This window comes from Symphalangus syndactylus, chromosome 14, assembly GCF_028878055.3.
Source record: "Symphalangus syndactylus isolate Jambi chromosome 14, NHGRI_mSymSyn1-v2.1_pri, whole genome shotgun sequence".
Classification (NCBI taxonomy): domain Eukaryota; kingdom Metazoa; phylum Chordata; class Mammalia; order Primates; family Hylobatidae; genus Symphalangus; species Symphalangus syndactylus.
In genome coordinates this window covers 92408865-92515959 of record NC_072436.2, presented here as the reverse complement: position 1 = coordinate 92515959, position 107095 = coordinate 92408865, and the positions used below count along the sequence as shown (strand labels likewise).

Sequence of the window (107095 nt, the reverse complement as noted above, 5' to 3'; positions counted from 1 at the left end):
TTACAGAATACATAGAGCAAAATAACTAAGATAAAGAGAGTCTGAATTATGTATATACTTAGTAAGCTTGAAAAATATATATTCTTGTCAAACAGATATTTGAAAAGGTAAAAAGTACACCTTTTTTACTGTCACATTCTCTGACTGCAGTGAAATAAAACAGGAAATCAATAAGAAAAGGCAACTTTCCCTCCCACCCAATTACATTACTTGGCAATATTCACACAAATTTAAGTCAAGGAGGAAATCAAAACTGAAATTATAGATAATTTAGACATTAACAAATGAAAATATACAGTAAAAGATATTAACATATTCAAGGGAAAATCCATAAAGTTAAATTCATTTATTAATGAACATGAAATGTTGAAATACTTGAAAGAAAGTAGAAAGAACAACAAAATAATATGAAGGAGAAATTAAGAATTAATGAAAGGATAAAAGCAGAATCTAATTTATTAGAAAAAGAAAAATAGGCTTCATATATAAAACCGGGAGTTGTTAGTTTGAAGAACAATGAAATAGAGAAAGTTCTTACAAGTCTGATTATGGGAAACCACAAATACACAATGGTAGAGGTGGAAAGGGAGTGTAATGATAGGCACAACAGAAGTTTTGTTTTAAGAATGTTTATGGCCGGGCATGGTGGCTCACGCCTGTAATCCCAGCACTTTGGGAAGCTGAGGCATGCAGATCACGAGGTCAGGAGATCGAGACCATCCTGGCTACCACGGTGAAACCCTGTCTCTACTAAAACTACAAAAGAATTAGGCGGGCGTGGTGGCAGGCGCCTGTAGTCCCATAGTCCCAGCTACTGACTCGGGAGGCAGAGGCAGGAGAGTGGCGTGAACCTGGGAGGCAGAGCTTGCAGTGAGCTGAGATCGCGCCACTGTACTCCAGTCTGGGTGACAGAGCGAGACTCTGTCTCAAAAAAAAAAAAAAAAAAAGAATGTTTATAGTTTTATGCTGATAAATCTGAACATTTAGATAAAATGAAAAATTTAATAGAAAAATTGAAAAAAGTTTGTCAAACACCTACTACTTCCATTCCCAGCAAAACACCAGTCCAGGGGTTTCACAATGAACACTACCAGTTTTTTTCTAGGAGTTTCTCTCTTGTTTCAACTGTTCCAAAGAATAGAGAAGGAAGGAAGGAGAGTGTCTTAGTTTATTTTATAAAGTTATAAACACCTGGTACCAAAACCAACAAAACATCACAAAAATGCTATAGATCTGTATCTCCAGAATTGGCCTTTTTCACCTATAAAACTGGCATGGCCGATGTAACTTAACATTGGCTCCATACTGGCAGGTGTACAGATTGGTACAACCTTTGTGTCAATGAAATTTTGAGCGTTCACATTTAACCTAGAAATTCAATGTAAAGGAGTTTATCCCAAGAAAATAATGAGGCAAGTGTGAAAAACATATAAATATTTTAAAAGTTCATTGCAACATCCGTGATCTCTTAAGTGCAAAAGGAGATTATAAACAGAATGTGTATCACTTACCTATTTGGCAAAAATCTAACAAATATGATTATATGTGTGTTTATACATTCAAAAGTCATGTTCTAATTCCTGGAACCTATTAATATGTTACCATTATATGGCAAAGAGGAATGAAGGTAGCAGACGAAGTTGTTTGCTAATCAACGAACTTTAAGAAAATTACCCTGGATTATCTGGGTGGGCTGGATGTAATCACAAGGTCCTTAAATGTGAAAGAGGGAGGCAGAAGAGGGAATGTCAGAGTGGTGTTATATGAGAAAGACTCACCCTGGCATTGCTGGCTTGAAGATGAGCCAACGCAGGCTCTAGAAGCCGAAAAGGGAAAGGAAACACACTCCCACTTACAGCCTCCAGGAGGAACACAACAGCCTCGCCAACACCTTGATTTCAACCCAGTGAGACCCCTTTCAGACTTCTCACTTCCCAATAATAAATTTATGTTGTTTTTAAGTCATTAAGTTTGTGGTAATTTGTTATAGCAGCAATAGGAAACTAACATGATAAATGCCTTGATCTCTTAGTAAGAAAACATTTTCTAAGATTTCCTCCAAGGGTATCCTGAAAGTATGGGACAGGATCACTTCTTTAGTGGTATTCTAAACATTTTTCCAGTAGAGTTAATGCAAAAGGTAAACACATATTATGTGTAATCATCTATTTCAGGGGCCTTAAAATGATCTTATGCCATCAAAAGAAATTATTTGTATGTTGAACTTTTCATTTTTCCCTATTTTCCAAAATTAATAACATTTTGCATCAGCCAGTGACACAGATTGAAACCTTCCCCTTTTGCCAGTGGTAATTGGAACCCAGGTTCTGGCTGCCTGAAGGTCCCTAAGTTCCCCAGTCTTGGAGGGATCATCTTTTTTTTTTTTTCTTATGAGACGGAGTCTCACTCTGTGGCCCAGGCTGGAGTGCAGTGGCGTGATCTCGGCTCACTGCAAGCTCCACCTCCCAGGTTCACGCCATTCTCCTGCCTCAGCCTCCCCGGTAGCTGGGACTACAGGCGCCCGCCACCACGCCCGGCTAATTTTTTTTTTTTTTTGTATTTTTAGTAGAGACAGGGTTTCACAGGGTCAGTCAGGGTGGTCTCGATCTCCTGACCTTGGGATCCACCCGCCTCGGCCTCCCAAAGTGCTGGGATTACAGGTGTAAGCCACCTCGCCCGGCCGGATCATCTTTTTTAAGTGAAATTGTTAGTATTGAAGTAGAATTGGGCAGGGCGCGGTGGCTCATGTCTGTAATCTCATCACTTGGGGGGGCAAAGGAGGGTGGATCACCTGAGGTCAGGAATTCAAGACAAGCCTGGCCAACATGGTGAAACTCCGTCTTTACTAAAAATACAAAAATTAGCCGGGCGGTTGTGGCGTGCGCCTGTAATCCCAGCTGCTCGGGAAGCTGAGGCAGGAGAATCATTTGAGCCTGGGTGGTGGAGGTTGCACTGAGCCGAGATTGCACCACTGCATTCAACAGAGTGAGACCCTGTCTCAAAAAAAAAAAAAAAGAAAGAAAGAAAGAAAAGAAAAGAAGTAGCAAGTAGAATTGACTTCACTTCTCCTGAATATATGATGGTAAATCAACATCATTGCCGATATTTCCAGGGATTCTGAGTCCACAGGATTGAGCAAAGATGCTTTTATTTTTGCTAGAGATACTGATGACCAAATTTCCACTGATTTTTCTTGATCTCCACTCTGCATTTTGCCTCTCATCTCTGTTCACCATTTTATATACCTTGTTACCCAATTAGATATTTTCCTTTCCAATCCCTTCACTCTCCCAAATACTATTATGACTTAAGGCAATGGCAATAGCAGGCTTTATTAAACGTTTAGAGCAATGGAGGGTTGCACTGCATAGAACACAGACAACCCTCAACGTTGTATATTAGAATTCCTTCCTTTTAAATGTGTGTTGGCCATTTTCAGGACTGGGGAACAACATCACTTTGACTTGGGCTCCAGCCTCCTGCTATGATTCTGGGTCTTCTCTCTTCTTCCCTTGATTGCCCCTTTCCTCTTTAGTTCACAGTTCTCCAAACCCCAAATTACTGCTCATTTCTCAGGAAGAGCAGTTTACTTTCATCTCTGTCTCAACTTAGGCCACCCAGCTACCTTACAAGAGGCTTATTTTTATTTATTTATTTTTTTGAGACAGTGTCTGGCTCTATCACCCAGGCTGGAGTGCAGTGGCACAATTTCAGCTCACTGCAACCTCTGTCTCCCAGGCTCAAGCAATCCTCCCACCTCAGTCTCCCCAGCAGCTGAGACTACAGGCACCCACCACCACGCACAGCTAGCTTTTGTATATTTAGTAGAGATGGGATCTCACTATGTTGCCCAGGCTGGTCTCAAACTTCTGGGTTCAAAGTGATCCACCCGCCTCGGCCTCCCAAAGTGCTGGGATTACAGATGTGAGCCACTGCGCCCAGCCCAGCCTTATCTTTTTAATAAAACTTTTCGAAGAAGAGATGTTCCAAGACAAGACATTTCTTCCTGAGGGAATTTTATTTTGTCAGCTTGCTGAAACAGTTGTTCTTCTCCCTCACCCAAGTAATTTAGTAATTTAAAATTTTTAACACTTATACTAAATGTCTCTTTCATAGAATATGGAATGTATCTCAGTTTTTGAAGTAAAATGAGAAATTAAAAAAAAAAAGTCTCTACTGCACTGGGGCTACTTCACACTGCAGCCCCAGGCCCCAAAGGAGGCATGTGTCCTTTCTCTCCCTTTCGTGGTTAGGGGTACTTAAGTGGAAGCTTCAGAAGCACTGTTCTCTTTCTGTTTCACTTTTTCGTAATTAAAGTTTTCAAGCGAATGCAAAAGTAAGGTACAAAAAGATAATAAATTTTTATATATTTATAACTCAGTTTCAATAATTATTAACATATGGCCAATGTTATCTCAAACAAATCCCCTTCATCTCCACCCTCTCCCACACTAGATTATTTTACAATGAATTCCAGATATTATATTCTGTCCATAAATACTTCATTATTTATATCTAGAAGATAAAGACATGGGACCCTAATTGTCCCATGAAAGTCATTTGACAGTTGTTGAGAAGCACTGTTTTCAGGCATTATGCCCTCATACAATCCGAAAATGCATACATTTATCAGATCCTTTCATGAGAGTAGTTGGCACTCAGTGATGAAAAAGAGATACTGTTCGAAGACTGGTTCAGCTTTGTTTATTTTATTTTTTTCTTTTTCTGGAGCAAGGCATCTCCAGAATAGTCTATTCTCCAGCCGAGCTGAATGACTTTAATTTGTTCCATGAGCAGTCTTGGCCTTACAAACAACCAACGAACTACTTAATCATACACAAGACCTCCTCCACACCTGGGCCCTCTGTTGCCGAACAGGGGAGGTTTTAGAGAATCCGTGCATTCAGGAGTCAAAGGAGAGACAGAGTTGTGCAAAGGAAGGCCAGCTGAGGGGATGGACTCTCCAGAGAGGGATGACTACTACCAAGTCAAGGCTTCCTCACTACCTGAACTGCCCAGCTACTGTGCACCAGAAATCAAGTGATTTTACCAAGTGAAATGTAGCCACTGTTTGCTGTGAGCCCCTGTGGGACAGATGCTTGTCTTGCTGACCTTTGTATCTCCAGTGCCTAGCTCCAAGTCTAGCAAACAGTGGACTCTTAGAAGACTGAGCCTCCAAGTTCAGACTAGTATCTTCCTGAAACTGGCAGAATCAGGTACACTGGGGGAATTGGGGGCCTTGTTGCGGAGGAGGTGTGGGACATGGTAGCAAGGGTGGGCAACTTGAATTGTGCCAGCCTGGGGAGTATGGCACAGAGAGGTGCCTCATAGCTCCAGCTCTTTGCGGTGAGACAGTTAGAGGTGAAATACTGATGCAAAGTGAATGGTCAGAGGGATTTGCTGACAATGTTTGCCCGTTTTAAAGAAGTGCCCTGATTTGGCTAATTTCTGGGGACAGAAATTCTTTCTTTATTCTCTCCCTCCTTATTTATTTATTTATTTGTTTATTTTGAGACAAAGTCTCGCTCTGTCGCCTAGGCTGGAGTGCAGTGGCGCAATCTTGGCTCACTGCAAGCTCCGCCACCCGGGTTCACGCCATTCTCCTTCCTCAGCCACCGGAGTAGCTGGGACTACAGGCACCCGCCACCACGCCTGGCTAATTTTTTTGTACTTTTGGTAGAGACAGGGTTTCACTGTGTTAGCCAGGATGGTCTCGATCTCCTGACCTTGTGATTTGCCCGCCTCGGCCTCCCAAAGTGCTGGGATTACAGGCGTGGGCCACCATGCCCGGCCTTCTCCCTCCTTATTTCAGATGTATGCTGTATGGTCTTTTGTTGTTAAAAAGGCTCTTTAGGGATGGCCCAGGAACTGCCAGAATCAGGGGTGGGGTTGAGGGGAGGGATAGGCCAAACTGGAGAAGGCAAAGGCTGGGAATCCAGCCCGACATGCCAGATATGCAGGGGGAGTTAGTTGAGAATCCTCTGAATGAGAGTTAGAGGCCTTTCTCACCAGATGTAGAAATTTAGATAAATGTGATATACTATTAAAGTTCATGACATTAAATGAGGTAATTCTAATACGGTTCCCAGGGCTAAAAACAAGCAAACAAAAATATCTTGGAGGAATGTAGCCTTTGCATCTTCGGGGACTGGTGCAGGACTTGACACATAGTAGGTGCTCAATAAATATTTGTTGAAGGGACAAAACAGTAAAATTAAAGAATAGGCACAAAAATACATTTAAGTTCTCAAAGCTTTTGTTACATGGCAGATTTGCCTGTGTTTGGCTATATTTGCTACAGCCACACGAGCCAGTGAACAGAAGGTGGTTTGAAGTCTTGTGAGCTCTTTTAACCAGCAAATGGATGTGTAAAATAGCACTCATTGTCCAAACTAATCCCAGAGAAAGCCTCACAATGAAAATATCATGGTAGGGTAATAGTAAGGACACGTTTGGGTGGATTAAGTCTAAAATATTCTTCAGTTTTATTTTTTTATTGAGATGGAGTCTCGCTCTTGTCGCCCAGGCTGGAGTGCAGTGGCTCGATCTTGGGTCACTGCAACCTCTGCCTCCCAGGTTCAAGTGATTCTCCAGTCTCAGCCTCCCAAGTAGCTGGGATTACAGGCGCCTGCCACCACACCCAGCTAATTTTTGTATTTTTAGTAGAGACAGGGTTTCACCTTGTTGGCCAGGCTGGTCTCGAACTCCTCAGGTGATCCACTTGCCTGGGCCTCCCAAAGTGCTGGGATTACAGGAGTGAGCCACCATGCCCGGCCTATTCTTCAGTTTATTAATTTGAGTCTGGTCGACTAAGGTTTCTTAGAAGTGAACCTTATAAGGAAAGTAGAAAAATAAATGCATAAAACAAAAACCTAATGTGGCAAAATGTATGGGATGCAGCTAAAGCAGTGTTTGGGGGAGGGGGGCATTTATAGCTAAAAGCCTACATTAGAAAAAAAGAAAGATCTCAAATCAGTAACCTAATCTTCCATCTTAAGAAACCAGAAAAAGAAGAGCAAACTAAACTCAAAGGAAATAGAAGATGGGTAATCATCATGATAAAAAGGGAAAGAAATAAAATAGAAAAACAATAGAGAAAAGTAATGCAACCACAAGTTGGTTGTTTGAACAGATCAAGAAAGTGGGTAAACCTTTAGCTAGCCTGATCAATGACTAAAAGAGAGAGAGAGAGGACACAAATTACTGAAGTCACGAATGAAAGTGGACACATCACTCCCAACTTACACAAATTAAAAGAATTCTAGAGGAATACGTGAACAACAGTAGGCCAATAAACTAGTTAACATCGGGAAACATTCCTAGAAAGACATGAATTACTGCAACTGACTCACGAAGAAATAAAAAATAAATGTGTGTGTGTAAACATTTTTTTCTGGAAGAGTATTTGCCCTTTAAGAATTATTTTTCTTCTAACATATGCACAATACAGGTAAAGAAATGAAGTACAGATAAACGAAAAAGAGGAAATCATGACCAAAGGTAAGCACACTGACAACTTTCTTTTTCTTTTTTTAAAGAGACAGGCTGAAGTGCAGTGGCACAATCATAGCTCTCTGAAGCCTTGAACTCCTGGGCTCAAGCAATCCTCCTGCCACAGTCTCCCGAATAGTTGGGACTACAGGTGTGCACCACTACGCCCAGCTAATTTTTTTTATATTTTTTTGTAGAGATGGAGTCTCACTACGTTGCCTAGACTGGTCTGAAATTCCTGGACTCAAGTGATTCTCCTGCCTTGGCCTCCCAAAACATTGGGATTACAGGTGCAAGCACCCAGCCCACTGAGAACATTTTGAAATGAAACCTGCAAATACGTGAACATGTAGATGTATATAACAGGGTGTTAAAATTGGACTCTTCTCACTTACTTTTGTTGAAAGCTCCAAAGGCTGATAACAATACAATAGATACCCAAGGATTCCCACATCTTAAATATCCAAATTGGGTGCCTATTCCTCCTACGTAACCTATGTAGAGCTGACTTGAGAGATTATGAAACTGATTCTGCAGGAAATAATCAGTCAATGAAAAGTGAGGGCTGAAGCGTTAGTGAGTGAGGATTTCATGGAGAGCCTGTGAGTGGGCTGCATCCCACCTTCTTCCCAGGGGAAGAGGAGGGGGTGAATGCCCTCATCCCAAGCCAGTGAGATGGCCTTCCAGAGACCCCCTTAGACAGCTTCATATGGGATCCCTGAAGTTTGGGGACTGGTGTCTGCCTTTTGCCAAGAGAAGCCTACAGGTGAGACTGTGGCTAGAACTAAACGGCGGTGGCAACAAAGAGATAGAAGTGGCTGACAAAGATGCATGAGTTTTACTGGGAAGCCACGCGGACCTGGGGAGGGAGCTGGCCTGGGTTGTTTTAAAGGAGAACCACACAATAGGACTCCTGAGGAGGGGGTAAAAGACCAAAACAAGAGGGTTAATGTAAAGGAGGTTGCTGGAAACCCTGTGTTAAGGGGAGAAGTGGAAGCTTCCAGCTGGAGGAGAGACAGCGTCCTCCATAAGGATTTTGGGAGCAACTTGCAAAACCACCTGCCAGAGAAAGAGCCTGCAAAGTGCCTCTGTCACACCCCCAGGAACTAGTGGTGGCTCAGGACAGTGCCTGCCAGGAAAGATGGCGTCCTTCCCCCCATCCCTATTCTCAGGGACCCATCTTGAGGGGCCAGGGACCGAAGGGAAGAGGACAAGCTGTGTGAGGGAGGATGGCAACCACTAACCCTAAATCCCCACTTCTTCAGCTTGCAAGCTTGAAGTAGGTTGGCCTGGAGGAGTAGAGTCCCTTTCAGTTGAAAGCATTTCAGATTGGGCTGGACATTTTAATTATTGAAGACAGTCCAGCTGACTGAAAGGGACCAGAAGGCTTTGAGATCTGCCTGAGATTTCATCCAGGGGCAGGAAAAGGGCAAGTCCCAAGAGAGAATTTGAAATAAATGTAGGAGAAAGGAAATCATTGCTTTATTATTGCATTTGCGCTTGTCTTGTTCAACAAAGTAGTAACAAATATTTTTAAAAGGTGGGGTTTTTTTTTTTTTTTTTGAGACAGGGTCATTCTGTCACCCAGACTGGAGTGTAGTGGTATAATCTCACCTCATTGCAGCCTCAACCTCCCAGGCTCAGGTGATCCTCCCACCGTAGCCTCCTGAGAAGCTGGGACTACAGATGCCTGCCACCACACCCAGCTAGTTTTTATATTTTTAGTAGAGACAGGTCTCACTATGTTGCCCAGGCTGGTCTCAAACTTCTGGGCTCAAAATGATCTGCCCGCTTTGGCCTCTCAAAGTGCTGGGATTACAGGCATGAGCCACCATGCCCGGACTAGAAAATATTTTTAAACAAGTTTTGAATCATACTGGGTTCTTATATAAATAAAATGGCTTAGCGTATGTAGCGCTCCTGGCATGATGTTTGGCACATAATAAATGCTCCGTAAGTGTTAGTATTATTACTACTACTGTTTTGTAATCTGCCTTTTTTCACTTAATATACCCTAAATATATTTTTATGTCAATAAATATACTTATGGCAGATAACTAGAACATGAGTTCCACACCGTTCTGTTTACTAATGTATCCTTCTATTTACAACAGTGCTTGGCACATAGCAGGTAATCAATGAACAGTTGTTAAATGAATCATTTCAAGTGGATGCAATATGGTGCTGTATGGAATGTACAATATTTATTGATTGATCTGTTATTATTGGGTAGAATATGTTGGAAACAACCACATCGAGGTGGATTCCAATCTTTCATTATTATAAACCAGATTCTAACAAACATCCTTATTTTTGCATCTTTGTGTATATCCTTAATTGTTTTCTTGGTATAAATACTTAGCAGAGGAACTGCTAGGTCAAAGGGTATGAACATTTTATTCAAACTTGGAAAATTGTCGCCAGATTGTCCCCCAGAGGGATTTTGAGGTTAAGGAAGAAACAGAAATTTCTAAGTATAGAGATTATTTTTATTATCTTGGCATATCTCTGGATATTTCCCAGTTCCAAGACTTTGGCATGGCTTTAGCCCAAAAAGGATTTCTGCAAGAAAATCCTTTCAGAAATAAAATAAAAACATATTTCAGTAACTTTTTCTAGGGCATAGTTGACGGAACAAAATGGAAGGGAAAACAGAGCATTCAGCAATAGAAGCAGCTGTGAGTAACTCCTCAGCCCAAGAAACCTCAGCTCTGAAAAGAACAGAGTCCTCTCCTGGCATCACAGAGAAGAATCACAAGTCAAAATACAACTATTTATTGAGCACTTACTAGGTATGGCACTGTGCGGCTGTCATGGACAGACAGTGCTTGGCACATTCCTCCCTCTGCACTGACTTCAGAGTGCACTGGCCTGTCTGTGTTCCCACTCTCTCCCCTTGCCCCATGCCTGGACTGTAAGCTCTCCAGAAAAGGGAACTTGTTGGTTTCATCTTGCATCCCTGGCACACAGCATTATATGTTTGCAAAACTGAACAGAACTACCCTAGGAGAACTCCAAAAGGATTGGTGCAAACTCTGGAAAACACACAAACTTATATGCATTTGAATGACTAAAGTCAAAAGTGTGAGAGGCTAAAACACCGCCATCTTGATTTCTCACGGAAGAGACTCAAGCAATTTGGGGGGTTTTGAGTCCCTTATCCTCAGATGGGTCTGCTGCCCCAAGATTTAGTTTAGTACCAGGATCTAGTCACAATGGATCATGTGCTCTGCTCCCTTGCATAAAATAGCAGCCTAAGATTGAAGCATACTGGAACTTAAGCCCATAACCCAAGCAACCCAAAAGATTGCCTACTTCTCTTAGAACCTGTGAGTTGAATCTGTGTTTGGGGGCTGCAGGAGGTTCCCCAGACATTGTCAGTGGGTGAAACAATGTGGTAGAGATGGCTAGCTGCCTACCCAATATCCCTTCACTTTGGCTTTCTCACTATAGAGCCCAATATTATTAGAGACAGCAAAGCACCTAACTAAAAAGTTCTATTTCCAGGCCTGCTTTGAGAACAGGGATGGCCAATGAGATATAAAGATAGGTGTTGGGTGGGACTTCCAGGGATACTCCTGAAGGAGGTTTATTCATCTACTAGGTGGCTTTGCTCTTCCTGCCTTCCTCCTTTTTTACTTCTTCCTACCTAGATCACAGACGCAATGGTTGGAGCTTCAGCAACCGTTCTGTTACCATGGATTTGAAGATGGAAATCAATGCTAAATAGGGATGTTAAAGCAGAAAAGATAGGAGGCTTGGACAAACCAACCTAAGACTGCTAACTGCCAAGTTTATCTTATTTGAGAGAAAAACAAACCCCTATCTTGTTTAAGCTATTGTCAGTTGAGGACTCTGTAGTAATGACCAAAGGTAATTGCTAATGAATGGCTTTCTATGGGTTGAAAGGCACCGTACTAAGGGCACTTTGGAATTTTTTTAGAGAGATTGCATTTTTGGTTGTCACAATGAATGGGAAAACTACTTGGATTTAATAGATGAGAGCCTAGGAGGTACCGTCCCAGATGTTCATGTGGATTCAAAGCAACAACAACTAAATATTGATGATCAATTTCCCGTGCCTTGAACCTAACTATATTTTCCATGTAAAAACAACATATTTTTTGCATGGATTCAGACATACCTAATTTTCCATTAATTTAACTGTCACAAAAAACAAATAAATCTTGAACTTTGCTTTTTGGACCTTTACTAGGATTTGTTCACCATTTACAGAGTTATATCACCATTGGTAACACTAGCTGTATTCAGTATAACACACCTGTATTAATCTATGTTTATAGTTGTCCTGTTTACGGTGGATGTATGAGTAAGTATAGAACTTGATTCCTTCATCATATCTTCTGGGGTAGCTGGTTCTAAGCATTTCCTTATTGAAATACATGTTACTTTATTATAAATTACCTCCCTTTTATTTCTCCTTTGCATCTTTCCAGGGAAGGCCTTATGCTGATTCTATTTTTGAGAAGGTATGTGTAGGTAGCTTATATTATCTATAAATTTAATTTCAGGATCATAATACTTGCCCTACAAATTTAGCGGGGAGAGAGCTTTGCTCTTGACCATGCCTGTTGTCCTAACTGATACCGATGAATACACACTCAGCCCTTTGTCTGCCTTCTTTGCTTTAGTGCTTAGAGGCAGAAAGGACTGACAATAGCGAGCTAAGCATTTGGGGTCTGTGTTTCAAACAAAACAGGAGTGATTTTTACATTCATCTGTGGCAAGCCTGGGTTTGGACACAAATGCAAAAGGCACCTCCTATGCAATGTCATTTGAGAGCTAATTCTCTCTGAGGGTTAAGTATTAATCCAAGATCTTCCATGAACTATTCCGTACACATTAGTTTATTAGAGGACACAGACTGGGATAGGACTCTCTGTTGATATGGGGGAGGCAGGGCCGACACAGCTCTGGAACTCCAGGGGCTCAGAAAGGGAAAGAGGGGGAGGTGAAGAAACCACACTGGCCATCTGGGGGTAGGAAGGAGTGCCAAGGGAAGCAGCATGCACAGGGCCACTGAGAGGACCTACGGCCAGTGATGCCAACCTCACCGTTTGCCTTGGTCAGTTTGCTGGGGTGACTGAATTAACCACATCTCTCTCTCCTTAACTGGAGCAGATAATTGGCAAGCTGGCTTTGTGCACAGGAAATGTGTTCAGATAGATTTGGCAGAGTGTGACAGGAAGAATGGGGACCACCTGATTTCATCTTGTGCCAAGGAGGGCGACACAAAGCGGCAGTGTCTCCTATGGAGCCTGGCCCAGGCAGAGCAGTGGGGGCAGAGAGCCCTGTGCAAACCCACAGGCCGGTGCTCCCTTCAGGAACCTCAGCTGGCTGGGCTGAACTGGGAGCATGCTGGAGCAGCTGACCCCCAGGAGCCCTGGGGCAGGCTCTGTGGTTCAGCTGCTTTGTGACTTTGGCCATGTAATTTAACCTCTCTATCTGTTTCCTCATCTGCAAAACAACTGAAAAAGAAATGCTATAACGCCTTTAAGATTATGTCACTCCATCCCATGCAACCCACAGATGCTGCTTGAACGCCTACTCTGTGGGCAGAGCTGCTCTGGGAGCTCTGCCTACTTCCTGTTGATCCCTTGTAGGAGTGAGAGGAGTGTCAAACACAAACATAAACAATAAACAAATCACTGCAGGGCCATTTAAATCTTCACCTTCTCCCCAGAAAAGTCTTCAGCACTTTCACACCAGGTTGGAAAATATGGCCAAACCTCCTCCCCAAGCCCTTTGCCCAACTCTTTTTCAGAGGTACCCCCAGGAGAGGGATTATTCAGACATAATTGTTGCCAGGGTGACAGAAACCAAACACCGACAGAAGTGTCACTATTTCTAAGGATATGTTGAGTGAAGTGCTCATCTGATGACCCAACCCATGACTGCCAGAGGCTCTTTTCCAGCTTTTTGGAATCTTTATCTTAGAAAACTCTTTGTTGTTGTGAAATTCTGTCAGGTCCAGAAAGGAAGTCAGGGTCAGTCAGCAACGCAATCGCAACCCCCTAAGCACACACATGCCCATACTTGCACACAAGCAGCACCGAGGAATAGCAACTGTTTTTGAAGGACTCATCTTCATTTGCCCCTGGCTTAGAGTTGGTCTGTGAGGGCTGTTTTCTGGGGATTTCCACCTGAACTGCAAAGAGCCCTGGCCCCAGCTCATGCCACGTGGAGGATGGAGACAGCTGTATTTCTTGTGTGACTTTCTCTGTGTGGCAAGAGGTAGATGAAGGGAGTCAAGGACAGAGCAAGTCTCTCTACAATCCTGAGCATCAACATAGCAACAGAAGCATTTTGTGACTTGTGTTCCTAAGGGTAAGTTTAGGACACATTACCAAAGCAAAAAGAATACGCATTTGTAACTGACATTATTATCATTATTTTGCTTTTAGCTCAAGATTTATTCTTCATGATCTAGCGGTTATTCAAATGAGCATTTTCTTTTAGTAAAATCATTTGGCTTAGAGCTATCCATCTATTAATATTACCATTCATTACAAACATTTGAATGCAGACATGCATTTGTATTTTTTTAAATTAATCTTAGTTATCATGCATAGTTGGGTTTGAATTACAGACACTTGCAAGCTCATAAAAACAGTAAGGGGGGTAAATTCGTAAAATTTATTTTGCAAATAAATAAGCTGTAAGAATCATCAAATATCTCCAAAGATAAAATGAATCAGGGAGTCACATGTCATTCTCATGACCAGCTTGTTAATCAGAGATTCCATAATTACATTCCTCACTGTGCTGTTGTTGTTGTGAGGCTTCAGTAAGAATATCAAGTTCATGGTGCCCGGTAGGCATCTAATAAATGAGAGTTGTTATTAATATGTTTAATCCTCAAAAACAGACATACCTACAAAGACACACACACGCACACACACACTCACACACACACACACACACACACACTTATGGTCCTTTTACAGGAATTCCATCTTTGGTGGAGACAGATGGGTACCCCCTTCAGACCCTGAGCATGAACACTGAATATCTCTTCTTTGCTTTTTTGGAGGCTGGGTCATCTAAATACAATAAATATCCCTGAGAGCCTCTGTGAGTTCAGCCCTGGCTAGGTCAGCCCCTGAACACACACTACCAGGCTAACTGGGAAAACAAAACATCTAAATATGAAAAACATCTCAAGACTGCATCTGAGTAAGTAATAACTATTCTGTGGCATAGGTGGGGTTTGAACTTCAAGATCCACTTGGAATACAATTGCAAGTGCTGTGCGGAAAGACTCTGTGGGGCCAGGTGCGGTGGCTCATGCCTGTAATCCCAGCACTTTGGGAGGCCGAGGCAGGTGGATCACTTGAGCTCAGGAGTTTAAGACCAGCCTGGGAAGGTCCAGGCTCTTGTCCCTCTATGTTAGTGGAGTCCTCTTTGTACGTGAAGCTGCTAAAGTGCTTCTGTTGCACCATAATGATTTTCTTGCTAACTGCCTCCCCGTCAGCTGGCTGTGTCTGAGCTCTTCAAAGGCATCTCCAGCACCTATCCCAGTGCCTGGCACATGCACCACCCCATTGGTCTGTTAAATGAACACATGAATGTATAGATGAACAGTAGCCAGAATTCAATTTTTCACATTGATTCCTTTTCTCCTCCAGAGGCCCCCTCTGGTGACAGCTCTGCTAGGAAGGCCTAGAGCAGGGAGGGACTGGGAGATATCATAGAGGGAGGCAAAAGGGGTGCTTCTGGACTGTGTGCTCTGAGCAGTCTGGTTATGACTGTCATGCTCCTGCCACCTCTCTGCTCAGCCCTTACTCCTGCCTTTCATAAGCTCTGATCTCCCTTGATCCCAGGCTAGGGTCAGCTTTACACACAGGGAAAGGAGACTGCTGACGGTGGCATGATGCCAAGGCTTCAGGAAGGTTCCTCATTCCCACATACTTTCTTTCCCCTTGTGCCACTTTCCTTTGGGTCTTCTTGGAAACCAAAGCCTCAGCCACCTGGTTCACTGCTTGAGGTCGTGATGGATGCGTAGAGTATTTTCAGTTTTTCAAAAGGTTTTATGGAAATGCTGTCGTTTCTGTGTTGCTCAGAGTCTAGTGGGGGAGTCGGAAGCATGGGGTTATGGTTGTGGCAGAAGCTTCGAATGAAAAGGGATGCAAGGCTGGTTCAACATACGCAAATCAATAAATGTAATCCAGCATATAAACAGAACCAAAGACAAAAACCACATGATTATCTCAATAGATGCAGAAAAGGCCTTTGACAAAATTCAACAACTCTTCATGCTAAAAACTCTCAATAAATTAGGTATTGATGGGACGTATCTCAAAATAATAAGAGCTATCTACGACAAACCCACAGCCAATATCATACTGAATGGGCAAAAACTGGAAGCATTCCCTCTGAAAACTGGCACAAGGCAGGGATGCCCTCTCTCACCTCTCCTATTCAACATAGTGCTGGAAGTTCTGGCCAGAGCAATCAGGCAGGAGAAGGAAATAAAGGGTATTCAATTAGGAAAAGAGGAAGTCAAATTGTCCCTGTTTGCAGATGATATGATTGTATATCTAGAAAACCCCATTGTCTCAGCCCAAAATCTCCTTAAGCTGATTAGCAACTTCAGCAAAGTCTCAGGATACAAAATTAATGTACAAAAATCACAAGCATTCTTGTACACCAATAACAGACAAACAGAGAGCCAAATCACGAGTGAACTCCCATTCACAATTGCTTCAAAGAGAATAAAATACCTAGGAATCCAACTTACAAGGGATGTGAAGGACCTCTTCAAGGAGAACTACAAACCACTGCTCAATGAAATAAAGGAGGATACAAACAAATGGAAGAACATTCCATGCTCATGGGTTGGAAGAATCAATATCGTGAAAATGGCCATACTGCCCAAGGTAATTTATAGATTCAATGCCATCCCCATCAAGCTACCAGTGACTTTCTTCACAGAATTGGAAAAAACTACTTTAAAGTTCATATGGAACCAAAAAAGAGCCCGCATTGCCAAGTCAATCCTAAGCCAAAAGAACAAAGCTGGAGGCATCACGCTACCTGACTTTAAACTATACTACAAGGCTGCAGTAGCCAAAACAGCATGGTACTGGTACCACAACAGAGACATAGATCAATGGAACAGAACAGAGCCCTCAGAAATGATGCCGCATAGCTACAACTATCTGATCTTTGACAAACCTGACAAAAACAAGAAATGGGGAAAGGATTCCCTATTTAATAAATGGTGCTGGGAAAACTGGCTAGCCATATGTAGAAAGCTGCAACTGGATCCCTTCCTTACACCTTATACAAAAATTAATTCAAGATGGATTAAAGACTTATATGTTAGACCTAAAACCATTAAAATCCTACAAGAAAACCTAGGCAATACCATTCAGGACATAGGCGTGGGCAAGGACTTCATGTCTAAAACACCAAAAGCAATGGCAACAAAAGCCAAAATCGACAAATGGGATCTCATTAAACTAAAGAGCTTCTGCACAGCAAAAGAAACTATCATCAGAGTGAACAGACAACCTACAGAATGGGAGAAAATTTTTGCAACCTACTCATCTGACAAAGGGCTAATATCCAGAATCTACAATGAACTCAAACAAATTTACAAGAAAAAAACAAACAACCCCATCAAAAAGTGGGCAGAGGACATGAACAGACACTTCTCAAAAGAAGACATTTATGCAGCCAAAAAACACATGAAGAAATGCTCCTCATCACTGGCCATCAGAGAAATGCAAATCAAAACCACAGTGAGATACCATCTCACACCAGTTAGAATGGCCATCATTAAAAAATCAGGAAACAACAGGTGCTGGAGAGGATGTGGAGAAATAGGAACACTTTTACACTGTTGGTGGGACTGTAAACTAGTTCAACCATTGTGGAAGTCAGTGTGGCGATTCCTCAGGGATCTCGAACTAGAAATACCATTTGACCCAGCCATCCCATTACTGGGTATATACCCAAAGGACTATAAATCATGCTGCTATAAAGACACATGCACACGTATGTTTATTGCAGCACTATTCACAATAGCAAAGAGTTGGAACCAACCCAAATGTCCAACAATGATAGAATGGATTAAGAAAATGTGGCACATATACACCATGGAATACTATGCAGCCATAAAAAATGATGAGTTCATGTCCTTTGTAGGGACATGGATGAAACTGGAAAACATCATTCTCAGTAAACTATCGCAAGGACAAAAAACCAAACACCGCATGTTCTCACTCATAGGTGGGAATTGAACAATGAGAACTCATGGACACAGGAAGGGGAACATCACACTCCGGGGACTGTTGTGGGGTGGGGGGAGGGGGGAGGGACAGCATTAGGAGATACACCTAATGCTAAATGACGAGTTAATGGGTGCAGGAAATCAACATGGCACATGGATACATATGTAACAAATCTGCACATTGTGCACATGTACCCTAAAACCCTAAAGTATAATAAAAAAAAAAAAAGGAAAAAAAAAAAAAAAAAAAAGAAAAGCTCAGGATGCAGGAAGAATGCCTGAGGGGAGGCCTTTGGCTGGGAGCACGGAGGGGTCCAGGAGAGGAACTCTTCAGGCTGAGCCAACAGCATCTTGGTGAGCACAGGGCAGTGGGGACCGAGAGGCCGCGTGGGCTGGAGGGCAGTGAACGCGGGCAGCGCAGAGTGGCAATGAGGAGGGAGGGGCTGATTGTGCAGGCCCCTAGGCCATGACAGGGCTTCTGCTTTTTACTGGAGGCCATAGGGAGCCATCCGAAGCTGCCCCCTCTAAACGATTTTCTTGAGCAGGATCAGATCTGCAATTGAGAGAAGCCCTCCCTCTCTCATCCTCCCCCTCAAGCCCTGTGTCCTCTAAAGGCCTGGCTCACGGAGCAGGAAGGTGGCCTGGAGCCCAGCAGGCACTCAGTGCGTGGCCGGAGGGAACGGGAGGCCCAGGGGTGTGCAGGAGAATGGGCGCCCAAGCCTGCAGAACGCCTGGCAGTTTAGAGCGGTCCCGCCATCTTCGGGGTCTTCCCTGCCACAGAGGCTTCTGAAGGTCGCGGCCCCTCGTCTGTCCCCAGTGATGCCCCTGTCCACACGGGCCAGCTCCCTCCTGCTCTGCCAGCCAGGCCTACCCAGGACAAAGAAGGGGCTGTGCCCCTGCAGAGAGGGGTGACTCGACTCCTTTCCCAGCCATCAAGTGAGGAGGAAGGGTCCACACCCAAAGCTAAGCCCCAGGGGAAGACAGGATGTCCCAACACATCCTGTAGAAGCACCTAGTCATCTTCCAGTTACCAATTTGCCTTACTTGTTCTGTTCAAACAGGGTAATTGTTTCCCCAAAAAGACTCGGGTATAGTGGAATGAGGTCACCAGAGACGTGCCTAAACAATGACAAACACCGGTCCTGGGCGCGCCGAAACCCTGGTAACCAGTTACTCAGACTGCGGGGCTGATTTTCTCTTTCCTGAAGCAGCCGCGGAGCAAATTCAGTGAGGGCGCGCCCCCTGGTGGTAATACGAGGTTCTACCAGGCAGAAAGTACCGTTCTGGGGAGCGACTCCTTTGGGTGGAACGGAGAACGGGAGGAGGAGGAGGTTTCCGGACTTTCTCAGCGGCACATATTCATGGCTAATAATAAATGTTGATTGTTGATTGAAATATGAAATAAAAGTGATTAATATAACCATTAGTGATCAAGGTATTGGAATGTGAGAATTTTAATAAAAGGTAAATCATCAGCCAAGGCAGGAAGAAAGCAGGGAGAGTTGGTCTGATAAGAGAAATAACTTTGAGAGCGTCAGGCCGGGCGCGGTGGCTCACGCTTGTAATCCCAGCACTTTGGGAGGCCGAGGCGGGCGGATCAGGAGGTCAGGAGATCGAGACCACGGTGAAACCCCGTCTCTACTAAAAATACAAAAAAAATTAGCCGGGCGTGGTAGCGGGCGCCTGTAGTCCCAGCTACTCGGAGAGGCTGAGGCAGGAGAATGGCGTGAACCCAGGAGGCGGAGCTTGCAGTGAGCCGAGATCGCGCCACTGCACTCCAGCCTGGGCGACAGAGCGAGACTCCGTCTCAAAAAAAAAAAAAAAAAAACTTTGAGAGCGTCCATATACTTTCTGCTTTGACACTGTGGGTATTATATACTGTCTTTGTTTGCCTAAGGCAGCCTATCTTTTTATTTTGAAATTTTTCAAATATACACAAAACAGTGAAAAGAACTATAAATCCCCATATACCTACCACCCAAGTTCTGGAATATCAAGTTTTTGTCACTCTTGCTTTATGTATCCGATTTTATTTTATTTTATTTTATTTCGAGATGGAGTTTCGCTCTTGTCCCCCAGGCTGGAGTGCAGTGGCGCAATCTCAGCTCACTGCAACCTCCACCTCCCAGGTTCAAGCGATTCTCCCGCCTCAGTCTTCTAAGTAGCTGGGACTACAGGTGCATGCCCAGCTAACTTTTGTATTTTTAGTAGAGACAGTTTCTCCATGTTGGCCGGGCTGGTCTTGAACTCCTGACCTCAAATGATCTGCTCACCTCGGCCTCCCAAAGCGCTGGGATTACAGGCGTGAACCACCGCACCCAGCTGGAATGTTCTTATATAGCCACACGCTCTTATTTCGTCAAAAACATTTTATAGGCCGGGCGCCGTGGCTCACGCCTGTAATCCCAGCACTTCCGGAGGCTAAGGCGGGTGGATCACGAGGTCAAGAGATCGAGACGATCCTGGCTAACACGGTGAAACCCCGTCTCTACTAAAAATACAAAAAATTAGCCGGGCGTGGTGGCGGGCGCCTGTAGTCCCAGTTACTTGGGAGGCTGAGGCAGGAGAATGGCGTGAACCCAGGAGCCGGAGCTTGCAGTGAGCTGAGACTGGCCACTGCACTCCAGCCTGAGCGACAGAGCAAGACTCTATTTCAAGAAAAAAAAAAAAAAAAGAACATTTTATAATTCCTTGGAGTCATCTAAATCAAGCTCATCCAACCCGTGGCCTGCGAGCCACATGCAGCCCAGGACGGCTTTGAATGCAGCCCAACGCAAATTCGTAAGCTTTCTTAAAACTTCATGAGATTTTTTGGTGCGATTTTTCCTTTATCAGCTTATCAGCTATCATTAGTATTAGTGTATTTTATGTGTGGTAAAAGAATTCTTCTTCCACTGTGGCCCAGGGAAGCCAAAAGATTGGACACCCCTGATCTAAATGACCATACAAACAGTCTACATTTAGGCTTTCTTGAAAACTTATTGCAGTTGTCTGGTTGTTAGGTCTCTCTCTCTCTCTCTCTTTCTCCTCTCTCTCCCTCCCTCCCCGCCTCTTTCTCTCCACCTCCCATTCCTTGTCCTCCCCTTCCTCCCTAATTGACTTATCCTTACGTATAGTGAAACGCACAGGTATTAAGCATACAATTTAATGAGTTTTGACAAATGCTCACACCTGGTAACCCACACCCTTATCAAGGTAGCGAACATTCCCATCACCTCAGAAAGTTACCACCTGTGCCTTGGCAAAGAACTGTTTCCTCACCCCCAAACCACCTATCTGATTTCTTTCACCATGGATAAGTTTTGCCTGTTCTAGAATTTTATATAAAATGCATGCTTGCAGTATGTAGTCTTTTTGAGTATGGCTCTTTGTGCTCAGCATGATATTCTTGAGGTTCATCTGTGTCTTTACTGAGTTGCCTTCCACTGCGTGCATTTACTACAATTTGTTTATGCACTCTCCTCTTACTGGGCATCTAGATTGTTTCCAAGTTAGGCTATTATGAATAAAGCTGCTATAAATATTTTTGCATAAATCTTTTTATGGACATATGTTTTCAGAGTGTACACTTATGTTTAGCTTTATGAGAAAAACTTGTCTCATCTAAAGCACTTCTTGGTCTCCCTTTTTGTTCAGTTGTCCAATAGTTCAATATTCTGCACATACCCATCAGCTTCCTTGTGGTATCACTTACCTGGTCCCTGCTCTGATTTCTAGATTTTGTTTGTTTATTTCGTTTGGTTTTTTTTTTTTTTTTTTTAGAGACATGATCTCACTCTGTCACCCAGGCTGGAATGCAGTGGTACAATCACAGCTTACTGCAGGTTTAAACTCCTCAGCTCAAGCCAATCTCCTACCTTAGCCTCCTGAGTAGCTAGAACTACAGGTGTATGCCGCCATGCCCAGCTAAGCATTAGAAAAAGGTTATTTTTTGTAGAGATGGGGTCTCACTATGTTGTTTAGTTTGGCCTTGAACTGGCTTCAAGCAATTCTCCTGCCTCGGCCTTCCAAAGTGCTGGATTACAGGCATGAGCCACTGAGCCTAGTCAAAATTCTGAAGGAAAATGCTGGAGTTTTTATAAACTGAAAGTTAGATCTAAAACCTGGAGGAGGGAGGCAGAGGTTGCAGCCAGCTGAGATCACATCACTGCATTCTAGCCTGGGTGATGGAGTGAGACGCTGTCTCAAAATAAAAAAATGAAATAAAACCTGGGGAAGATTCATGTTAGTCACTATGGCAAGAATGACTCAGAAGTGATGCTATATAGTTCATCCTGTATCTCATCAGAAAGCACGTAAGTGGCATGCTTGCCCCACTTGCAGTTAAGACAGTAAGACTGATCAGTAGATCTAAGGAGTGGAGGCCTGATTCCTCACTGTATCCTCCATCAACCTCTCATCTTTTGGCTTCAGATGACCTTTGCTTTGAATCAATTCCTTTGTTAAGAATTACAAAACAGTGGCTTTTGAAATTCTGTCATCTCTCCACATTTATTATCTGGAATTCTTCTGTAAAGAAGCTTCCTTTATCAACTTTCCCTCATTGTCATTTGGCAAAGGCAGGAAAATGTGTAACTATTTGTCTTTAATTGTGTGTGTCACTAGCAGTTTTAATTCACTCGCAATTTTAGTTGCTAGTGAAAATTTTTAATCTGGCTTACTGATTGTTAGAAACTTTCTAAAAGCTAAGACAAGAAAAGCTCTCATAATGAAGTATTATTCAAAATCTAAGTATGAGAGCTCCCTCATCTTGCTTTAAGAAAAAGATACATAATATAGAAAAACATTGACATATCAATGGACTTGGATCCACTCTGGGCTAAACAGTTATAATTGTAATGATAATAACTAGTAACGTTTAGGGAACATTTCTTATTGATTTAAATTTATTAATAATTAAATTGAATTAATGTTTATGATAAGTTATCGAGAAGATAAAAGTACTAGTCATTGTGCAGTCTAGAGGGCTTTAATCAAGTTAGATTTAATTTTTCCCCTTGAGGAAATCATGGATTCGTTTTATTGAGTTGACATTTATTGAGCATTCACTTCACTGGTAAAACAAAGATGAATTAAACCCAGACACTATGAGGCCTTAAGGGGCCTAGTAGATGAATTTTGTCTCACTAGTTCCTGGGACTTGCTTTGGTCAGATATTTATGGTCTTTGTTGTGATATGTACAAAGAACACCCTGAAGCTCTGGGCAACACCCTAAGGTCAGATATCACCTGCCCTATATGCAGGTGACAAATAACCGGCTCTGGAATGGGGGAAGGGAGAAGGTTTGATTGGTAGCATTTGCCTATTTCCATGGTGCAAATACAACCACCATGGCCTGTTTCAACCTGCCAAAATAATGTCACTGAAGGCGGAGTTACAAAGATATGCATAGCACACCATTATACAGTATTTCCACTATACAGACACAATAGAGGTAAATAACTTCACAAGCATAGATAATGATTAAATAGAGTAAAATAAGGAAGGGATGAGCTTTGAGTATTTATTATCTTTGTAATATAACTTAATTATAAGTTTATATAATTTGATTTTTAATGATAACTATGTTTAACAAGTGGCTTGCTCAATTTCTGAAAATTTAACAATTAGCTCTAGAGAGCCAGTATGTATGAGGCTGCTCCAGCACACCACTGCTTACACTCATGCAGTATTACAAGGTAGCCACTGTAATATACTCATGGAGCTGGGGACTTGGAACAATGTGGCTGGGATGACACTCTGAGTGGGGATGGTCAGTGGCCTTAGGGCGTGGTAGAAGAGAGGAGCTGAGTACAGTAATATGGGTTATTTCCTTGTCTCTTCTGTGGGGATTATTTAGTTTCCATCTACTGGTATAACAAATTACCCCAAACTCAGTGCTTTAAAACAATTCAAGTTTATTATCTCACAGTTCTGGAGGTCAGAAGTCAGAAAGAGTTCTCACTGGGCTAGAATTAATGTGTCTGCAGGGCTGTGTTGAAGGCTCTGAGGGAGAATCCTTTTCCTTACCTTTATCAGCTTCCAGAAGCCACCCACTTTCTTTGGCTTGTGTCCTCTTTACTCCGTCTTCAATGCTGGTAAAAACTTAGCAATGTTGGTCAAGTCCTTTCCCATTGCCATCTCTTTGGTTTTCAATTTGGATAGCTGATTAGCAACCTTAACTCCATGTGCAAACTTAATTCCCCTTTGCCATGTAACCTAACACATTTTTAGGTTCCAGGGACTAGAATGTGGCTATCTTTGAGAGGCCATTATTCTTCCTAACACAGGGGTGCTGACAGATACCTCCAGCTGGCTCTGCACACACTGTCCTCTGGGAGGACCTTCTGGAGAAGGTGCTTGGAGCCCTAGAAGGTAAGATACAATAAGAATCCCATGGAAGCTGCTGATTTGCCTTGGGTAATCAGCAAGTAGAAATAAGTGTTAGGAAGAAAATAATAACAGGCAGAGAGAGAGAGATGGAAAAGAGAAGTATTTCAGTAGATGGTAAGGGAAGGTCTCTCTGAAGTGTTGATATATGAGCTAAGACCTGCCATGCCAAGATCTGGGAAAGGCCAGGCCAAGTATAATGGCACCAAGGAAGTGCTGGATGGGGCTGGAGTTTAACTGCCTTAACCATCCCAAATAAGTAGAGCAATGTGTTCACTATGCACTCAACTTTTAAGATAAGTCCACCACCTAGTTTCCTCTTCCAACCAGATCTATCCTCCTAAATCCCTGCTAATAGGGATTGTGGAGTGCCACTGGGGAAAAATGAGTACAAATTTTCTGAAGATTGGTATGTTTGAAGAACAGAAAAAAGAGCGGTGAAGATGAGGGCTAATAGCTTGTTATAATAATGGCACCCAGAGAATCATGCTCCCCTATGTCCATGCCCCTGTACAATTGATGTTCTGCTCTTTCTGTCAAGAGACATTATCTGTTTTTCCACCCCCTTAAATCTGGGATGGCCTTGTGACTTGCTTGTTCAATAGAAAATAGCAGCAGTGGTGGTGTACAATTCCAGGGCCTAGACTTTAAGAGGCCTTGGGGCTTTGCTATCATCACCCTCTTTGAACCCCATCATGCTATGAAGAAGCTCTGTCTAGCTTACTGGAGGACAGGCGGACACAAGGAGGATAACTGAGGAGCACAGCCAACAGCTAACACCAACTGCTTCACATACACATGAGGCTATTTAGACCTTCCAGCCATAGTTGCACCATCAAGATGGCTGTAGCTGTGTGAGTGCTTTTAGGTGAGGCCAGCAGAAAAACCTACAGAATCACAGGAAATAATAAAGCATTGCTGTTTTCAATCACTATGTTTTTGGGGAGGTTTGTTATGCAGCAATAGATAACTGTTACATGAAATGGGGAGGTTTGAGGGACCAGATTACGTAAAGCTTTATTAGCTATGGTAAGGAACTTGGATTTTATTCTAAGTACTCTGAGGAATCATGGAGTTTTAAGGAGAGTAACATGCTTTAAAAGATCATTCTGGGCTGGGCATGGTGGCTCATGCCTGTTATCCCAGCACTTTGGAAGGCTGAGGAGGACTGATCACTTGAGGTCAGGAGTTCGAGACCAACCTGGCCAACATGGGAAAACTCTGTCTCTACTAAAAATACAAAAAATTAGCCTGGCAAGGTCATGGGTGCCTGTAGTCGCAGCTGCTTGGGATGCTGAGGCAGGAGAATTGCTTGAACCTGGGAGGTGGAGGTTGCAGTAAGCTGAGATTGCGCTACTGTGCTGCAGCCTGGGCGACAGAGCAAGACTCCGTCTCAAAAAAAAAAAAAAAAAAAAAAAGTCGGGCGTGGTGGCTCACACCTGTAATCCCAGCACTTTGGGAGACCGAGGCAGGTGGATCACCTGAGGTCAGGAGTTTGAGACCAGCCTGGCCAACATGGTGAAACTCTGTCTCTACTAAAAATACAAAAATTAGTCGGGCATGGTGGCACGTGCCTGTAGTCCCAGCTACTTGGCAGCCTGAGACAGGAGAATTGCCTGAACTCAGGAGGTGGAGGCTGTAGTGAGCCGAGATCACGCCACTGCACTCTAGCCTGGGCGACAAAGCGAGACTTTGTCTCAAAAAAAAAAACAAAAACAAAAACAAAAAAATAAAAAATAAAAGATTATTCTGAGGGCTGTGTGGAGAAAGGATTGTAGTTGAGCAAGAATAGAAGCAGGGAGACAAGTCAGAAGGCTTTTTCAGGCATCCAGACAAGAGATGATGGCAGTGGAGATGGAGAACAGTGGACAGATTTGGGTCCTGCTAATGGATTGGCTTAGAAAAGAAATAGTGAATAACAATCTTCTTCTTTGAAATTTAAATTAGATTTAATTTTTCCCCTTGAGGAAATCATGGATTCGTTTTATTGAGTTGACATTTATTGAGCATTCACTTCACTGGTAAAACAAAGATGAATTAAACCCAGACACTATGAGGCCTTAAGGGGCCTAGTAGATGAATTTTGTCTCACTAGTTCCTGGGACTTGCTTTGGTCAGATATTTATGGTCTTTGTTGTGATATGTACAAAGAACACCCTGAAGCTCTGGGCAACACCCTAAGGTCAGATATCACCTGCCCTATATGCAGGTGACAAATAACCGGCTCTGGAATGGGGGAAGGGAGAAGGTTTGATTGGTAGCATTTGCCTATTTCCATGGTGCAAATACAACCTCTGGAGGTAATGGAGGCAAAACTGTGAGATGGAAGGCTCAGTGCAGTGGGCAACTATGCTTGCTGCCCTGTAGAAGTTGATGTAGACCTGCAAGAAGAGACAGACAATGTGAGAGCTGAAGCAGCATTCAGATTTCTGGTCTAGGTTGTGCCTGAGGTCCTGTATCTCCTAATTTCTTCCTGTTTTTCTGTGAAATAGCCACACATCCTTCCAGTAAATTCCCTAAGTCCAAGCTAATTTGAGTTCAGTTGCTGACACTTGCAACTGAAATTTTAAAAACCCAAGCAGTATGTTTTTAAATGACTTAATGACCATTCTAGCACTTGTGTATTTATAATTCCCATCAACCTTCCTTTACATCATTCCCCTAAGTATACGATGTTTGTAGGTTGAAAATTATTGCTGGCAAACACGAGACAATTGAGATTTTTAAAAATTTTATTGGCCAGGCGCGGTGGCTCATGCCTGTAATCCCAGCACTTTGGGAGGCCAAGGCGGGCAGATCACAAGGTCAGGAGTTCAAGACCAGCCTGGCCAATATGGTGAAACCCGTCTCTACTAAAAATACAAAAATTAGCTGGGTGTGGTGGCAGGTGCCTGTAGTCCCAGCTACTCGGGAGGCTGAGGCAGGAGAATCACTTGAACCCAGATGTGGAGTTTGCAGTGAGCAGAGACTGCACCACTGCACGCTAACCTGGGCGACAGAGTGAGACTCTGTCTCAAAAAAAAAAAAAATTATTGTGAAATGTAATACAGATACAAAAAACTACACAGAACAAATATGTAACTTGCAAGGAATTATCAAGAAGTTAACACAGCTGTGTCATTATCACACAGGTAAGAAATAGAACACTGCCTATACCCTCAAAGCCCATCTCATTCCCCATACGAATAGTTACCATTTCCTCCTCCCCAAAAGTAATCATGCTCCCGACTTTTTAGTTATCACTTCCTTACTTTTTTATTTTATCACTCAAGCATGCATACTTGAACCTTTACTTGAGTTCTACCATTCTTTGAACACTATGTAAACAAAATCATACAATGTAATTTGTTTTTAAAGATCAGACTTTTGCTGTGGATTATTTGAGACTTATCTAAAATTTACTGTAGCTGTAGGTCAGTCTTTTTTGTTGCTGTTGAGTATTCCACAACATGAATGAATACTCATTTACCTATCCACTCTGTTGATAGACATTTGGAGGTTTTTTTGTGTGTTTTTGGCTATTATGGATAATGCTGCTGTGAATATTCTTGGTGAATACACACACATTTTTACTGGCCATGTACATAAGAGTAGAATTGCCAGGTCATGAGTATATATCTTTACTCTTCTTTTTTGAGACGTAGTCTCACTCTTGTTGCTCAGGCTGGAGTGCAATGGCGCCACCTCGGCTCACTGCAATCTCCGCCCTCAGAGTTCAAGCGATTCTCCTGCCTCAGGCTCCTGAGTAGCTGGGATTACAGGTGCTCGTCACCATGCCCAGCTAATTTTTTGTATTTTTAGTAGAGACGGGGTTTCACAATGTTGGCCAGGCTGGTCTCGAACTCTTGACCTCAGGTGATCCACCCGCCTTTGCCTCCCAAAGTGCTGGGATTACAGGTGTGAGCCACCACGTCCAGCCGTATCTTTTCAAATGAGTAGATAACACCAATTACTTTTTGTAGTTGACTGTTCCAGTTTACATTCCTGTCAGCATTTTATGTGAGTTTCTCGTTTCATATCCCCACTAACACTTGTCTTTTTAAATTTTAGCCATTTGTGTGTGTGTGCTGTGGTGTATCACTGTGGTTTGAATTTCACTTCCTCCTGATTATTAATGGAACTGAACATCCTATTGCCTGTTTATTGGCCATTTGTCTACCTCCCTTTGTGAAGTGCCTGTTGAAGTCTCTTGGCCATTTTTCTATTTGGTTGCCTTTTTTCCTTATTGATTTGTAAGAGCTCTTTATATATTTTGATAACAGACCTTTCTATGTTGGATATATATGTAGAAAACATCTTTCACCCTGTGGCTTGTCTTTTCACTCGCTTAGTGGTGTCTTTTCAGCAAGAGATTCTTAATTTTAATGTATTCAGATTTATCAATTGGGAGTTTAAAACAATGCATCTGATAGAGCAACTGGATTCACTAGAGCAAAATAAAATTCTAAATTCAGTAAAATGAACTTATACAGGCTCTCTGGCTAACACTGCAAATTCTTTCCTCGGAATGTCATCTCTGGGATGGCAATTTTTTTTTTTTTTTGAGACAGAGTCTTGCTGTGTCATCCAGGCTGGAGTGCAGTGGCACCATCCACCTCCTGGGTTCAAGCAACCTCCACCTCCTGGGTTCAAACAATTCTCCTGCCTCAGCCTCCCAAGCAGCTGGGATTACAGGCGCCTGCCACCACGCCAGGCTCATTTTTGTATTTTTAGTAGAGACAGGATTTCACCATGTTAGCCAGGCTGGTCTTTAACTCCTGACCTCAGGTGATCCACCTGCCTCAGCCTCCCAAAGTTCTGGGATTACAGGCGTGAGCCACAGCGCCCGGCCGGCAATTTTTTAAATAATAAAAAATTCCATTATTTTACATAGCATTGAGATACACTTACAATATTTAATTCTACCTCTTGGTGGTGCCATAGAAAACTAAGAGTAATAATTTTAAAAATTATTGTTCTGAAAGTTTGCTGGACAGTGGGATCTGACTACGAGCAAATTGAAAACTATGAATATTCAAAAAAAGTTTGTAATTCTCTTACACACTATAGTGGCTGAAAATGCACATAGGCTCAGCCCTTCACTATAAAATTCCTGGCTAATAGTCAAAGAAAAATAGCACTAATACTTTTTTAATCATGGAAATTTTCAAGCATTCTAAAGTGCCAATATAACATTCCTGTACCTATTACCTAGCTAATAAACGTTAAAATCTTGTTATACTTACTGTAAAAAATTAAAGAAATAAGGAGAAAATTTATGCCCCCTTGTCCTCTCCAGTTTCATCTCCTTTCCCTTTTTCTCACTAAAGGCAACTACTATCCAGAATTTGACGTGTTCCCTTCCAGTTCCTGTTTCTGTATTTTTAGTACATGTGTCCCTGAACAATAAAAACGTTACTTTATATTTTAAAAATGTATCATTTCATACTACAGTATACTGCAATTTGCTTTTTACATTTAACATGGTTTTGCCATGTTTATATATACATATATAGATCTAGGTTATTAATTTTAACTGCCATATTGTGATTTATGGCAAACATATACCCTGTATTTATTCATTTCTCTATTAATGAACATTTTAATGTTGCAATGCCTACAATACTTAGAACAATATCTTTAAAAAATTTAAATGAATGAGGCAGACTTTTAATTCAAGCAATATCCGCATAAAATCTCTCAGGCAGACTATTTCTGCTTCAACTTTTTTTATTTTTGCTGTTCATATCTACTCTGCATGCATAGAAGGAATCGATACCTGAAATTTCCTAAAGGTCTTTTACTCAGTCCCCAGAAAAAAGCTCTGATGTGGTGTGTGTAAAGGGGAAGGAGCGGGCGGATGAAGTGGGTAGAGACGGACACAAAGAAATGTCAAAATACAGGACAGTGAAGGTTTGGAGCCAGGGCCAGCGGCAGCACCCAAAGTTACAAATATCGGGGAGGTCTGAGAGTTTACAGTGCAGAGCATGTCCTGTGCTATCATATGCGGATGACAAAACAGCCAAATACACAAATCTTTCCATGCTTGTTCTGAAAGAGGTAACCATCAAGCGCCAGGCGGTTGCCATGGGAACCCGGGGCTGTGGGGAGTAGGCCAGAATTCTTGATGCGCTTAGAATGTTTCTTCTTCCGGCCCTCTGCTCTTCGCAATTATCGTCCCTCCTAGGTCCCCCGCCCATTCTATAAGCTCTCATGAGTCTCTTCCCGTCCTGATTCTCTCGTTCTGCCTTCCAGGTCGCCATCTTGGACCATGCGTCAAGATGGCGCCCCCTGGTCCCAGAGGCACAGCCCAGGCACGCCAGCGAGGATACGCACGCACGTATTCGGGCGCGAAGGGTGGGGCAGTGACGCAAGACGTCGCCCCGCCCTCTGTAGTCGCTCCGCCTCCGGCCCCACTCCACCTTGCTCCCACCCCGCGAACCCGGAAGTGGAGGAGGAGGTGCGGCGGCGGCGGTGGCCAAGCAGGCAGAGACTGCCTGAGCCGTTCCCGGGAGCGTGTCTGGGTTTGGGGGCGGGAGACAGGCTGAGCCGCCTGGGCGGCCTGGCCTGTACGGCCTGGCCTGTACGGGGCGGGGGAGGCCATGGCCTCGGCTGAGTTGCAGGGGAAGTACCAGAAGCTGGCTCAGGAGTACTCGAAGGTACCCATCGTGGTCTGGGAGTAGGGGGTCCCCCGCCCTGCGGCCTCAGGTTGCCGTGGCAGCAACTTGTCGGGACCGAGGGGTACTGCGGGAGGGGCACGCGAGCGCGCCCCACCTTTCCCCTCAGCCGCCTCCGTCCACCATTACGGTGCCTCCACCTGCAGCTCCCAGGAGATGGGCCGGGCGGTGTCTGCGTCCGTGAGCGTTTTTGCAGGGAGAAGCTGGAGTTTGATTCTTCCTTTTCACTAAAGTAGCGGGCTTGGGACTGGGATGTCAGAAATTCTGGCTTCTGGCCTCTAATGCTGGCCAAGAAGGGAAGGGAAAGGTGTGGACCACTCCTCACCTCACTGCTTCCTCAATATTCTCAGCCTAGGGATGGGGAAGATCAACCCTTCTCCCCTCCCACAGGGATGATATGAGGTTAAAGAGATTTATCTTCCCCCGAATCAATTCGAGAGGGTAAATAGAGACATTCGGGTAAACTGCTTCACCAGGGATGGGTGGTTATGAATGTATTCACTGCTTTGGCAAGAGGTTGTCAGGAATGATTTTGAAAGCTTGAGTGCTACGACTCTATCTTTTTCTTTCTCTTGTCCCTCGGTCACCCGGAATGGGGCAGACACCCAGCAGGTGCTCAATGCACATTAAGCAACATGGGGAGCTGCCCGTTTCTCGTGTTTATGGCATCAGTCTTTGATAGAACCCTTTCCTTGGAAAAGGATGCTGCAGTTTCTGGGTAGGGTGTTTCTAGTTTAAGAATATTTTAATGAAGTTATTAAAGCAGAATTTTACATCTTTGGAAATTGATTCAACAGTCATTAAGCTTAGTTTTCAGTGATCTTGGCATTCATGGAGTCAATGGAAAGACGGTAATTCCTTTTTGCAATTTGGAGAAACTGAGACACATTTTATTCCTTAAGATTTAATTCAACAAATAGCAAGATGAAATATTCTTTGAAAAATAAAACTTGTGCCTAAACATACACACTTAATTCTTCATCATCAAATAGGAGTCTTTTGAGACACTACATTTATTTCAGTGATGCTACCATTAGCAAAACTTTGTTGCATTTCCATTTGAAATTGTCTTAAGAGCCGGTGGCACAATGTTAGTGATGGCAAGTCTTCATCTTTTGAAGGAGTGTTTCCTTGCTTGAAGGCCAGAAGTTGTTTGGAACAAATCCATGTGATGAAGGGAGGTGGGTGGAGGTTGGCAATGCTCAAATTTGGCTCTACTATTTTTGGTTGAAAATGTCTCATGATCAACACCCGTGAAAAGAAGGGAAAAAATAAGAAAATATTTCGTGAGTATAAAGCAAGGGGGCTGATTCTTTTCTCCAGAGCCAGCAAGCTCAGAAGGCCATTCCAAATGGCAAGAGGGGAGTTCCAAAATGTTTTGAGTAGGGACTACATTGCTGAAATAATTGTATAGCCTCCCAAAATAATAAAAACTGAAAAGTTTTTGGATATGTAAGCTTGTTTAACAGACAATATGTGCCCCCTTTGAGCAGTCTGCCAGGGTCTGTTGAGTGAGGCAGGGTTCCAGCTTAACAAGTCACCTTTAATGGAATATTCTAAGGTAGTACATAGTTATGATATAGTATGACAAGTGTTAGTTCAGTGGGACTACCGAAGACATTGGGTAAGCGTTGAGGTTATATTGGGGATTAGAGAAGACGAAATGAGGGAGTGGTAGCTTTCCAGGCAAAGGGAACAGTCCGTGTTTGCTGGTACGAAAGCTCAATCTTAATGAGCTTTCACATGGCAGAGTGGTGAAATGAGGTAGGAGAGATAATTTGGACCCTATCATGAAAGGTTGTGGATGTCAGGCAAGAAGAGTGAACTTTACCTTTTGAGTAATGGAGAGATGCCAAAGGTTAAGCAGGGGAGTGACCTTACTTTTAGCAAGGACACTGATAACTGTGAAGGATGTATTGAAATAGGGAAAGATTGGTGGGAAAAAAGCAGACAGTAGACTGTTTGTTTTGGAGAGAGTAATGTAGGATTATATAAAGTTAGTGACTTCTGGGCTACAGAGAAGGAGCTAGATTCAGGAATTATGGTTAAAAAATGCTTTTCTGCTTTCCATTTTTTGAGTGCCTGCTATGTGCATGGCACTAACGAAAGATATAAGGCACTCATCCTTGTGTCTCATTCATTTTGGGACTTGGTGAGCGTGGGAAGACTCAGAGTTGTCCCTGCAGTTCTGAGGTGAGGGAACATGACTGCCACTGACACAATGAGGGCCAGCGGGAAGAAGAGCCCGTTCAGAGTGAAGGGCTGTAAGAGAGGTTAGATACGGTTGAGGAATTTTAGGGTTGGAAGGCACACTAAATTTGTTATTCACATATTATGAGGTAATGTTGGAAGCAATGGCTGAAACTTTCTAATGGACACGGACTGGCTAAAAGTCAGGACAAAGGCTGGCACTTTAGGAGTAAGTCCCATCATGATGCACTTTGACAGTTAATCAGGGTAGAAATTGGGAACCACCTGTGGGGAGGATGTGCCTGGAGGAGGAAGAGATGCTAAGGAGACTGTAGGAGGCCTGCCAGACTTGGGGTCATCTCCCCTATTGGACCAGGCCATTTTTCATTCTTTTAATTGCCATGTGATGGGAATTTCAGAACACAGGAGAACAGATCCTGATCAAAAGATTTCTTGTGCTTTTTATTCCTTGTCAATTCTAGTAGCAGGCAGTTTCTAGATAAGCTCTATGCTCTCTCTCCAGCCCTATGCCTAAGGGTATTCCACCTTTTTATTATCTTCCCTGGTACAGGTATCGTGGGCTGATACTGAAATCCAGTTACATAATTTTTCTGCCTTATTTAGGATACAAAGGAAAAAGATGTCCTCTTAATCTGTAGAAGGAAGCCCATCAAGAGAGCAGCAAGCATGATCCCTAAGCCCAAGGACATTGGCAGAATCTTCTCATTCTTCTTTAATGCAGATTTCAGCCTTTGTTCCAGGAAAGGTCCCATCTCTCATAATCTTTCCTCTTGAAAAGGAAGAAAAAAAAAAACAAATAGTGGTCTGAGGAGCTCCCATTAAAGAGACTGAGAGTCCAATTAGATAAAAGATGAACTGTGGAGGTCGAAGCAGATGAGAATTGCTGAGGCAAACAGATTGCTAAAAGAAAGTGTTACAGGAAGGTTAGTAAAAATGGAGATTAAGGCCCAGTGGTTTGGGGAATTAGAGGGTCATTTGAGGTTTTTAAAATTTCAGGTTCCATAGAGTTTGGGGAGGGAGAATGAATGTGTGTAGAGGCTGGTTTTCAGAGGTTTGTGAAGTTAATAAATAACAGATGCAAGCTACCTCCTTGAGATGTGAGGGAAAGTTAATCAAGACCTCAGTTGCTACATTATAGATTAAGGATGAAAGACCATTTCTGACTTGCTGTTTCTTCCATGACCTGCTCTGCTTCTGATGCTGTGTTGTGTCTCATTATGGAGAAGAGAGGCAAAAAGTGCTGAGTTCTGGCTCCTTTGATTTTAGCCTGCTTTCTTTGTGGGAGCACTCCTGCCTGGCACCGTGGTATGTGTGTAAGCAAGTTTCAAGTTCTAATTGTCTTCCCAATGTTTGTGTTACCCTGGGTCAATGATTCTCAAAGTGTGGAACCTGAAACAACATCATCCGGGAATCGGTTAGAAATGTAAATTCTTGGGTCCATCCTGCACCTATTGAATCTGAAACTAGCAGTGAGACCCAGCAATCTGTGTTGTAACAAACCTTTCCAGTGATTGGATTCATGCTAACATTTGAAAATCATTGCTCAAGGAATGGTATTGGGATAGTAGCCTTGGCAGAGATAAATATCGGCGCGGTGGCTCACGCTTGTAATCCCAGCACTTTGGGAGGCCGAGGTGGGCGGATCACGAGGTCAGGAGATCGAGACCACGGCGAAACCCCGTCTCTACTAAAAATACAAAAAATTAGCCGGGCGTAGTGGTGGGCGCCTGTAGTCCCAGCTACTCAGAGAGGCTGAGGCAGGAGAATGGCGTGAACCCGGGAGGCAGAGCTTGCAGTGAGCCGAGATCGCGCCACTGCACTCCAGCCTGGGCGACAGAGCAAGACTCCGTCTCAAAAAAAAAAAAAACAAAAAAACATAATCTTTTTAAAGATCTTTTTTTTTTTTTTTTTTGAGACAATGGATGCCAGCAGGAAAGCCAAACATCCATTATTTCTCTACAGTTTACTTTGCAACTGATGCTTCCTTTACGTACAAAGGGGACTTTGGGAACTTTTTAGACTTATACTCTTAGTACACAGCTACTCATATGGAGAAAGGGTCAGTTTTGATCCAGCATGTTTGCTCTCCAGATAACAGGATTTGGCAGTACCTGATTTATCACCCACTTTTATAGAGAAGTAGACTCAGGAGCTGGATAGGATTAAAATTGAGTATGAGCTTTTTTTTTTTTTTGGCCCCGATGTGTGGGTAGGATTCACTAGTAAAGTTGGGTTGGAAAACAGGTTTGTGTTCAGTGCTATCCAATGGAAGTTTCCATGAGAATGAAAATGTTCTGTATCTGTGCTGTCCAGCAGGGTAACCACTAACCATGCATGGCTGTTGAGTGCTTGAAACGTAGCTAGTGTGTGACTGAGGAACTGAATTTTAGGTTTTATTTAATTTAAATAATTTAATTTAAATAGCTACATGTAGCTATTGAGTACTCTGTTGGACAGTGCTAGCTTAGACCCTGGGTCTGCTCATCACAGATGTAAATGTCTAAATGACTCACTTGAAGACCTTGTTAAACTGCTGATTCTGGTTTAGTAGGTCTGGGGTGGGGCCTGAGATTCTGCCTCCAGGTAAAACTATTGCAGCTGTCCAAAGACCACACTTGGGACAAGGCCCTAGAAAGACAGGGGGCGGCCTCCTCTTCCTCTTTAGTTTAACTGATTTACTCACCCATTCACCAAGGGCCAGCTAAACTGCAAGGGTTGGGATTTTGTCCTAGTGAGTTTCCCTGCTTGGGAGCAGGAGCAGGAGAAAGGATGCCATTTGAGGCAGATGTGAGTTTTTTCCTGCCTCAATGACAAAGTAACCCCAGCTACTGCTGCATAATATATAGCCTGCACATACTTTATCCCTGTCCTGGGATAGGAACAAGTAAGTAGGCAGAAAGAAAGACTTAAGTAGGATTCCCAGTAATTTGGAATACTTAAAATGTTAGAACTGGAAGGAGTTTTAGGGGTCATCCAGGCCAGATACTGCAGCTGGGGTCTGCACATGACTTCAGTATTCTGAAGCTTTGAATCAGGGTTTTGGTGCGGCATAGGGTTGTCTTGCACACGCCACTTTGTGTTGAAGAAAAGACTGTATGTTTAAAGATTTATTTTATAGGATTCTAAAATATGTATAAATGTCAAAAAAGTCCACTGTGTGAAGACAGCCATGTAAAAGTGGTTCTAACACAAGATTTTTGAGGATTAGCTGAGAAAATGCATGTGAGTGATTCATCTCACTTTCCCCACAAACTCTTCCAACATTTTGTGATTGAAGGTAATAAATCCCAAATCTTGGGCCATTTAGCCTATCATATATTGTCAAAGTGGCATGAGAGAAGTTATAGTGAGCTTACCACCACTCTGTGTCCTAGGAGAAACGGCTGTGTGATAGGCCTCACTGAAGTTGGGCTATTCCAGAACCAGAGTTAGAGAGAGCAGGTCTGGGCACTGGTCATTAGAGAGTTAGGCTCAAGGCTTTTGAGGATTCTTGGTGTCTGATAGGATCATGAGGTTCAAATTTTTTGGAGAGTCTTAAAAGAGAACTGTTAAAGTAATGGCAATCTCTTACATAATGTATTACATTTAAACACCTTTATAGGTAGTATAATTTATTAATTTGACTTGATTAATTTGATTAATCAAATTAACTGATCTGATTAATTAACTAAAAATTTATGGAGTTCCTTCTGTATCCATAGCATTGATCTTTCATTGCAGGCAGGAAATACAAGGAAGTATACTGTAGTCTTTACCATGGAGAACCGTTTAACGTGGCAGGTGGGAAATGAATACAGAAATTTATTTATTAATTGATTGATTTGCTCTGTCTCCTAGGCTGGAGTGCAGTGGTGTGATCTTGGCTCACTGCAACCTCCGTCCGTCTCCTGGGTTCAAGCATTTCTCCTGCCTCAGCCTCCTGAGTAGCTGGGATTACAGGCGCCTGCCACCATGCCCGGCTAATTTTTGTATTTTCAATAGAGATGGGGTTTTGCCATGTTGGCTAGGCTGGTTTTGAACTCCTGACCTCAGGTGATCTGCCCGCCTCAGCCTCCTAAAGTGCTGTGATTAGAGGCATGAGCCACCGCGCCCAGCCTATACAGAAATACATATATTAGTAAAATGTAAAATTTACTGTTTTTAGAAGCAAAATTAAAACTGAATAGTTTAATAAGAGATGTTTTGTTGTTAGTAAGTGCCAAAGGAACTGAGGCACAGGCTCTCTGTGGGCCATAGGGAGTCAGGGAGTGATTAGGAAAAATTATGGAGGAAGTAGGGCCAGTAGGTAAAAAGTAGGATCCTAGGGAACAGGTGGGATTTGGTTGGCCAAAGTGAAGAAGGGCTGTGCTCTCAAAGTAGGGTAAAATGAATCAGAAGATTACAAAACAAGGAAAAATGAGATTTAAAAGGATTAAGAGGGATTCAGAGGTACTCTTCCCCCACTGAATGGAACAGAAGAGCTTGGTGCACAGCTGTTGAAAATAAGCTCTATCATCTGCAGGAGAGTTTTTCTGTACTAATAGAGACTTCAGGGCAGTTGTTTCTCAGTTATGTCATATGCATTGGAGTCTCCATTCTGGACTCCCAGAGGCAGTAGTGACCATCCGGTAATCTTATACCTAAATCTAAAACAGAAACAGTGTTCATTTGCCTCCCCTCTGTGGTGAATACTGGTGCAGAGAAAGATAGATTCTAAAAGACCAGGTTGGCTGGATGTGGTGACTCATGACTGTAATCCCAGCACTTTGGGAGGCTGAGGCGGGCAGATCACTTGAGGTCAGGAGTTCAAGACCAGCCTAGCCAACATGGTGAAACCTTGTCTCTACTAAAAATACAAAATATTAGCTGGGCGTGGTGGTGCATGCCTATAATCCCAGCTTCTTGGGAGGCTGAGGCAGGAGAATCGCTTGAACCCGAGGGGTGGAGGCTGCAGTGAGCTGAGATCACACCACTGCACTTCAGCCTGGGCAACAGAGCGAGACTCAGTCTCAAAATAAATAAATAAAAAATAAAATAAAAAAAAAGACCAGGCTAATAAGAGCAGCTCAGGATTTTATAAGCTTCTCATTCAGTAATGCAGTAAGAGTGGCAGAAGTGATGCTGAAATGCAGAAAAGCGTTAAATGTCACAAAGGTAGTTAAAATGGCAATAGAGTATGCAAGCTTATCATCTTCCTCCATTTCTAACTACTAAGTAATAGGTGTTTCAGATAACAGTTTCTTAAAAAGCTGCATTGTCTGTTAAATGGTTCCATTGAAATCATGTTTGAGTTACCAGTTTAGCAAAAAATATTTTCCAAAGGAAAATCCTAATTTTTTTGTTATAATCAGTTATATTAAATTCCTAACAGCAATAGCTTGAAAGTTTCATTTTGCTTTTTAACAAAGCAGTCTGTTCAATTTGCTTTAAATACTCTGCAGTGTGCCTTAGAAATGAAAGATGAGTTTTTTTTCTTAAAATTAATAGCTGTGGTTCTGGTCCTACAGGAAATTATCAGTTCAGTGAACTTCAAGCTTCATTCTTAGTCCTTGAAGTAGTTGTTAGGAGCTTCTACATACCACACAAAGAAGACATGTAAGAGATTACAGATCACAGCTAAGACAGGGGTATGAAATAAAATCTAGAGACTTTAGATTTATGAAATAAAATCTAAAGACTTTAGATTTATGAAATAAAATCTGAAGACTTTAGATTTATGAAATAAAATCTGAAGACTTTAGATTTATGAAATAAAATCTAAAGACTGAAGCAGTATTGCTATTTTTTTGGCTATATGGATTTGAAAGTATTTATTGAATTCTGCTAAGTAGCAGATTATTCAAGACTATGTTGATATTTGCTTAAAAAGTAAAACACTACATCATGGAAGTCAACATTAAAGTGGTATTTCTCTCTTTTGAACTTCTAGAGCAGAGGTTACCAAGCTCTGTAAGAGGCCACACAGTAAATATTTTAGGCTTGAGGCTATGTGGTTTCTGTTGCAACTACTCATCTCTTCCATTGTACCTGAAAAGCAACCATAGACAGTACGTACATGAATGAGTATGGCTATGTTCCAATAAAACTTTAAAAATAGCCTGCCAATTTGGCTCTCAGACCTTAGTTGGCCAACCCGTGTTCTAGAGAATTTAATATCTTCTACTTTTTTTTTCAAGCAGGAAATACTAGTATTGCTAGTTATCTTTTAATATTTTATCTTCCCTTTTAAAGTGTAAGTTCTTTGAAAATAGAGACCATATATTTTACATCTCTTCCCCATATCAATCAAGGTGTACAATGCCTTACACCATGCAAACTATAATAAACATATCTGTTGTCATTTTGAATCTGTTCTAATAATAACAGCTCTGTTTCCATTTGTGGAGCATTTTATAGTTTAGAAAGTGCTTTGACATAGGTTTCTTATCTGGTTCTCACAGTAGCCTCAGAAGAAGGAAGGTAGGGTAAATGAATTTACCCATTCTATAGACCATATAGCTGAAGCTCAGAAAGGTTAAGTGAATTTCCCAAGTTTATATTGTCTAATAAATGGCAGAGCAAAGATTTGGGTCTGCTTTCTATTGTGGTAATGAACTGTCATCTCTAACTTTCTAAAAATAGAAGAATCTCATCTTTTTAGTCTGTCTTTTTGCTCAAACTGTTGAATATCCTGCAGTATTCCTGCATTTTATCTCAGAATCTTAGCTAAATTTTCCATTGAGTTTTAAATAGTTTAAGATTTAGCATTCAAATATGCCTGTTCTTTTGGCACAGAAAAGGGTCATTTCTGTTCTCTGTTCTCAGGAGACAGATCTGAGCTATGCAGAATTAGAAAGATTTTTAAAAATTTTTTATTTTTAATTTTAGAAATAGATTTTTTTTTTTTAAAAGCTCACATACAAGGATGTCTCATTCTTTCAGTTTCTCAGAGAAGAACCTGGTCTTTCATGATATCTGCACTGAGCCCTGGGAATATTAGTCTGTAAACCTTTTGCTTCAGCTACAATGAACTTGTATATTTATACTTGAGTGCTCTATGTTCTCTTCGCTGAGAATACTTTCCTCTTATTACAGAAGTAAATTTTATCTTTTAAAACTCTGCCAGTGGTGGTTATATAGATGTATACATAAGTAAAAATGCATTTAGCTGCGTAATTTCTGATTTGTATACTTTATTTAAAATAGCATTATTTCTCAGTATTTAATAATTAACTGTGAAAAAAAGCCCAAGTTTTACCTCTTTCTCCAAAGGCATCTCTCACCTCTCCAGCTCACTGCTTTTTTCACTTAAATGTAGCTTTGTGAAATAGCAGCCAATATTGTCTAACTGGCATTATGACTTTGGAGTCCAAACTGGTAGAGTCTGAATCTCAGCATTGCTACTTAACTGCTCTGTGCCTTAGTTTCCTCATTTGTAAAATGGAGGTAATTAGAGTACCCACTTCATAGGATTGTGAGGATTAGATGAAGTAATACATGAAAGTACTGGTGCCTGGTTTGTAGTGGGCATTCGTATGTAAGTGGGTACTCTTATTAACTTTTCAATGGAGCCTGCTTCTTAGTTGCTTTTGTACACTGCCCCAGCTGATGCCTGAGGCCATTGTCGATGATGACATTTGCATGTCTAATATTAGGCACAGTGTCCTGCTGGGATGTTGATGCCCCACATTTTCCTTTTCTGTGGAATTCTTACTTTATAATTAGTCCAGTTGTGTGTATTTTACAAATGAATGGTGTGTCAGAATTTCAAGGAACATGGCATATTCAGTACCCTATTATTGTATTAGTTTTTATTTAGAGATAGGACTTGGTTTTATAGAAAGAGTGACACACTAGAAATCAGGAGACTGGATTTTAGTCCCAATTTTGCCATTGATTTTTTTTTTATGTCATTGGGCAACTCAGCCTGTGTGTCCTTATCTGTAAAATGGTGAATTGTATCTACTACCCTCTTTGGGTCTAATACTTTTTTGTTCTCATATATATGTGAGAAGCTACTTAGTTACTCAGTGTAATGATGCCTGTAAAATTGATGTGATTTCCTTGATATAACCAATTGCTTTATATTATAAATTGATTATTGCTTTCTCTGTTTTCAGCTTCGGGCTCAGAATCAGGTTCTGAAAAAAGGTGTTGTGGATGAACAAGCAAATTCTGCAGCTTTAAAGGTGGGCAACAGGATATTTGTGTTGTGAGGATTAAGTTAGCATTTGGTGTTGCTCAAAGCAGGTTCATTGGGTTTTCTGGGTTAAAGTTCCAACTCTGACACTGATTCACTAGGGATAAGGGACGGTAATACAGTTTTTTGTGGTTAATTTTCCTACTTGCTTAGGTAAGAATATGAGGTACTTTGATTTCCTTAGCTAAAAATTATAAAAAAAGGTATTATGTGACATTGTCTAATGCATTACTCCTGTGCCTCAAGGCCTTTACTTAGCTCAGTTTATCTGGATTATTAAGGCTTCTTATCAGTTGTCATCACAGACAGCTTTCTGAGGGAGGCTATGTCATATTCCTATTTGAATCCCTCTCACTCAGCAGATGGGAGGTCTCTAATAAGTGGATTCCATTGTATGAATCATTTAGTCCCTAAATCTTGCCTTTAGTTGAGCTATTTAATAGTAATAACCTGTGTTAATCAGGACGCTCTTTGAGTAATACATTTTACCATCAGCACTTTTGTTAACTGAGGGGAGAAATATGATAGATGAAGGAATTTGTTTCTGCCTCATTTCTAGTAGGCATGTAGTAAATATTGCTTAGTGATATTTTTAAATGGATAAATTAATTCTAGGATTTGGATTTCTTCTTGGCCAAGTTTCAGTTAAATATACTGTCTAGCTCACTCTTTTGCTGTTTCCCTTTCTTGCTCCCTCTGCTCTCTTTAGACAGATGGGATTAGGATTCCTGTTACTCCTATCTCTTTCTGGAGAAGCCCCTGATCAGTAATATGTCTGAGGTGGCTCCACTTAGGCAACTAAGCCCCAGAAATTGTCCTTTTACGTAGCCAGTTGTTGGATTCTACAGGAGAGAAATCTGTCTCCGAGCGTCTCCTCCTCGGGTGCTGTTAGCACAGTCTCAGGGCTGAGATGGTTCTGAACACCCCACCCATACTTCCAGGCTCTCTGCACCCAAGCCAAGATGATTAAAAAAGAAGCTTTATAGTCAGGATTTATTAGTCAAGTTATTGTTTTACCAAAATTGTTGAAGAAATGATCATTATATCTCCTAATAATATTTAAACTTACTGCTGGGGAAAGTCTTTCCTAGTTTGTCCTAGTAGCCTGCGCTGATGTTTCATACCCTTCTGTTTGTTGGTTGTGTTTGATTAACTCTGTGATGGCAGCAATGGTAGGAACAGTGGTAGGCGTGGTGACAGCTGGTTCTATTGATTGAGCACTCACTGCATACCAGGCATTGTGCTAAGTACATTATATCCATTATCTTATTTATTGTTCACAACAACCCTATGAGGTCAGATAACATTATCATCCCCATTACAGAAACTGGAGTTTAGCGAAAGGCTGGGATAGATCTTTTCTGAAATTAATGATTGGTTAATGGAGTTGGAGCATTAGTTCAAGAATTATAAGCATAATTATATGTTATAATTATAGAATGTAAATTATGAGAAAAAAATAAATTATTTTTTGTTTTACTGTTCATTACAGTAGTCATTGTAATTAAAGTACAACAACTGACAATTTGCCAGTTTGCTAGACAGGAATATTAGGATGTCCTGTGTTACAGGAGGCTTTTAGTTTTATTACTGGGTTTACCCCTTCAGTGAGCTGTTAGGTGTAATCAATGTTCATTGATTTGAATTTTTAAAATTTGAAAGACATGATAGTTTGGACATGGGCTAGGCCTAAATTTAGGCCTACTACAAGTAAAAATTAAGGTTTTACTAAACAAATGTAGGAAAAAAGTTATTTTATCCTTAATGGGAGCATATTGTTCTATCCCTCTAGCACTGTTCTCAACATGCAGGTAATGTCAGTAGAGTGTAGACACTAGCCTGTGGTTTTTAGGTTGCTGTTCCTTTTTTTTTTTTTTTTTTTTTTTTGAGACAGAGTCTTACTCTGTCACCCAGGCTGGAGTGCAGTGGCACAATCTCGGCCTACTGCAACCTCTGCCTCCCTGGTTTGAGTGATTCTTGTGCTTCAGCCTCCTGAGTTACTGGGATCACAGGCGTGCACCACCCTGCCTGGCTAATTTTTGTATTTTTAGTAGAGTTGGAGTTTTGTCATGTTGGCCAGGCCAGTTTCAAACTCCTGACCAAAAGTGATCCACCAACTTCAGCCTCCCAAAGTGCTGGGATTATAGGCATGAGCCACTGCACCTGGCCTAGGTTGCTGTTTCAATACAGTTAAATCATCTGTTCGTTAAAGCATGACCTTCATGTTTTATAATTGTTTGTTTCAGTGAAATTAGTAAACATACAGTTCTTTATTTTTTTATTTTCTATTTTTTTAAATAGAGATGAGGTCTCACTATGTTGCTCAGGCTGGTCTCCAACTTCTGGGCTTAAGCAATCCTCTTGTCTCGGCTTCCCAAAGTGCTGGGATTACAGGCATGAGCCACCGTGCCAGCCCAGTTCTTTAAATATACAGTATTACATGGCCATCTGTGTTTGATAATCGGTGAATAAAAAGTTGTCAGAACATCGTAAGTAAAATATAGTTAGAATAATTCTTTTAAAAAATTGAGTGAAACTAAATATTTCTCTTTAGTTTCCCATTTTCTTACCCCATTATGGCATAAACAGAACAAAATGGTCAGCAGAGGGTATGTCAAAAAGATTAGCAGAATATTTTAGATTTTGTTTCTATTGTCATTTAGCTTTAAAGTGAATTATTGTAGGACAGCTTATGAAAATATTTTTGGTATGATACTGATTTTTATCTTTGATATGTCAGAATAGTTGAAGAAAAATTAAGTGTGTTACAGACTTCATTTTGACTAATTTAAATTCAGGGAGGATTTACAGAAAAAATGGAATACAAGTATATTTCTTCCCATTCTTGTTCACTGAAGGGCATCATCAGTAAATCTGAGGTTCTTTTTAAATATCTAAGTTTGGCCAGGCATGGTGGCTCATGCCTGTAAACCCAGCACTTTGGGAGGCCGAGGCAGGTGGATCACCTGAGGTCAGGAGTTTGAGACCAGCCTGTCCAACATGGCGAAACCCTGTCTCTACTAAAAATACAAAAAAATTAGCCGGGCATGGTGGTGTGCGCCTGAAGTCCCAGCCACTTGGGAGGCCGAGGCATGAGAAACGCTTGAACTTGGGTGGCGGAGGTTGCAGTGAGCCGAGATTGTGCCACTGCACTCCAGCCTGGGCAATAGAGCGAGCCTCTGTCTCAAATAATAATAATAATAATAATAATAATAATAATAATAATAAATAAAATAAGTTTGTAAACTTGTAGCCTCATTCTTTGTGTCTGTTCACTGTCATAGGATGTGTTAGTTGATCACGATCTGTTACTTTAGTATAGTTGCTCTTATTTTTATACTTACTTGGTTTAGCCAAAAGTTTATCTTTTCACAAAGTGCTAAAAACTTAAGAACTGAAATGATACACATACAACCTGAATTTTCTAAAGCAAGAGGTTTTGATTATATTTTGGTGAAATAAAAATAATATTTAATAAAATTTCTAAACCTTACAGCTAAACTGAGGACCAATCTGTTTTCACTTTGATATAGGAGCAACTGAAAATGAAGGATCAGTCATTGAGAAAACTACAACAGGAAATGGACAGTTTGACATTTCGAAATCTGCAGCTTGCCAAGAGGGTAGAACTACTTCAAGATGAACTAGCTCTAAGTGAACCACGAGGAAAGAAAAACAAGGTAGGTTCAAATACAGGCAAGTTAGTGTGACCTTGTCGTTAGTTACTGACACCTACAGGGCATCCTGGTTTTAACAGAAGACCCTACTGCCGAATTATTTTTTTGTTTGTTTGTTTGAGACAGGATCTTGCTCTGCCACCCAGGCTGGAGTACTGTGGTGTGATCTTGGCTCACTGCAACCTCTGCTTCCAGGCTCAGTGATCCTCCCACCTCCGCCCCCAGAGTGACTGGGACTATAGGTGTGCAACAACCATGCCTGGCTAATTTTTGTATTTTTTGTAGAGATGGGGTCTCACTATGTTGCCCAGGCTGGCCTTGAACTCCTGGACTCAAGCGATCCACCTGCCTCGGCCTCCCAAAGTGCTAAGATTACAGGCATGAGCCATCATTCCCGGCCCTGAATTTTTTTTCTTTTTCTGAGACAGAGTTTCACTCTTGTTGCCCAGACTGGAGTGCAATGGCATGATCTTAGCTCACCGCAACCTCTGCCTCCCAGGTTCAAGTGATTCTCCTGCCTCAACCTCCCAAGTAGCTGGGATTGCAGGCATGTGCCACTCCCAGCTAATTTTGTATGTTTAATAGAGAAGGGGTTTCTCCATGTTGGTCAGGCTGGTCTCGAACTCCTGACCTCAGGTGGTCGGCTCACCTCAGCCTCCCAAAGTGCTGGGATTACAGGCCTGAGCCACTGTTCCTGGCCCTGGCCCTGAATTTTTAATGTTCCATTATTACACCTGGATATTTGGTCAAGAAAGCAGACTCTTATTATTAATATATATTAAATGTTAGGGACATTTTTATATGATAGTCAATTTAAATAATTTATTAGCAGCAAATGTAGTTGGTTTAGTGGCCGAGAAGAGACAATGGAATATCTTAAATTAGCTAAAATTGTTGACATCTTTTGGTTATACCAGGTTGCCATTAATCCAAGTTTGAGCAAATAAAATGAGGGAGATTGTTGAAGTGTTACTACTCATATGAAAGTAGCGGCTGGGCGCGGTGGCTCACGCCTGTAATCCCAGCACTTTGGGAGGCTGAGGTGGGCGGATCACGAGGTCAGGATATCGAGACCATCCTGGCTAACATGGTGAAACCTTGTCTCTACTAAAAATAGAAAAAATTAGCTGGGCGTGGTGGCAGGTGCCTGTAGTTCCAGCTACTTGGGAGGCAGTAGCAGTTGAAACACTTATACCTTAGGTTTGTAAGTTTACTGCAGATGTAATTTCTTAGCATTTATTCTTATGAGGCCAGTTTGGTGTTTTTGTCTTGAGATTTAGAGATGAGTTTTTTTGCCTTATGGTTTTATATGGTAAGGCAGGATTCTTATTGCTCTAAGGTGGATAATCTGATACTTTTGAACATTGTGATTAAGAGGTTGCTGGTCTTTTTTTTTAAGGGTAGAGGTAGTGATTGAGTCTTTAAGTATTGTATGTATATAGACTAACACTCCACAAATGTATGTATTGAAGCAGTAACAGTAGAATGGGTAGAAGGGAAGGAGAAGGCACACAGTGACTCTGAAGGAGTTCAGTATGGCCAGAAGAGCACAGGCTTCAGATTTAAGCCCAGGCTTGAATTCTTTGGTTGCCTTTAATAAATCTATGACTTTCGGCACAATTTTTAACCTTGTAATCTTAGTTTCTCCATCAGCAAAGTGACAATGAGCCTTTCAGGTTTGTTGTGACGATTCTATGGGATCATGTAAAAGTGCCTAGGGCCATATTTCCCATGTAATGGGCAGTTGCCGTAATTATATGTTAATAGTTTTCCCATATGCATTTCCCCACATAGAAGTATTTGCTAGAGTGTTCGTGTTCAAATAAAGGAGGCAACAGAGAGGGTATAACGTGTATGTATTAGAATCACTTCGGAAACTTTTTCAAGATATACATACCAGGCCAGGCACAGTGGCTCATGCCTGTAATCCCAGCACTTTGGGAGGCCGAGGCAGCAGATCACGAGGTCAGGAGTTTGAGACCAGCCTGGCCAGCATGATGAAACCCCGTCTCTACTAAAAATACAAAAAATTAGCCCGGCATGGTGGCACGCGCCTGTAATCCCAGCTACTCGGGAGCCTGAGGCAGGAGAATTGCCTGAATCCAGGAGGTGGAGGTTGCAGTGAGCCGAGATCACACCATTGCACTCCAGCCTGGGCGACAGAGTGAGACTCCGTCTCAAAAAGAAAAAAAAAAAAAAGATATACATGCCCTGGAAATTCTGAAAGACCCTTGGGGAGAGAATAGTCATCTGAACTTCAAACATGTTCTTCAGGTTCTTAATATCCCTGCCTAGGACTGTTGAGCAGAGGTTTGGGTGTAATATTGAGAATTAATTTTAATTAAAGCTCATCAAATTTGGAAGCACTGAGGACCCTGAATACGTCATTCTGCAGTGTTCCATGTGCACCTCTTGTTTTCCACACATGATGGATATTTAATTTCTTTTTATATGGCTACTCCGTTTTCAAAGGGCTTTTAAATCACTGATTCAAATTGGATTAGTAGGTGAGTTCATTTTAAGTGAGAAGTGAGACTACAAAAAAAGCAGAGAAAGGGTGGTGACTGATGTTTGAACACAGTTTCATTGTTAGGCTGTTCCATGAATAGTCTCAGTTCTATGTATTACATGAAAACAAATGCTCATTATTAGATGTTTTAAATAGTGCTATTCTTCTATGTAGAATGAGTTCATATTAGTAAAAAATTAAAAGGAAGGGATTTTTAAATAATCTTTGAGAATTTTTCTATTTATTTATAATAGCTTTATTTTTTTTTTTTAACTTAGAAATTTATATGAACTTTTGTATAAACTTACCTTTGTGGATGCTGTTACAGAATTTATTACAATTTCTTACGGAGTTTAACAACTCTGACTCATGAAATTGCTATAACTCTCATTTCCCAAACCAAAAGATCAAATTGAAATGATATTTATGAGCTTATTTTATATTGCTGGAGCTTTCTAGGTCTGCTCCGTCCTCCGACAGAACTACTCCTGAATTCATCTGCAAAGAATAGTAAGCCTTATCTGTTCTTTTCTCTCTTTTTAAAGCTTTCCTGCTCATTACAATATTTGCAGTTTCAACTTGTGTCACATAGGAAAAGTTAAATGATGAACTGTATACCTTTTGCAGTATTGTTTGAGAATGGTGAACACGTAGAAGAGACAAGCTTCTAAGGTGATAGAGAATCTGTGTACTTTAGGATGTTTCTCTAAAAGATGAAAGTTATGTGGACATAACTTATTCTTTCCATCAGAAAAGTGGAGAATCTTCTTCTCAGTTGAGTCAAGAGCAGAAGAGTGTCTTTGATGAAGATCTGCAAAAGAAGATAGAAGAGAATGAACGGTTGCATATACAAGTGAGAAAATCGGTTTTTCCATATGAATTAAAAAATGGGTCTGTGATCTGTTAATGTGGAAAAGCTAATGCAGATAGAGTGTTTTGTGTCTGCGTGGGTGTGTTAATGTCTTCTGTGCTCTTCAAGTATATATGTCGCTGTCACTTATTCATTTCTTAAATATCACACAGTCTTTTTTTTTTTTTTTTTTTTGAGACAGAGTCTTGCTCTTCCCCCAGGCTGGAGTGCAGTGGCACGATCTTGGTTCACTGCAAGCTCTGCCTCCTGGGTTCATGCCATTCTCCTGCCTCAGCCTCCCGAGTAGCTGGGACTACAGGCGCCCGCCAACACACCCGGCCAATTTTTTGTATTTTTAGTAGAGATGGGGTTTCACTGTGTTAGCCAGGATGGTCTCGATCTCCTGACCTTGTGATCCTCCCGCCTCGGCCTCCCAAAGTGCTGGGATTACAGGCTTGAGCCACCACGCCCGGCCTAAATATCACACAGTCTTAATGTGGATGTGTGCTTTGAAGTATATGCATATGTTCAGAAAGACAGCAGAATAGCTTTGTAACTTAACAGTGCAGAAATATACTGAGCATTACTCATTTTATATAGGAAGTGATTACATGTATCATTTAAATGGGAGCTTACCAATAAATGGTGTTTGCTTTTTCCCTCCCCCTCCCTTTTTTTTTTTAACTGATGTTTAGTTTTTTAATTTACTGATGTTTAGTTGGTTTTTCTCCCTACCCCTGTTAAACTGTAAGGTCTCTGAGGGTATGAACCATGTATGTTTTCTATGCCCAGTCCCAGGACAGTGTCTTACTTATGTCAGGTGCACAGATATTTATGGAATGTTGAAAAGTTAGTGCCTGCCCCCAAACCATTGAGCATATTCTAAGATTCATAGTGGGCTGGGTGCAGTGGCTCACGCCTGTAATCCCAGCACTTTGGGAGGCCAAGGTGGGCGGATCACGAGGTCAGGAGATCGAGACCATCCTGGCTAACACGGTGAAACCCCGTCTCTAGTAAAAATACGAAAAATTAGCTGGGCGAGGTGGTGGGCACCTGTAGTCCCAGCTACTTGGGAGGCTGGGGCAGGAGAATGGCATGAACCCGGGAGGCGGAGCTTGCAGTGAGCCAAGATCAAGCCACAGCACTCCAGCCTGGGCGACAGAGTGAGACTCCGTCTCAAAACAAACAAACAAAAAATTCATAGTATAGTGTATCCAACTATAACCTCCTAATTTTTTTTTTTTTTTTTGGTCAAATGGTAGGAAACACACACACACACACACACACACTTTTCAGTCTTTGAAAACATTAAGTTTTTGACCTCAGTGTATTTTATATCTAAGTGTTCATAATTCTTTATTAGTATTGGACTCTAATTACAGGAAAGAGCTTTACCTGTTTTAAGAATAACACCTGTTTTAATTTTGATTATTTTATGTGAAAGTTAGCTTAGTAGAAAAGTTATACTCTGATCAGTTGAATTCTGTGTATGCCAGACATTGTTTAAAATAGAAATTCATGAGACTGAGAGGTAGGAGGTGCAGGCTTTGGGGTAGGTTTCCTGTGTTCAAATCTCATTTCTACTATATTTTAGCTGTGAGGCATTAGACTAGTTATGTAACTTTTAAGCTTCAGTTTCCATATCTGTAAAGAGGAATAACTGTAGCTACTTCTGATATACTGTGAGGATTTAATGAGATAATGCCTGTGTGGGTTTAACATAGTCAGCATATGGAACCATATGGAAGTTGCTCAGTGAATAGTCACTGCTGTTATTTTTCTCATTTATGTATATTAGGATATTGTGAGAAGAGAAAATGGTCTTCTCTTTTTAGTTTTTTGAAGCTGATGAGCAGCACAAGCATGTGGAAGCGGAGCTGAGGAGTCGACTGGCCACTCTGGAGACAGAAGCAGCCCAGCACCAAGCTGTGGTTGATGGTCTCACCCGGAAGTACATGGAAACCATTGAGAAGCTGCAGAACGACAAGGCTAAACTAGAAGTAAGCCCCATTGTGAGAGCACACTAAAAAATAGTTACGGCTTTAGTATTAATAAATTGTCTGTGCACTTAGAGTTAGTTATTTCTGGTGAGACTTTTGCCTGCAGGGTCTTACTAAGTGTCTCCTATCTGTAGCCTGAGCCATCTGCTTTTCTTTTTCTTCTGAAATTCAGGTAAAATCTCAGACTCTAGAAAAGGAAGCCAAGGAATGTCGACTTCGAACGGAAGAATGGTATGTGGAAACTTGAATTCCAAGAGGGTTCTGAAGCAAGACTCAGAAGACATGAGTTTTGATTGTAGCACCTCCTCTGTCTTAACTGTCTTATATCTGAAAGGAGAAAATGGGAGTAATCTCCAGGGTCCTTTTCAATTCTGGGGTCTCCAGGGCCCTAAGCATTCTTGATAGAGTGGCCTGTGTATTAGTCCTCAGCCTCCAAGGGTTTGCGGCTGTGGCAGATCGTGTTCTGGAGCTCTTGCACTGAAGACTGGAGACTTTCTGTTTGAAACTATTCTTAACAGAAGGGGCCTCTGATAGTCCCAGGAAGGAAAACTGATAATCACCATGCCAATCTTTTAATGGTACATTTTGAATAAAATAGAGGTTATGTGATCTAATTTGGAGATATATAAATCTTAAAATCAAACTATTAGTAATGCATGGTAAAGGTATACTCCAACATTTATTTGATAATAATATTTTAGTTTTTAATAGGATCAACTAAGTGAATTTCTCATATCAATTTTGTTGCATTGTTATAGTTACATGCATGATTTAGATGTGTACCTGTGTGCATAATTGAACCAAACCCAGAAATTATCAGCTTTTGAGTTCAAGGGGAAAAGAAGGCTAATATAATATGTACTTAAAAAAAGAGTCTATAGTGATACTAGGGTGAATACTTATGTGTTGTAACGAGAACATTTGTGATTTTGAAGTGGCTCTAAGATTACTTTGAGCTTGGGGAAATAAATGTAAGGTTGGCTAAGACACTTGTACCATGATAAATTCCTCCAAACTTCCACATAATTCTCCAGAAGTCCCTGGGACTTGAGAAGCCAGGTTAGTGTTTTTGTTATCTTCCTCTTTTAACAACTCTCTGCCAAGAGTATCCCAGATGTCAGGTACAGTTCTCTGGAAGCCTACTACCAGCTGTTGAGGTAACAAATAAATGAGGATTCACTCAATGATTGGTGATAATGTGGTTTTGTATTTTTTTTTTGGCAGTCAATTACAGTTAAAGAATCTTCATGAAGATTTGTCAGGTAGATTGGAGGAATCCTTGTCAATCATCAATGAAAAAGTACCTTTTAACGATACAAGTAGGTATTATGTACCGTTTTCCATTATTTGTAACTTTGAATCTCTTTGTGGTAGCCACCTAATTAAAGTAATTTCTAATCTTTTGGGCAAAAATTTAATTGGCCCAACAGAAGATTGCTTTCTTTTTGTTCGTTTGATCAGCCGTGGCAATCATATTTAACAGGAAGGTTTTAAATTGTCATATAACTACTCCAAAGCTGGTCTTCTTGGAAGAAGCCCAAATCCACGTTTTTTGATTGCATGTATTTAGCATTTTCCAAGGTAAAAAACAACCTGCACATAAATAGTTGAATATTTGTACAAGAAAAATTGTTGATTGGGGTGGGGGAAATGAGGCTTGGCGGTGGGAGTTAAATCTTCTCAAAATGATGTCTTACCCCTTGGTCAATTCCCAGCAATAGCTAGGAAGCTAACTTGGTTAAGCCTTTCTTCCTATTCACCCTAGAAATGGTTTGGTAATTTACATTCCCAAGAACAACAACAAAAAAAGTTAAAAAAATACTACTTTACATGTGTAATAGGTGCCAAATTTGCAACCTTTAGGTAAGAAGTCAAAACCTCAAAAGCAAGGAAAATATTTGCTTGTTTGGATTTTGAAACTTACATTCAAATTGATGCACATTTCCTTTTTCTGTAATCACATGATTGAAATTAATATTTTACTTCCCCTAAATTTGTTTAGGGAAGACCTAAAAAAAGAAAGAGGAAAAAAAAAAAAGAAAAACAGCAGTTCGATTTAAGATTAAAATCAGCCCATGTCATCATTGTATCAAAAATTTAAATTCCCCTTTGAAAATAACACCTGCTTCTAGCTTCTACATTAATGTAAATACTACTAGATTCACTGGATTTGAAACTGTGGCATTACATTTTCCCTTTAAGCCTTGTCTCAATCATTAGGTTTTAATAATTTCCTTCTGAATCATGGATTTATCCTTCCTTTTCTAATACTAGTTGTCACCCTGTTTTAGGTCCCTTTCTTGTCACATGTGGATTATTACTTTTAGTCCTGAAATATTTAAAGATCATTTGCTGAGTGCCTAGACAGGTCAGTAGCATAGGGGATGCAAAAATTGGTAAGTAATAATTTCTACCTCAAGCAGTTTATAGCCTGGTAAGGCAGAGATAGATGTAGAAATGTCAACAATATAAACTAGACGGTGCCATAAAGAACCTTCTGCGGTTTCAGAGAAGGACATATTACTTCTGGTGGCATGGTGTAGGGAAGCCTTCCCAGAAAACGGGTGCTTTGAGCTGGGCCTGGATATGTGGGCAGGTTTTATTGGGCAGAGATAAGGGTAAAATCTAAGGAATTACGTGAAGTATGGTGTATAGGACAAAAGGTGTCATCATGCCCTCAGGAGCAGTAATCCAGTATGACAGGAGACTTAGGGTGGGTGGGATGTGCAGGGCAAGGACATGTAAGTTCTGAAAGGTATGGTGGGACTGGACCCTAGTGTTCTGGTCTAAGGACTGGGAACTTAATTCGTAAGGCCATGGGGTTGTTGGAGAAGTTTTTGAGCCAGGGAACATCATGTTACTATGTGTGTACTCACAAGGTTAATCTGGCAACAGAGTGTAGATTACCTTGGAGTGGGACAAGGGAGTCAAAGACTATTGTGATGATAGTTCTGGCGTGCTATTATGGAGGCTTAGCTTGGGTTGGAGAGATGTGGAAGATCTTGTGGAAGGAGAGGGAACAGATTGGTCCTTTCAAGGAGACAAGGGAGAAAGAGGCAGTAATGGGGGAGATGCTGATGCAGTTGACCGAAAGAAAAGAGGCAGACAGGAGCAGGTTTATGGGAGAGACAATGAGGTTAACTTCGTTGTTGTTTAATGTTCTGACAGATGGGTTCATATGTATCTATATAACTGTTGATGTATGCCTTTCTAAATGAAAGACTAGACTTCGGGAGAGAAACCGATGTCAACACTATTGGGCTGGAGGAGCCCTCATATTGGGAGTGGTGGGTGCACAGTGCATTCATGCCTGTGCAGGGTCCTTGGTGAGTTCTCCATCCCAGTGATCAGGAGGCAGAGGGGAGCTGTGGGAACGGGGTGAGGTAGAAGCTGGAGAAGGGAATTTCAACCTGATGGTGCAGGTCATTCTGTGCATTGCTGTAGAGAGGTCAGAGGGTGATGCATCAAGGCGACTGGGTTTGGTGACTGGATTTTGTGGCCTTGAGAGGACTAGTATACTTTGCGAGGAGCGCTTTTGTGCAGGGTGTAGGTGGACACTGGATTGCCAGCACAGGGAGTTGAGGTGAATGGGTGCTGAGGAAACAGGCAGAGCAATGCTGTTTTTTGAGCAGTGGGAATGAAGGAAATGGAGAAGCATGAGAGCCTGACAGACGGGCAAAGTGAAAGAAAAGGCTGCCTGTGCTGGGGACAGGAGTCAGGGCAGAGAATTAAGTGTGATTAAGTAATGGAAGAGACTCGCTGTGGAGACAGTTAAATGAGCTGCAGCAAATGCTTTATATGTAATGAGGAGATACTGAAGATAGAAGCAGTGAGTGATTATGTCCTAAGGCCCTGAGGGGGTCAGAAGCAGAAGGGCCCAGGAGGACGGTTAGCTGAGGAAAGGATATGCAAGCAGTAGACCGAGGTGGAGGGTGGGAAGTGTAAGAACTCTTTTGCTTTGGCTGTGATTTTCTTGGTGGAGTAGGGAGAGGCTATCCTATCCATTGGGTAGTGGAGAGGAGAGGAGGAATGGTATTAGGAGCTTAAAACAGAAAAGGTTTGGGATAGATGCCATGGGAAATAAAATAGGCACACGGCAATGAAATTGTGGATTGCTGAGTAGAGTTGAAGCCCCCTGCAGTTAGGCAGAGTAAATTGTAGTGGACCTTACTTGGGATTTGTATTAGCAAAAGCGTTGTTGAAACAATGGACCAGGCTGGGAAGCAAAATAAGCAAGGCTGAAAGATGGCTGATAGAAGTGTCCAGAGGTGTTGGTGGACGGGAGATCAAGCTGGTAATGTATAGCTTAGTGAGTAGCAATGGAGACGTAAAAGGGAACTGGGTGACTGTGCCACAGGAACATTCCGAATCGTATTTTGGCACTGGGGTCATTCTGAGTGACAACCTGGGTAGAGTGGCTGAAGGGATGAGTAGAGATGAGGAGAGATGCAGCTCATTAAGGAGGAGTTTGAGGAGGTATGGCTAGGTATGAGGAAGCTGCCAGAAGTTAGTAACAGACCAGGGTAGAGAGGAAGACTGAGAAAGATAGTGATGCCATCCAGGAAAGTTAGGATTGAGCCATTGGGATCCACAGTGGCAGACAGTGATAGATTTTTCCGGTAATATAGTGTCAGGAAAACTGGTATTTTTTGCTGATTAGTGGGGCAGCTTTGTGGAGGGTTATTTTAGAAGGGAGAATGACTGAAAAAAGCAAGAACATCATGAGCCTTTCTAAGTAGTCTTGATAAGCCTGAAAGCAGTATTTGAAATGATTTCTTTTTTTTTTTTTTTTTTTGAGACGGAGTCTCGCTCTGTCACCCAGGCTGGAGTGCAGTGGCGCGATCTCAGCTCACTGCAAGCTCCGCCTCCTGGGTTCACACCATTCTCCTGCCTTAGCCTCTCCGAGTAGCTGGGACTACAGGCGCCCGCCACCACGCCCGGCTAATTTTTTGTATTTTTAGTAGAGACGGGGTTTTACCGTGGTCTCGATCTCCTGACCTCGTGATCCGCCCGCCTCGGCCTCCCAGAGTGCTGGGATTACAAGTGTGAGCCACCACGCCCGGCCTGAAATGATTTCTTAGAAATGGAAACACCGGATTTGTTTGAGTTTTTTTAAGCCTGAAGTTAAAAAAGGTGGGAAGTATTACTTTATCTGAGAAACCACTGATTCTATGTAAATTCCATTATTCTGTATTGTTGATCACTTTAAATTCTTACGTAAGGTTGATTTTGCTTCAGAGCATTCATTATTTTGCATTTAAGCTATTTTTCCAGTATATGTGAAATGAGAGACTTAATGTACATTATTTCTCTTTTGTAGAATATAGTCAGTATAACGCTCTGAACGTTCCACTCCACAATAGGAGACACCAGGTAAAGGATGAAGTACATGTTTTTATTTTCAGTTATGTATACATCAAACTTTCCAGAAACAAGAATTAGTTGTGTTTGGACCTCTGTTTAGTGCATTCAGTCATTGCATTTAACTGTTGCTTTAAGTGTTTCTCATACATTTATTCAAATGTAGCTTGCTTTTTATTGCATTCATAGGTAACACAGATTTTTGCTATCTCTCTTGTCTGATAAGATTAGAACTAAATTATGAGATGCATTAATGTTTTGAGCCATGCTTTTTTGTAGGTTGGTAGACCTTATACTTATGTGGTCTGGGTTAAGTGCAGGAGGTGTATTTGCCAAACTGGTGGCTTTCTAATTTACTTAGATAGGAATATTAAAATTCAAGTAGGAGCGGATGAATTTAAATTAAGGAATAATCACACTAGGATTCAAATGTTTTCTCCAGAACAGACTCAATAAAGTTCTTTTAGGGTAATAATTTGAGAGTTGACCTTAACTGTGTATTTTTCATTTTAAAGCTGAAGATGCGAGATATTGCTGGGCAGGCCCTGGCTTTTGTTCAGGATCTTGTGACGGCTCTTCTAAACTTTCATACCTACACAGAACAGAGGATTCAAATTTTTCCTGTTGATTCTGCCATTGACACTATATCTCCATTGAATCAGAAGGTAAATTTAATTCAGAATACATTTTGTTTGCCCTGAACAAAATAGGGAGATATTATTTGCTTTTAGACCTCTTCTGTGCACCATCCAAGTACTGCAAAGGACATGGAAAAAACCCAAAAGTCATAGTTTTTACTCTCAAAGTAAAATATGGCAAAAATAGAGATTCTTAAGGAATTAAATACTAGGGAAGTGTATTAGTCCATTTTCACACTGCTGATAAAGACATACTGGAGACTGAGCAATTTACAAAAGAAAGAGGTTTATTAGACTTACAGTTCCACATGGCTGGGGAGGCCTCACAATCAAGGCAAAGAGGAGCAAGTCACGTGTTTCGTGGATGGCGGCAGGCAAAAAAGAGCTTGTGCAGGGAAACTCCCATTTTTAAAACCACCAGATCTCATGAGACCCGTTCACTATTGTGAGAACAGCATGGGAAAGACCCACCCCCATCATTCAATCATCTCCCACTGGGTCCCTCCCATAATGTGGGAACTGTGGGAGCTAGAAGATGAGATTTGCGTGGGGACATAGAGCCAAACCATATCAAAAAGGTTTTTTTTTTTTTCTTTTATTGAGTCGGAGTCTTGCTCTGTTGCCCAGGCTGGAGTGCAGCAGTGTGATCTTGGTTCACTGCAACCTCCGCCTCCTGGGCTCAAGTGATCCTCCCATCTCAGCCTCCCAACTAGCTGGGACTACAGGCGTGCACCACTACACTGGCTAATTTTTTTTTTCTTTCTTTTTCCTATTTGTAGTAGAGACAGGGTTTTGCCATGCTGGCCAGGCTGGTCTCGAACTCCTGACCTCAGGTGATCTGCCTGCCTCAGCCTCCCAAAGTGCTGGGATTACAGGTGTAAGCCACTGTGCCTGGCCCTAGGGGAGTTTTTAAAACACCTCAGTATGAGCGAGTGAGTGGTATGGCCAGTAAGTGGTATGAGATCACCAGGGAATGGAGGTCACTGTAGGTGGTAATGTCTGGGAAAGATTTTTTGGGGATTTGAATGGGTCTTGAAAAATTAGCAAGGTTTAAATAGGAGGAGAGAAGTGGGATACACTTTTTCCCCCCAGAAGAGAATGACATGAACAAAATCATGGAGCAGGAAAGCATAGGGAGTGTGGGGGTTAGGAACAGGGTGAGGCATGGGGAGGGAATAATGAGCAAACTGTCTTGGCTGAAATGTGAAGTCCTCAGAAGGGGAGGAATGGAAAGTAAGGTTGAAAGAGAAAAAATGGCTTCAGATTCTAAAAGGCCCCTAAGGGCAGGCCAAGACATAGACCTTCACTTTGTAGGATTGAGGCCTCTAGGGCTGGGCGCGGTGGCTCACGCTTGTAATCCCAGCACTTTGGGAGGCCGAGGCGGGCAGATCAGGAGGTCAGGAGATCGAGACCACGGTGAAACCCCGTCTCTACTAAAAATACAAAAAAATTAGCCGGGCGTGGTGGTGGGCGCCTGTAGTCCCAGCTACTCGGAGAGGCTGAGGCAGGAGAATGGCGTGAACCGGGGAGGCAGAGCTTGCAGTGAGCCGAGATTGCGCCACTGCACTCCAGCCTGGGCGACAGAGCGAGATTCCGTCTCAAAAAAAAAAAAAAAAAAAAAAAAAAGGATTGAGGCCTCTATAGCTTTTTGATCAGGGTGTGGCATAAAAGTACCATTTTATTGTCGGAAAAATTAATTTGCTGGCATTTCTCTCCCTGATTGTACTCGCAGTATAACTTTCATCACTGGGCATGTTTAGGAGTAAAACAACCTGCGTGGTATAGTTGACCTTTTTCCTTCCTGCCGAGTTATGGAGTGGCAGACACATTGCTTATTCAGTTGAGCTTGGGGGGCATTTTCAGGGTTTGTGAGGTTCAAACAGGGTTTAAATGTCACTTCCTTCAGTCCGTGTGCTTTTTTTGGGCCATTAGATTTTGCTTGTTTCCTTCCCTTTTTTCTCCCCTGCTAATTCTAAAAAACAATTTAAGGTAGCTTACAAAATTTCATTTAACTGAAAAGGATAAAATAAATGTTGTGAGTATATTAGCTATGTATTGCTGTGTAATAAATTACCCCAAAACTTAGTAGTTTAAAACAACAAACATTTACTGTCTCACAGTTGCTGCGGGTCAAGAATGGAGGGGCTAGTTAGCTGGCTCATGATCTCTCATAAGGTTTCAGTCAGGATGTCACTGGAGCTGGGGGATTTGCATCCCAGGTGGCCGACTCACGTGCCTGGTGAGTTAGTGCTCGTAGTTGGCTGGGAACCTGTTTCTTATTGCCTGGCTCTTTGAGTGTCCTCATAAATGGCAGCTAACATTTCTCATAGCGAGCGATCTAAGAGCAAGGTGGAAGCTACAGTGCCTTTTGACATAGCCTAGGTAGTCACACATTATCACTTCTCCAGTATCCACAGACCAGACCAACCTTGAAACAATGTGACAGGGTAGTACACAAAACCAAAAATACCAGGAAGTGGGGACAATTGAGACCATCTTAGAAGCTGACTCTCATAGGGTGGAAATTGAGGGAAATTGCTATACATGTGTGCTGTAAGTGCCTCATGATGTGGCAGTCTGAAATATGAGTCATGCCATTCGTCCTATATAACCTGATTCTCATTCCCTGCTTGTTTTGTGCTTCATGCAGTATTTTCAGGGTTTGAATAGTGTTTATGTCTGTGGGTCCCCTATGTGCCTATTAGTGCAGCAAAGACTTGGACTCAGGAGTTAGACTTCCTGAGTTCCCAGTCCATTTCTGCCACTTTCTCAGTTATGTCCTCTTGGGAAATATACTTACTCTCTCTGCGCTTCCGTTTTCTCATCTTTAAAATGGGAGATAGAAGACCTACCTCACAGGTAAGCGTATTTGAGGATTCAATAAGATAATACATTTTGTAAAGCACTAGAAACAGTGCGTGGCATGTAGTACTAGCACCTGATAAAGATTAGCTCTTAGGATCATCATCGTTATGTCTTACACATAGGAAGCCATCATTAGGTGCTTGGCTTTCATCAATTTTGGTCTGACTCTACACATCTATTGAAGTTTGTAAAAGTTAAACATTGGGCCTTTGAAATGTTCTTTAATATCACTGTGGGAAAAAGCTTTCAGAAGACCTGGATAGGGAAGACAGTACTGCAACATTTTAATGTAGTTATGCTTTCTTTTATACTTCCTGTAATATTAAAAAATATTTTCTGACCAGACACAGTAGCTCACACCTGTAATCCGAGTACTTTGGGAGGCTGAGGCGGGTGGATCGCTTGACCTCAAGAGTTCGAGACCAGCCTGGGCAACATGGTGAAACCCCATCTCTACCAAAAAAAAAAAAAAATTAGCCAAGTGTGGTGGCTTGTACCTGTAGTCCCAGCTACTTGGTGGGCTGAGGTGGGAGGATCCCTTGAGCCCAGGAGGCAGAGGTTGCAGTGAGCCAAGATTGTGCCACTTCATTCCAGCTTGGGCAACAGAGTGAGACCCTGTCTCAAGAAAAAAAATGTATGTGTGTATATGTGTGTATGTGTGTGTGTGTGTGTGTATGTGTATATATATATAAGTCCATCTTCACGCTGCTGATAAAGACATGAAAGACGTATCTGAGACTGGGAAGAAAAAGAGATTTAATTGGATTTATAGTTCCACATGGCTGGGGAGGCCTCAGAATCATGGCGGGAGGCAAAAGACACTTTTTACATGGAGGTGGCAAGAGAAAAATGAGCAAGAAGCAAAAGTGGAAACCCCTGATAAACCTGTCAGATCTTGTGAGACTTATTCATTATCATGAGACTAGCCCAGGAAAGACTGGCCCTCATGATTCAATTACCTCCCACTGGACACCTCCCACAACATGTAGGAATTCTGGGAGATACAACTCAGGCTGAGATTTGGGTGGGGACACAGCCAAACCATATCAATATATTTGAATTGTGTGTGTGTGTGTGTGTGTGTGTGTGTATATATATATATATATATATATATATATATATATATATATATATATATGCTAACCAGTATTGGATAGAATATACTATCCAATACTGGTTCTTTGTGCATTATTGGAATTTTATTTTAGCTTGTTGCCATGTTATACCCACATAGTGAGAATTAAATGTATTAATCTTAATTTGTTTGAAACATTTCATTACTTTGAATAATTGATGTATTTCTCATTACTTTACCTTTGGTGCTTTGGCCTATAAAAGATTCTATAAGTCTATATTATTGAAGGAGATTCAGAAACCATTTGTTAAAAGATGACTGGAGTGTTTAAACTTGTTCATAGCATCATAAAGTAGACCTTTAGACTTGTAAGCTTAGAGTGCATTATATTATACAGCTCTAAAGATTGAAGCCCAAAGACATTAAGTAAGTTACCCAGGGCCATGTGTCTGTGTAGTTTGTAGTGGATGGGGTCAGTTGAATCATGTTTCTGCAAAATGAGATCTTATATTTCTATACTGAGAAATTGAAATTTGAGCTATTATATAATATTAGATAATTGAGATATTTAATAAATGAAAATAATCTTTTTGCCTATAAATTTTCTAAATGCCTATAGGATTTTTTTCTGAAGCTATTCTTCATACTGAATTAGTCCCTTGTAAATATTAAGATTATCAGTGACAGTTATAAAAAGTTTTTAAGCTGGGCATGTTGGCTCACACCTGTAATCCCAGCACTTTGGGAGGCTGAGGTGGGTGGATCACCTGAGGTCAGGAGTTCGAGACCAGCCTGGCCAACATAGTGAAACCCCGTCTCTATGAAAAATACAAAAATTAGCTGGGCGTAGTGGTGCGCATCTGTAGTCCCAACTACTTGGGAGGCTGAGGCAGGAGAATTGCTTGAGAACCTGGGAGGCAGAGGTTGCAGTGAGCCAAGATCCCACCACTGCACTCCAGCTTGGGGGACAGAGTGAGACTCTGTCTCAAAAAAAAAAAAAAAAAAGGTTTCTGTATCCTCATTTTGATAATTACATCCTTGGAATTTGTTAACACCAAATATTGTATACATTAAAAATAAGCTGTCCTCAATAGGCTTGTTTTTTAAAAATTAGATATATAACACAAAAATTTTTGTCATACAGTCTTGATTTTCAAATCTTTTTTGTTTGTTTTTATACTGGGACCTCTATGGAGAAGCAGGTGTTCAGGGAGGCTGACCTGTTGGTCCTAGGTTCTAATGCAGTATTCCCTCCCTATTTCCTCTGATGCCTGGTTATTAATTGTGTCATCCCTCTTCTAGTTCCTCGATTTAGAATGGGATAGGGACTTGGGGGTATCATCTGGGACTATTAGAGGGGAGCATCTGTGTTTGGCTTTTAAACCAAATTTCCAAAAAAAAGTTTCCAAAACTTGAGCACAGGAGTTTGAGGCTGCAGTGAGCCGTTATCAGGTTTACAATTTAGATTTATAATTTGGTGGGTCCATTTAGAAATGTGTTGATGTTTGTTATTTTCCAGTGATTTAATTCACAATACTTTCCCTTCTGTTTAGTTCTCACAATACCTTCATGAAAATGCATCCTATGTCCGCCCTCTTGAGGAAGGAATGCTTCATTTATTTGAAAGTATCACTGAGGATACTGTGACTGTCTTGGTAATTTTCTTCCTTGTTTTACTTCTGGAAACTGGGAGCTCCTCTTTGTCCAGTAGCACTTTTAACCTTGAAATTATTTTTCTTTTCCAGGAGACAACTGTGAAATTGAAAACTTTTTCAGAACACTTAACCTCCTACATATGTTTTCTTAGGAAGATTCTTCCCTATCAGTTAAAAAGGTAGTTACCCCCGGAGGTCAGGGAACTTGGGGAATTGTGGGTGTAACCTGACCTGGGCTGGCGTTAATAAAATATTAACCTATGCCTCTTGTGATCTGCCTGACTTTTCTGCTTCACAGTTAATTTGGACTTCCATGAAAAAGGAAAAGCATGGTTGAGCTGCATTAACTTAAATTTAAGAAAGTTGAATTATAATCTGTCACTTATGGATTTTAAGTTGTTCTGTACTGTGGTTACCATTATTATGCCTTTGCAGTTAACACCTAGATGGGTGTTCATAATAGTTTCCTTCTACGTTAGGATCTATAAATTTTAGGTTTCTTTGAAATGGTGTATTTTCTTATTTTTGTTATTAGTGACTTGTTATAAACTAAAAACCTTATCTACTCTAGCCCTTACAGAATACGTCATTTAGTAACCTTTGATATTCTACTTTAAATATTTCTAGAAAGGCAGAAAAAATAATACATATTATTGGAAATTTGATAATATTGCTTGTAAGTTTTGATACTTTTGGTTTACAACTACCAAGACACCTGTTTTATTTAAATCTTTCCATTATAAGATTTAGCCCTTTTTAAAAAAAATCAAGGCTGGGCGCAGTGGCTCACGCCTGTAATCCCAGCACTTTGGGAGGCTGAGGTGGGTGGATCACCTGAGGTCAGGAGTTCGAGACCAGCCTGGCCAACTTGGTGAAACCCCATCTCTTCTAAAAATACAAAAATTAGCCGGGCGTTTTGGTGCATCCCTGTAGTCCCAACTACTTGGGAGGCTGAGGCAGGAGAATCGCTTGAACCCGAGAGGCAGAGGTTGCAGTGAGCCAAGATCGTGCCATTGCACTCCAGCCTAGGCAACAGAGCGAGACCGCATCTCAAAAAAAAAAAAAAAAAAATTCAAAGAACAATACAACTGGAACATGAGAGAAATAATATTTTACAGTAAAATAAAATTTAGAAAATAAGTTGGTTGGCCAGGTGCGGTGGCTCATGCCTGTAGTCCCAGCACTTTGGGAGGCCAAAGAGGGTGGATCACCTGAGGTCAGGAGTTTCAGATCAGCCTTGCCAACATGGCAAAACCCTGTTTCTACTAAAAAAAAAAAAAAAAATTAGCTAGGTGTGGTGGCGCACGCCTGTAGTCCCAGCTAGTTGGGAGGCTGAGGCAGGAGAAACACTTGAACCTGGGAGGCAGAATGTGAGCCAAGCTCACATCACTGCACTCCAGCCTGGGCAACACAGTGAGACTCCGTCTCAAAAAAAAAAAAATGTTAATTACTTACAGATACTGAAAATAGGCCAGGCATGGTGGCATAGGGAGACCTGTCTCTACTGAAAATAAAAAGAAAACTAGCTGGAGGTGGCACCCTGTGCCTGTAGTTCTAGCTACTTAGGAGGCTGAGATGGAAGAATCACTTGAGCCCAGGAGTTTGAGGCTGCAGTGAGCTGTTACTCCAGCCTGGGTGATAGAGTCCCTGTCTCTTAAAAAAGAAAAAAAGAAAAGAAAATATATAAGTAATTATATCATACATCCTTGTAAAACTAAAGTAGTAAGTTTAGTGTTTAAGAAATGTACAATTTTATTATTTAAAAAATTAATATAAAGAGACATCTTCTTTCGTAATTCTAACCTTACAAGGTATTTCAGTAACAAAATTCTGTGATTTGTGCATATGATAGGATATTAGGAAATATTGGGAATCAGATAATTATGGCTTAAACTAATCATTATGAACTAATAGTTTTATTTTAGATCGTTATATGTTATAGTTCAGTATTACTAAAGATTTTTTGAAAATTGACTCTAGAAGTTTAACATTAAAGTTGAATGTAACTTTGATTTGGCTTATGTTTAAGAAGAATCTGTTTAAGAACCATTGCACAAGTATTTACTATTTAAAAGAGTTATGAATTTTATCTTGCTTCATTTTTTCCGTGATTATATTTTTTAAAACACTGGATGAATTCTTTCTTAAGCTAAGATTTCTACTTTTGGAATGTTGTGTCCCATATGCTTTCAGCCCTGCTTCATGAGTTATTAATATTTTTTGGCAGTTTTGGGGGCATTGGTTTAAATACCACTTTAATTGACAAGATGACCTGTTGTTTAGTAGTAAATGGGCTTAGAATGGAATGAAGCTGTCTGCTATAAATAAAGTAGAAGAGAAGTTGCAATGGAGAGAGAATGGAAATGATTATGATTCCTATGCTACCTTTTCTGGCTTTATCTAATAACCTTTTTTTTTTTGCTTGATTACCTCCACATTTTAAAATGAATAGTTAAGACACTACATTTTTAAAAAAGCTTGTAACTAAGTTTTCCCAAGTAACTATTTAAAATTAAAAATGGTAAAATGCATTTTATGAATGTTAAGCATTTACTTTTAAATTTGAGCCTCTAGATTGTAAATCTGTTTGGCTTTTGAAAAACTGTATGTATTGGAAAAGGTTTTCTAGATTCTCTCGCTAGTGTCAGTGTTAATAATACCAGTTCCTGTTTAATTCATTTTCTTTAGGAATTTAGTCTGTGAAAATTTTTTCCTGTAAATATTTTAAGGATTTTTAACATTTAGAATATTTAGAAATATGGCCGGGCACGGTGGTTCATGCCTGTAATCCCAGCACTTTGGGAAGCTGAGGTGGGTGGATCACCCGAGGTCAGGAATTGGAGACCAGCGTGACCAACACAGTGAAACCTTGTCTCTACTGAAAGTACAAAAATTAGCCGGGCGTGGTGGTGGGTGCCTGTAATCCCAGCAACTCAGGAGGCTGAGGCACGAGAACGGCTTGAACCTGGGAGGCGGAGGTTACAGTGAGCTGAGATTGCGCCACTGTACTCAAACCTGGTGATAGTGCGAGACTCTGTCTCAAAAAAAGAAAGAAAAAAATTAAAAATATTCTAATGTTTTGTGTTGCTCTCAGGATGGAAAGATAATGGACATATGCCTTTATCTGTTATTCCGTTTAATCATCTTTTATTCCATTGGTATTCGCAGCAAGCAGTGTATGTATCATGATGTAAAAAAAATGGAGCCATACAAATGAGATCAAATTCCTTTTTCTGCAATATCTCTCTTTGGATATAGTTATTTGAGAACTTGGTTGGCTGCTAATAGCTAATTGAAAATTGTTTGGGATGCTCATTTCTTAAAAATCTGCCTATTCCTAGTTTAGAAGAAGAATGTGAATCCTCTCTTTGCACATCTGCGTTAAGAGCCAGGAATCTAGAGCTGTCCCAGGACATGAAAAAGATGACAGCTGTGTTTGAGAAGCTGCAGACTTACATAGCTCTTCTTGCCTTGCCAAGTAAGTATGTTTGTTGCTCAGGGGTCAACTTCAAGGACTTCTTGTATTTCAAGAGTACAAGAAGCTGGAAAAGGGAGATGGTTTAGCTAAGTAGAGTGAGAGGAGCATAGGATCTGGCGTCAAGAAAACTTGAATTCAAGTTCTCTAGCCCCTTATACATTTATGACCTTGGGCAAAGCTCTTGACCTCTCTGGACTTCTGGTTTTCTGTTTATATAATGGAGTTAAATGTTGTGATTATCGAGTTAAGTTAAGAATGTACGGTTGGGCTGGGTGACTCACACCTGTCATCCCAGCACGTTGGGAGGCTGAGGTGGGAGGATTGCTTGAGGTCAGGAATTCAAGACCACCCTGGGCAACACAGGGAGACCCCGTCTCTACTAAAAATTTAAAAATTATCCAGATGTGGTAGTACTTCCTTGTAGTCCCAGCTACTCTGGAGGCTGAGGTGGAAGATCACTTGAGCCAAGGAGGTTAAGGCTGCAGTGAGCTATGATCACACCACTGCACTCCAGCCTGGGTGACAAAGCAACACTGCTTCTGAAATAAATAAATAATAAAAATAAATTATGTAATATATCAGGCACTGAGCATGCATTAAATATTAATTCCCTTCCCTCCCTTCCTCTTTTTTGTATGGAAAGGAACAAATCATAAGAATTTGTAGCAGCTTTCCAATGAGTAGCATAGGGGAGCTTTAGTAGTAAAAATGCTATTTGTTCCCCTTTGGCCTAACTTCAAAAAAAGTATTTTCAGGGCCGGGCGTGGTGGCTCACACCTGTAATCCCAGCACTTTGGGAGGCTGAGGTGGGTAGATCACCTGAGGTTGGAAGTTCGAGACCAGCTTGACCAACATGGAGAAACCTCGTCTCTACTAAAAATACAGAATTAGCTGGGCGTGGTGGTGCGTGCCTGTAATCCCAGCTACTCGGGAGGCTGAGGCAGGAGAATCGCATGAGCCTGGGAGGCAGAGGATGCAGTGAGCTGAGATCGTGCCATTGCGCTCCAGCCTGGGCAGCAATAGCGAAACTCCATCTCAAAAAAAAAAAAACAGTATTTTCGGGTAACTGAATGGACCTCAGTTTAAATGACATTTTTAAGAATGCCGTAATTTTTCTGGTACTGTGGTTTTTTTAAACAGCATTATTGTGGTATAATTTATACACCATACAATGTATTAATTAAAGTTTACAGTTCAGTGGTTTTTAGTATATTCACAGGGATGTGCGTTGTCACTACAGTAAATCTTGGAACATTTTTATCACCCAAAGAAGAAACCCTGTGTATTTTAGTTGTTGCCCTCCTATTCCCCTGTTCCACCCCTCCCTAGCCCGTAAGCCCTAGTAATTTACATTCTGTCTATATATTTGCCAATTCTACCCATTTCATTTAAATGGAATAATATAGTATGTGGTCTTTTCTGACTTCTTTCACTTAGCATCATGCTTTTTAAGATTCATAAAAGTTGTAGCATGTATCAGTACTCAATTCCTTTTTATTGCAGAATAATATTACATTTTATGGATGTATCACATTTTACTTACCCATTTGTCATGTAGTGGACATTTGGGTTGTTTCTACCTTTTGGCTATTACAAATAATGATGCTGTTGACATTCATGTACAAGTTTCTTTGTGGACATCTCTTTTCATTTCTTTGGGGTGTATAACTAGGAATGGAATTCCTGGGTCATGTGGCAACTCTGCTTAACTGTTTGAGGAACTGCTGGAGTGTTTTCCAAAGTGTTGTACCATTTTACATTCCTACCAGCAGTGTATGAGGGTTCTAATTTCTCCACATCCTCTTCAGTGCTTGTTATTACTTGGTTTTTTGATTTTAGCCATTCTAGTGGGTATTAACTGGTATCTCATTGTGGTTTTGACTTGCATTTCCCCGATTGCGAGTGATGCTGTCTATCTTCTAATGTACTTTTTGGCCATTTGTATATCTTCTTTGGAGAAATATTTATTGAGATCTTTAATCCATTTTTCAGTTAGGTTGTCTGTTTATTATTGAGTTGTAACAGTTCTTTATGTATTATACATACAAGTCCCTTATTGGATATATGATTTGCAATATTTTATTCCATTTTATAGGTTGTCTTTTAACTTTCTTGGTAGTGTCCTTTGAGGAACAAAAATGTTCAATTTTGATGAAGTCCAATTCCCCATTTTTTTTTATTGTTGTTGTTGCTGATGCTTTTGATGTCTTATCTAAGAATCTGCTGTCATATCTGAGGTTATGAAGACTTATCCTATGTTTTCTTCTAAGAGTTTTATAGTTTTAACTCTTACACTTAGGTTTATGTTTAATTTTGAGTTAATTTTTTTTTTTTTTTTAGACAGAGACTCACTCTATCACCCAGGCTGGAGTGCAGTGTCACACTCTCGGCTTGCTGCAAACTGCCTCCCGGATTTAAGTGATTCTCCTGCTTCAGCCTCCCGAGTAGCTGGGACTACGGATGTGCGCCACTGTACTCAGCTAATTTTTGCATTTTTTAGTAGAGATGGGGGTCTCACCTTGTTGGCCAGGCTTGTCTCGAGCTCCTAGCCTCAGGTGATCTGCCCGCCTCGGCCTCCCAAAATGCTGGGATTATAGGCATGAGCCACCACGCCCAACCTCATTTTAATTTTTTTATATGGTGCCTGTGCCTGTGCAGTTGTCCCTGCACCATTTACTGAAAAGCCTATTTTTTCCTTATTGAATAGTCTGAGTACCCTTGTGGAGAATCAGTTGACTGTAGATATATGGATTTATTTCTGGATTCTCAGGTCTATTTCATTGATCTGTCCTACACCAGTACCATCATATCTTGATGATTGTTGCTTTATACCAAATTTTGAGATCAGGAAGCGTGAGCCCTCCTACTTTTTTTTTTTTTTTTTTAACATTGTTTTGGTTATTTGAGGTCCCTTGCAATCCCATATGAATTTTAGAATCAGCTTGTGTTGATGTCTACAAAGAAGTCAGTTGGGATTCTGATAGGGATTGCATTGAACTTGTAGATCATTGTGGAGAGGGTTGTGAGTTGAATTGTGTCCCCCAAAATAATATCTGAAGTTCTAACTGTCAGTACCCGTATGTGTGATCTCCTGTGGAAATAGAATCTCTGCAGATGTCATCAAATTAAGATGAGGTCATACTGGATTAAAGAGAGTCCTAAATCCAATGAATGTGATCCTTATAAGGAGAGAGAGATTTCGAGACAGAGACACAAAGAATTTGGAGACAGAGACACAAGGGGGAAGGCCATTTGAAGACAGATGCAGGGATTGGAGTTATGCTGCCACAGGCAAGTAACACCTAGGGCCAACAGAAGCTGGAAGAGGCAAGAAAGAATTCTCCCTTAGGGCCTTTGGGGAGAGTGTGACCCTGCCAACACCTTGATTTTGGACTTCTGGCCTCTAGAACTGTGAGAAAATAAATTTCTGTTGTTTTAAGCCACCTTGTCTGTGGTACTTCATTACAGCAGCACTAGGAAATTAATACAGGGAGTATTGCCATCTAAGCTTAGTCATCTGATTCATGAACGTAGTATGTTTTTCCATTTATGTAGCTCTTTACTTTCTTTAAACACATCTTCTAGTTTTTAGCATGTAAGTTTTGTGCCATGATGTTGCTTCTCAAGGATTCAGCCTTGGGCATGCACACAGTCACCCTGGGATGACGATGGTGGCAGGGCTCTCCTTCACTGTCTCTTTCCCTGATCACACCCAGGTTTAAGCTCCGCTGATTGCTGATTGATTGCTCTCATTTTCAAATGCCGTGGGGCATCAGTTGTCTATTCAGAGAATCAATTCAGTTTGGGCTCTTTTACAGGTATAGTTATAGACCTAGTGTACACCTAGCAGGTAGAGTTTTTTGAGATCAGTGTTTGGGCTTCATTCTGACCCCAGGAGGGCTCTTCTTAGCTCTTTCTGTTTCCTGTTCTCTCTGGTAAACCAGGCAGCCCACAGTTTAACTTATATCGCTAATCTACCAATTTCTTCTTCATTGCTTTCACCACAGCCATAATTTTTTAGAGTACACCCTTAGGCTTGAACTTCTCCACACTGTATTACAAATTAAGTCAGTTCCTTAAGAAGAGATTCAGAGCTCTTGTTTTAAGGCTTGCTTATCTCCTGGGCTAAATCTCTGTGGGCTAGGGACAGTGGTCATACTTTTCTCTAAGTGACACCCCCTTGTTAGAAACTGAGCACTTAGTGGAGGCGGTAGGCAGCAGTCCCCGGTCCCCTTGGTCTGCCTCTTTCAGGGCGGAACTCCTGTTGATGAGCTGAGGCAAGGGTGATCAGGGCCCCACTTTTCTTGGCAGCACCATGCCCAAGGTAGAGCCTCCGTCTTAGGAGTAGCGGCTGGGTGAAAGAAGGGGAACGTTCCCCGCCTCTGTCCACACTTGCTCAGAATTCAGCTTCAGTAACAGGTAGCTGGGAGCAAGAGAAGAAATCCAGACCTCTTTAGGAGTTGGGAGAGTGGAAGTCCTGTGTTCTTGGCTATACCTATTGGGAATGGAGTTTCTGTCTCCCTGAGCTGTGGGAGGGAGGTAGTGATTCTTGGTTTAAATACCATAGACTCTCACTGTTATTACTGAGTTGTTACAGATTTTCTTGAGTAAATCATGTGCTGTGTTGCCCTTAGAACCATTTCCAGAGACTTTAAGTGATTGTCCTTTTTGCAAATTTTACCAGTTTTGCAGAGGGCAAGCAGGTCCACAGAGCTCCTCATGCTGACGTGGCAGAAGCAGAACTCTGTGATATTTGGGTAAGGGTGTTTTAGCGATGTTCAGCAAATAATGTGTAGGGAATGAAAAATGTGTTATATAACAAGGTTAAAATTCACAAAGACTTTCGTTTTACAAAGAATCATGACAGACTTAATCCTGCTTAACAACTGAATTTTGTTTCTCAACCATTAAAAAATATTTGTGGACATAGGAGATGCAAATCATTTAGATGTGCTTATGTGTATCACCATTATGTCTGAATGTATCTGCCAAGATTTTAAGAGCCATTATTTCTAGCACATTACAAGCAATCTTCATTCTCTATCTTCCCAAAAGTAGAGGGATACAGTGGGCAGTCCATTTTTCAGGAAAATGCTTAGATTTGTGATTTTGATTTCCTAGGTACAGAGCCAGATGGACTCCTTCGGACAAACTACAGTTCTGTGTTAACAAATGTTGGTGCTGCTCTGCATGGATTTCATGACGTTATGAAAGGTAGGCCTTGAAAAAGAACGTAAGCTTAAAACCTTTGCCCCACTTTCTTCGATCTGCCTGAATAAGATTTAAACAAACACTGCCAAGGGTAATAGACCCCAGATAAAGGCTTAGTAGCATTTGGCTTATGTTGAGTGCACAACTCACTGCCTTCTGCTTTTCCCATCTGCTTTATTTCTGGAGGTAAACAAAGGGCTGAAGAGAAATTCTTGTGTGCAGTACTTTAGCCAGAAATACATTACACTGACTTTAGGTAGGTGTGTGAATTGTACAAAACCAGACATGCTATTCAGAGGCCTTTTGCAAAATATGTTGCGCTTCTTAGAGCCCAAGCACAAAGGAATTGAGGAAACCAAGGCTTCAAGTCCCCAGAAGGAATACAGTAACTTTCCACCATCCTGTGCATTTTAATGTTTTAAATACCTTTTAAAGCCCTGTCTTGTTTGGCATAGCCTTAAGAAATGAAAGTCTGGTTTTGCATTTTGGTCAGTTTTCAATTGCTTCTGTGCTCCTAAAAATGTAGTCTGCTGAAAGGCTGAGGGGAACCTTTTAAAGCATTTCATATGCTTCCTAGCGTGTGATTCTGAGTCCTGACTAATCTACAACTTTGCAATTGCTTCTAGGTTTTTTTCCCTTTCTTTTCCTTTTAGAGACTGTTGGGGTAGGGAAAGCAGGGAAAGGAGGAGAGGGGCAGGAACAATCTATTAAGGACTATTGGAAATAGTCCAGGTGCCTGGATGATTCATTGTTTTTAGTTAACAATCAGTGACCAATTACTAATTGCGCAGAGAATAATTTTTAAAAACCTAAAGCTGCATTTCATAACATGGATAAGAGGGATATATTGGGGGACCTAATCTAAGGCACTGGGATTCATTCTTAGTCTCAGCAGTATTACCAAGCACCAGTTTACCATTCAGTCTAGAGTATGGGCCTTTCTGTGGCTTGTATTCAATTATAAGGAACTTTATAATTTTTTTGAGATTGAGTTTTGCTTTATTGCCCAGGCTGGAGTGCAGTGGTGCGATCTTCTCTCACTGCAGCCTTTGCCTCCTGGGTTCAAGTGATTCTTCTGCCTCAGCCTCCCGAGTAGCTGGGATTACAGGTGCACACCACCATGCCTGGCTAATTTTTGTATTTTTAGTAGAGATGGGGTTTCACCATGTTGGCCAGGCTGGTCTTGAACTCCTGACATCAGGTGACCCACCTGCCTTGGCCTCCCAAAGTGCTGGGACTACAGGCGTGAGGCACTGGGCCTGGCACCAATTATAAGGAACTTTGAAAGTCACTGTACTACAGAATTAGCCTTGGTTTCAGAAATCGCAACTTGGATAGGCAGTATGGGTGGAAGTTAACAATATTCAACTCCAGTCCTGCAGAATTTAGTTTGGTCTATAGAAAAATCCAAGAGATGGTGCTTTTTTCCTGTGTGGCTTTTGGTTTGAGGAGCTAAGACTTAGTTGTAGTCCTCTCTTCCAGAACTTTACTTAACGTAGAACCAGGTTGAAACCACAAGTACCTCTGTGGCTACAAGTTTTTTAGTTTTGTTTTAAAATTTTTCCTCTGCTGGCTGGGTGCAATAGCTGACGCTTATAATCCCAGCATTTTGGGAGGCCAAGTGGGAAGATCACTTGAGCCCAAGAATTTGAGACTAGCCCGGGCAACATAGGGAGACCCTGTCTCTACAAAATGAAACAATAAAATAAAAAAAATAATAAATTTTCCTATGCTAATACAGGTTGAGCATTCTTAATATGGTAATCTGAAATCCAAAATGCTTCAAAATCTTACGCTTTTCAAGTGCCATCATGACACCATAAGTGGAAAATTCCACACTTACCCTCACGTGACATGATAAAGTTGCAGTCAAAACTTAGTTTCATGCACAAAATTATTAAAAGTATCGTACAAAATTACCTTCAGGGTATAAATATGAGGTATGTATGAAACATAAATGAATTTCGTGTTTAGACTTGGATCCTGTCCCCAAGATACCTTCTTATGTATATGCAAATATTCCAAAATCTGAAGAAATCTGAAGTCCAAAACACTGCTGGTCCTAAGCTTTTTGGATAAAGGATTCTTAATCTATTGGTGGATAGGTTGGTCTCAGTGTAAACAGAGGGATTTTAAAAAATATGTATCCTACATAGAATTAAAACAGGAGTGACTCAATTATTTAACAAGTGGCATTTTGTTTTGTAAAAGAGGAGTATATGTAAAGTTACCTCCAAATGTTAAAGGAGCTGAGAAACCAAAGAAAGAGGCAGACAAATCCACTTTGTTGGTATAGGGTGATTTATTGGGGTAGCTTACAGACAGAAGAATGGTCTTGGGGCAGTCATAAGACAGGAAGGTCTTTGTACTGCAACCTCCCAGGCCCAGGGCTTGTATCTTGAGGGAAGAGTACATGTGCTGTGGAAGGAATGTGTAAGTGGGTATAGCATCACAGCCTATGATTTTTTATAACAGTATCACGGGTTATTTTGAAGGAAACTTATTGTGAATACATGTTTTTATATAAAGAGTAATATATCAACTAGACATTTTGGAGGAATTCCCAGATTCGGGGTCAGCCAGAAGTTACATGGCAGATTAGCATTTAAAATAAAGACACTGTTATTTTTTTTTATGATGTCGACTTTATTCTAAAGTGACTATAGTCTGTAGTTGTAATTATGAAAATATATAGACCAATGTTTCCCAAAGTTTAGTATGTATACACATCATCAGATGACGTTTTTTTCCCCCAACTTTTATCTTAAGTTCAGGGGTAAATGTGCAGGATGTGCAGGTTTGTTACATAGTTAAATGTGTGCCATAGTGATTAGCTGCACAGATCATCCCATCAACTAGATAGTAAGCCCAGCATCCATTTGCCATTCTTCCTGATGCTATCCCTCCTCCCATCCCCCACCCTCCATCAGGTTCCAGTGTGTCTTGTTTCCTGGCATGTGTCCATGTGTTCTCATCATTCAGCTTCCATTGACAAGTGAGAACATGCAGTATTTGATTTTCTGTTTCTGCGTTAGTTTGCTGAAGATAATGGCTTCTGGTTCCATCCATGTACCTGCAAAGAACATGATCTTGTTCTTTTTTATGGCTGCATAGTGTTCCATGGTGTATATGTGCTACATTTTCTATAAAATAAAGATACTTTTTTTTTCTCTTTTTTTTTTTGAGACAGGTCTCGCTCTGTCACCCAATGTCAAAATCCTAAAATTCATAGGAAACCATAAAAGGGGCCTGAATAGCCAAAGCAAACAGCCCAAAGCATAAAGCTAGAGGCATCACATTAACTGACTTGTACTGCTTTATAAACTCATTTAGCAAAGTAGTGCACATAGTATTTTACCCTTCTCTACCCTCTTCCTTGTAATGCACAATGAGAAACAGAACAGAGTACACATTGTTCCAACCCAGAGTGCTGGGATTACAAGCGTGAGGTACCGTGCCTGGCCAAGAGTGTCTTTATTTTAAATGCTAATCCACCATGTAACTTCTGACTAACCCTGAGTCTGGGAATGCCTCCAAAATGTCAATTTAATGTATTACTCTTTCTTATTTTTTATTTTTTAAATTTCTTTTTTATAGGGGTGGGGTCCTTCTATGTTTCCCAGGCTGGTCTCAAACTCCTGGACTCAAGTGATCCTTCTGCTTCGGTCTCCCAAAGTGCCGGGATTACAGGCATGAACTACTGTGCCCAGCCTAATGTATTACTCTTTATATAGGAATACCTATTCACTGTAAGATTCTTTCAAAACAAACTTTGACGCTATAACAAAAATCATAGGCTGTGACTCCTGTAGCCACCCACACATTCCTTCCAGAGCACGCATACTTTTTCCCCAAGATACAAACCCTGCATTTGGGGGTTTGCCATGCAGAGATCTGTTTTGCAGTCACCCAAGACCATGCTTGTGTCTGTAAGTTCCTCCTAATAAATCATCCTATACCAATAAACTGGATTTGCCTGCTTCCTCCTTTGATTTCTTGGCTCCTTCAGCATTTGGTGGTCGCGTTGCAAATACAGTCCTTTCAAGGAACATATTCTAAGTGAGAATTGTTTGATCTTTAGTCTCGGAGGTCTAAAGTTGGTAGACTCATAGGAAACATAAAAGGAAAAATAAATCTATGGTCTAAGTCACATGATTCTTTTGTACATTTTGGAGTTAAAATTTAATGTCAAGAAACACTCTAAATAATTAAAATGTTTGGACTAAATAAAGAATAGACTTTTTTTTTTTTTTTTTTTTTGGACTGATTCTTGCTCTGTTGCCCAGGCTAGACTGCAGTGGCATGATCTTGGCTCACTGCAACCTCCCACTCCTGGGTTTAAGCAATTCTCATGCCTCTAGCACCCAAGTAGCTGGGATTACAGGCACATGCCACTACACCCAGCAATTTTTGTATTTTTAGTAGACACGGGGTTTCGCCATGTTGGCCAGGCTGGTCTTGAACTCCTGGCCTCCAGTGATCTGCCCACGTCGGCCTCCCAAAGTGCTGGATTACAGGCGTGAGCCACTGCATCCTACCAAGAGTAAACATTTTGATTGCGAGAATGACTATAATCAAGCCACAATAGCATTGTTCTTAGTATTGTACTTTTTTTCATAAGTACCTCAATTACCATCAAGCAAGATTGCTTACCAACCAAATTGTATTATTATAACATTGTATACTTCCAGTAAAATATTGAGTAAAACTGTCTGTGATGTGTAGAAAGAAAATGTCTATTAGGGATGAGCAAGTTCAGTATACAAAAAGCATTCAGTACTTATAGACTGTTGGTGGGAATGTAAATTAGTTCAACCCTTATGGAAAGCAGTATGGAGATTTCTCTCATTTTTAGAGTTCTAAAAATAGAATTACCATTCGACCCAGCAATCCCACTACTGGGTATTAACAATCCCACTACTATGTTCACCATTTGGGTGATGGGCTCAGTAGAAGCCCAAACCCCAGTATTACACAATATGCCCACATAACAAACCTGCACATAAACTCCCTGCCTCTAAAATAAAATGTAAAAAAATAACAAAAAGCATTCAGCATCCTAATTGAATTTTTATACACTTGGACATCTTATGACTATATTGAGGATAATAATTTCTTTTCAAAAATATATTGAAGTAATAGTAATGTGCCAATTGGTTGGTTCCTTTTCTTTGACAACTGTACCATAGTAATGTAATATGTTAACAGTAGGAAAAATTGGCTAAAGGGTGTAATGAAACTCCATAACTTTTCTATAAGTCTAAAACTATCCTAAATTAAAGGTGCATTTATACAAGTTTATATAAATATAGGAATATATTAATAATTTTTAAATTCCCTAGTTTTAAAATGTTAGTGAAAATAATCTCATTCATGGACCATAGTAATTTTGAGTTAAAATATCATGATCACTTCAGGTTAAATCTCAAATACTATTTCTTTCCAAATAGTCTTATTTCCTCCATTAATTATCTATAGTCTAAAATAATCAACAAAATTTCTTGATTCTAAATTAATGATATTCTGTGTACAGAATTGCTATAAAAATTTTCATGTTTTGTGATTGACATATATAAATATATATAATTATATATAAACTAACATACAATCGCATATACTATATATAATTGTATTATATATAGTTTTATATAATATATTAATATATACAATTATATATAATATAATTAATACATATGTGTATATATGTATACCTCTTCTATGCTTTCCTAACCACAGGCCTTTATTGTACTATTCTTGGACTAGAGACGGTTGCACAGGAAGTCAGGCACTGGAGTATCCAATCTGTATTTGGCCGTGCAGATATTTCTCATTGCTAGTTAGGGTGTGCCTAGAAAACTAGCTACAGTCCAGTAAGGACTGTGAGACATTGTGGTTGTGTTGGCTACTCCTTTCCAGCCTCATGGGTTGTTTATATAAATACAAGATAATTTATCCTTAATGCCTGTTACACTAGCAAAACAGTGGTTTTTAACTGGTAAATACTGGTCAGGATCATTTACCCAATGTTAGAATTAATACTCTGATGAGAAAATCTTGGTGGCTGTAGTAAAGATAGCCAAGATGGTGTTCAGAGATCCTTACTTCTCTCTGTTCTTTCCATGTAGATTTGTGACCTAATTGATATTCAGTGCAATCCTGACACTTGAGACCATTCTTTTTTTTTTTTTTTGAGACGGAGTCTTGCTCTGTCTCCCAGGCGGGAGTGCAATGGCGCGATCTCGGCTCACTGCAAGCTCCGCCTCCCGGGTTCATGCCATTCTCCTGCCTCAGCCTCCCGAGTAGCTGGGACTACAGGCGCCTGCCAACACGTCCGGCTAATTTTTTGTATTTTTAGTAGAGATGGGGTTTCACTGTGTTAGCCAGGATGGTCTCGATCTCCTGACCTCGTGATCCGCCCGCCTCAGCCTCCCAAAGTGCTGGGATTACAGGCTTGAGCCACCGCGCCCGGCCAAGACCATTCTTTGTCAAATTTACTTTATAAATTTAGAAGAGTAGATATGAGAAGTGAATGGGCTGGTTATCTGTATGTGACTTATATATAGATAATAATGAATTTTCATGTAATTGCTTTTATAGATATTTCCAAGCATTATAGTCAAAAAGCTACAATAGAGCATGAACTTCCAACAGCAACACAGAAGCTGATAACAACTAATGACTGTATCCTGTCATCAGTAGTGGCATTAACAAATGGAGCAGGAAAGGTAATTCTCTTCTGGCGTATATTGATGTTAAAATTCTTAAACATGTGCTTTTTTTCTGAAGGACATAGGAAAATGGATCTGTAAAAGGATTTTGTAATATAAGGGTTTACCATAAAATAAAGTTGTCTCCCTTTCCTCTGCTTCCTACCCAGTATTTACTCTGACTTATTATTTTAAGAGAGGGATCTCTCACTATGTTGCCAGGTTTGACTCAAACTCCTGGACTCAGGGGAGTCTCCTGGGTGGCAGGGACTATAGGCACATGCACTGCATGCTGCTTTCCTACCTAATGTTTAAAGCAATGTGACAGTGACTGTTTAGCATTTGCCTTGAGTGTGTAGATCACTCTCTGTTTATGTTTTAATGCAATGTTGGATGATTAGAAGATTCTAGGTAGTCTCAATATAGATCCTTGTGTATATGAAGGGTCTGCCATATAGAACACTGGGAACACACAAAAAAAGAAAACAAACCCACCACAATATATGTTCCATTAATATTTTGGTTTTTTTCCTCTTAGTGTTTTTGTATGTTTCTTTTTTGGTAATACTTGTGATAATACTACCTCTGTGGTTTTGTATCTTAATAAGTACTTTAAAGTGACTTCAACATGTGTCTTTTCGTTCAACCTTTAATAGTAGGTCATGATCGTCTGGATCATTAAATACTTAATTTTCACTATAAACTGACTAAAGTGCAGTTTCTTTAAGAATCCTTTGATAAGCCAGGTGCTGTGGCTCACACCTGTAATCCCAGCACTTCGAGAGGCTGAGGCGAAAGTATTGCTTGAGCCCAGGAGTTCAAGACCGCCTGGGCAACATGTCAAGACCTCATCCCTACAAAATTAAAAAATTAGCCAGGCATGGTGATGTGCGTCTGTGGTCCCAGCTACTTGGGAGGCCGAGGTAGGAGGACTGCTTGAGCCCAGGAGGTTGAGGCTGCAGTGAGCCATGTTTGAGCCACCGCACTCTATCCTGGGTGACAGAGCAAGACCCTATCTCAAAAAAAAAAAAAAAAAAAAAAGAATGTTTTGATCATGGATATTTCTGTTTCAGCAGAAGTTATATTTGCAGAGTGTGCGTTCATGTGGCTGTCATCAACAACTTTAATGATTAAGATTTCTCTGAGAACATCCTACATATATAAAACCAAAAGGACTGTATTCAGAACTATCTTAGCTCATTTATTGCAGCAGACTCAGCATGACTTCCAAAGGAAATGCTTATCTCTGTGTCTGTCTTTATATACTATTCTGATTCTGACAGGTTGACCATAATAGGAACAAATATTCTTCAAGTGATTTACAGTAGTCAGAAATGATCATAGATCATGTTAGACATTTCAGTGTCATATTTTCCAAAGTTGGACTGGCCTTGTGACCACTTGCTATAGCTTGGGGTCATGATTAAAACGTGTTATCTTTAGGTTCTGTCAGCTTACAGATCTATGTGGAAAGGATTCCTGAGCCAGAGGACCATCCCCACTGCCTCCTCTTTCACCTCCTTCATCCATGGCATGCCCGATGTCTTTGGAGGATAATCCTAACTTTGATTCAGTTAAGAAAAATTCTGAAAAGAGAGAATGTTGGTATTTTATGAGTCTCTGTATTTGCCAACTTTTTTTTTTTTTTTTTTTTTTTTGAGTTGGAGTCTTGCTCTTGCCCAGGTTGGAGTGCAGTGGCATGATCTCAGCTCACTGCAAGCTCCACCTCCCAGGTTCACACCATTCTCCTGCCTCAGCCTCCCGTGTAGCTGGGACTAAAGGCGCCCGCCACCACGCCCGGCTAATTGTGTTTTTGTATTTTTAGTAGAGACAGGGTTTCACCGTGTTAGTCAGGATGGTCTCGATCTCCTGAGAACTCTGAAATAATTAAATACTTGCATACGTCATAGTTTATTTTAGCTTTACTTTGCCTGAAACCGTAAAATGTCATCTCAAGGAAAGGTATCTGATCTTCACGCTGGAATTTTAATAAATGGTTTTCAACTAAAATATTTGAACTAATGTTAGTTGGTGTCAGCTTAATATTAAATACTTAGCTGATATGATTTGATTAACCTAATTTTACAGTTTGTAATTTCCGTTAAGAACCCGGTAGGAAAGTGTAGTATATTCATATTAAAGAAAGTTTGGAAAATGTAGAAATATTAGAAAAAAGAAAATAAACCTCACAATGTACTACCATGATCCAAATGCAAACACTGTGTGAATCCATGTCATTCACAAGGACTATATAGCTCATGATTTTTGGAATCCTTACTTTATTGAATACTACCTAACATAGAATTTCATTTGATATAGTAAAATATCAGTGAAAAATATAACCTTTCAGACCATTAGTGATTAATTTTTGACCAATTTTTGCCAAAGTAGAATACTCTGTTTTACAGATTTACTTTTTAAAATTTATCAAAATACAATATTCTTTAACGTATACAAGACTGTAACTTTTCTGGCTAAAGCATTTAGCCAGACATTTTTATTTATATCAGCATTTCGTATGGCACTGAAGAGGATGAGGTGGGAATATTTATTGCTTGAGCCCAGGAGTTCAAGACCAGCCTGGGCAACGTGGCAAGACCTCATCTCTACAAAATTAAAAAATCAGCCAGGCATGATGGTGTGCGTCTGTGGTCTCAAGTACTTGGGAGGCTTAGGTAACAGGATTACTTGAGTCCAGGAGGTTGAGGCTGCAGTGAGGCCTCCTACCTCAGTTTCCCAAGTAGCTGGGACCACAGACGCACACCACCATGCCTGGCTAATTTTTCAATTTTGAAGAGATGAGGTCTTGCCATATTGCCCAGGCTGGTCTTGAACTCTGGGCTCAAGCAGTACCCCCGCCTCAGTCTCTCGAAGTGTTGGGATTACAGGTGTGAGCCACTGCACCTGGCTTATCAAAGGATTCTTAAAGAAACTGCACTTTGGGCTGGGCGCGGTGGCTCACCTGAGGTCAGGAGTTTGAGACCAGCCGGGCCAACATGGTGAAACCCTGTCTCTACTAAACATACAAAAATTAGGCTGAGTGTGGTGGCTCGCACCTGTAATCCCAGCACTTTTGGAGGCTGAGGTGGGAGGATTACGAGGTCAGGAGTTTGAGACCAGCCTGGCCAACATGGTGAAACCCTGTCTCTACTCAAAGTACAAAAATTAGCCGGGCGTGGTGGTGCGTACCTGTAATCCCAGCTAGTGGGATAGCTGAGCCAGGAGAATGGCTTGAACCCAGGAGGTGGAGGTTGCAGTGAGCCAAGATCGTGCCACTGCCCTCCAGCCTGGGTGACAGAGCAAGACTCTGTCTCAAACTAACAAAAGTACAAAAATTACCTGGATGTGGTGGCGGGCACCTGTAATCCCAGGTACTCAGGTGGCTGAGGCAGGAGAATTGGTCAAACCCAGGAGGCAGAGGTGGCAGTGAGCCGAGATCGTGCCACTGCACTGCAGCCTGGGCAACAGAGCGAGACGCCGACTCAAAAAAAAAAAAAAAAAAAAAAAAGAAAAGAAAAAAAGAAACTGCACTTCGGTCAGTTTGCAGTGAAATTAAGTATTTAATGATCCAGATGATCATGACCTACTATTAAAGGTTCAATGAAAAGACACATGTTGAAGTCACTTTAAAGTACTTGTTAAGATGCAAAACCACAGAAGTAGCATTATCACAAATATTACCAAACGCTATAGATTCAAAATCATGGCTCTGAAAGTGATAGATCTTTGTGGCTGCTTACATAGAATTAACAAATGTTAAATCTGTAAATGACAGTCTACTGAATTTTCAGTCTTTTTTTTCCATATTTGTAATTTATAAATTGAGATTTATAGAATTAAATTTAAATGGAGGTTACATATTCAAGATACTATGTTATATCTTCTGTTAGAATATGAAATATTCAAAGTTAAAATATGGAATCTAGAAATCCAAACATGGATATTTTGATAACAGTGGCAGAAATCAATGAGGTAAAGAGCTCATGAAAGTCACCTACAGAATAAATGAGTATCAGTCTTGCTTTTCAGGAAGAATAGAAATTGTCTAGAAAAGGACTTGTCAGAAATTTTCTGACTATTTATACTGTGTCCTCTTTTTATTATAAACCATTGCCTAGGTATTCTCAAATAAATAAATGTGGACTTTGGGGCAGGTGTTGAAATTTCATTTCCATTTCCATTCTCAACATCTTTAAACTTTGCTGCAAAAACTATTAGATACATATTTTAGATATATTGTTGGAAAACATAATCTATTTCCTTGTTACACTTTGTTTAGATTGCATCCTTCTTCAGCAACAATTTGGACTACTTCATTGCTTCACTGAGCTATGGACCTAAGGCAGCGAGTGGATTCATTAGTCCTCTTTCAGCTGAATGCATGCTACAGTATAAGAAAAAAGCTGCTGCCTATCTGAAGTCTTTGCAAAAGGTTTGTTAACTGCTGTTAATATTTAAATCAGAGGAAACATCAGGAGTCATTCTAGAGAATGGCAAGAGTTTTTCTGCAGTTTATATTGTTGACTTTTTATACAATATTGGGGTGCAGGTTGTTGGTGGGTGTTGGGGGAGGGCTGTGGGGAAGAGGAGGTGACAGGACCCAGACTTTACCTGATAAGCAGCATTGCCTATATTCGTAGGCCACGTTGGACGCATGTCCCAAGTGCGTGATAGAGCGCCTGGGGTGAGGTAGCCAGGCAAACAGTAAATATTGAACTTCAGAAACTCTTAAACTTGTAGAAACAGAAAAGAAAGAAATATATGTGTGACTTTTTTCTGAATAAGAATATGCAGTTGTTGCAAAAAAAAAAAAAAAAAAAAAGAGAAGATACTGCAGTACATTAAGAAGAAAATGGTGGTCACATGTAATCCTACCACCCAAATGTAGCTATAGTTGACTTTTTTTAGAAAACAATATATTTATATCCAAAAAATGTTATTATATGTTTGAGTGCACATGCACACACATACTATAAAAAGCGGAATGTATTTAGGTGCATGTACTGTTTTAGAATAATTTTTTCTCTTAATGCATTGAGGATATATTTATATATATCTCAAAAATTGTATCTATAAAATACATGACTCAAGGGACATCATTAAAAAAGAATGAAAGAAATAGGAATTATAAAATATAAATCACTATTTTTTTATTTTTTAGCTGCTCCTTGGGGAGCAGGACTAACTTACAGACAGTGCACCCAGAGCTGCCAGCTGTCATCATTTATTTATAGTGTTTCCTTCTGTAAATGTATAATTTAATGAATTCATTGCTGGTAGATATTTAAGTTGTTGCCTGTTTTTCACTGTTACACTGGAGTGCTACAGTGGATATTCTTGCACCTGCAATTTGTGCATTTTACTTTTTTCTCTTCATTTCTTTAAACGTTTTAACTATGCAGTGTATAAACACGTTCTTATATTAAATTAGATCATTACAGGTAAATTATAATCCCTAATTCCAGTTCCTCTCTAGAGGTAACCGTAATTATCAGTTTGATGTGTAACCTTTCAGGCTCTTTGAGCATTTATAAGCATGCAATCTATAAACAATACACAGAATTTTTCTTCCTTCCTTCCTTCCTTCCTTCCTTCCTTCCTTCCTTCCTTCCTTCCTTCCTTCACTTTTCTTTTGTTCTTTTCTCCTTTTTTCTTCCCAAATGCATGTTTCATTGTGCAATTTGCTTTTTTTTGTTTAAAATAATGATTTAGAGACTGTCTATATCGTTACATGTGGAACTCACTATATTCCTTTTAAATACAGCATAGAATTCTATAATATGGATGTTGCATAGTTTCTTTAGGTTTCCCTTAATTGGTAGGCATTTAGGTTAATTCCACTTTTCTACTGTTACAATAATACTGCAGTGGATAGCCTTGTAAATGTTTCCTTGGGCACATGGGTGGAATATGAGAAGTAGAATGTTGTAGGCCATGTGGCTTGTACATTTTAAGTTTTAATAGTAGTTGCCAGTTGTCCTTCAAAATGGGCACTCTGAAGGATACTTCCCACAGTATAAAAGCTACCTATCTCCCTATGTGAATTGCTGGTTCAAAGTCTGTGAGTGTTTCAAATTTTGGCATGTTTTTCCAGACTATACTTCAGGAAGGTTACCTATTTATAGTTTGCCAGTAGTAGAAATACGAATTTAACCCATGCATATAGTATTTGTCAATCTCAGGAGAGGTTTCTTTCTGTTGTTTTGGTTCATATATATATATTTGCTTGTTAATGAGGTGGAACATCCTTTCATAGTTATCACTTGTGTTTATTGTATAAATTCTCTCTTCAGGTCATTTACCTTTTTTTTTTTTTTGAGACGGAGTCTTGCACTGTCACCCAGGCTGGAGTGCAGTGGCATGATCTCGGCTCTGCCTCCCGGGTTCACACCATTCTCCTGCCTCAGCCTCCTGAGTAGCTGGGACTACAGGCGCCCGCCACCACGCCCGGCTAATTTTTTGTACTTTTAGTAGAGATGAGGTTTCACCGTCTTAGCCAGGATGGTGTCGATCTCCTGACCTCCTGATCTACCTGCCTCGGCCTACCAAAGTGCTGGGATTACAGACGTGAGCCACTGTGCCCGGCCTTACCTATTTTTAAATAAATGTTTCTAATTAGGGTTGAAAGAGCTCTCTCTATATTAAGAATGTTAATTTTGTGTTTATGTGGGAAATATTTTTCCCTAGTTTTCTGTAGTAGTTTTTCAAAATAGAAGGTTTTATTTTTGTATCATCAAATAGGTCTTTTTCTTCATGGTGATCATTCTTAGCCAGGGTTACTTTCCAAGGTAGAAACATTCACCTATATTTTCTTCCAGCATTTTTACAGTCTAAATTTTTACATTTGGACAGGCAGCCTCTAGTAGCTGGAAAAAAATACATAAATAAATAAATTTTTAGATTTGGATCTTTAATTCATCCAGAATTCTGATGTAAGATGTCAAAGAAGGATCTAAATAATTATTTTTTTTCAATAATTAGCTGGTTGTCCTTGTACCATTTATTTAGTCCATCTTTTCTCCATTCAGTTAGAAATGCAATATTTGCCACATAATAAATTTTTATGTATGCTTTTGTTTGTTTCTGGATTTTTTATTCTGTTCTTCATCTGTCTATTTTGGTGCAAGTCCATATGGTTTTAGTTAGTGTAGCTTATACTGATGCCCCTTGACTTATGATGGGATTACGTCCTGATAAGCCCATTGTATGTTGAAAATATTGCACCCGGGTGCAGTGGCTCATGCCTGTAATCCCAACACTTTGGGACGCCAAGGTGGGAGGATCACTTGAACCCAGGAGTTCGAGATCAGCCTAGGCAACATAGGGAGACCTCGTCTCTACAAAACAAACAAACAAACAAACAAACAAACAGCCTGGCATGGTGGTGCATGCCTGTAGTCCCAGGTGCATGCTTGGGAAGCTGGGCTGAGGCAGGAGGAGCCCTTGAGTCTGGGAGGTCAAGGCTGCAGTGAGTCGTGATCACACTACTGCACTCCAGCCCAGGGCGACAAAGTGAGACCTTGTCTCAAGAAAAAAAAAAAATCATGTCAAAAATGCGTTTAATGTGCCTAGCCTACCAACCGTCATAGCTTAGCCTAGCCTGCCTTAAATGTGCTCAAAACACTTACATTAGCCTATACTTGAGCAAGTCGCCTAACATAAAGGCTATTTTATTGTATTTATTTATTTATTTATTTATTTTTGAATCAGAGTCTTGCTCTGTCACCCAGGCTGGAGTGCAGTGGCGTGATCTCGGCTCACCACAACTTCCGCCTCCTGGGTTCAAGCGATTCTCCTGCCTCAGCCTCCCACAGGATCCTGCCACCTCGCCTGGCTAATTGTTTTTGTATTTTTAGTAGGAACGGGGCTTCACCATGTTGGTCAGGCTGGTCTCGAACTCCTGACCTTAGGTAGTCCACCCGTCTTGGCCTCCCAAAGTGCTGGGATTACAGGCATGAGCCACCGTGCCCGGCCTTATTTATTTATTTTTGAGATGGAGTCTCACTCACTCTGTCGCCCAGGCTGGAGTGCAGTGATGCAATCTCTGCTCACTGCAATCTCTGCCTCCGGGGTTCAAAGGATCCTCCTGCCTAAGCCTCCTGAGTAGCTTGGATTACAGGTGTGTGCCACCACACTTGGCTAATTTTTGTATTTTTAGTAGCACCGTTTTGGCCCGGCTGGTCTTGAACTCCTGACCTCAAGCGATCCATCACCTCGGTGTCCCAAAGTGCTAAGATTACAGGTGTGAGCCACCACTCCCGGCCAATTTTATAATAGTGTTGAATATCTCATATAACTTACTGAATACTGTACTGAAAGTGAAAAACAGAATGGCTGTATGTATAAGTACTCAAAAGCATGATTTCTACTGAATGCATTATTTACACCATTGTAAAGTCATCAGTCGAACTAAGGTAAGTCAGTGACCATTTATAATTGTTTTAAGTTCTTTATTATTTTTCTTTTTTTTTTCTTTTTGAGACAGAGTCTCTCTCTGTTGCCCAGGCTAGAGTGCAATGGCACAATCTCTGCTCACTGCAACCTCCGCCTCCCAGGTTCAAGTGATTCTCGTGCCTCAGCTTCCCTAGTAGCTGGGACTACAGGCGCGTTCCACCACACCCGGCTAATTTTTGTATTTTTAGTAGAGACGGGATTTCACCATATTGTCCAGGCTGGTCTTGAATTCCTGACCTCGTGATCCGCTCGCCTCGACCTCCCAAAGTGCTAGGATTACAGGCGTGAGCCACCGCACCCGACCTATTATTTTTCTTTTAAAAAATTTTCTTTTGGGGGGAGGGGGGAGGGACAGCATTAGGAGATATACCTAATGCTAAATGACGAGTTAATGGGTGCAGCAAACCAACATGGCACATGGATACATATGTAACAAACTTGCACATTGTGCACATGTACCCTAAAACCTAAAGTATAATAATAAAAAAATAAAATAAAAAAATAAAATAAAATAAAAAATTATCTTTCTTTTCACGTGTATTAAAGAAAATAGTCTACTTTGACATACATCTGAATTTATTGTCACACTTCGTTTAGCATTCTTTGTGTATGCTGGATGCAGGGGAGGGGTGATACAATATTTTTTCTTTAATTCTTATGATGCTTTTATCATAGCCCCTCTTGGAGTCTGTGCCTTATGAAGAAGCACTGGCAAACCGCCGCATCCTTCTCAGCTCTACTGAAAGTCGAGAAGGCCTTGCACAGCAAGTATGGCACTGGGAAAATTACGGAAATTGTTAAAGAACAGAAATGTTAAATCCTCCAAAGAAAGTTTTTAAGATACGTAGAATGATTCAAAAGTCTGCCTAAATAAACATGTGAAGTGAATAGTTAATACATACTAAAAAGCAAATAGACATAATTTGTTGAAAAACGTGTTGACACTCTAAGTCATCTTGATTCAGTTGGTGTTATAATTGGAACTAAAGTAATATCAACACACTTTGGCCATGATGATTAATTCTTTTTTTTTAGGTACTAGATTTAAATGTCTGAAATACTAAAGTATAAGGGGGCAAGAGGTAGTGACTCTGAGTTATTTTCATTTCTTAAAGGAGCAAGAATGAAAAATGTGCAATATTTAGAAGTCAGTTGAGTTTGGGGAGTGGGTGGGAGTGGGAGGCACTGTCCTTTTCAGAAAAAAAGGAAAAAAAATATGTATATATTTGTTCACAGTTGCTGGCTCATAACTCCCATAGTCCTTGTTACAGTAAGTGGAATCTCTCTCTCTCTGATCTTCTCTTGCCCAAGGCAGGACTCTAATCTGACTTTACCGCATTATAGGGCATAAGACCCTCATTCTAGAGGAGGTCTTGCCCCATACCCTAGAGGAAGAAATGCTGCTGTACAGAGAAGAATCTAAACAAGACAGGGCTTATTGGGTTTTGTGTTCTTCTTTTTTTCTTTTCTTTTTTTTTTTTTTTTTTTTTTTTGAGATGGAGTCTCACTGTGTCACCCAGGCTGGAGTGCAGTGTTGTGATCTCAGCTCGCTGCAACCTCTGCCTCCTGGGTTCAAGCGATTGTCCTGCCTCAGCCTCCAGAGTGGCTGGGATTACAGGTGCATACCACCATGCCCGGCTAATTTTTGTATTTTTAGTATAGACAGGGTTTCGCCACATTGGCCAGGCTGGTCTTGAACTCCTGACCTCAAGTGATCCCCCTGCCTTGGCCTCCCAAAGTGCTGGGATTATAGTCGTGAGCCATTGTGCCCAGTGGAGCTTGTTGGATTTAGATCCAGTCACATTTCTTCATGGTTGTCAATCATGCCTATCCAGTGCAGTCTCCATAAAAAGCCCAAGAGGGCAGGGTTTGGGAGCTTCTGAATAGCTGAACACATAGAGGCTCTTGGAGGGTGGCATGCCCAGGGAGGGCATGGAAATCTGCATCCCTTCCTCTGCTTCACTCTAAATCTCTTCATCTGTATCCTTGGTAATAAACCAGTAAACATGTTTCCTTGACTTTTGTGAGCCACTCCAGCAAATTAATCAAACTCAAAAAGGGAGTCATGGGAACCTCAACTTAAAGCCAGTTAGTCACAAGTTCTCAAGGTCCACACTTGTGACTGCTGTCTGCAGGGGAGGCATTTTTGGGAACTGAGCTCACAATCTGTGGGATCTAACACTATCTCCATGTAGATAGTGGTGGAATTAAATGGGAGGACACCCAGCTGATGTCCAAATATCCCCACATATTTTGGGGTCACAGAAGTCTTCTGTATTGATTGTTAAAGTGTGAGAACAGAGAAAAACGATTTGAGAGTTTTTCATAGCAAAGGTTTACCTTAAAAATTACTAGGACCTTAGAAGCCTTCCTCATGCCCATTTCCGGTTACTGCTCTCCTCTCCCCCAAAGGTAACCATTCTCCTGCCTTCTAGCACCATAGATTAGTTTTTTTTTCCTGATACTGTTATTGCATTTTTATTAAATGCAATTATGCTCTTTCAGGTCTGGCTTGTGTTCAGCACAGTATATGGTATTAGGTTGGTGCAAAAGTAATTGTGGTTGTTGATACTACTTTTAAATAAATGGCAAAACTACAATTACTTTTGCACCAACCTATAGTTCTTTTTTTTTTTTTTTTTTGAGACGGCGTCTCGCTCTGTCGCCCAGGCTGGAGTGCAGTGGCGTGATCTCGGCTCACTGCAAACTCCACCTCCTGGGTTCACGCCATTCTCCTGCCTCAGCCTCCCGAGTAGGTGGGACTACAGGTGCCTGCCACCACGCCCGGCTAATTTTTTGTATTTTTAGTAGAGATGGGGTTTCACTGTGTTAGCCAGAATGGTCTCGATCTCCTGACCTCGTGGTCTGCCCGCCTCAGCCTCCCAAAGTGCTGGGATTACAGGTGTGAGCCACCGCACCCGGCCAGCACCAACCTATAGTTCTAATTGTTCACAAACATGACCATTTTTGTATTCTCTGCTTTTTATATTTTAATTAAGTGGATGGTTTAAGTTGCTGTGCTTTGATAATTAGTGACATTGCATACCTTTTAATTTGTTTATAGTCTTGTTCAAGTCTTTTGTTGTTGGGTTTTTTTTTTTCTTTTTTTTTGCCTTTTTCTCTGTTGAGTTGTCTCTCTTATTGGTTTGCAAGAATTCCTTGTATGTTCTAGTTATTGGATCTCTGTTGGATAAATTCTTTACAGATTCTAATTCGATTCTGAGTTTTCTTTTCACTCTTGATGTTTTTCAGTGAGTAGAGTTTTTTTTTTATCTTACTATAGTTTAATTTCTCGATTTATGGTTGTGCTTTTTGTATCATGTCTAATAAATCTCTCCCTATTCTAGGGTCAAGCTTTATTATTATATTTTTACCTCTGTGGGGTAGTTTTGGTTTGCATTCTGTAAAATGGTTTTTTAGCCACTAAGGTTTATCTGTATTAGTCTCTAAGATACAACACTGTTACTTTTCAAGGTTCAACAGAGTTTGGAAAAGATTTCTAAACTGGAGCAGGAAAAAGAACATTGGATGTTGGAAGCACAATTAGCCAAAATCAAGCTAGAGAAAGAAAACCAGCGAATTGCAGATAAGCTGAAGAATACAGGTAGTGCCCAGCTGGTTGGGCTGGCCCAGGAAAATGCTGCCATGTCAAATGCTGCTGGCCAGGATGAAGCCACAGCTAAGGCTGTGTTGGAGCCCATTCAGAGGACCAGTCTAGTAAGTGTCTTCTTGGTTGTCCTCAGTTTTCTTTTTTAAATGCTAATTGGTAAGGATCTAATGTTCAACATTAACCATTGTCTTAGTTCATTCAGGCTGTTATATCAAAATACCATAAACTGAGCATCTTGTAAATCACAGAAATTTATTTCTCACAGTTCTTGAGGCTGGGAAGTTCAGTATTAAGGTGCTGGGAGATTGACTGTCTGGTTAGGGTCTGTTTCCTGGTTCATAGACAGCAGCATTTTCATGGTGTTCTCACATGGCGGAAAGGTCAGATGAGCTCTCTGGGGTCTCTTTTGTAAGGGTATTAATCCTATTAGGTTATTTCCCAAAAGCCCTACCTCCTAATACCATCACCTTGAGGGTTAGAGTTTCAACATAGGATATTGGGGGTGGGGGGGACATAAACACACAGGCCACATTAACCATCTTAATTACTCATCAGTTCATAACAGGAGTGATCTATGTACTCTAGAAAAAAGCTGGTTAGTAAGCAGGATATCTCCTTCAAAAAGTAACCATTAAATTCCCTGTGATTTTACATGAGACTTCCTCATGGTGAGGACTATGTTCCTGGAAAAGATATAGTAAGTTAAATTTAAGATGATTCTGTTTTTCCATAAAAACATTTGTAATATGGGGTTATTATTTTTCTAACAAAGGACCAAATGCCTAATTCTTTAATAGAAATAACCACAGGAAGCCGAGAGTGGCAGCTCATGCCTGTAACCCCAACACTTTGGGAAGCTGCGGTGGGTGAATCACTTGAACCCAGGACTTTGAGACCAGCCTGGGCAACATAGTGAGACCCTGTCTCTACCGAAAGTAAAATAAAACAAAAACAAGTAATAATAAAAAAGAAAAACCACAAATACAATTTTTACCCAACTTTCTATGATATATTCCTAGAGAGTATAAAGCTTTATAATATACAAATACTGTAGAAACCCATCAGGTTCTTTTTCATGAGGCAGATTGTTGGCACATTATCTTGCACCTTTGTATTTCTTGCTTTATTGATAATTACAGTGATTTAGAAAGTGAAAAACATTTCTATTGCTGTTAGAGAATTTAAAGTTACTTTAAAAAATGTTTTCTAATTACACTATTCTGTTCACTGTAAAAAATTAGGAAAATCTAGAAAAAGAAATCAGGAAGGAAAAACCTTCATAATCAAAGGAGTCTTTTAGGTGTATTTTTTTTTTAACAAACTTTTTTTTACAAGCTTGAGGAGCTTGAGAGCCATGGTGCTTCCTGAAGACCCTGTCCTAAGGTGTGTGCTTTTCTGCTGACTTTACTCCTGAAGCTCACTGATGCTATTGAAGAGCAAGTCATGGTTCTTCCACCTGATTCAGAGCATACCTGCTAGTTAAATATACAAACCAGATTTTATCTTCAGACCTTACCGCATCTAAACAGTGTCAGAACCTCAGATGATTGTGAATTTTCCTAGGTATGGTAATGATATTATTATTTAGGAGAATATCTTTACTTTTTAGAGATGGATTTCAGTGTACTTAGAGTAGGGTATCAAAATGTCTGCAACTTACGCTCACATGTTTACAAAAAAATACATCCGCACAGATCAATAAAGCAAAATGGGCATGCTAACAATTATTGAATCTAGATACTAGATATACAGATGTTTACTATACTTTTTACCCCCAACTTTTCCGCATGTTTGACATTTTTCATAATAAAATATAGAAGAGAAAAAAAGAATTATTGTTTGTTCTGGGAGGTAAGGGGGGAAAAACCCAATAATTAAAATTTTTAGAAAAGCAAAATACAGAAAATAATAACAATTTAAAAATAAAAATAAAACCCAAAAACAACAGCAAGAATTAAAGTTTTTAGAAAAGCAATAAATAAATAAAAACTCCCTAGTTTGGGCTGGGTGTGGTGGCTCATGCCTGTAATCCTAGCACTTTGGAAGGCCGAGGCGGGCGGATTGCCTGAGCTCAGGAGTTCGAGACCTGGACAACAAGGTGAAACCCTGTCTCTACTAAAATACAAAAGAAATTAGCCTGGTGTGGTGGCCTGCACCTGTAGTCCCAGCTACTCGGGAGGCTGAGGCAGGAGAATTGCTTGAACCCGGGAAGCGGAGGTCGCAGTGAGCCGGGATCATACCACTGCACTCCGGCCTAGGCAACAGAGTGAGACTCCATCTCTACAAAAAAAAAAAAAAAAAAAAAAAAAAAACCAAAAAGAAAACCTTACTACTTTGTTGACCATGAATGTTCATGACCAATGGTCATGGTGACCTTGAATGGTCGCCATGCTCACAGGACAATCCTGTAGTGTTCACCAAAGGCAAGTCTTTGTTCCAGCCACAAGTCCTGCATGTTGCCTCTGATAGGGCAAGATGACTGTTTTTACCTCCATATCAGTGGTTTAGCATTTAGCTACAGTGTATAAATGAGGTAATGAGAGGGACATTCAACAAACAAAAGAATTCCAACATCCATCCAAATAGCATTTAAGAACTGCCCCCACTCCCTTGCCTTTAGATTTTTCCTTCAGTGTCTGTCTCAAATGATGGGGTCAGACTGTTAATTATGTCTGATTTCTTCTCCTTAGCTCCTTGTCTGTATCCATTCCTTCCTTCTTCTTAGAGTTGGTGGTGGCCAGACTAGACCAGGGAGGGTGCTGCTGACAGTGACATTGTGATTATAGAAATCGTGTGCCTGATGCAGGTCTAAGGACTTTCCAAAGTATTAGTCAGTCAGTCCTCACACGGGATTGTAGGTACTGTCATAACTCCATCTTATAATTGAGGAAACCAAGGACCAAAGAGAAATAACTCACATGAAGTCACACACTTGATAAGTGATGGGATGTCTCATCCTAAGCCCTGCCCTCTTAACCAAGATGGCCTTGTGTCTGATCCATGTCAGAAAACAGATTAGCTGACATAAACTCATTTGTTAGCCAGGTGTGGTAGCCCACGCCTGTTGTCCCAGCTACTCCGGAGGCTGAAGCAGGAGAATTTTTGAGCCCAGGAATCTGAGGCGGCAGTGAGCTATTATTGTGCCACTGTACTCCAGCCTGGACAACAGAGTGAGGCCTTGACTCTAAAAAAAACAAAAACAAAAATCAAATAAACTCATTTGCTTACCGCTTGCCTTACTGAGGTGCTGGAATTGGTAACACTGGCATATATATTTTTTTATAAATTAATAAAAATTTTGAAACGTGGAATGCTTCATGAATTTTCATGTCATCTTTGAGCAGGGACCATGCTAATTTCTGTATCGTTCCAATTTTAGTACATGTGCTGCTGAAGCAAGCACAATGCTGGTATATTTGAGTTGTTAATGTCAGTTGCTGAAAGTTTTGGATTATCTTTTTATTTGAACATTTTCAGTGGAAAACCCTATTCTTACATATGTAAGTGAAAAAAATTTCTAGGGAGGGACATGAAAAATCTTTAGTACTGAACACTGTTGGGCCATGAGTGATAATGACCTTAGTTGGGTTTGGTGACTTTAGAGGTTGCTATTTAAATCAACTCGTTAGTGTAGGGGTGGAAAGGACCTGATACCTTTCCTCTCCATCATGAGGGTCACAGCCAGCACTCCTATAACAAAAGACAGGTTAACTACTAACAGCAGATTTCTGCCAAAAATAACCTGGAGTCTTGCCTTGCACACAGTGCACAATAGAAATAAAAAGAGGTGGAGTTTTCTGCTTTCCTTGATGTTTCTACTTTTCAGCCTTTCTTTTTACCCCCGTGCCCTTTAAGTGACCTTAAGGGAACTAAGTGTGTGGCTGTGTATGTGTGTGTGTCTTTGTGTCTTTTCTGTCTTCTTCCTCTTGGGTGTTGGGAACTAGTATGTGCCCATTTCAATGTTAATTGATTAACAAAGGAAGCTCATCCTACAGGGAGATTATTTTGGTTCAGACACTTTGAGGCAGAAAAAGAAAAGTAACCTCAGATAGAAACTTTTTTCTTTTTCTTTTTCTTTTTTTTTTTTGAGACAGAGTCTCGCTCTGTGGCCCAGGCTGGAGTGCAGTGGCGCGATTTCCGCTCACTGCAAGCTCCGCTTCCCAGGTTCACGCCATTCTCCTGCCTCAGGCTCCCGAGTAGCTGGGACTACAGGTGCCTGCAACCACGCCCGGCTAATTTTTTGTATTTTTAGTAGAGACGGGGTTTCACTGTGTTAGCCAGGATGGTGTCGATCTCCTGACCTTGTGATCCACCTGCCTCAGCCTCCCAAAGTGCTGGGATTACAGGCGTGAGCCACTGCGCCCAGCCTAGAAACTTATTTCTGACTCTGTAACATTTCAAGAGTTAAATGCTTGTTATTTTTAGCAAGATACCTAGTATTATAATTTGAATATTCAGCCACCTATTATATATTATAAAAAAAAAGATAGCAATAGCCTTAAAGTAAAAGCACAGAACAATACACATTTCTGTTTTTTTGCTGGAATGGAAAAGCAGTGCTTAAATTAATAGAATTTTTAAACATATATTTTAAGTATAAAAATGACATTATCCTGAATAATCAAGCCACCAATGTTATCATTTTTTTCTACTAAATTTCATATATAGTTGAGACTGTACTACATAAAATTTCAAATCTTTTAGCATAATGTTAAAACATAAACATCCTGTTATAAGAAACTCAGTATAAACTTACTGATTTCATGTATTCCATATCTATTACACCTTAGTTTACCTATGATTAGACATTGGTTATAACTTTTGCTATTCTAAATAATATCTCATTTTTATGTATAAGGTTATTTCTGCATGTTAAATGATTACCTCCGGATGTATTCTTAAGGTTGGAATTACTACTTCAGAAGGCATGAATATTTTCAAATTCCTTGATCTTTTTTACCAAATTATTTTTTAAAAGGACTATATCAGTTTATACTATTGTTAGTGTCATATGAGAAAATGTTAAAGTAATCTGTGTTAAAATCTTTCCTTGCATTGCTGGGCGCGGTGGCTTACCCCTGTAATCCCAGCACTTTGGGAGGCCGAGAGGGGTGGATCACGAGGTCAGGAGTTCTAAACCAGCCTGGCCAACATGGTGAAACTCCATCTCTACTAAAGATTAAAAAAAAAAAAAAAATTAGCTGGGCGTGGTGGTGGGCACCTGTAATCCCATCTACTTGGGAGGCTGAGGCAAGAGAATTGCTTGAACCCAGGAGGCGGAGGTTGCAGTGAGCCGAGGTCACACCATGGCACTCCAGCCTGGGCGAAAGGGCGAGACTGTGTCTCAAAAAAAAAAAAAAAAATAGTTTTCCTTGCATTTATACAGTACCATTCCTCTGAAGGACTTGATGCTGTACCCATTTTCAGATCATAACCCGGGAGTAAGGGGGTGAGGATGAGCAGTTGGAATAGATGTTTCTTCGCAGTTTATTTTATAAACTGCAGTCATATTTGAATATGTAAAATTAAATGATTGGAGTATTATTCCAAGCAATTTTTAACTAAAAGAGAGTAATTGCTACTTCTCCTTCATTGAGTAGAAAAATTATGGCTCTTCTATTTTAAAAGGTCTTATCAAAGACTCTTTTACAGCCAGGTGGTCATAACATTCGTTAGTACACATTCAGTTGATATACTCTCAGTGTTCAGAGCAATACTCCAGAGGAAATTATTTGGAATACATTAAAACTGTCTATTGACTGGGCGTGGTAGCTCTTGCCTGTAATCCCAGCACTTTGGGAGGCTGAGGCGGGCGGATCACGAGGTCAGGAGTTCAAGACCAGCCTGGCCAACATGGTGAAACCTGCCTCTACTAAAGATACAAAAAATTAGCTGGGCGAGGTGGCGTGCACCTGTAATCCCCACTACTCAGGAGACTGAGGCAGGAGAATCGCTTGAACCTGGGAGGTGGAGGTTGCAGTAAGCCTAGATCGCACCATTGCACTCCAGCCTGGGCAACAGGGTGAGACTCTGTCTCAAAAACAAAACAAAACAAAGAAACAAAACTGTTCATTGAGTGTAATATCTTATTTACAGAATCCATTGACACTGAGTTTCCAGTAGTTTCCTTGTCATTGTGCCCAAGCACATGCCCCTCCACCTTGAACAATAACCAGAATTCAGAAATCATGACCATCTGTTTTTGAAATCTTAAACTATAGAAACAAACTTTTAAAAAATCTAGCAGCAGCCAGGCATGGTGACTTATGCCTGTAATCTCAGCTACTCAGGAGGCTGGAGACGGAGGATCTCTTGAGCCCAGGAATTCGACGCTGCAGTAAGCTATGATTGCACCAATGTAGTGCAGCCTGGGTGACTGAGGGAGACCTTGTGTCTAAAAAAAAATTAGAAAGAAAAAAATCTAGCAGCATTTTAATATGTTTAAAATTACATTTTTTTATTAATTTAAATCTGAAATTTATGCTTATGTCATAATAACGTTATATCAAAAGTATATTTATTTCTTCTCCTTTAGAGCTTTCAACTAGAGTTTATTATTTGCATTTTCTGTCTGGAATGTTTAATTATTATGGTCACTGTAAAACCGTCTTTACCCCTTCTTGGCTACTGCTTTGGGAATAGGTGTAGAAATGGCAAGTTGTGGTTAAAAGCTGATCTTCTCCTCTCTCCTAGACGATTTGTTGGGTTTCAGTGAGAATGGCTAATCAGCATTTTGATAGAAGATTTAGTGATGATCATTATTGGTTACTGCCTCATGGCAGAAATAGTAAATGCAGTTACCTATCTTCATGTCCTTATAGTTAAAGACAGTCCAAGGATGATCTTCTAGTTCTGTACCCTCAATGCTCTGTGAACGGAGAGGAGAAAATATTACATGTGTTTGATCTATTGTGCTTGAAATGTACACATTCTGTTCTAAAAGATTTTTCCCCTTATGTTCTAGATTGGGACTTTAACCAGGACATCTGACAGTGAGGTAACATGTGCTTGTGATCGTGTTGTTTGTTAGTAAATATCTGGCAGCATGTTTGTTGACAAAGTCCTGCAAAAGCCATCTTTGTCTAATTGTTATTGTTGTTTTTTCCTGACACTTCTAGCAAATGGGGAGCCATGTTTTCCACCTTCATGTATGGATCCATGTAGCTTTTCTCTGGTTATGTTTTGACGGTCACCAACAAATTATAGCCTGTTTTTGTAATTGCCTTGTTGAGTGACTTGCCATGGAGATTTGACAAGGTGTGGCTCCTGCTTGGGCCTTCATTCACTGGCATACTACATGAGGCTGAGAGCCGTGTTAGTCCTCGCAGTGGGCAGCCAGGAAAGCACAGCTTAGCAAGGGCTATCTAGGGCCTTGACCAAGTACAGTGTACTTGGTAGCTGTTTCTTGCCCACAAAGCAAGTGAACCCAGGTCAGATTTGGCCTGTCAGATAGCTTTACACTTTTGAATTTTGAAATATTCTAAGATGTAACTTTATTTATTTATTTATTTATTTAGAGACAGAGTCTCATTATATCACCCATACTGAAGTGCAGTGGCATGATCTCAGCTCACTGCAACCTCTGCCTCTGGGTTCAAGTGATTCTCCTGCCTGAGCCTCGCAGGTAGCTGGGACTTCAGGCGCATGTCACCACGCCCAGCTAATTTTTGTACTTTTAGTAGAGACAGGGTTTCGCCATGTTGGCCAGGCTGGTCTCAAACTCCTGAGTTCAGGTGATCCACCTGCCTTGATCTCCCAAAGTGCTAGGATTACAGGCGTGAGCCACTGTGCCTGGCCACTTTAAGATGTAACTTTATAAATAAATAAACACTGAAGTCATCCAACTTACCACTCAGTATGGCAAACTGGTTAATATAGTTCAAGTAAGCTGGTAGATTCTTTGATTTCTGTATTTATTCTTGTAATATAGATAATCATGAACTTCTGCGTCTATTTTTAAACTAAACTCAACAGGGTGTCATTGTTTGAGTAACTAGTAGAAATACCAGTCTGGGACAAAGGCCACAAACTGTTCAATATAGAAATAGTTTAATTTATTAGTATGTTGGGCGGGCGTGGTGGCTCACGCCTGTAATCCCAGCACTTTGGGATGCCAAGGCGGGCGGATCACAAGGTCAGGAGATCGAGACCATCCTGCCTAACACAGTGAAACCCTGTCTCTACTAAAAAATACAAAAAATTAGCCGGGCGTGGTGGTGGGTACCTGTGGTCCCAGCTACGCAGGAGGCTGAGGCAGGAGAATGGCGTGAACCCAGAAAGCAGAGTTTGCAGTGAGCCAAGACTGCGCCACTGCACTCCAGCCTGGGTGACAGAGCGAGACTCCCTCTCAAAAAAAAAAAAAATAATAATAAAAAATTTATTAGTATGTTTAAGAGCATTAGAGTTGTCTTAAGATAATTTTGGAGAAAACAAGAATGTTTGGATTTTAGTGGTTGCAATAAATATGCCCCTTTCCCCTGCCCTCTTCCAATTAGAGGAGGGCATAGGAGTCAGACAGATGGACATTTTGAAAGTCAGGTTTGTGTTTGGCCGGGCACGGTGGCCCAGCTCTTTGGGAGGCCAAGGCAGGAGGATCACGAGGTCAAGAGATTGAGACCATCCTGGCTAACATAGTGAAACCCTGTCTCTACTAAAAATACAAAAATTAGCCAGGCGTGGTGGTGCGCACCTGTAATCCCAGCTACTCAGGAGGCTGAGGCAGGAGAATCGCTTGAACCCGGGAGGTGGAGGTTGCAGTGAGCCGAGATCATGCCACTGCACTCCAGCCTGGCGACAGAGTGAGACTCTGTCTCAAAAAAAAAAAAAAAAGAAAGTCAGGTTTGTGGCTAATAAAAGCTGGATGGAGAGGTATGGTTCCAGTGGGCTTCCCATTACTTCAGTTCTGTTCTCTTGAAGCCATAACCTCATTCTGAAATAGAAAGATGCTAAATAAAAGAAATTTGGAATATGCACTTCCCTGCTATGTCTGAAGTTTCTTCGAGGGGTAGGAAAACAGTGATTCCCCATCAAAGTTCAAGTGAAAATGTACAAAATGTTGTCTTTTTTTTTTTCTAGAAATGCTTCATCTCACTGGCACTTGTTTATTTATGTGTATTTGTGTTCTATTTAGGTTCCAGATGTGGAATCTCGTGAAGACTTAATTAAAAATCACTACATGGCAAGGATAGTGGAACTTACGTCTCAGTTGCAGCTGGCTGACAGTAAGTCAGTGCATTTTTATGCTGAGGTGAGTGTGGATTTAATTAGATTGGTGGTTTTTTTCCTAACCCCTGCACGAATTAGGACACTGTCCTGTTTTCCTGCTGTTCACTGTAAGAGAGAAGTCAGTGTCCCAAGTAGCTGGGACTACGGGTGCATAGCACCACGCCCAGCTAATTTTTTGTATTTTTAGTAGAGATGGGGTTTCACCATGTTAGCCAGAATGGCCTCGATCTTCTGACCTCATGATCTGCTGGCCTCGGCCTCCCAAAGTGCTGGGATTACAGGCGTGAGCCACCTCGCCCGGCCTGGAGTTCATATTGACTAGTCTGTATACCAACTAAAAATCTTTATTTCAATAAATGTAAGACTGATGTGAGTGAGGCTCTGCCTTTTTTTTGTTTTGTTTTTGAGATGGAGTCTTGCTGTGTTGCCCAGGCCAGAGTGCAGTGGCATGATCTTGCCTCACTACAACCTCCGCCTCCTGGGTTCAAGCGATTCTCCCGCCCCAGCCTCCTGAGTAGCTGGGATTACAGGCACCTGCCATCATGCCTGTCTAATTTTTGTATTTTTGTAGAGACGGGGTTTCACCATGTTGGCCAGGCTGGTCTTGAACTCCTGACCTCAGGTGATCTGCCTGCCTCAACCTCCCAAAGTCCTGGGATTACAGGCGTGAGCCACCATCCCCAGCCACAACTCTGCCTTAAAAAAAAAAAAAAAAAATTGCACTATGCAATATCATCTATAAAATTATACACAATTTATAGAATTAAGGGGGGAAATGAAGATAGAAAGTAGAGATACCAAGGAGTAGGAAACAAATGGTAAGGTAGAATGGATGCTGCTCAACATAAAAGAATGCCTTCAAGGTCTCTGACTTGAAACTTTATATTAAAAAGTCATTTATGGATGGCAGATAATTATAATGCTTAAAGTTGTTAAAGAAATTGAAAAAGGAAAGATAAACCCTTTATTGAGACCTGACTTTTTGATTTTTTCTTATACTAGAGTTGAAGAGGTTGATAGGAGGCCAGTTGCTAAAAGTGAAGAGGGGCTTTGCATCTTTTTCTTGCTAAAATAAATCATGTGCTTAGCTCAGTGTTGTTCACAAGCAGCCATCGAATACATGTTTGATAAGCTGATCAGTAGTGACAGCTTGTTGGAATGCAGGAAAGGGGGACGACAGCAAACTGAATGACTAGCAGTGGAAAAGCTGAATCACTAAGCCGGCAGTCCAGCAGGCATGGATCCTCATTGTTTGGTTCTGAGTTAGTGTCTCAGACTTGATTGTCCTTTTCACAAGGACCTGTGCCTTGCATGCCTGTATTCCTCTTTGTCAGGTTCATTGCTGAGCACAGAGTAGATGTTTGGTTAATAGGAGGCAGTTGATTTGGTTGGCTGAACTGCCCTAAAATTTTGTGAGAAATGAAATGAGTAGCTGAGGAATTTTTTTTAGGCTGTTTTATTTCCAAGAGATTTGGTTATTTTAGTAAATATCTTGTGTGCAGTTGTGATTCAAGAATTTTTAAATTGTCCTACTTTTTCCTTATTGGTAAACAGGAAGTGGTGACCTCCACCCCCCCACATGACTTTACTGCTCTGAGTGCCTTATGTTGACATAGCATTTGCATGTGTCTCAACAGATCCTCCTTGTCAGTAACCTTATCAGAAAGTTTAGTGAGCCTTTTAATCTCATGCCCTCTTTGAACAATATTGTGAAATAGGATTTTTCTTTTATCGTTTTGATCTACACACTCTCTGGATAGAGTAGGATTGGTAGAACCCCTAAAGAAAGCAGTCTGGAATTTTTGCAATCTTGTGTTCATTTTTTCCCTTGTAAGTAGTGCGTAATCTGTAGGGTAGGATGGTAAAGCTTTTATTGCTCCTATAATGTGGTCTGTAATGAAGGACTTAAAACACAAGAAAAGTACCTTAGGATCCATAGTGCATGTTCAGAAGCTCCTGATAACTTTTGTAATCATCACTTTTTTTTTTATCTAGTATAAATATAAATGAATCCTAGATAAATGTAGAAAGTTCTTATGTAAAGAATGGGTGCTGTGGTTCACACCTGTAATCCCAGCACTTTGGGAGGCTGAGGTGAGCAGATCACTTGAGGTCAGGGGTTTGAGACCAGCCTGGACAACATAGTGACACCCGTCTCAACTAAAAATACAAAACTTAGCTGGGTGTGGTGGTACATGCCTGTAATCCCAGCTACTCGGGAAGCTGAGGCAGGAGGATCACATGAACCCGGGAGGTGGAGGTTGCAGTGAGCCAAGATCATGCCACTACAACCCAGCCTGGGCAATAGAGCAAGACTCCGTCTCAAAATAAAGGAAAAAAAAGGAAGTTCTTATGTATTATATATAACCACTGGTCATCAGGCTAGCTCGAAGAAAAAAACATTGATCTTAAGTTGGTAGACTTTTTTCCCCTTACTGAAATGACAAAGCTGGGGGCCACTTCTTTCTTACGTGTACTCTAATGTGTGATACAATGCCTATAGGTATTCAACAGATTATTTGTGGAATGAATAACTTTGGCTTTGAGAAGTGTTTTTAACAACCTTTCCCAAAGCAAATTTGGTTTTAGAAAATGCTCCCTCTAGTAATGGAATGTTTTCTGATTTTACAGTGCCGAGCACTCTCTAAAAGACTGGCCTTGGCTGAAAAGTCTAAGGAAGCATTGACAGAAGAAATGAAACTTGCCAGTCAGAACATCAGCAGACTTCAGGTGAGTTAAGTGTTACCTAAATGGTTTTAATGTTTTTTCATTGAAAGTTCTTTGGTAGCAAAGCAGCATTTCTTTTCCAAAGACATTTGATCTCTAGATACGCTTTTTAAGATAACCACTGTATTTCTGATTCATTTAAAAATAACATCTTACTTAATGTTAGGCAAAAAGTAGTTGTTTCTCCAACTTGATTGTGATTGTAAATCATTTTATAGGCGGCATTTGCTTAAATAACACTTATTTACCCAGAATCTTTCTTTCCCCTTCCTTGTACATACTCATCATGGTGAGCTGTAGGCTTGTTCTGTACATATTACTCTGTTCCTTTTCTTTCTTGTTTCATAAAACGGATCTAAACTGAAAGGTGGGGCTATAACATATTCCTTCTTACTCACTGCCTGGTTTTAAATCTTTGTTTTCAGAAAGCCTCTGCTAATAAAAACATGATGCCAGGCAAGGAAAAAACACAGCACTACAGCAACACCCACTTCCTCTTTGCTTTAGATTCGTTTATCAGATTAATTAGGCACACAGGATTAGACTTTAGGCAGCAGGAGAGAGCATGAGAAATGGGAAGAGAGATGCAGGGTGCTTCTTTCAGGAATGGTGCTGCCGGGAGGGCCGTAGGCCATTGAGGCATAGGATGGAGGCAATGTGTCGTAGGCCTCACCTGTGGCTCAGCAAAACCTGAGGGAATTTGGAAAGATAATGAGGCCATATGGCTTTTCTTATAATTTTATACCTGGCATAGAAAGAAACCCTTAAATTTTTGCAAAGAAATTATGAACCTATTTTGAAGGCTGAGAAAAACTTGTTCCCATTTCTTTTAACTTTGTTCTCTTGTTAGGCCTGTGCCTTAACCTGCATGTTAATTGATCAGCTAGACCATCTTGATAGGTTGCTTTTACAATTAAAAGAATTTTTTAAAAAAATTGATGTAAATAGTTGTACATGTTTGGGGGGGACTTGGTATTTTGATTATTTTGATACCTTTGTACAGTGTGTAATAATCAAATCAGGGTAATTTGGATGTCCACCACCTCAAACATTTATCTTTGTGTTGGGAACGTAATAATTCTTCTTTTGTAGCTATTTTGAAATATACAGTACATTATTGGGAAACTATAATTTCCCTACTCCACATTTTTCTTTTGTGAATTAAAAAAGCCTCAGAGTGGTATGACTTGTGGGATGTTGATTTTTCTCTTTTTCTTTGCTATTTAGGATGAGCTGACAACTACCAAGAGGAGTTACGAGGATCAGTTAAGTATGATGAGTGACCACCTGTGCAGCATGAATGAGACATTATCTAAACAGAGAGAAGAGATTGACACACTAAAGATGTCCAGTAAGGTATGTGAGGTGAGGTGAGGTAGTCTCTCTGTAATATAATATTTAATGTGAGGTATTTTATTGTTATACATTTCAAGAGCAAGAGGACATAAGATTTAAAGTGTTTGTAAGGGCCAGGTGCAGTGGCTCAAGCCTGTAATCCCAGCACTTTGGGTGGCTGAGGTGGGAGGATCCCTTGAGGCCAGGAGTTCGAGAGCAGAGTGGGCAATATAGTGATACTTCATCTCTACAAAAAAAAATGAAAAAAATTAGCCAAGCATGAGGGGCTGCGCCTATAGTCCCAGCCAGTTGGGAGGCTGAGGTGGGAAGATTGCTTGAACCTAGGAGTTTGAGGTTACAGCAAGCTATGATTGTGCCACGGCACTCCAGCCTGTGCGACAGAGTGAGACTCTGTCTCTAAAAAAGAAAAAAAAAAGTATCTATAAATAATTTTCCTTAATATCATTTGTCCTTTTTTCCAAAAGTATTAAGTGTCTTTGGCTGAATTGAAAGCTGAGAAAGTCTGGCCTCTAAGGCTTTAATACTGTATCAGCTGCTTTTTGGCATTTTTGGCATTTCTCCTACTGTTGCAGAAAGGTTAGGGGGACTCACAAAGGGCTTTAGGAAAGGGATTGCTCTTTATTTATGTAAGATCTAAAATGGTACTGTTGAAGAGTAAACTTCAGAAAATTTATTCTCATAAATATTAATATAATCTTGGAATGTCTTACCCTTTTAACTAGATTTCCTTTCCCATAATCCCTCTGCTTGCCCAAACTGAGATAGTAGATGTTGGGCAATATGTTAGGCTGAAATGCATATCCACATACCGTGTCTTTATTACTGTAACAACGTATATACTGTTTTGGTATGAAAGGTAAACTTTGGGAGGCCAGGGGCTCACTTAGTTGGCATCATCTCATGTGCTTAGCCCATTTTCATAACTCAGTATTATACCACTATCAGCTGGGATTTACCATCTCCAGCCTGCACTCTTTTGAGATCTGCTGCTGCCCCTTTGTGATTCAGCAGGCATTTATTGAGTTCCTGCTGTGTACACTGGGGAGAAACAGAGATGAAGAAACCATGGCTTTATTTTAGCATCTGCTATTGGTATAAGGACAGGATTCTGTTCATTTAGGGTCTTCTTGGAGAATATATCATGTTAATGCATTGGAATCTGCATTATATGAGTTTGTTTATCAACATAGTTTCGTGATATTCATTGATTGCTTGCTGCTTTGGAGGCTGTCTCTGATGCTTTTCTGGGCTGTTTCTGTGATTATTGTAATCACCCAATATGGTTCTCATTATTGTTCTCCAGTTACTTGTGGTTCAGGAAACTTGAGCTTGGGGGTAAGGGAGTTGGCGGTGGGGGGCTGGTCCTTTTAAGGAAAGCCTCCCTTAACCTTTTGGTTTCTTGTTATTCCATATTCCAGCAGAGCAATATCTAATTCACCAGTTATATTCTTAGTAGTGGTAGAAAACACACACATTGAAGAGGTCGTGTTTTGGGTTTTCTCATGGTATGTATAATTTGTTTTAGTGTAGTAGTATGAGAAAGCCTGTTTTAGCACCTAAAATTTGAAAAGAAGTAGCAATAATTTTTGAAAACTTTTCAATCTCTGGAACTTCAGAAGTATTTGATTTTGAATTGAGAAGGGTACATGTTGAGTACAGCAAAGCTCATTGTCCTGAAGGTAATTGGATTGCAGCTACTTCAGAAGTTAGGGAATTTTCAAGTTTCCTCTGACTTTTTTTTTTTTTTTCTTTGATGGAGTCTTGCCCTGTCACCCAGGCTGCAATGCAATGGTGAGATCTTGGCTCACTGCAACCTCCACCTCCCAGGTTCAAGAGATTTTCCCACCTCAGCCTACCTAGTAGCTGGGACTACAGGCATGCACCACCATGCCTGGCTAATTTTTTTTTTTGTATTTTTGCAACAGGGTTTCACCATGTTGCTCAGGCTGGTCTCAAACTCCCAGGCCCAAGTGATCAGCTGGCTGCAGCTTTCCAAAGTGCTGGGATTACAGGCGTGAACCACAGCACACAGCATCTTAGAGCTTGTTGATCTTTTCCTTAAAATACCAGCCATTAATAAAACTCTAAGAGACCCTTCTTCAATTTGAATTTATGTCATTAACCTGTCTTTGATCATTCTGTAATCCTATATTTTGCTTTTCCCCCATTTAGTAATTTACATTGCTATAGCATCATCTTATGACTGACATTGTCTCCATTGGATACAAAGTAAACATCCTCAACCATTTGTTTGCAATGATCTTGCTCTTAGTGTTTATATTCTGCAAGCATTTCTTCCATGAAGAAAATGTATTTATGCCTAAGAGTTAAATACAGGAATTTAATTAAAATGTATTCCCAAGAAGGGAGCCTCTCCAGAAAGAAGAAAAATTATACAAAACTAGAAAATCCAAATCTCCATATTTGACGAAATGGAATAAGTTATCTTCCCCCTGATTTGTTCTCAGCCAGTATCCACGCTGACTTTTGACAGATAATCAGTGCTGTTTGGGTGTTAGTTAGCACATATTCAGAGTTATTACCTATTAAGACCTTTAAAAGAAAAGGTGTTTATTTAAACAATGATGAGACATGTTCTTTTTTTTTTTTTTTTTGAAACGGAGTCTTGCTGTGTCACCCAGGCTGGAGTGCAGTGGTGCCATCTCGGCTCACTGCAAGCTCTGCCTCCCGGGTTCATGCCATTCTCCTGCCTCAGCCTCCCAAGCAGCTGGGACTACAGGCGCCCGCCACCGCGCCCAGCTAATTTTTTTGTATTTTTAGTAGAGACGGGGTTTCACCGTGTTAGCCAGGATGGTCTCGATCTCCTGACCTCGTGATCCGCCCGCCTCGGCCTCCCAAAGTGCTGGGATTTAGCCTAACATTTTTTTATTCAGCTTCTTGAAATCTTAGACTCTCTTGTCTTTGGAACAAAATGAATGTTTGTAGTTTTGATAAATCCAAGATAGTAGCTTTCTTTTCTTTCTTTATTTCCTCTCCTCAGCCCCGAGAGGGATAGGGTCTGTGGAAGCAGAGAGGAGAGAGAGTATAACAAACTGCTTTGTGATTATTGGATAAAAGTTAACAGTGCAAGGTTATCGGCTATTCTCCCTTTTGGAAGCTAAAGTGTTCCAAAGTGAAATACGGCTTTCAGACAGCTTGGTTTATAAACTATGTGAGTTATTTTTTTTTATGTTTATGTTCTTATTGTTGATATTTTTCTTTGCACAGGGGAATTCTAAAAAGAACAAGAGTCGATAGTTTTGAAATAGCTGGTTGGCGACTGTTCTTTCCAGACCTGCTCCTGCTGCACAGAGCCGCAGGGCTGAGACCACGTCCATGCTGGCTGCCTTCAGGAAGCTAAAGTATTGTTGGACCTAGTAAACTAGTCAGTGTTGGAAATGGCCTGGAAATACTTAAAACATATTTGTAACCAGCGAGGCAAATACAGAAGTTGATGTCGGCAGTAAATGGAAAACAATACATATATCATGGATATTGTAGGTTTCCTTATGCTGTTTTTACTGTGCACTTTTTAAAATTTGGTTTTAATTTCAGTATGTAAGAACAACAAATATTTTGTATACTTTCAAACTCAATTATATGGTAATCGATTTGGTATCTATGGAATAGATATATGTTTCTGGAAAAAAATGCTTAAATTGTCAAACTGTCATTACTTCTTACTATAGTTGAAGGCATTCTCCAGATTCTTTTTAAAAGATTTGTTCATATTTCCCTCTCTCTCTCTCTCTCTCTCTCTGTCTATTTCTTTCTCTCTCTCTTCTTTCTCTCTGAGGGGGAGGGAGCCCTGCAAACTTCAGATCCTGTGGGTTTAGTATCATTATCTTCAGCTCTTTGATACCCTGTGTTAGAGTAATAGCTAAAGGAAGTTCATGTCAATAAATTCACACTTATATCACACTTTCAGTCTCTATGAAAATTTGATAAACTGAACCCTATTAAAGTCGACTTTTAGAAAACATCAAATGCCACCTGACTTAGGTGTAATCCTCGGATACCTCAAATTGGAATAATTCTACAGTTAATCCTTTAGTAAGGCTCTTGAGTTTTGCCTTGAAAGCTACTTTAAACCACACTTCAAGCAAAGAGCCTGAGTCCTTTAAGGCTCCCCTTGGCTTATATCATAAACATTGTGTTGTATCAGTGTCAGGAGTGGCTCTGCCACCACCTGCTCCCGAGGCACTAAATATATTACTCCTTTCTGAACTGCTTACACAGGCCCATTTCACCCGTGTCCAGGTCTCCAGATTAGCTGAGGGGTTCCTGAAACCCCCTTCTCCTTACCTCTCCGCCTGTGGCACCATCTCTCTTGAGGCTACTCTCTAGACAGTTGTGAGTCACCCTCTAAAATGCTTTATTCCGGAGTTTACCTGAGAGCCCATCACCGGCTTCCCTCTGTGCTCAGCACAAAAGCCAACTCCTTGGCCTCTGCCCTAAGTCCTCAGCTGCCTGCCATACAGAGAGACTCTGGTTGTTAGGCCCAGTCTTCACCACAGTGAAAGCATTCGGATCCTGAATTGGGGGATCTCTGG

The 107095-nt window shown here is 40.8% G+C and overlaps 1 protein-coding gene and 1 non-coding gene across 11 annotated transcripts; one reads left to right on the top strand and one right to left on the bottom strand.

Moving 5' to 3' along the window:
* The first annotated feature begins 29841 nt into the window (after positions 1-29841).
* On the top strand, positions 29842-106463 carry PPP1R21 (protein phosphatase 1 regulatory subunit 21). Of its 10 annotated transcripts, none has more exons than XM_063616873.1 (22): positions 29842-30558; positions 41065-41133; positions 44678-44824; positions 48082-48183; positions 50016-50180; positions 50353-50411; positions 51405-51499; positions 55501-55553; positions 56057-56206; positions 61673-61774; positions 61865-61953; positions 65116-65252; positions 70374-70466; positions 77061-77188; positions 81450-81602; positions 86300-86392; positions 89099-89341; positions 96199-96231; positions 98365-98481; positions 101091-101189; positions 102414-102542; positions 105771-106463. In XM_063616873.1, exons 1-22 carry the CDS (start codon positions 30370-30372, stop codon positions 105798-105800), a joined length of 2475 nt encoding a protein of 824 aa, XP_063472943.1. In that variant the 5' UTR covers positions 29842-30369; the 3' UTR covers positions 105801-106463. The 10 variants fall into 10 exon arrangements, with proteins under 10 accessions (XP_063472943.1, XP_063472944.1, XP_055096912.1 ...); XM_055240937.2 differs by having other exon boundaries at positions 30484-30757; XM_055240938.2 differs by lacking the exon at positions 29842-30558 and adding an exon at positions 31054-32072.
* Positions 92534-92637, bottom strand: LOC129463269 (U6 spliceosomal RNA). The gene has a single exon (XR_008651074.1). It is a non-coding gene; the product is annotated as a U6 spliceosomal RNA (small nuclear RNA).
* Positions 106464-107095: the final 632 nt, after the last annotated feature.

Coding starts and splice junctions, on each gene's coding strand:
- PPP1R21 (XM_063616873.1), top strand. CDS start 30,370: ATGCGTCAAGATGGCGCCCCCTGGTCCCAGAGGCACAGCCCAGGCACG. Junction 51,500..55,500: donor AGTACCTTTTAACGATACAA/GTAGGTATTATG, acceptor TCTCTTTTGTAG/AATATAGTCAGTATAACGCT. Junction 70,467..77,060: donor ATTTCATGACGTTATGAAAG/GTAGGCCTTGAA, acceptor TTGCTTTTATAG/ATATTTCCAAGCATTATAGT.